Source organism: Drosophila sechellia, chromosome 2L (assembly GCF_004382195.2).
Source record: "Drosophila sechellia strain sech25 chromosome 2L, ASM438219v1, whole genome shotgun sequence".
Lineage (NCBI taxonomy): Eukaryota > Metazoa > Arthropoda > Insecta > Diptera > Drosophilidae > Drosophila > Drosophila sechellia.
Window position 1 is genome coordinate 17263458 of NC_045949.1, and position 121896 is coordinate 17385353.

General features: G+C 39.7%; 4 protein-coding genes across 10 annotated transcripts; 2 read left to right on the top strand and 2 right to left on the bottom strand.

Moving 5' to 3' along the window:
- Positions 1-1480: 1480 nt before the first annotated feature.
- On the bottom strand, positions 1481-2100 carry LOC6614507 (selenoprotein BthD). The gene has a single exon (XM_002038902.2). It carries the CDS (start codon positions 1955-1957, stop codon positions 1517-1519), a length of 441 nt encoding a protein of 146 aa, XP_002038938.1. The 5' UTR covers positions 1958-2100; the 3' UTR covers positions 1481-1516.
- A 1448-nt stretch (positions 2101-3548) lies between these two features.
- On the top strand, positions 3549-4007 carry LOC116803535. Its single transcript, XM_032727241.1, has one exon. It carries the CDS (start codon positions 3597-3599, stop codon positions 4005-4007), a length of 411 nt encoding a protein of 136 aa, XP_032583132.1. The 5' UTR covers positions 3549-3596.
- A 20388-nt stretch (positions 4008-24395) lies between these two features.
- Positions 24396-121625, bottom strand: LOC6614508 (neural-cadherin). 7 transcript variants are annotated; one of them, XM_032727612.1, is made up of 23 exons: positions 121037-121625; positions 107110-108858; positions 91598-92048; positions 90876-91092; positions 89857-90642; positions 89056-89289; positions 88806-88997; positions 87643-87654; positions 86677-86867; positions 82251-82440; positions 80456-80638; positions 79088-79274; positions 43845-43988; positions 43597-43712; positions 42540-42704; positions 40041-40178; positions 36893-38216; positions 33178-35479; positions 32917-33087; positions 28535-28773; positions 27119-27331; positions 26815-26985; positions 24396-26342 (listed from the first exon to the last, which is right to left on the bottom strand). In XM_032727612.1, the coding sequence occupies exons 2-23, from the start codon at positions 108662-108664 to the stop codon at positions 26221-26223; spliced, it is 9303 nt and encodes a 3100-aa protein (XP_032583503.1). In that variant the 5' UTR covers positions 108665-108858; positions 121037-121625; the 3' UTR covers positions 24396-26220. The 7 variants fall into 7 exon arrangements, with proteins under 7 accessions (XP_032583503.1, XP_032583509.1, XP_032583506.1 ...); XM_032727618.1 differs by lacking the exons at positions 42540-42704; positions 86677-86867; positions 87643-87654 and adding exons at positions 41308-41469; positions 85267-85457; XM_032727615.1 differs by lacking the exons at positions 86677-86867; positions 87643-87654 and adding an exon at positions 85267-85457.
- On the top strand, positions 75914-76192 carry LOC116800202. Its single transcript, XM_032713923.1, has 2 exons — positions 75914-75996; positions 76057-76192. The coding sequence occupies exons 1-2, from the start codon at positions 75914-75916 to the stop codon at positions 76190-76192; spliced, it is 219 nt and encodes a 72-aa protein (XP_032569814.1).
- Positions 121626-121896: the final 271 nt, after the last annotated feature.

Genomic DNA, 121896 nt, shown 5'->3' on the forward strand with positions numbered 1-121896 from the left:
AAAAATGCTAAAACAAAAGAATGTAAGAGAGAAAGCCAACCGCCAACAAAGAAAAGCAACTCCAGCGACGCTTTACTTATAATGAAGTTCATTTACTTTGGAGGAAAATGGAAAATAAAAAGGGCACACACAAACGATTTAGACTGCAATGTCTTCGCGGACTTTGCTGTTTGCTATTGTTTTAGCTGTTGTTGGTTGCAAGATTAATATGCTGCCGTTTTCCACTACTTATGCTGCCTTTCAGGACCAGGCCGGCACGTCCTGTCAGGACTCACACACGAAGCGGCGAACAGTGAAAGCTGGCGATGTTCGGATCAGCGATACTTCCAGAAATAGATATTCAATTCTGTGAAATGTGTTCAATAGCATATTTTCACCAGAAGTTAATAGCTAATTGCATCAATTCGATTACAACATTGTTTCGTAGAATGCTCGCTGAACTTTATCGCATCGCCCGTGCATCTATTTAAGATGAAAAAGCATAGTGACCTTCAAAAATCCTGAACTTTTGGATATATATAATATAATTTTTGTTTAAAAATTAACATGTTTTTTAAAGCTTTTTAAATATATAAGCAATTTACGCTTAGTACATTATCGAAGAAATATTTTTATGAACACACACATTTTTGAAGCCACTGTAGCTGCGTATCCTTCGCTTCCTTGTTAAATGGGTATGCGTGTGCTGCTAGTGTGTATGTGTGTTTGTGTGTGTGAGTGCATACAATGCGTGTGCTGAAAACTTAAGTCACGAAAGCAGACGCTCTGGCAAAGGCGATCCGTCAGGCTGGGAAATACTTTGGCAACGAAAATATTATACAACTACTTCAAGAGTAGGGATTTATTGTGCTTTTTGCCCTTGCAATGCACCGCCCCTGCTGCCTTTTAATGTCCTTTCCCCCGTCCCTTCCTTTTCCTTTCCCAGCTTCCCCTGAGCAGACCTCTATCGCCCACTGTGTGCTCACCGAGATGCAATGAAGCCGAAATGCAGCACTCAACTTGAGCTCCTGTCGCTCCTTCAAAGATCCCCGCAACGAGGCGAAAATCTTAACTGCCAACTCCCCCGGCGAAAATGAGCAGGAAATGAGGAAAAGGAGGCGAAGGTCCTTCGGTGCCTCCTGCAATTTTCATTTGCATCTTCTGGCGCTGCCATAACTGCCGCCAGTACGCAGTTACATATCACACTTTAGTTTCGCCAAGAGCATTTTCCTCCGGCGCAGAGTTTGTCTTTTCATTAGTTTCGGGGTTTGGTGTTATCTTTGGTGTCAGCCTGGAAACGAAATTCACTTGGCTGCTGATTTTGCAGATTAACCAAAAAATTAGCGCGATTATGAAGCCTGACCTTTCAGTGGTCTTTTGATTTTTAAGTAGACTTTGTAACGCCATGAGACATGAACTTTAATTTCACTTTAGATTTGGGCTTAAAGAGCTTTTTTAGGTGGTTCGTTTGCTGAATTCAAATAAATAATACAATTCAAGATCTTGCTGGTGTGTTTGTTTATTATTGTTCTATGTACTAGTTTTTATTTAACACATTTTTGATAGTCCTCGTCCTTGCTCGACTGCCCTCGTTGTGCCGCAAATTGGTCAGCATCCGCCGATGTGATTCCTTGTGCGGATCCCTCAGTTTGAGGGCGAAACAAACCGGGGTAAGAATGTCGTCCACATGGGGAACCTTCGATGCACTGGGCATCCGCCTTAGCCCAGTCCATACACTTTGACGGGCCTTGGAATCATCGGTTGGTTGCGGAGCAATAGCAACCTCAAAGGATCCATCTTCGGGCGGGCCTTTGTCGTTGATCCTTAGCTGGAGCTTAACCCTTGGCTGAATGGCGTTCAGTGCCTCCGCCAGCGAAGAATGGAGGAGCAGGGCTCGCTTGCGATAAGTTTGACGATAACGGCAGTGGTCAATGTAGAGCACCGGCTGGAGTGGATCCAGTGGCCTTTTGTCGGGCATCTCTAGGAGGCGGATGGACAAGTAAACAGGTGGAAATCTTGGGCGGACCACAGACCACGGACATCAGCGAGCAGCAGTCATTGCAGGATGGGGGGAAAATCCCAGGCGTGGAGCTGAATCTGGGGTTCAGAGGTTTGACACAATTCTCCTGGGAAGCTTCAAGCCTCCAGCTTATCGGCGACCAGATAACCTGGCCGATGGAGGATATGGGGGCGCTCTCATAAATCAAATAAAAGAGCGTATCTGACAAATAAATCTTCGAGGACGAAGCAGGCTCACAAAAAGAACATGCAAATGCGCATGAAATATGCAAAAGCCGCAAGCCCTTAAATAAATACAAAAATTAAATCAACCAACAGAGCTATACAGTGGTCTTTGAATAGAGGTAACAAAAAAAGGAAAACCATGAGATATAATAAGTACATTAGAGTTATTTCCAAATAAAAGTTAAAGCTATATTCTTATAGAATGACAAAAAGTGGGCATTCATTCATGTATAATAAAAATTTGGAGACTGTGCTTAAAAAGAAAGTGCATCCACTTTGATTCTATGGGAAATGCATAGTGATGAGTAGTTAATTTAAAAGTGCACAAAAAATCCCTAATTTGCGAGTAATTACTGTACGTCTAGTATATTGACCAGTTTTTGCTGACATTTTGACCTGCGGCGACGTGAAAAAAAAAGAAAATATAGAAGATTTTTTCTGCAAAATTTACCAGGCTAAAGAGTAAAGAGCAGAGCATGCCAAACGCACAGGCACGGCCAAATAGAATACAGCGCACAGAAGGGAAGCCAAATGAAAAAAGGAAAATGTATATTTTAATAAACCGAACACAAAGCAGCGTAGGAAAAGTCGAGCGCCTCATTTACCCGGCACCACCCACCCACTGGGCCACCGAGTGTCGAGCCAGCGGCAAGGTTAGCCAGTTCATTCATTCGGTCTTATTCACAGTTATTGAAAGTAGAGCAGCGCTCTGCCTCTCGAATAATATGGAAATAAATAAAAGTAAGTCCCGGCCACATGATAATAACCAAGGGTTAGAGGTCGGAACGTGAGCCACCGACCCACAGCCGATGGCAGTTGACAGACGACGACCACGACGCCTACGACTTGAATCAAAATTCGAATCCCGCCGCAAATCCCTGGGAAAATATATTCACCAAGTCTTGGGGTTTGGGGTCTTGGATACAACTGTTCTGCTCCCTCTGATTGGATCAACATACTTAGTTTGTGTTGGCAAAAAACCAAACAAATAGTCATGGGAATGCCCTCGACTTTCGCTTTAAGTTGCTCAGGTAGTTTATCGCAAACATTTGTGTTCGCCTTTCAATTTTCGGCTTAGTGAATGTCAAGAAATTTAAAACTCAAGATTTATGGGGAGCTTACTCGAATTTTATTTGTAAAGGGGTCAAATGGTATTATATAAAAAAAAGCTTACTATTAAAAGGATTAGAATTGGGTGTATACAAGTATTTATGCATGTTGTTATGGATTCAGCCTCAGTTAAGTCAAAGCTATTAGCTTTAGCTATAACCACTCACTTAAATTAAATAAAAATAACAAAGCAACAATTGTCATAAATACATCGACATTGGAAATAAAATTTATTTTTGTACTTCTAAAAATACTGAGACGAAATGAATTGGTTCAATAATATATGCGAGGAAAGCCGCTTAAAGTTCTTCGCCAATCTTCAAACAGTCAAAACTAAGCGTAAATACGAAATTGGCCTAATGAGCGCAGATGAGTGCTATAGTTTCATAAGGAAAAACCTGAAGTCCAGAAATGTTATAGAAGAGGAATTGTTGTGGAAAATCCCCATACTTCTTGTGTGTTTGGGCTGCATAATAGTCATACTATTTGCAGTTTGTTTCACAGTTCAGTGTTTGATAACAAAGGTTAAGACCGCCGAAGTGCCTAAGAGTTTTGATTTCGACATTTGTGAAGTTGAAAAACCAAAAGCTCAACCAATCCACAAGGCCAGCCAAATTGATCACCCAGAGAAAGCAACAAATTGCTGTACTTGTTTAAAATCAAATGTACTTTGAAGTTATGTTAAATGATTTTTCTATGTTTTATAATAATATAAATATTAATAAATAATAATAATAAATAATAATTAAAATAATATGTGAAGCTTATTAAAGGAGAATGTTTTGGATGCATCATTTATGTAAGAAATACGTTAATTTTTTTAAATCGGAATATGATTTTTCCTGACTAAAATTTATTAATAATATTTCCTTTATTGGGATTAATTTACCTGGCAAGTCGTCGATGAATTTCTGATATTTTCAGCTGTCACACTCATTATGATAATTGCTGCCCCTTTGGCCAGGACGCCAAAAGTGAACAACTTTCCGCTCGTCCGATCTGGCCAGTGGCCTCGCCCCATTTGTCAATGCTCGTGGTGGTGCAACTTCTGCAATTGCCACAGGGCTGTGGCATGGCCTTCAACCTTCAGCTTTACTTATTCATTTTCGGCTGGGATTTTCTTTGGCCCCTTGCTTTTTTCCAGCTTGCCACAAATTGGCCAATGCGTTTGTTCGGGCAGCTAGAAGTTGCCGGGGATTAAAAAACGCTTTGCATGCCAGCGGCAAAAAGAGTGGGCGTAGAAGGGGGCGGGAATCGAACTAGGGCGGTGTGGCAAGTGAAATGCGTATAAGAATTAAAATTATTTTCGCCGCACGGCTGGCCGAGGCTTGATTAAATTTCTGAACAAACGAGTCCGGCGGGCATAAAACGAATCCGCATTATTTATAAAATATTCTCCAAATAAATGAGTTTCCATTGATACACACACATAGATGGCCGCTCATCGGGGGATTTCCCCAGCGTACCCGATATATATATATATATGTACTCTCCAATTTAGTGTTGGTTGTATTTTATTTATTTCAATTATGAAAAGTTTCTGCCGCCGGCGTGTTGCCCGAAAGAATGCCCTCAGAATGAAAGGAAGGAAAAGCGAAAAGCAAAGTCGAAAATGGGATTTTTTCCTTTTAAATTCACTTTAGTCCACCCTCTAGTATCTGCTTTTATATTTTGCTCGCATTTTGTTCCTGCGGACGTGGGGTAAACAAACATTAACTGCTCAATTGTTTTCAACGCGCTGCTTTGTCCTGAATTGATGAGCTTTAAATTGTTCGGCCATCGCCACCCCCCACCTGCTTTATAATAATCCCCACTTCGCCCGGTTTTATTGCCCCACCCGACCCCCTCTCCATTGCCGCAATTTATTCATAATCAAGAGTATTAGCCTAATTGGTATGTCAGGCGCGTCACCTAAGGCGTTTATTTAGTTTTATAGGCGTTCTAGAACTTTTATTCCGTCGAAACGTTCCTAAAAATTTTACAAAATTAACATTCTATAAAGTAAAGAATTGGGAAGAAGTTGCCTGATTTTCATTACAAATACAGTACGCACGGATTACTTAGTAGATGTAATTAAATAAATTTCTCACACCGTTTCAGCTAGGAAAATCTATTGTGGGAACATCACTCGCAGTATTTTTTAATGCTTTCAGCCCAGTAACCAGAACAATGTATTCCATTAGCCTCTGTTATATTTGCTTGGGGCTTTTGCACTCGTTGTCTTCAACAGGTAAAGCGTTTTTACGCTTTATTTTCCGTCTGCTGCCTTGTATTCATAATTAAATATTTTTCTTTCAATTTTCATAAAACTTTAAGTGCCTGGCATTCCCCTTTTTTTCGCCGCCTCATTGTTATTATTAAAGAGTGTTGTTTATCTTTAATTAGCAGTTTGTTCATGGCTTTCGCGCCAGAGTGGGCTGACTTAATGGCCAATTGTAATGGCCGGGGAGTGGTTTTGAGTGGAGGAGATACATATCTGCTTGTGATATGATTAAATGCCTAATTATTGCATTGAATTATCGCACAGATGCAGCCATTAGAAGTTAACGTTTGGCCAGCGGCTACTATTGCTTGCGGTTAATCACCGACCCAGCCAAACCACAAGCTCTATAGAATTTTACTTTGGCTTCAGGTCAAGTCTTCCCCCAACAACTGAGGTCAGCATTTTGCGGACAGAAATTCGGAACACGTCCGCCGAAACTATGTATTCTTGTCGGTTGTGTGATCAATGGCTAAACCATTTGCACTTTAATGCGGAAAGTCATGGAAGAAACATTTTAAAATTGCATGCATCAACAAGTAGGGCGTTTGTATTGACTCTCGCCGAAGGCGTTAATGTGCAGCCACATTTCGAGCAAACACAATTAGAATAAATATTATTAAACGTGCACCAAAGTTTGCTCATGAATCCGGTTAACATACGATTTGGGCCACAGTTGATGCTGGCCTGCCATGATTTTTGTGTGGCGGTTCCAGCATTTTATTAGTTTGCCACTCGGTCTCATCTTGTTTTTCTGACGTATTTTTCCTTGCCGTTGGCAGATGCGTCCTTGTTTGCCAGCGCTCTAGTGATTTTAGTTTGAATTTTACGTGCCCATCAAAATGATTATGGGCACGCACACAGTGGGGAAAGGCCCGGTGCCGAACCCACACACTACCACACAGATTTCGGTTCCATCTTGTTAAGGTATTCATGCACTTCATTAGGAGCCCCGTGTCGTGTATCTGTGTATCTATTGGGTTGCACGTAGCATTCTGTTGGTTGAGTGTGCGCATATGTAGCTGTGTGCGGTTGTCGCCTGGGACACTGATGTTTACCGCTCGGGAAAGTCGTTTTAATTAAAGTTTGTGCAGGCATTGAAATTATGTACCATTACACTTTTATGCATATTCAGCTATGTGCGACAGTGATGGCACTCCTTGTACATATGAAGAAGTTAGGATACGAGTAAACAAATTACTAATAAGTTGGGGTTCAGGCCAAAAAGTTAGGATCGTACATCGAAATAATATATGTCGATATACTTATGCAATATACTTATGTAAAAATGAAAACTATTTAACAATTCATGTTTTTCAACATGACCTCGATTTCAAAAAATATATGGCTATACTAACCAAAGAAAATATATATTTTTTTAAGAGTCATGAATGCTAGACAATGTCTTATTTACGAATGAATAAAGAAATATGTATAAATTGTAGTAATATCTAAGTGTCCTATTAACTTGCTAGTTGCTGTGATTATGGAGCGTAGGTAAATGTTACTGGAAGAATCGAGTGTGAGTGACATCGAGTTCAAACCACAAAGTTTCGGTCGTTCGTGGATGTTGTGTTGCTGTTATCGGTTTTGCCTACCGAGAAATTAGTTGTATAGTTTCGCTGCGCATTAAGCCGATTAAAAGTTTTCCTATCAACAGTATTGTAATTGCAACAAGTTGCTTAAATTTCATTTTTGGTGCCAGGCGAGCATGCTAAATGAAGTGTAGGCAATGTGAATGCACTTATGAGGGCGAAAGGCGTCTCTATAAGTCCCTTAATTAAACAGAAGGGTCATTTAAAATTGACTTAACTCATAAAACAAATAAATGTCGAAAATAATTAAAATTCATATTCTAAGTATGATTGAAAGCTTTGTCTTGTTAATAAATACAATTTTATTATACCTCAATTCTTTAAATCAGAAATGCAGCGAATCTATTTAAACACATTCTTGGAATTAAATAAAATAGCATTTAAACTTGTGCACCATTTAGCTTAATTCATTGTAAACTCTTACATTTTTGCTAAGCTGCAACAATTGTTGCATTTGCCCAGGCACTTTTCAATTTTTATGGATTTCCCTAGGCGGCCGCTCTCGACATTGAACTGTCTGCTATTGGAAAAGATACAAAATAATTGTCGAATTTCCAGAAAACTTCTTGACTTTAAATTGAAGGTAAGTGCTGAAATGAAGATTTCCTTTACTCAAATCGATGGGGAATATACTCAGCATGAAATGCGGCAGACCGCAGCAACCGAACAAAAGTGTTGAAAATCCGGCCCCGAAAACAATTGGCGGAAAAATGTCAAAAACCACATCGATTGTGGAGATAGGGGGCGAAAGGTGGGGCTTTCTGGACGCTGTTGCGTTGCAGGACAATTCCAGTTTGCAGTTTGCATTTATGCCGGTTCGACGGCCCCCGGCATTGGTAATAACCCCAAGTAAATTCCAATGCAGGAAATGCACAGAAACGCATAAATTCACCCACGCACACAGACGCAGCACAGAACAAACGACGAGAATTTGCAATTGCATTATAATTTGTTGTTGGCCAGACAGCGCGCTATTGTTGCATGTTGCACTTGCCCAGAAAAGTATGCAACATGCCGATGACAAAAGCCTGTGTCCTGCGTGTGCGCCTCCCACATTGGCTTGCTGTTTTTGGGTTTTGGGCTGCTCTGCGATAGCATTATTAATGCATAACTCTGGCTGCTGTGGCACCGGGGAATTCCCGCATTCACTGCCACTGCTACCAGTGCCACACTCCCCTTTTACCGCCCTGCGTTAATTAGCCCGTTGCTGTTTGGACAGCCCTGCAGGCAAAGAGCTGATATATGACCCAAAAGTTGCACTCACAATAGCACTGAAGAAGTGTAATTAAGGCCATCGGCGATTGAGATACGAATCATTCGTTGTAAGTACGCACGGTATGGCCATTAGGGATTTCAGAACGCAGTCTATGACTGCACAGAGAGAACTCAAGGACAACTAGATAGTGATAAAAACTATATGTGTAGGTTTAAGATAAGCCCAACTTACCACTTAAAGAGGTAAATTTAATGTCTAAACGGCATTGGCATTGCTTTAAGTCTAGGGCTTCAGTTCTTCGGCTTTCTCTTTCACTAACATCCTTTCTAGTCCTTGCTTGAACACAAACACACATATACACACACACAGAGACACACACATGCCGCTTTCGTGGAACGTGCCGGAGTAATTGTGTTTGTGGGACAGGCGCGGAGCATAAAAGTGCAATTTATATGCTCAAATGACTTTATGATGCAACCCGGCAACGCAAAATCCTGGCGAAAAACCAGTAGCAAAGTGTTGAAAAACAACATCAGCCGCAACAACAAGGGCAAACTCTGAGCACGTGAATTGTTTACATGTGATAGAGATTAATCCATCAACACAAAAAGTGGTAGCTGACACAAGAAGATGGCAACGAAGCTTTAGTCAAGTCCTCTCAACGGGAGGTCCTGGGTATTTCGAGAACTGCACAGGGTACATAAGAAAAAGCACCGAAGAAAACTCAATTAAAGGCTTTCACGGTTACCCTTAATTATGGCTATCGTAAAGAAAAACTTAATCAACAGCCCCGTCGACTATTTTAATAAAGCATTTTTTTCAGCACCCACATTAGTTTCTCGTATTTTTCTGTTTGGCACATGCAAATGCTGGCATTCAGTTGTGGCTCATCATAAACACAAGGATTCATTGCTCTGCGGTCCGAAAAGTCAAAGTTCGCTTAAGGTCCTTAAGTGCTACTGTGTATCTCCACCGACAATTCTATTTTTTTGGTTAAGATACTTTAACTTTAAGTGCGGTTGAATTTGCAACCTTTTTGTTTGTATTTGTATTGTATTTTTCGTCAACTCTGATCAACTAACTAAATAACTAAAGAACTATTGAAATAATTATGAGAATTATCGTAAATATTTGGTAGTGTACTATGTATGACGATCAGTTCAGTTCAGTACAGTTAAAATTTGTGCTTCAAATATATGTTTCATCATTAGTATATTACTAATTTTTAATAGTGTATACAATTAGTTAGCAATAACAGTCGGAATCCTCGTTTTTCGTTTGAACGTTTATATTTCTTTTTTCAACTGCGGTAATTCAACTTTACATGGATTTTCCCATTTTCAGTTTTATTAGTTGAAACTGGGAGTTTAAAACCAGGAAAATAAAATCATTTTTTCTAAGCCGGTTTATGCATATGTGAAAGATATGTAAATTCTAGACGAATGTACAGAGGTTCAGTAGTAGTTGGTAGACAAGTTTTTTTCCTGCTAACCATGAATATTCAGTTTGCGTTAAAACAAAGTGGCAGAGTGCTTTAAAACAAAGCGCAATGTAATATTTTAAAGAGATGGTTTGAGGACAGATGTAGGCCCACGAACGATTTAACCGCATAATTTGCAATGACAGACGAGGTCGCTCCGAGTGCGCACAATTACACAGACATCGTTGAGTAGTTGGGCCGATGCACTGAAAAAAATTGAATGAAGAGGACACCTACAGTTTTGTGTTTAAGCTTGTTTATATTGTAACAATGAAAGGCATTGTTAACGATATAACATATTTATTAATTATTAATAAAGTAGGATTAATCGCTTTCCCATACAAAATTAAACTACCCTTTGTACAAAATTATATAGAATCGCAATTGCTTTTTTTTTTAGTGAGCCGAACAGTGGGAGTGTGTGGTTAAGGTCGACCTTTGGACAACCACCCGACAAGCGGCGACGGATGAACCTCTTGTCCTTGTGTCCGTGGAGGAAACACAAGCTCACAGATGCCGACGCAGACAAATGACAAGCAAGACACAGTGAGTCGCAAAAGTACGCCTCTTGTCCGGGGACTTGAGCTAGTTAACCCGCAGATACGGGGGCGAAGGGCGGTGGGCGTGTCCCATGGGTCACAACCTTTGTTATGTGACCTGTGAGCACAATCAACACGGCAGTGGGCATTATATTCACAATCAATATGCGCAATTGAACGCGCATGATTGTTGTGATTTGTGATGCTCTGTTGAACAGCAGGTATCCTGCCTATAGTATCCTTAGTCATCAGAATGGAAAAACTCCCATTCAATCCAATTATTTCAAGCCAGTTGCATATAAATGCTCATTCACAGCAGGTGTGTGCTAACCATGTTTGATCTGGTTGGTTTTTAACTAACTTAATATTAATAATGCTTTTTTGAGGCATAAAATATAGTGAAGAGACGCTATACAAAGTATAAATTTGTAATGATTAAATAAATTTGACAGGTGCTCGGTATATTTTCAAACGGGAAAAGAATCAACGCCTCTCTGTTAACACTTTCTTCAACATGTTTTGGTGTGGCAATTAAAGAGCTGGAACAGTGTAACAATATTTCACCCAATGGCTTAACCCTTGCCCTTTCATCGCCAACGCGGCATTCTCGAAATTCGTTATCCATGAACTGCAAGCCGTCAAGAGTGTCAACAAAATGTTTCGAGTACGCTGCTCATGATAAATGATCCCCAGCTCGAGTAGCGTTTCCACAGCTCCTGGCAGACTACTCGCCGTTTAATCTGCACGTCAGCAAACTTCTGACAAGTTACATATCACAGGACTCGGAACACAGGGCAACAGTTGGTTCAAGTTCACCAGGAACCAGCAACCGAGCAGCCTGGCTTCAGCTTAAAGTTGCGGAGCACAAACTAAATGTTTGCCCAGCTGGATGCTAATTCTGAAGCCTAAAAGGTAATTGAACGAAGAACAACACCATATGCACGATGTTGCAAATGGCCAGAAGAGGTCAAGAGGTCAGCCATCCACTTGAGCTCCGATCTTGATGGCCGAAAAGAGTTGGGCCATGCCCATACAAAGTGGACTAGGGCTTTAAAAGTTTTAACTTTTGGCCGCAGTGTAGCCTGCGGACAACACACACAGAGTGAAGCCTTGAATGGTATTTTTTATTAGATTTGCCGTCAGTCTGGAGGCTCTGGAGCCTTAACCGGAATTTATCAAATTTTACGCAAGTAACTTTTGGGTTTTTCGTTTTTCTCCTCGGCTTGGGTTTGGGTTGGTAACGTAAATATGCCTTTGTGTTAACTAAGCTGAAAATACAAAGGGGTGAAGGGGAAAGCCCAGTGACGTTGCGGGAATGCACTTGCGAATATCGAGTGCCAATCTAGACGACGTCGACAACGACGGCTGCACACATAATGCAACCCAAACACACAGAATATATATTCACCAGGCACCTCGATGACGTGAAAAGTAGCAAAGCAGTCGGAAAATTTTAACGAAAGTTTTCCAGCACACGCTCCACAAGAACATGAAACTTGGTACAGAAAATGAAGTTGTTGAATATACATTTTAAAGATACTTGCAAATTTCGTATATTTATTTTAGTAGAAATACTTTTGTATTTAATTTAAGGGAACCTCAACCCATTGTTTTAAATAACAAGATTTCAATTTTATATATTTCAGTACATTCCAATTAGTTTCACATCGTTTCATGTGTTATTGCACACATTAATTAACTTTCAAAGGAAATAAAAATGCCCAGGGGAGCACTTAATCTTTCCCCACTGTAGCATTGCGGCATGCACCCCTCAACAGCCAATAGAATGCACCAGTCAGCTGCAGGATCAAAGACCAACCTTTCCGGAAAGCCCCAACCCCTTGGCACCCTTGGCCGCACTTGGGTTGCAAAAATATTTTTCTATAATAGTTTTTGGAGTATCAAACTCGGCAGCTAATGCGAAAAGTTTGCTACAAAGATTGCAACAAAAGGCGTGGCCAGAATGCAGAAGGTTGAGAATGCAATTGGGTGAGTTACCCTTTTGAGCTGGGGCGTGGAAATTCGGAGGGGGTTAATGACGAGTTCTTTTTCCATTCCGCCCAGCTGCAAGTGCCAGCAACTTTGTGGCGAAGCAACTGATTTGCATACCTTTAGATGCTAAAAGCCCACACAAACACACTCAAAGACACCTGTTGGCATTGGAAGAACGCCTTCGGGGCCGTTGCGTGATTCAAATGCTTTGCCAAATGTCAAATGTGCAATTCATTTGAAGGGAGCGAGAGAAAAAGGACATGGCAAATAAAATGGCGGGCTAAAAGGAAAAGTTTTCGCTCTCCACTTTGGCACTATTAAAGTGCAACAAATAATTTGATATGCAGCCAGATGGGGCAAAGTTGCAACATTTATTTAGTTAGTTAAGCGTGTGCCTCGCGTCCTTCTTATTTGTTTCCCCCCTCCTTCCTTTCCACCCTTCCACCACCGCCACTAGCATCGCATTCTCGTAAATCAGTAAAATTTATTGCGAAAGCTACAGCAAAAGGCGCGCACATGTTGTCCAATTTAATGTTTGCGCAATTTTTCGCCGGAATTTTACAAAACATATTTCAGTTTAGTTTGCGCTCACGTTTCCCTCAATGTAATTTATTTGCAAATCTAACGCGCAGATATAATGCAGATAGGAAACAAATGAAATTGTAGTAAGTCTAAATTATAAATTGAGATGCAATGTCACACAGAAAGAAAGTAATCATTCAAACTGAGATCTATTCAGATGAAAAGAAAGTCCTGAGTCTTAAAGGTTGGAAAATTGTCAAAAGTATTTTCTATTGCTCTTATGCATTAACATGAAAGGAAGCTCTAGTCGAATAGCTCGACTATCCGATTACCGTTACATGCAACATTTTCAGGTATTTAAAACGCAATAATAATAATAAAAAGAAAATAAATTTCTTTGCTTTCCTTTCCTTTCCTTTTCTTTATTTTTTCAGTGTACATTTCAATTCGCAACATTTTCAATTGGAAATGCCAATGGGATGTGTGTAAACAATATGTAGGGTGTTCCTATCGATATTGATTGGAATTTGATTTTTAATAACGAATCAACAAAGCTAAATGAGAAAACAAATTATTCTACGTAGCTAAGTTTTTTAATAATTTAAAGAATAAAAATAAATAGCTGTGATTAGAATGCAGCCATTGAAATCCCAGCCATTTAAAACTTTGCCATGCACTCCCCCTTTTTGGGGAAAAATCAGAAAACTTTCTTCAACTTTTCTTGCCGAGCCCTTTCAATTTGTCCCCCTAACACACGTCTAAATTATAACACCATTTGGGTAATTACACTTTTTGAGGGTTTTAGCTTTGCCAAAAACGTGAAACGGATATTACCAACTTCGTTGCACTCCCCCTTTAGGAAATGTTTTCGGCGACAAAACAAATTAAAACTCCATAAAAGTGGATACATATTTTATGCTGTTGCTGCTGGTGCCGCGCCCGTTGTTATTGTTATTATGCTCGTTATTTGAACAAATGTTTTTGCAATATAAAGCCTGGCGGTGGAACATTTCGTGTGTGCCTTCCAACAACGCCTGGGAAAAGTTAATGTAGCAGCTAAAATGAAATCTAATAAAATAACGACAGCACCAGCCACTAATAATGCCAAAAGAGCTGGATAACGGGGAACCGGTGCAGAAATGGGCAAACAAGTGTTAAAATGTTTTCAAATTAGTTTTCGCCTATGGAACAGAAAGCAACAATAGCACCAGAAGCTAAAACGCAACTGTGGCTCATTTTGCGCCAAAATCCTTTCGGATGCAAAGCCCGTTCTCTGCGCCGCTATCTTTCCTCCTTGTGGGATAGGTGCCTGTGTCTATTCCAGTGGTACAGAACTAATTAAATTCGTTATTAATTTATTGCCGTATTTTCCACAGTTGTTGCCAGACTGTCGTTAACCCATTCCTCGTATGTGTTGACTTTAAAAAACAAGAGGACACAATGCGGCCATGGAAAAACAAGTGGAGTTTAGTATAAGGTTACACGAGGTGTTAGTGTTGGGGAGACTATATTTTTTATAAATTGCGGCTGGTTCTAAGGGGGCTATATTTTTAATACATTTTAGCCAGAGCTTTATACTTATGTATGCGTCATTTGTTTAAAAATATTTATATATTTTATATAATATTAAATGTTTAGCACTTCATTTCTACGTAATAATTTCAGCATCATCTTGAGGTTCTTATCTACTAGCTGCATTAAGGTTTTGTCGAAGCATTGAATTGTGTTGCCAATACTAATTAGGTGTTCTAGTTTGGTTTTAATTTTTTGTACCCATTACTCCTAGAGTAGAAGGTTATATTAGATTTGTGAGAAATTCATAAGAGGTTGGTGAGAGTGTTTCCGAGCCTATAAAATATATATATACTCTTGATCTGGAATACAAGCTTAGTCGTTTTGTCCAAAGACACTAGAATGTCTTTGTTTTGTCCATGTCAGTTTTTTCTCAGACTGTCCGTTCACCTGTTTGTCCATTTGTCAGTCCGTCTTTTTCTTTAATTTTTTGATTTCCCCGCTTTTCCACAAGACGGGGAAGCGGTATATTATATTCGCAATACTGTGATTCAGGCAGGAGGTATCTTATATTCGCAATACTGCGATTTTCCGTATCAATTGACTAAAATTCTGTTTCATCCTTTTCGCGAAGTTTTTGGTGGCAAAACCTTTGCGAAAATAAACTTGCGGATTCCCCTCGCCACCTGGAGTCCAAAGGGCGTAAAGGAGGTATTCCTAAAAACAATAAAATACAAGCAGAGCAGTTGAACAAACTGTAAGTAATCAGTTGGCCAGACGAAGAGATTCACCGAGTAGTTGAGTCGATAGGATGGAGGAGGAACCACAATTTAGCATTCACCTGCTGCGTTTATTTCCGTTTCCGTTCTGCGGTAACTGCTTCTTATTGATTTCTGCTCCTGCTGCGGCTGCTGCTGCTGCTGCGGCTTCCTTTTCCCACCGAAAATGCTCCTGCCACTTTCTGCAGCACATGTTGTGCGAATTGAAATAGTTATGACAGGCCACGTGGCGTATGCGCAACGAGCGACGCAAAAATTACCATATAAATGGATTACAGAATATGGAAACAGGGGGCGGGCAGGTTGGAAATAGAGTGCGGCGGATAGGATGCAGAAAAAAAAACGAAATATCACCGAGCAAAACGCCGCAAACGTTTTTCCAATTTGCCGAACGGAAATCATTTTCTTATTAAAGTTGCAGCCCGTTTGCAACGAACTGAAGCAGCCGACTCAACTACCAACAACCAGCGTCATCATCGTCGACAGTTTTGTGGCTGATTAGCTTCGAGACTCTTTGCCACATTAGCGCCACTTTTACTGTCAACTCAAAAGGAATTATGACCCTGGCAGGCGGAACCGGCAAGTTTTCCCAGCGAGCTGCGGAAATTGCACACTAAATGACAAGCCAAGTATTTATGATTATGCCTTTTGCTCAAAGGATTGGAGGGCGAAAAAAGTAGACTCTTCGCTGGCAAAAAGAGGATCATGAAATATTAGTTGGGGGGAAATGCTCTCTTTTGGTTGGCTATAAACCTAAATTGTCTGAGAACTGAATGTCAGTACATATAGGGAATATAATTCGATTTGCATGGGAAATGTATGGCAATGAGATATACTACTTTACTTTTCATCAACTCTAATTTACCTATAAACTGGTTAATAAGGTGTCGATACCTTAAGACTTAAAATGGCATTGAAAAATTTAAAAATTTGTATAAACTGCTTCGTAAATGCAAAGGCAAGTTATAGTGGAACCCAGCTTACGAGTTCCCCTCCGTTTCTATTAAAGCCACTTCGAATAAAATTTCTTTCAATTAAATGTAGTTAAAGAAGCAAACACATACACATTAAGGCCGGCACGTACTCTTAATGACTTGGCCAAGTGCAGTTGTAGCAGCAGCACATATTGAACTAAAACAGCAACAACAAAGCCAGTTTGACGGGAGAAAATAGGAAAATGGTGGGGAAATGGCGGTGGAAAGGCGGCCACTTGTTCGAAAGTGCAGTATAAATTCCGACTGCAAATGTTGCCGACTGCGGACGCCACTGACCTGACCCGTTTCACACGCCAAATTGCATCGCTGCACACACGAAAAGCGCGGCGAGGGGATCGGAAAAGCTAGGTGGAAGGGGTGTGATAAGCGGGTGGGAAAACGAGGAAAGCGGGTGCTGGCGCGCCCATGGGTGGTCAGCTGGCCGCTCACAAACTCATTTTTCAGCATTAAAAGCACATGGATTTCATGGTGCATATCCTTTTCCACCTTTGCAGCCATTGTGACATTGTGTGCGGCTGACTTCCGCGTCTTTTTGGCAGTCAACTTCTCCGTGCACAATTAAATCGCCTCGCAATTATTATTTCCCCGTTGTAACTTCTCTCCTTTTGTTAATGGAATTTACGTGATTTTTATGGAGTGCAAAGCGCGAGGTGGCTCGGTGTAAAAAGGCAAACACATAAAGGGATACCATACATGAGAAGCTCAAGCTTTCGTCTCCTTCGATGGGCGCAAATGTCACGTGTTTCCTGTCACGGAAGCGTGGGTGAATCGCATCCAACATCGGCAGGTGACATGCGCCCCAGTGGACAGGTAAATATTTGCTTCGAAATGAGATTACTACATTTGGTTGGAAAGCGGAAAAAGGGCTACAGGAAAAGTATAGTATTGGATAAAAAACGGTGCGTAAGTCATATTTCCTAGAACGAATTTCCTATTCAGTAATTTCTTTAACGAATTTAATAGACATTTTTTGGGCTCAGACCAAATAACTTTAAAAAAATGATAAATATTAAGATAAAATTTCCTACAAAATATAAAAAATTTTAAAGAAACTTTTACTTCTTCAATACTCACTTTATATATCTCCTACCAAGATCAATTAATGAAAATAATCACTTTAATCTTTCATTCTTCCCGTTCCATTGCGAAACTTAATCCCTTGGCATTTCTGCCATTTCTTGGGCATCATCACAACCGGGAATTCAGATGATTCGTAATATTTTTCGCTTCTTATGCTAATGAGAAAACTGCCTTTTTAAATTACGAAACATAAAGAAAACAGCAAACCGTACATATACGAGCATATAATTTAAAAAAGGGGAGAAATTTCAGACAGCAATAAACTTTTGTTGCTGCAATCCATTTACCGACCCGGCTTACCATATAGCCAAGATATATGAATACGACTGCCGGGCAGTTATGGGGCTACTCAGAGCGAGTCCCTTTGGCCATGGCTACTTTATGGAAATTAATCAGCGCAATTATGACTCGGCAGTAATGCAATTTGCGAAATGAGAAGCGATACAGTGGCGCACAAAAGCGAAAAAAGAAACTATTAAAGCAAAAGCCAATGAAATTGAAAGATACGCAGGTGTTGGTATAAGGTTTTAAATTTAAGTGCTGTATATAAAGGGCCTTCATCGCATACATGACAATAATCGATAACCAACGAAAAATATTAATTTTACTTTCCACAGTCCACCTTTGAAGGGACGCTTGGCATATCCTTTTGCCACCGCGTCCATTTAGCATAAATACGCAATGACAACTTGCGCACACAGAAATTTCAATAAAATTGGCTTCCCTGGCTTGCGAGTATGTTTGTATGGCCGAGAGAAGCAAATTTCACTTGTATATTTGCAGACGTTGGAAATGCTGAATTGGTTCTTTAAATATAAAATTTTATATAATTTAATAATTTATTCTTTAACTTTAAATAGTTTTATGAAATAGTTTTGAAATCAAAAGCCATTTTTCCCATAGTCTACTGCTGAATTTTTTATGACCAATGCTTAATACTTCGTATTATAATTTGGATTAACTTTTATTATAATTTTTTTTCGATGCCTGAACGCGCTCTTCTGGCCTCGAAAAGTGAGGCATTTATTATGATGTCCTTTCGGTCGCTCGGACCACGTCAAAAGGCCTGCCAAAGAGTTTATCAGCAAGGAGCGTAACGCAGTGGGTTTCCTTCCTTGCCGATTCCCCTCTTTTTTTTCGTCCTTTTTAGCCCCGATTCCGATTCGCAGGCTTTCCACCTCGTTTTCCCTTGTTCCACCTCTTCCGTTGCCCATTGATACTGTATACCGATTGCACTTGGTGCTGCAGTTGCAACTCCTGTTGTTGGCTCGGTCGTTCTCGCCTTTGGGGCTTTACTGTACGCGCTTAAGGCTAACGCAGACATATGCAACGGTCCCAGGATCCAGGAGCCAGAATGCAGGACCCACTGCGCTGGCAGTCTTTCATTAAAATTTGTTCGCTGTTGGCTTTTATTAAATGAATATCCATCCACCGCCCGACGGGGGGAAAATCTCTTCCGCAAATGGAAAGCAATCAGAAAATGTTACCGTTGTCTGAGCACATACATTTAAATTACTCGAAAGAGTTGAGCGTGGGGACATTGTGCTGAAAATTACTCAAAGTGAAAAGGAACGTGATCTCCAGTGTGGGTGGCTGTTATTCTTAAGGTTCTTATTGCTATTATTTGTTTCGCAGAACATCTTAATGGATTCCGATATTGACAGGAATTCAAGGCAATTTCCCGTCGCAACTGGGACTATGGAAATCCATTAAAATCTGATTTCGGCTTCGCTAAGTGGCTGCGTTATTAAATGGCATAATCTCTATTACGTGGGTAAGATGATAAGAGCTTAGTGCACTGACAATCTTCTTAGAAATGAAATTAGTTTCGGTGGAAAGCTGTGTAGTGAAATGGAGTGATGAGTTGCAACAGCAAATTTAATGGAAATACTTTTATTATGAGATCGAAGAAGGCACAACGGTGACTTTAATACATCTTTACAAAATGAAAATACAGGCATAACAAAAAAGTATGAGATTGATTTAAACAATTTTAATCAAAAGAACATCATTGTGAATAGAGTTATCTTACTCCAGTATAACAACACAAATTTCAATTTGCATAGTGCACCTCTAGAATGCCTCGATTTAGCCTATGCCTACTGCAATGCGGCAATAAAGGCTTAGTTGTTATTGAGCTATCACTTAATATATACTAATAAACTAATCCCTTGGCCAAAACACCAATTCCGTTAACCGTTGTAGACAACAGCAGCCAGAGGCACTAAATGTTGACCCGGACACCGGGGAGACCATCAATTTAAATAAGTGGATGTGTGGGATGTGTGACCCAAAGCTGTAGGAACCAAAGATACCAATTAATTTCTGAAATGGCGGTTAACCGCCTGACATGCTGATCTCTGTCTGTTTGAGTTGGAGAAATCTCAGCCCGAGCTTTGGTTTTTGTGCCCCCAATCCGTTTTATTCCCTAATGCAATTAAAACAAGCTTAAGCCAGCCTCTTTCGGCTCCATTAGATGGCTCACAGACGTGCTCGGCGACAGTTTATGCAAATTTCCAGAGCAGGAACGAACAATCAACATTTTTGGCGGTCCACTCAAGAGCTCAAGTCTGCCTGCGACCCAAGTATTTGCGTATGGCCAAACAGGATATCGGTCCACGATGGAATCCGAAGGCTTTCCCACATTCATTAAGTAATTTGTAGCCACAAAATTTAATATGTTTCTAAAGCGATCCGCCCTCTTTATTTAATGCTTGTCAACCAGCGACCGTTGTCCCTTTTTCTTTATAACTTTTTTTCCAGCCGTAGTTGGGCAACCCTTTTGACCTTTGATTGACTGACAAGTTGACCCTAACGGCCAACCAACCACAAGAGGTCATGGTGTGCAGAAATGCTGGGACAATCAAATTGTGCCCGATTAGGATTTAAATTGCTTAAGTTTCCCAGCATTTCATTTTCTGAGCCCACGCATTTTCAGGGCATTTCAAGTATTTCCGTGTTCTTAAACATATTCCTATTTACTTTGGGCAGTCGAAAAAATTGTGATATATTTAATTGTTAAATTAAATTATATTTTTCATAGAATACATCTATAATTTTGTTTATTAATTTAGTTTAATACATTGTGTTTAGGTAAAGGTAGTTTTTTACAACCTATTAAAAAAAAATTATTAATTTTTTGTTGTGTACACATATTGCTAAACATTTTTTGGAATCTATTCTCAGCCATCTGGCCTGGAGCTGTCAGCTCTTGCTTTTACTTTCACCATTTGCATGTGTTGATTTTCGCTTTTGGGCTAAAACAAGTTACGCTTTCCCCTTACCGTTTTCGTTTTTCTGGGTTTTTCGTTCAAGATTTTCCGGTGTGTCAGGGGATTTGTACGAGTTGCGCTGGCTGCTCTTTCCGCCGTTTGACTTTGTTGTCTTGGAGAGATTCATTTCATTTGCGAGCGGCAAATTGTGCGTGTTGACTGTAGGAAATGAATGTCATCCATGTGACATGTTGGCAAAATATTGAAATATGTGGGCGGCACGAAACAAAGCCGGAATCTGGGCCCGGTTCAAACATACATATGTAGATGACATGTGCTTATCTAGTGCGCATATTTACTGCATGCTTTCGGGCGCAAAATCGCATTTGAAAATGCCTTTATTTGGTATTCCTCAAATATGATAAGTATCATTCGGGATGAATGAGATTAAATCAGTGGCCAAACATCCGCAAATGCGATTCACATGTCTCGCTGCTGTACCAATTTAAAAGCTTACCCATCACTCGCTTGCTAAATTCCATTCAAGCTGCCCAGAGCGATTTCATAAACTGCAGCACTTATCTAAAAAATACCGGCATTTTGGCCGCCTTCGCTGTTTCACTTAGTAGGCAGCCAAAATCGGAAAATTCTCGACTTTAACAACCTGCCATAAAAAAGGTCCAACACAAAAACCGAGCGCCGAAAGCCCAAAGCGGAAACTGAAACGTTCAGCGGGCTCATCAAACTGTTTTTCCAGCTCAAAATCAATACAAAGTGCACAACAAAAATTTATAAAATATGCATTAAATATATGCATATTTTTGGTTGCTAGGTAAAATTATATTGAAAAAATAAAATGACTAAAGGAAGAATTATTTGCATAAATAATTATTTCGCTTGTACTGTGTATTTTGCGTAATAATTTGAAAATTCTAGTCCTTGAAATTAATTTAAAAGTTTTTAAATCGCTAAAACCCTGCTTATTGGATATTTTTTTCAAGTGTTTTCTAGAAAGGCCATAACCAGAAGTTTTTACTGCAAATGAGCCAGAGGAAAAATCCGAAACGAAATGGAAAGTTCGATAGTATGAGGGTCGTGGAGCAACAAGCGAAACTTATTAGATGAGATAAACGAGCGGCTCTTGTCAGCGCGAAATTCATAAATTTAACAGCCCAAAAACAAAACCCATAAATACCAGTGAGTGGGGGGTGAAAACAAACAAAACCGAAAGCTTGACAATGAAATTGGACGGGAGACATTGGGTTCGAACTGGGAAAAAGTTGGGGGAATTGCGATGGAAAGGGTTGGCCAATAAATCGACAGCTGCAAAGAGACGGCTAAACAAATTGTTTAGCTAAAAATAGTCCGCACAAATTGTGGCTTATAAATTGTGCTCGAAGTGAATGTTTGCATATACATTCCCTCCTTGCCCGCACCACTTGGCGTATGCGCAATTTGTTTTGGCGCCTTAAACAATTGTTAGAACGTGCCAAGAGCCGGCAAAAAAGGGCAAGACAAATGTTCAACAGGGAGCAATAATATTGGAAATTTGATGCCGCACTGGAAAGTGTAGGGAAAGAAAATCTGCTGCGCTCCCTCCGCATATATATTTGCCTTTGTGGTGATGAGAAGTTTTCATTCGCTTCTTTGGATAGCAAAAGAGGAAATTGTATTCGGGGCCAAAAGCAAAGGCCAAATCCATTTACAAAACCTACCGCCTTTCTTTGCAAAATCAGATAAGCGATGTTTGTCTGTATATTCTTTTCTCGGGAAAAGTGTTTCCTTCTATTGTGCGCTTTGTGTTTATAGTTACTGCTGGTTAAATTTGCTGATAGCGATAGTGTGTAAGCAGACGAAGGACACACATACAGGCCAAATAAGGATATACTGTGATCCTGAGAGTGTCTGCCCGCGGCTGCGAGCTTGTCTGACTCAACATTGACATTGACATAATATTGGTTTCATTTGTAACAATGCAATATGTAATATACAAATAAACAAATAGCACTGTTCCTCAGAGATACCTGGAAATCGGAATGGCCATTGTGGTACTAAGATAACAAGGGATTATTGTCTAAGAGGCACAAACATATTTACATTTACTTCACGGGAACTGAAAATGCTCAAGTCAAGAGTTCAAATTTATGCATCCCATGATGTCTATAAGTGTAAAGTACACATAAATCATTTTTATAGAATTATAAGTTGTAGTTTGCAAAAAGTGGAAAAAATTAACTCATTAATATTTAAGAAACCACTATCGAGCTATTTTATTTCATCCGAAATGAAATAAGTCATTCTGAATAAATACATTTCATTTAAAATTTGCGACAAATATAAGTTTTTTGTTGAAATCCAACTTCATTGCCCCCAGCCTTTTTCACCACACTTCAATAAATACACAGTTTTCCATTTTTCTTTCCATATAACGTTACAGATTCTTTATTTATTTTTTATTCCTTCTTTTTGTTTGCTTTCCACTTTTCTTTTTGTGTGTTTTTTGCTTTTATAATAATTCCTCGTTTAATATAATTGCATTTTGTTGATGTTGTCTATGAGTGAGTGTGTATATGTCAATGTGTCTGTGTGTGTATGTCGTGTATAGGTTTCTTAACTAAATATTTTCCCCATTTTCCTCAAGTGGAGCGTGATTAGCTTACAAGTTTTCACGCCTTTTCTCTGTCGCTTACTTAATTAGCATTTTTATCATTTTCGATACTGACACAATTGATTTGTTAGTTTTTCCAGCAGTTTGCTTTGCTCTTGTTTTATCATTATTACTCGTAATTTATTCATAATTTCATTTTTTAATACTAGTTTCCGTTTGCATTTTCTTTTTTGTGTATATTAAAGGGATTTTACATAGTAATGTACTTATATGCAAATTTATCTAAAACTGCATTCAAATCGGTTTTTTGTTTTCTGGCTTCGCATTTTCATTGGTTTTAGTATGTGTATCTGTTTTTGCATTTTATTAGACTGAACGGGATTTACGATTCATAGAGGAGATTCGGTTTTTGTTAGCCGCTTGTTTTCGGGTTGGTAAAAAATGCATACATTATAAATACATAGTTATCAAATAGTATGATTCTTGCATCGCATGTATGTATGGGTCTGTCTATCTGTCAGTCTGTCGGCGTGTTCATTTGTGTTTGTTGTAAATGTATTTCGCATTATATATGTATGTGTCTGTGCATTATTCAGTATATAGTATATGCTTCTAACTTACGTTACAAAATATATAACAAATATGTGTAAATGAGTATATAATTCACTTGCCATTCTACTAATTTGGTTTTTTGTTCTGTGTGTGTTTTCCATCTGGTATAAATATAAAATATCGCCCGGTTCTTTTGTTTGCTATTTATCTGAATGTCTACAATTTAAAATGTTTGCATCGTTTACTGTTTGTTTGAGATATTTTTCGTTTCCGTTGGCTGTTCGACCTATACATATATAAATGCAAAATTTATTCATAGTCAGATGCGTCAGCAAGAAGGCCAAATGAAAAGTTCAGTGCGCTAAAGAAAAGCGAAAGCGAAAAATGAACGGTTCGTTGAATTAACCTCACGAGTCCCTGCGAAACTAAAACCTAATTTTGGCAGTGTTCTGTGTGTTTCTCGATCTGCGGACTTTCTGTACCGTACCGCACTGTACTGCACTGAGCAGGCAAATCGTGCAAAATGGCTTCGTTTATTCGTAAATGGCTACTTCGAGTTAAGGTTCGATTTAACAATTAATGTGCTTTAAAATTTCTATGAATTTTCTCAAACAAGTACAGCAGAGAAGTGTATTATTATTTATTTCGCTGTATGGTTTAACAATTACGTTAAAATCTTTGCACTTTTCAATAGTCAACTTTTGTTGCAGTTTTGTTAGATTTTTCTCCATTTGTTATATGTATATGGTAGGTTTTTCTTAAGTAGTGTTCATAAACTTTCTTCTGTGGTAGTAGGAATAATTCGAATACCAAAAATTTTGTCGTGTTTTTGTCTGCTAAAGGGACAATCTGTCAAATTAGGGAACTGAAAATAATAGGATCCTAGAAAACTGTATGATCTACGCAGATCTTATATATATTTTTTGCTGTGTACTTACGGTTCTCTACAATCTGTTATCGGGAAACTGCGTTTCTGGTTTAGTTTTTCTGGCTGACTGTTGCAAATTGAATCAAACACACGAATTCAACTTAAAAAACAACATTTATTATGTGTGGGTCTATGCAACAACAAACGAAAAATAATAAAAATTTGCGACCATTGCCGATCGATTAAGTTTTCAGCAAACAAATGGAAAAAAAGGACGAATCTACAAACCGCTTGTTTTGTTGTGTGGAAAAGTTTGTGTTTAAATGCAGTTAGTTTGGGTTTATGTATATGGAGGATTTTATTTGTTTTTCTTTCAATGCATTCTTTCTCTGTAGTTGAAATGACTTAATATTATTTTAGGTTTTGCTACCAATTTGATTTGGTTTAATATTGTTGTATCTGTGTGTTTCTTTGTATACGTGCTAAAACTAATAATATATACAATGTAAAATACTTTTCCATTTTTTCATCATTAATATATATCATTTGTTTTCCTTTGAAGTATTCATTTTAATTATATCAATTGCGCTAAGTTCATCTAAAGGTAATTTTTCGTTTTCTTATTTTTTTTTACTTTTACTTTTTCTTTTACTCTTTTGCTTGATTCGCTTTTATGGAGTTTTAGCATAGGTTTTCTGCTTTAGAATATTTTTGTAGGAGTACTTTCTTCCTGGAATTTGGCCAGGTTTTGCCGATTGTGGTTTACTTTAAATTGAATCATACACAATGCGACAAATTGCGAAACGCACGTCGGTTGCAGTTAAAAATTTCGTAATGTTTATATGTTAATATATATATATATGTTTCGTGTTTTTAATGTATGTATATACTTGTTATGATGGAACGAAAACAGTCTTTGGGTATTCCTTTATATAAGTTTTAATTCTGTTTAATCGTAATCCTTAAAAAGTAATGCGAAATAAAAATGGTTTAACTTAAAGTTCCGATAAATTAAAGGCGTTGAGAATTGTTCTGGCTTAACGGCTAAATGACTCTCACATGCGTCACAAACTTATAAACATAAAATGCCTAAAATAATAATTACAACTTAAAATAATATGCACAATAAATCGGTTTGAGAATTAAAGTTATAAATTCATAAGCGCTCCTAAACTAAACTTTGGTATGCTCTCTCCTACATCATACAAATATCTTTCCTCAATTTTTAGTTTTATTTCGTTCATAACTTGCCCCGCAAAAAATGCTGGAAAAAGTGCCACCGTAACCGTTTTTCGGCCTACCGTTGCCCTAACAACTAAATCTCATTATCGTAATTGTTTAAATTTAAATGCTGATGAAATATTTTTACAAATGTCATTTTACGTGTCATAATATGTGTTTGATTTCACTTCCACTTCCCTTCCCCTATTTTAGTTTTCTAGTTCTTAGTTTCCATTTACGTAGAGAGTTCTGCCAACTTCAGCATTGAGATGCTTCTTTGGTTGCGCTTTCTTTGTGTGTGTGAGTTTCCCTCGGGAGTGGGGCTTCATTTCGTTTTAAATGCAACTTTGTATCTACTAACAGTTTTAGTTTGTTCATCTAGGTATCCGCATCGGACTTGGATTCGGTCTCTCCCTTCTCCCCACTCTATTCCACGCCACTCCTCGCTCCACCAGCTTACAATTCTAGTTCGGTATTGTGGGGATTGGGCGCCTCGGGTCCATACATGTTGGCCAGCTTGTCAAAGCGCGGCCCCCAGGCTCCGAGGTAGTCATACTCCTGCTGCTCGTCATCAGTTCCTGCAAAAATTACGAATAATCGCAAACAAAAATCCATGTTTAGTCTAAGCATTCAAGAAAATGCTGCAGATTATTTTTTTTTTGTCTTAACTTTTCTCTAACACCATGGCATAATATTGCTTTAAGACTTTGGATATTAAAAAATATGATACAACTCGATTAAGTATTCTTTTCCACTGTGTAGTCAAAATAGAAGAGTGAACAGCCATTTTTGGTTTTATATTTCTCCTAGATCTACACCCAATATTCAGCTGTATCTGAGAAACGCTGGCCTGGAAATGTCAAAAAGTTGATGAGTCAACAACGAATCGAGTGCTTTATTTTTCAGCTGCACGTTTGAGTGCTTTTCTAGTTATTAGTAGCCTACTTTTTGGGGCTTCGCAGGCTTTTCGGTTCTAGTTTCGTGACTAAACGGCTGCATAATGGGTGCAAAAACTAGTCTTAAAGTGGAATATTCTTTTTTCAGGCCTACCTGAAGCCAACGAGCTGAGCGATCCAGCTGTGCTGCCGCCGCCCTCGTACGCGTAGTTCCTCAAGTCGTCGAAAGGTGGCGCATTTGGATCACCATCGGCGCGCTTTTTATGCTCCTCGATGAACATGCCCACATTGGGCTCCTGACCTGGCATTAAGGTCATGACGGGATCTGGAGAAAGGAGACGTTAAAAATAAAACCATAGTGTTATACTTTATTTTACTTGATATTCGGAATTTTTAAATGCTCTCAAAACAGAATATATTTCTTAATTGTAATTTAAAGTGTAGAAGGGAAAACATACACATAATTGGCATTTTCATGGGCGCCAGCTCAGGTGGCATTGGCCCTCCAATTGGTATCTGCAGAGGTGTGATGTCAAAGGCCGTCATATCATCCTCGCCGCCTCCCTCGTCGTCATAGTTGATGATATTCTCGCGCACATCGTCATCGGGACCCGGATATTTGATATGCGCTTCACGGCGACGATTGTATACGACGAACACCAAGACGAGTACTGCGAATAGTTAAAATTCAACAATATTAAAATGCAATTTCCCCTCAAATATTGCCCTCCTTCTGTATGCAACAACAACTCCTTGGGTTCACAAAGTGCATCATACAACGCTTAATTTAACATGCAGAACAATTTCAGTTATACTTCTCTTCGACGGCGGAAAGGCGGGTCCAAACATTTTCGTGCGCTATCAGCTGGCAGAAAAATTCTTAATTAAATTGTATAACCAGAGCGGAATAGAGCCGAAACACGGAAAAAGAATAGGGAAAACGAAACGAAAAGAAACCTAAAACAATATTGCCAACATTGTCCCAGTTTTCTGGTCAACAGAAAATAGCAAATCAAGCTGCAGACGACTTGAATCCGCTGTCTTCTGTAGTATTTCTAATTTGGCCAGCGCGCTTTTCAGCATATTGCGAAACGCAGACAGCATCTGTTGCACGGGAAAACCCTGGGAAAACAAAATGTTTTTGGGCATTTCGAGTCGTGGAAACTGCCACCACAACTTGAAGTTGACGTTAAGTAATTTGCTGCGGCTTCTTCGCTCGCAGAAAGTTGGATTTTTTCTGTTTTTCTTGCCTTTCGCCAGCTGGCCATCATGTAATTGCAATTATTGTGTTAGTCAAATACGCATTCGCAATGCCGAAATATTATTCTTATCCAACAATGTTTAATTTATACTTGGATTCTTTTGCAGTCACGCCCCAATCGATATGCAAAAATATTTCGCTGACCATCGAATAAACTTTAATTAAAGGAAGGACTTTTGTTGTGTTATGTAATTTGCGGAAATTACTTTTGACATGTTTGCTTGCTGGGATCCGTCGTTTCCGGTCATTGCAGATTGCTGATTGTAAGACTTAATTAATTTTATGGCTTACGCGCAATGCCATCAATATTTGAAAAACGGATACACATCTTATCAAACTTTTAATTGGTACAAGAAAACCAAAGAAATCAAAAGAGTTAAAGTGCAATATTAATGTAAAAACTAACTTGGATACGTGTAATATAATAAATAAAAGATTAAGTAATTATTTAAAAGGGTTCTCTTCATGCAATTGATGTATTGAATTGTTGGAATCCTTATTCGCTAGTTTAAGTTTTACCACTCTCTTGAGCTATTCAAGCCTTAAAAGTTCGATTTAATTCAGCAATTCGTTGGTTCCACACCTCTTTTGTGGTTCCTCAGTATGTACTTACGTATCAGAGTGCCCAGGCAGAGCGCCAGGGCGACAATAAAATCACGGGATGGCGTCAATACGCCGGAGGCCAATAACTCCAGTTCGCAGTGCATGCCAGTGAAGCCCATGGGGCAATGGCACTCGTACTTCTTTGGAGGATGATGATCGCGACAGCGACCCCCGTTGCGACAGGGGAACAGTAGGCACTCGTTGTCGTTGACACAGGTGCTGCCCGAGCTTTTGTAGCCCGCCGGACAGCTGCAGGACGAGCCCCGAAAAAGTTACATACACGAGTGGTTGGTTGGTTGGTTGTTTGGGTGGATGTGGGGTGTACAGGATGTGTGGGTGTGTCGAGTGTGTTGAAAAAATAAAAGAAATTATTTAAAATTTGTTTCCATCATGCTGGGGTGTGTCTTGGATAAAGTTCCTGCATATGGTCACACTGAGAAAAATAAACGTCCTAGAATCAGGAATTAAAGATAAAATAATACAAAGCTCCCATTAATTACATTTTCTCTAATATTCCCAACTTTTTGATGCAAATAATTTAAAGAATTTTTACTGATTTTAGATGCTGATATTTTCTCAGTGCTTACTTGTTTTCTTGTTCGTTTCAATAGTTTTGAGAATGGAATATTTTCATTTGCCTCACTCGCTTGCTTCCTTTAAAAGTGTAAAAAACTGTCAAAAAGTCTTTTTAAACGTTCGTTGCAACTTTACCATTTTTGCTATTTTTTCATAGCAGCTATTATTTTACGCTTTGTGAGTTTTTAGTTCAGTTTTTGGTCGTGTTACAAACTTTTTGCATTTGCATTCCGCATCGCCCTTCATCGAGTTCCCCATCCTAACACGCATTTTAAGTGCTGTTTTTTAAAATTTTTGTTTCCCTTTATGATTATTATGTAACAGTTTTTGTTTCCATGGTTGGAATTGAATTTAAAGTTTTACTCTAGCTGCATTCTTGGCATAAGTTGAATTTCATTTTATTTTGTCTCAGTCCTTAAGTTTGTTTTGATTAGTTTTGGGAAACGCACTCACACTCAATCTTCCAGAAGCAGAGGGATAAAAACTTTGCAGTGTCACTTGTTTTTGCGAATTGAGGTGTGAAATTGCCAAGGGAGATTTCTCGGACTCAAGGCTGCAGTAATTGAGATGCATGGGAAATTGTCTATGTTTTGTTTCGTAAAAATTCTAAATGTCTGACCTTAAAAATGGGTCTCGTACAATTTCAGCTAAATTAAGGTTTATTACTATTACACGTTTTTGTTGCTCATTTCCTGTAAAAGTCTTAGTTTTGCCATTTGTTTAAAACTCCAATCTATCATTCTGTAATGGACTTTTTATTTCGATCAGAATAGAAAGGAATCGAAAATTTGTTTACACTTCGGTTTCTTTTCTTCACAGCAACTATAAAATTCATGGCCATTGGGCGACTTTTTTGCAAGCACCATTGAATACTTTTCAAATACAGACTCTAGTCACTTTTGATATATTGATTATTGGCAAAAGTCATTGCTTAACCATTGAATTCCGCACAGCGGGCCAGCAGAAAAAAAGGAGCAAACAAGTTAAAAGGCGAGGATAGAGTAAATACCTCAAAAGCAACAAGAAACTTTCACACTAAATCAACGCCAGTTGAAAAGTTAAGTCAGGGATAGTTTTTTCCTACTCTTGGCTGCTCCTCCTAGCCTTCGATTGCTCCCAAGTGCACAGTTTAAGTCCATCAGAAGTGAGTAAGGTACTTGATAATTTCTACGGAATTTTTGGTCTATAAAGTTTGCCATATTTTACGTCATTTAGTTTCAGCTGATGGTTGGCTCGGGCACGAAATAATTTCCGTATGCTTCGTGAACCGCGGTTCGCTTGCTTTTAAACGTTAAGCAAAGGTGGCATATAAATGGAGCTGAGCTCTAAGCCTGAAACTGGCATTTTTCTGGCTGTTTACACACGTAGCCGGCATTTAACGTAAGAAGTCGAGAAGTAAGGGGGAAAAAAAGCAAATGCAAACGTAGTAAATCCTCGCGAGGCATTGCCGAAATGGAACTGGCAGCTTCTTAGTGCCACTTTCCAACCTGCTCCTTTGAGCTGTCTGATCATCCTGTCCTCCCTCGCCTGTATTTATCTTTTTTTTTTTTGTATGTAGACTTCGTATAAGGTGGGCGGATTTGGAGCATCGTGATTTCTCGAAATGCCAAAGCTAACAACTGCAATTGCTCTTGCTCGGTTTTGGGTGGCTTGCCCTTGTCTCCTCATGGACAACTTGTATCTCTGACTGCACATTTGTTAACTTACCTGAAGGGCATTTCAGGTCTTTTTCATTCTCTTGGCTGAGTGCATTTTGAAAAGTGTGTGGGGCGAATAGTTGGCAGAGTGTAGCGCAAAAACTAAATGGACAGTGTACTTTACAGAGACGGCGTCCAAATGAAATACTCGTACTTGGCAAGAAGTAAGTCACAAATTCATTAAATATTCGGCACATACATACCTTCATTTAGTTACATAAAATATTTACACACACAAACAGAGGGAATAATACTAGACATATTGAGTGGAAGGCTGAACGGAAAACGTGCCAAAAACAAACATTCAAAATGGTATGGAAATGAAATCATAGTTTGATGAATATGGAAATGCCTTTTTGAATGGGTTAAATGTGAGCGGATATATTGAAAGCCGTGTGCCAAATATATAAATTTTCATTAAAGGTAAATTCGGTGATCCGTGATTTTGATGCCGAATGATTGGATTTATAAATGATAGAGCATGAGATGATCAAATAAAACCAAAGTGCATAGGGGCCTTTGAAATGCCGAATTGATGGTAAAATGAAATGGAATTTGCATGAAATTGATTGGATGACTGCGACTAGCTAATTAACTTTGAAAAACGTAACAACATAGACACTAAAACGCTAGGCATTCGCTAAAGCACTAATTGCTTGATTATAACTAAAAGTTGTTGTCGCATATTTCGATTTTTGGAGGGGATTCTGTGGTTCGATGCTCACTCAGTATGATCAAAAGGCAGACCAAAATCGCCGCCAGGGCGCCCATGCTGAGTTTTAAGGTCTGACCCTCCTGCACCAGTTCGCAATTCTCGCCCCAAAATCCATCTGGACATATGCAACGATATCGGAGTCGGGGCTCGAGATTGATGCATGTGGCACCGTTCATGCAGGGCATATCGAGGCATTCGTTGCGATCCATACAGCCCTTGGAATCGGGCGACATAATGCGTCCTTCGCCGCAACTAGTTCGATTCGGGTTTTAAGTACCATTATTTATAATTAATTATTCGAGATTGAGTTGTTCGCATAAATGGGAAAAGAAATTGGGCAACCGAAAATTCAAGTATCGAATGGATGTTCCAATTGAGTGATGGATAATTAACACATTTGAGACAGGTCCAAGTTATGTCAGATAATTATGCGCAATGTTTAATGGGAGTACAAGTATACCTAATAATACTTATTTCTGTTTTTTGTACCGCAAATGGTTATGAAGTATCAAAAACGACGGCTTTGAACTTGTATGTGTAATAGAGCTCTCCGGAAAGAGAACTTACTTTCTACTGTATACTGTTATGCACTTTAAGAAGTGATTTTACAATCCCAAGTGACTTGTGTGACTTCTCCCAACGGGCGTGTTTTTCCCTATTTAACACTGATTGATTTGCCCTGACCAAAAGCTTGAAGCCAACAAGTATGAAGTGTGGTTTGTGTGTGTTCAAGAAAGATAAGCAAAGTAGTAGTACCTGTGCTAAGCTTGTTGCTCTGTGTGTGGGAAAACAAAAGCGTGAATATGTACATACAAGGACCATTGCAAGCCGGACAAATGCTCTTTGCTCCCGGATCTGGATTCTCGAATCGACTTTAACTCGAAGTCAAAGCGAAATCGGAAACGTAAGCCTAAGCCGATTGATTTGTCACGCAACGTTTAGTGCCAATCACTAACTGACTTTTGTGCCATGTGTGTGGTGTTAAATGGGTGTGGTGGTGTTCAACTGAATCTCCGGCACGAGGTCCTTTGACGAGCAGTTTCAGCAAGCTTTTTTCCGGACTCTGCTCCTCCTACCGTGTATTCTCCTATTTTCTGTGCCCCCCCCTTAATTGATTAAGCCTATCAAATGTAAGCTCTGCGCTTGCTTATCAAAAGCTGGCGATTTGTTTTCCTTTTTGTAACTTTTTTGTGGTATTGGTTTTGGGGTTTTTCTTATCGCCATTTTGGCTTACGGGAAATTTGAGGTTCTACCCTTTTTTGTTGGTTTGTAAATGTTATGTGAAAGTACAGTCCGAACGGTCAATTTATTTAAATGGTATGAATTTTTCTTTTTGATTGATGTGAAACGAAAAGCAGTGGGTGGTTTTCATAAGATGAAATGGTGAGCTGATAAGAAACTTACGTGCACTCGTAGACATTCCACAGGTCCACGCACTCGAACGGATCGGGGCAGATCACGTTGGAGCAGGGCTTATTCGAGGGACAACCCTTCTCCAGATTCCTGGCCATGGTAGCCTGTCCCCACTGAGTACCATTCATCGCCGGTGGCAATGGCAGGTGTTTGCCCTCCAGACTGTAAATAGATAATAGCAAGTAATAAGCAATTAATTATAAATTAAAAGTTATGAAACAATTTACTTTTCTGATTAATAAGTACACTTACCGTATATCATCGAGACAGCTCTTCTGGTAATCGGCGTACACTTCAAAGGTTCTCACTCCAGTGTATTCAGCTTTGCCGCCCGCATAGACACCCTCTTGCTTGTCCACCAACAGCCACTGATGTCCCACGAACTCAAAGGTCTCGTTATAACGACGACCCTCTCCGCCATCCAATTCCAGGGTAGCAGCTGAGCCATATCGATTTACCTTCACCACATGCCATTGGCCATCGTTTACGACTATGGCATTCAGCCAGAGATCCTTTTCCTCAGTGCGCAGAGAGTTCAGATTGTAACGGAAGTGCAGATGTCCATCCTTGATCTCCAGAATTCCGTATTCCCGATTGTGCTGATCGCTAACCCGGAAAAGTTCGCCATACTCCTCTCTGGTCCGGAATCTCAACTGGACTTGCGTGCTGAAACGATCGGGCTCGAAACTCAGAGCATATTTAACATAACTCTGGGCCTTGAAGGTAGTGGGTATCGTAGGGATATTACAGGCAGGACCTGTCCATCCCGGTCGACAATGGCAACGAGCTTCGGACAAGGATCCAACACAATTTCCGTGCTCCCAGCAGCGAGCTGTGGTTTCCGTTTGAGCACAAACTTCCTCGGTTTGAGGACAGCCCGCGACACTATTTCTCGACAGACCAGGATGGGCCAGATCATAGAGTTTTGAGTTGTGCACCAAATTTCTGATGCAGCCATCAAATCCTTTGGCCGTTGGCATATAGTGCCAGAAGTACAGACTCTGATCAAACTGTTCCCGATATAGACCACCCACTTGCAAAGGAGCATTCACGTTGAGGTACTCATTAAATGGCGGAATTTGTCCTCTCGCCTGGCAGGACATGTCATCGAATTCCGGGGGAGTGCCATCTTCCATTTCGGCAATCTCTGCTGATTTGCAAAAGTCGACAACCATTCGAATGCTTTCGGTATCCCAAAACAGATCGATTCTATGCCATTCACCGTCGTCCAGCGTCTTCTTAGTCTTCACTCTCAGCTCCAAAGTTCCCGAGCCGAAATCGATAAGCAGTCTAGGATAACCTCGCTCCAATTCCAGGGCAATGAAATCCGAGATGAGCGTCTCATCCCGTTCTGGAGGAACAATTGGACCGTTGTAGATGATTAAGCCGTCGGGTTTTCGGGTAATAAACTCCAGACTTAAATGCGATTCATCGCACATTTCCAGGGGAGGATACCAGGCCCAACCGTTTCCACGGAAACTGCGAGTGGTTTGCTGACACCTGGGTCCCGCGTATCCCACAGGACATGAGCAGTGAGGACCAAATCTGGTGTCCACACAGCGACCACCATTATGACAGGGTGTGGTTCGGCAGGATTCTGGTTTGGTGAAGTTGCGAGCACCACAAGTACAGTCAGCAATGGTGTCCACACGAACACCGACCAAGGCAGTTTTGTTGGCGTTAACCATATAGGGCAGAGGACTGATTTCCAGCGAGTTCGTGCAGCTGCCCTCGCACATTTGATTCTCATACAGACACTCATCGATGCCCACCATGGTGATATTGATGCCAACATCCTTTTCGATCTCCTCGCGGTGCATCAGTACAATTCCATTTAGCCTAACTGGCTTATAGTAAGGAGATCCGTGTGCGGAAAACCTAACGTCTGTTAGAGGCGGATGTTTCCTTTTCAATTGCACACTGAAAATATCAACATTTTCCCTTTCAGTGTTTAGTAAGTCAGCCAGCTTATCCCTAAAACGATCCATCTTCGAGCGGCTCATGCTTTGGGTTCTGTAGTTCCAGACTCGAATAAAGTCCTCATCTGAAATGCCTGATAGACGTACGGATCCGGAGTTTACAACAGCTTCATGGGGAATTTCTCTCACTGTAACCGTAACATTGGCTGGTATATCGGTTTGAGTGTGCTTCCGATCGTAGACCTTGAACCTGAGATGATAACGCCCTTCGCGAGTTCCTGCACGCATTGTTACCATGCCGGAATCCTCATCCAACTTGAATCTTGGATGCTCCATGGCCTCCCAATAGAACTTCTTGTCGGGCAGATCCCAATCATCCAAATCGTAGACATAGACCCGTCCAATCGGAGTGTCTGGCGATTGTCCTTGGTAGTTGTAAACGAAGATGTCCTTAGATCCAGGCTGCATTTTGTTGTCATTCACGTCGCCAATTATGACGGTCAGGGTACTGGTTCCAGTCATTGCTGGTGAACCATGATCTTTGATTACAATTGGGATCATATACTCCTTTTGCTGTTCGCGATCGAAGGATCTTAGGGACGATATTACAGCCATGCCATCACCGTTGGCTCCCTCTGCAAATTGCAAGTAAATTTATTATAGATTAGAATAGATATCCTTAATTCCTCCTTCCTGTATTGAAAAGCTCCAAGGAAAGACCTTCCTAAAAAAGTGTGTCTACAGGTGAATAAACTACCAATTCTCAGTCATATAAGTGCCTAAGGCCCAGCCCAAATCCAGTTGCTAGTCAGGACTTCAAAGGCATTTGCCAGTTAGCATGATCTCTGACAACTAACCAACCCAAAAACTAAGCTCTTTTTAGCCAGCACGTTTTCCCTTCCACCTGATTGCAGATGCAACTTGTGCAATAGCCCATTTGTTGTAATTACGCCTTTGAGCCAACAAGTGTTAGGTCTGGACGTCCGGAGGAAAGGAAACTATTGCCCCGGAGGGGAAAAACCCCAGGAGAACCGGCGGAGAACGCACAGTTGAAATGTATTTTTAAAGACACTCCACGGTGTGTTTTTAGGCAAATTGTATGCAAATAGGAGTCTGGAAAAGCCTTCTGCTCCCCCGGCAACCAACGTTTGCATAAAGTCACAGAACCGTAGTTGTCCGGACTCCACGAAAGCCCCAAACTTGCCTGCCCTTTCCACTTCCCAGCTGAGGCTTCAGAATTGGATTGCCACCCTCACAAATTGTGAATGCTGGGCCACTTTTTTCTCTTCACTTCTTGGCTTTGCGAAGGGAGCTGCGATGCATACATATTGAGTTTGGATTTTACGGCAGACTCTGCATGGTGTAATTTCATTGAAAACTTGTGCATTTGCCATTTTATTTGGCGCCCAGGTGGGCGAATCTTCTGCGTTTGCCTTGCTTATATTATTTAAATTTTCATGAGCGATGCGGTTTACGGTTTCCGTTCTATGGCCAAAGATTCCTGGCTATTCATTTCGAACTTCCTCTGCGAGGTAATTGCATTTGTATGCTATTGTTAGCCTTCAGTGACACCGGCCACAACCCCTTTCCGTTCCGCTCAATACTTGGCAAGAAAAATTCAATACAGGCAGGAGCACACACAAAAAATACAAAAATAACTAAGAGCGTTACGCTGGGGCATTGTTTAAGCTTTGACCCAAATATTTGGCTAACTTTTTTATTGAGGCTGGGAAAGTTTTGGTCTGTAACCATTTTCAGATCCCTACCACCACCTTTTCATGTTGATTATGTGTCGCAATTTACATGTAATTGGTTGCAATTTGAAAGTCAGATAGAAGCAAAATAATACTTCGGCTAAAGAGCAAATAAATTTGAATGAATTTATTATTTGAGTTATACAAACTTCTATAAACACTTAATGTGTGTTTATGCATTTCTAAAAGAACTTATATTATTTCAGAGTTTTAAATAACTCAACTGACATAGTAAAAGCTAAACTGCCGAGTCAAGATTTGTTTTAAACAATTGGAAATATAAGAAATACTCACTTTGATCCTGTTCCACCTTGAAGGAAGCACGGATGATGTCATCAGCACTGGGGTCCAAACGGAACTGGAATGGCGGTCCATTGCTCTTGGAGCGATCGTCATCATCGGTGGCCAGGATTTCAACCACTTTACGTGGAGGAACATGCTCGGGCAGAACCGGTCTGTAATCTTTGAGGAACTTGGGAGCATTGTCGTTGATATCCTGCACGATGACTGTTAGAGTGGCAGTGGCGGTTTTCGGCGGAGAACCATCGTCGATGGCCAGGATCTTAACTTGGTGACGAGGAACTACTTCGCGGTCCAGGGAACGTTGAATGGTAACTGAACCATTCTGGTTAATGGCAAACTGGCGCTGACGGTCCGAAGATCGATCGATGGAATAGGACACCTTACTCTTGCCACCCTGATCCGGATCGGTTGCCTTGAACTTCTCGAGTTCGGTGCCAACTTTCGTGTCCTCGAATACAGACACCTCAACATTGGCTCGTTCGAAATGCGGTTTATTGTCGTTGATGTCCCTCAGCTTGACTACAACCCAGGAGTAGGCCACGTGGTATTTGTCATTGTCGTTGTCCTCGCCCTTATCGTTCACTTGGATGCGGAAACGGAAGCCATTGCTCTGCAGCTGATCCTCGTAGTCCAGGGGCTGTACGATTTTGAGCGAACCAGTACCGTCGTTATTCCGCACCATGGTGAACTTATCGGCGCCATAGCCACTGTTGTCGATAACTTTGTACTGGAACTTGTTCGTCTCGTCTTCATCGTGTACGGTCACGGTTAAAATGGGCATTTCCGGCAAGGCCGTACCATCCGTTTCGTCCACTTCCGTAAACCATTCGTCCTTCGTAAACTGCGGCGGCATATCGTTGATATCCTTAACTCGTATAGAGGCCGTCCCCGTCCCCTTTAACCCCCCGCCATCCATCGCCACGACTTGTATAGAATAATCCGGAGTTCTCTCGCGATCCAGACAGCAAACGGCGGTCTTTATCACACCCGTATCGGGTTCGATTTCGAAAATGGGGGAGCCCGTCTCCTCCTCAATCACGTTCTTTTCGATGGAGTACACCAGTCGCGCATTGGAACCCTCATTGGGATCGTCGTAGTCCACGGCTGTCATGGTCATCACAACCATGCCGGCGGTTCCGTTCTCAGTCACGTTGCCAAAGTATACGCCCTGTGGGAAAATGGGGGCATTATCGTTGATGTCCTTCAGATTGACCTGGACATCCGCATATCCCACGAGTCCTTCGCCGCCCTCGTCCTGGGCGAATACAGTGAAACGCCACTGGGGGCGTCCATTGGGTTGATCGCGATCCAGAGGCTATAAAGGCATCGAAATAAAAGTGTGAGTTAAAGTGTAAAGCGCTGTTATGGGTTAAAATACGCAGGGGGCTTTGCGTAATTTTAGCTGTCATAAACGCCAGACCGATTAACATCGGGCGGGGCGAGCATAACATTGTTGTGGGTTAAGAGTTACACCATCCTTAACCCATGAAATTATCCCTTTACACAATGTTGGGGAAGCCGCAAAAAAGGGATGGGAAGCCTGTACCTGTCCCTGATGTTGATTGTGACTTTGATATGCATTCAGAGCAGCCTGAGTGATGGGTTTTGGTCCCACCTGGATCCCACCCTAAGTCCCCACAATGCCCATCCTATCCCCACATACGTATGCAAATAATAAAATGCGCAAGCGATTTTAATCAGTACTTTGTATCTGTTGGCTGCAGGCAACCCTTGGATATTGCCCCAAACCCTTGTTAGCAAATCGCAGACCACAACCCCTTAAACCTCCACCATCGTTAACCCCCGACGACATGTGACAGGCACAGCGGACCGACAACAAGAGGAGTCTTTCATGGCGCTGACATTGGATTTGTCGTAAAAAAATTTGTGCACGAGGCGCCAACAACAAAAAACGGTGTGTATAAATAATTGTGTTGATGGATTACACCGAAGGATACTCTGGAGAAATATGCTAAAGCCTATGTGGAACCGGTTAAGAGATAAAAGTGCATTCACCAAAAGGTTACCGACTAGAATGCGATGAAGGAAACGTTTTCATATTTTCATTTATTTTGTTACAGACTTTAAGGTGTAACTCCGTTTGGTTATCGCAACGCTTTTAGGTTTGACTAAAATCCAGAGCAACCTAAAATTCTCCGAAAATACCCCTTAAGTGCGGAATAAAAGAAAAATATGTACACATAACCCCTGCGTAGTCATCGCTTTAATTTGCATGACAAATTTGCCAACATTGTTATGACATATTCAATTTAAGGGATTAGTTGTGAGTGTGTCACATCCTGTGGATTCCGACCCGCACCCCAGAAAAAAAGAAATGCGGTGCAGCTGTTTGGTATCCCTTATCAAGTTCTCCTCCCGCCACTTTTATAAAATTGTATTCACGTCGAGGGAGATAGTCCTTGGACTAAAATGGCCGAATTGTGCGGCACGAATGTTATTCGTTTAATTTTATTTTTTTGCTGGACGCATGGGAATTTCATTTAATTTGACTTTGCCGTTTTTGGGACTACACTAGAGTTAAGTGAAATTTTCCAACTCGCATTTGGCGAGGGATTTTCAATTGTGATTTCGTAATTAGTTTCCATTTTCTTTCAATTGCCGCGGCTTTTAGTGGGCCATTTAAAGAGCAGCAGCACCTGGACGCTGAGTAAATTGTTCAGTGAATTTTCATTTCAAATGAATTATTTATTTCGTTTTAAAATCCGCGATTCCTTCAGGGTCATCAGTCACTTCCTTCGCCTCGAGGAATCCATTTAAGCATTTTATTTAATAGTGCAATGAGACTCGCTGCCTTCGTCCCCCCAACTGCAACTTAAATGTGAAATAATGAGCACGTAGACAGGTTCGCACGTTTGCATTTTGTGGGGATTGCGATTGATTCGAAGCGGGCTTAAGTGCACATTGATGGGGCTTAATCAGCGAGAGCATATTTCGAAATTTTACCATTATTTTCCGTTTCTGACCAGCTGCGGCCTTGGCGAACATGGATTTTTAAATACCGCATTTTATTTATATATTTATTATGCATGCGAGCATTTTTTCACATCGGCCATTGGCAATTTGTTAATGCTTAAATTAAGAGCCAAGCACTGCGGCATTGTTTTCGCTGATGACTTACCTTTAGTACGAATATTTCGCCGGTGGTGCGGTTGATGTCGAATTTGCTATTGGCTGGATTATCCGGATCAATGCCCTGGCCCGTGAGGAAGTACACGATGTTCTGGGGACGATCCTTGTCGCCATCTGTGGCCGTAACCTGTTCATCCAGCGCGGCAAATAAATACACATATTTATTATTAATTTTCGGTAGAGTGGTTAAAAAAATCGAAAAACGTTAAGTAATAAAGCAAAAAGACCGAATTAAGTACTACAGAAATAAGATAAACATGCCATGCAAAAACTACTTGAAAACAAAACTATTTGTGCTTTGGTTAGTTTAGATGAGTGTGATTTGTAAGTGCGTTTATTTTTTTCAATGGTATTTATTTACTTTAATTACCATTCTGACTTTTTTTTAGCCGCTTTTCAATGGATTAGGATTTGTTTGCATAGTGCTTTCAGGTATTAAGTTTGGTCAGTGAAAAATATTGTTGTTAGAAGTGAGTGAGCGAGCACGAAATCAATGGTAAATATTAAAATATTGTTTGCGTATGGTTAGTAAAATGTAAATACAAACAATGAAAGAAAAGTGCTGACTGATTGATTTTAATTCCCTATGTTGGCTCTAAGCGCCAACTATGTCCATTTTAATTAAATTAGTTGGGCGCCAGCTAGCCGCAAGTGAAACGTGGTAAAACCACAACAGAAAATCTGAGCGGGTCAAGCTTAATCGTGCAAATGTGTGGCATTAATACTTAAAGAGCATATTGAATTTAATTAGCAGCTTTTGGTAGCAAACAGAAATGGCTAATGGAAAACACATATGTGCCATAAATAAAATGAGAAAAGTTTGCGCCATATTTACGCATGCTATTAAAGACCGCAGGGAATATTTTAGTAACAGCATCAATTTTTCGTTAAAGTCACCACACTAATTGTTCTGCTTGCATTTCAAATACCAGGCGGCTATGCACCTTTAATGGTGCACCTCAATGTGCCCAGTGGAATTCTCGTTTCAATTTACACAATTACCGCTGAATGGCTTTTAATAAATTCGAATACTACACCTTGCTCGCGGAGATTATTCATAATGTTTACGTATTATTATGGCTGGTTTACACAAAGTTTACATGGCAAATGAGACTGAATGAGATTTCGGGTTGTTGGGTTAAATTAATTGTTACGTGGTGGAGGAGCGGCTTTGTTTGTTTGCCTTATGCGATATATATTTTGTGTTCGCTATGATTTTATGTACAGGACTCGGAAATGGTAAATAATATAGCGACCTGCATAATGGTAAAGGGCGTGTTGGTCATTCCCTCGTCGAGAGTTCGCTCATAGGATGTCTGCGGGAATTGCGGTGGTAGATCGTTGACGTCGCGCACATTTATGACGATTGTTGTTTGATTTTCATTCAAACTGTCCGAGGCAACCAATTTCAGTTCGTACTTTATGCAAACATTAAATAAAATATATGGCCAACGGAAAATTGGTGCAGGGAAGAGAACAAAAAAATGGTAAAAACAACGAAATTAAACAATAAATATAAAATGCACATAAATTACGAAGAGAACATAAAAGTATTGATTAAAATAAAATGAAAGCTCGCTGTTCAATTTACAAATGGGCAAGATGAATGCAGCGAATATCTTGTAAACGGTTTTCCACTCTTGACTTGACGGCTTATTTGCATTTTTCACATTCAATGGCGCTCGCTTGCCTACTCATTAAATGGCGATAAATTAATTGACTTTTTCAATTATGCATTAAAAAGTGCATAACAGTTTGAAGGTGTGCAAGTTAATCGACACGTTTCCAAGTCATCTTGAATTTTAAACATAATTTATCGTAGCCCGCCTAATGATAAATCCATAGTATTACCATACTTTTTTTTTGTAAACCGCAATTTAAATGTTTTATGTGTGCGCACTCGGTAAATAAATTTTATACGTTTTTATATGCCACATTTTACAGGCCATGTCCACTTTAAAATGGACAGCATTTTTTAATTGTTCAATTACTTTTCGTCATATTTTTTCACCGGCCCTAAATCAATCGAAAAAGCGGGGAATGGAACAACATGCAAATGGCTTCAAATATGTGGCATTCATTTGAACTTAAAAAATATATTGGTTTGCCATTGTAAATACTTTTAAAATGAACCAACACAAATTTGAGTTCATTAATATTGCAAAGCAGTATATGCCTTTAACATGTCAACAATTTATTGTGTAAAAAAAAGGTGAAAATGGTTTTTAGGCTTTTCACATAATTAACATAAATATTGGCAGTGATAAATACTAGGAACTAGGAAATAGTTTTGCCTAAAAGCACTTCACTCTAACATTCTATGTATATCTATTGTGCAATAAAGTGTGGATCAGGCAGTTTTCGGGGCGGGGAAAAACTTGAAAACGAAAACTCAACACATGCAATAAATTCTAGCTGAATAAAAACTCTACTGAACAAAACAAAAGTTGTGAGCTAGTTTCGTATTCATTTTGTTTCATTCATTGACCTGCAAGACGCGTTTGGGCAAATTACGATCGTCCTCTTCGGTAATTTGGGTGCGATAAGTGGGTCGCTCAAAAACGGGGGGATTATCATTAACATCCTTGACGTGGATAATCACGGTGGTGTAGTTCTCCTTCAAATTATCGGAGGCGGCCAAACGAAGTTCATACTGAACGCACAGAGAAAAACGTATTATTTATACTCATCGATTGGAATTTCAATACCTAAGACGTGACCTTAGATCTTTTTAACAAGTGTTTCAGATTTAAATGGCTGTGCACCTAACTCTTATGAATTATATATTTATATATTTACTTTATCAATTTTCTACTTAATATTAAGCTTCTTTCTTCAAACAAATGGAAATATTTGCATGCTTCGTTGGAGAAAGTTTCCCTAGCCGCGTTTCAATTAAAGACACGAAAAATGAATGACTGACTGAGTTTGCACTTGGCCAATTGTTCGAATTGCAATTCAATTAATGGTTGGCCATCCACTTTCTTGCCTTTGGTATTTGTCTTTTCGACCGCAGCTCGTGTAACAAAACTTGTTTGAACTTTTAAATATTTAAGTAGCCTCGCGGTGTGCGAAGCGTGTAAATTGAAATTCAAAGGGAGAGCGAGTTTCTTAATGAATTTTATAGTTGGTCAAGATTAGAATGGCCTTAATGCTCGGTTGGCCAGTGAAATGGAGTTTTCTTGTGGGTTTTCTAGGGAACTTTTTCTCACTTTCTTCGAGGAGACTTTAATTGACTCTTTAATCTTTTCTGTTTTAAGTAAAATATATCCTTGAAGTTTAAAGAAAAAGTAATTGTACTTCGGGAATGTTATATTGTAATCCCTGTTTGGCCCTATGTATTTTCAGCTTTCCAATGACATAAACAAATCTCACAGTTGACTAAGCCCGCAACGCTTATGTTATAAATATATCTGAGCTGCGAAAGAACGTTTGTCGATTACAGAGGAGTCCTCTACGGGCTCCCACTTTGCATTTTTCATTTTTTGTAAACGCGCGGTTTTTGTGTTTCCATTTTTTTCTGTTTTTTTTTATTTTTTACTTACCCGGCGTCGAGTTTCGTAATCTAAAGCGCCAGCTACATAAATGGCACCCGTCATATTTTTAACCGCAAAAGCGCCGCCAATGTTGCCGCTTGTAATTTCATAGCGGATACGTGAGGCTGTGGGCGAAGGACGAAGGACGAATTCGGGAAAAGAAGGAGAATAGGGACAGAGAAAAATGTGTGTGTAAGATAATAATTGCGGAATTTCTGGGAGCATTTTTTGGGCATCTAGAGGGGCCCTCTACTTACACTCGTCGTGATCCTTGGCCGTTACAGTGAGCACTGTGTGTTGAATGTCCTCGTTCTCGTCCACTTCGGCCTCGTACAGCGATTTGTCGAAATAGGGCGGGTTATCATTTTTATCGGCGATGCCAATGCGTATGAATTTGGTGACTATTGTGGGGCAAAGGGACGGAAAAAACACCATTTCGCTCGGTTAAATTTCTCGTTTTCAATTTGACACTCAAGAACGGTTGGTACTTCGCAATTATCACGTACTAGACACAATAAGGAAAACTTTTCCTCTGCCAGACAGAACAACAATTTAACGCCTCTTATTGGGGCGACCAACAATTTGTTTGTCTTTTATTTAAGGCTATATTCCCTATTTTCCTTGCTTCTTATGCGTGGGAGATTCAAACGCGTTTGGCATACTAAGCAGCCTGGGATCTTTTGAACTTCCGATTTTTATTTGCATGTGCGATGATGTAATTTATTTGATATTCATGGATTTTACATTTGATCACAGAATTGAGTAAGCAGTAATGCGGTCGCAAATGAATTCGAGCGAAATTTTATATTCAGCTCATTTAAGCCTCTTGTCTTGAGTACTCAATCGCATAATTAACTATTATTACCTCTGGTAATGTTAGACAACACTTATTGTAGCTGCTGAAATTGCTACGAATTCACCCAAATTAAATTCAAATTGCCCCAAAAAGAGCTCTCATTCTGCTCGATTTGAGTCCAAGTATTCAGGTGATTTAATATGCCAGGGCGGGTAAATAGAACAAGGAAAACTCCGAGTGAAGTACGAAATTTGGAGGCGGAGGGATGGACAAACAAAGCCAGTGACAATGAGACATATCAGTGAGCAGAGATGTCAGGCAGGCAGTAAATTACATATATCATTTATAATTGCAGCAATAACAATGTTGGACAGAGCCAGTGCGTTTTAATTAAATAAATGCAAAGACCATTGGACCAAACGAAAACCTGAAGAGTACACACAAATCTATGGCAACAGATGCGACCAAACTTTGCCGCTTAACAGCCCATTTAGAACTTGAGAACTGCACAGTGGAAATTTCGGATAGCATTTAAATTCAATTTTAATTCCACAAGGAATATTAAATTTCAGTATTTAAATACTTGTTTTTATATGCCGATTTTATCTTTCAAGTGCTTCTAAGACTGTTTCGATGAAATTAATTATCAAAATATGTGATATTTTCTCTCAGTTCAATGGGAGCTCGACACAAATGTTTCTGTTTATCAATTTACTTAGCAATCCTGAGAAGGACAACACAGGAAAACTTTCTCTTGTGCCTGCGTTGTTTGTGTTTCGGTTTATAATTTAGCTGCCTTGACTGGGCACTATCTGTGTGCAAGAATTATGCACATTTGCTGGCGCTGCAGGTTGACAACTCCCATTGCAGCCGGGCTCACATGGCGTATGTGTGATAAGTTCCTTGCCCTGCGTGCAATTCCACCGTGGCGCTTAAATTAGCAAATGTTTGTGACCAATTTTGAATTAAATTTATTGCAAAACATTGCTAATTGCCAACTCGACTGTGGCTTGCTTTCTATGTGACGACATTTTAATTAAAACTTGGCAAAATCCTGTTGCTAGGCTGGAATTAAATGCAAATAATATCCAGCTTATTTATCAACATTTATGCTTTAGCCAAAGACCTTGCATTTGCCAGATGAAAATTTTTGTAGTCCCATTTTTGTGTTCTGAAAACTCAAAGGGTTTTTGTTATACCCATGCTTGGTTTTGCTAATTAACCAAGATGCGTCATTAAAAATAATGACAGTCAAAGGATATTGTTGCTTCGAAACCCGAAATTGAGTTTTATTGTCCTCAATTGTGACACTTTAATATAATTAATAAGTGCGGTCTTATTCGCAGAACATCTGCAACCCTTTAGTTTGTTAAAAATACTGCAAATTTTAAAAAGATTTTCATAAAATCATCGCAGTAATTTCTGCCTGACTTTATGACGCCAAAAATCAATTTACCTGTATGCAGATGAGGTGAGTTTCCGCGGAACAATACCAAACACACAATATATATATTTATTGCTGATGCTTAACATATAAAAATTTCATGTTGCCTCATATATATTTTTGACGCAGATTTTTTCCGCATGCCATCCAGTTCTTTGAGTTCTTCGTGCTCGGATAAATGAAATTTTATGAGTTTTTATTAAGCACATTGCCGGGATGTGTGGAATTTAAAGCGCAATATAAGCGAAATATAATGTACGGGGTGAAACGTTTTATAATAAAGAAAACACCCGGGGCCAAGTCAAAAGTTAACCCAATTTGGAAAGCTTTTATCCTTTCGCCTTTATCGGTTTACGAAGCAAAGCCCAGCCCTTGAAATACTTTATCTATTTATCTAACACCAATTTTATTGCATTCTTCAACCCGACCGCACTCCCGTATACCAATTCGAAATCAAATAGAAGATATCCCATTGAGCTTTCCAGCTTTCTGACACACACTCGCCCACTGACACACAACGAATTTGATGGTGAATTGTGTGTGCAATGTTTGGACAGCTGCTGGGGATTCCTCTTTGGGCTGTGGAGTGGTTGCGGGTTCCTGTTTCTCCAGGATCTCGAGTCCTTTGTGCAGCCCTGCGAGCTGACATTGAAGCAATTTGCGTTAACTGCAGCCGAGTGGCGAAATCAAAGTCATCTTTATCACATATTTAACTCGAGAAAAATCTGTCACATTCGCTTTCTCTTTACCGAATACATAGTGTTCAATAAATACGGATATTTCTTCTATTTTTTTTTTTTGCTCCCGAAAAGCTGCCACGCTTAGCTGCACAAATGCCACATGCCACGCCCCCTTCCAATTCGAGTGTCATAAATTTATGCGCTATTTTCGCTTGTTCAGGCATTCCGCCATCCAAACATATTTATATATGTATATGCACTACGTGATGTGGCACAATGTCAAAATCAAAGACGCCATATTTTTCCCCAGCTTTTCTTAACAGTTTTTCTTTGCATCCCATTCCATTTTTTCGCTCTGTGCTTCTTTGGCGAGGCAAAGTTTATCGACGAGTTTCGCACTTGAATGAATTTTAACGATATTAAACAGCAAAAAGAAAAAAAGAAAATAAACAATTACAGGAGTCGGGAAAAATACTCCTCAGCATCGGGACTTTAAGTTGTCCTGCTGGTTAAAGATATAGTTCAATTTTAATCAAACTCATATTTGAAATATAATGCTATTTTAGGTTCAATTTCACTTTCGCTGTACCACTTTCCTTGCTTACTTAAGGTAAAAACTAATTGGCCGATGCAGTTTTCCCTTGCCCATTTCATTTTATGATCGCCGCCGTTGCAAGCGCAACACAATGTACGATATAAAAGGAAATCACTGACCATCCGCATCCGCTTGTGTGGTATGGACCATTAATGGCGCTTAATGTGGCCAGGCTATAAAGAGAAGCTAACTTCATGTCCGAAGCTAATGCCACCGAAGGGTAAACTGTGGCATCTAAATTGTTGCAAAAATATTTTATTGCAATTCTTAAGCCCCAGCTCGTAAAAACTTGTTCAACTGCATTTTGTCGCTTGGCTGCTGGCGCTTCTGTTGATTTTTATATGATTGTGGTCTGTCTGTCAGTTTTCCTGTCTGCCCCACTGACTGGCAGCTGTTCCCTGCTGTTCGCCCTTCGTCCTTGGATTCAAAAAAGAAGTATAAATATAAATGCACCACATGCGAGGTCTTCAACAATGTTTCTGCGGTTCAGTTGAATATTTGTGGGCCTGCCTGTGTCATGTGTATATGATTGTCCTGTTTGTGGTTATTGAGGTTTTTCTTTCGCACATCACCGAATTTTGTGTGTTCACACTTTTTCCAATTATCGACTAATTTGCGCCACCGAAAAGATTCCAGTGGGCACTTTTTAATTAGTTTAAATGCCAGTCAGGCACAGCCGCAAAAAAGCCATTAAAATCAATTGACAGGGAAGGCCAGGGAACACCTACTCCGGTACCCGGAAAGTCAACAAGAAAATGCTGTCACGTACTAACAGCAAATTTATGAACCCAAAATTTGGCAGGACATTAATTGATAAAGAATAATAAGAGGTGTATATATTGGGCCCAGGTGGATGATAAATTGTCCCGTGAAAAATCCCCTTCACATTTTCTTTAAGAAATTGAAACACAAAACTGAATACAAAATAGCAATGGGCGACCAAAATAAAATTTTGGGCAGCCCAACGATGCTGGCGACAAGAGGCAAACGAGTTTTCCTGGGGGCTTGTTGCGGTTTTTGTGGCCAGCAGAAGGAAAGTGAGAATAAGAAACATTTCTCCCTTTGCTGATGACAGTTGGCCCAAAGATGGGGCCAGAATGGGGTACCCGCCTCCGGACAGTTATCATTGCAGTTGTATCTGCTGCATACGATTGTACAATTACCAAATGGCCATAATACTGTTCTGACCAAAAACTAGTGACCCTGTTCTTGCACTTGACTTGTTTATGCTGGTCTCGGTCTCCAGCGAATTTATGCGGACAACAGTAGCAGCTTTTGCATAATGAATGGCCAAAATGGGTTAGCCATTTGGGCGACCAGTATGGGGCACTCACAATCGCCAGTTGTCGCCACTCGAGCGGGATTCGTTCTCAGTTTCGACATCGCAAATTGACTGCCAGAAAACTTCGCCAGCTGTCAATGGAGTTTAAGAAAAATCAGCTAGAACTTTTTTACACTCTGGCAAAATGTTAATGGTATAGGAAGAGCTCGTATTAAAGATGAAAATCTTTTCCTTGGTCAGAAATGTGGAACTTAGGCTCGTTATTTTCATAAAGGCAAAGTTAAAAAAAATTATTTACTTTTAGAAAACTCATATTAATGTTAACGTGTAACATATTCCTTTGGTATTTTTCTTATTTTAAGCTGAAAATTGTTCTTCTTTAAAACTAATATTCCCAGTGTTTTGGCACAGCAGCACTCAAGTGTCGCTAAACTACGTCAAGTGGACAAAGTGCTATATCACCGGAAACTTGCCAGTGCACCTGCTGCCTTTTTGGGCCAAGGGACGACTAATCATCCTGAAAGGACAGCGGCGGAAAGTTGCGGCCCTCGTGTCATAGTTTAAATTATGTGCGCAACTTTGGCAAAACTTTTAATAGCATCCACAGCTTGCCAATCGAACGGTGTAAACATGTCGAGCATTTTAGCCCGTTCCCTCTATCACGGCATATGCTCAATGATTGGCTACACTATCCCTCAAAAACGGGAGCGGAAAAGCGAGTAGTTGGCCGAAATGCGTGCCTCGCATTCGGAAGTCTCTTTCCGAGGTAAATGAGTTTTCCACCGCATCGCAGTGAAGCATTAAATTGTATCTCTCGAGCGAAACTTTCAGGGCAACTGTCCAAGAATATTCCAGAGTTTTCATCAAGTATGCCAAGCAAAAGCGACAGGTGGACGCGGCCAGACGAAATAAACCAATTTAAGTTGCAGGCCACGATGAATACTTTAAAGGCTGTCGAGGCCCAGACAATGAACCCAGCTCTAGAGCGGGCGAAATGGGGAAAAGTGGCCAACAAATTAGAAGCCCATTAATAAAAATTACTGGCCTGGCTCATTGTCAAGCCAATGTTGCAGCTCCTCAGCATTCTCTCGAGACTCAATGGCGAATGTCTGTCGGTAATGACAGACACCAATAACATCAGTAGCATCTCAGACGGCATGGTATTGTATACACAAATGGAGATAATTATCCTGCTCGAACGGCCATTAGGCATCGAGTGGCTGGCCGTGCTAAGGACGACCATTCAGCGTTTGATAAACTCAAATTAATTACATTGATTTATGCCATTCCAGGCATGCGAGACCAGAGTCACGCGTGACTTATCGACACTTGTCGCTGGAGTGACACGGCCGACGCTTTCGTAGCTTGGAATTTTTCCACAAATAAGGCAGGACGAAGGACGCAGGACCCCGGCATCAATCAATTTTTTGCAGCAATTTATCAAACTATTTCGCTGCGATACGATTTAAATTGTTGCCTAGTTTTGCGGCGGCACGTCCGCAAATTGCTTATTTTACTCTAGACGTTTTCTCTGTATTTCTGTGACCCGAATGCGCTGCCATTGTCCTGAATGCATACACTCGTCAAAAATAATTGAGTTTAGTGTTATTGAAGCTAGATCTGTAGTTGGATTTTTTAAGAAATTCATTTCTATTGTGATTGTACTATAATATTTGCTGTATACAAAAAATAAATTTAGCAATAACTACTGTTTTCAGCATACAATTTGATAATCTTCAACCTTCTTCAAGTGCACGCTTATATTTACTTCACTTTTTGCGAAAAATCACATCAACAATGTCGTGCGCATGTTTTGTCAATAATATTTTCCATTTGATTGATGTTCTTGCCATAAAAACCATTGAAATGTGCTTCAAATGGAGATCGAATATGGCAGGGGTGAAGCCATCGATGGGGAAACAGAATATGAAGGATATTCTATGCGGGATGTGGGCTGTTGGATGCAGGATGTGTGCGGAGTGTTCATAAAACGTCTCCAGACTTTGGTCCTGTCTGTGCGGCACTGTTACTTTCCACTAGCAGCTGGTGCTGCGAATGAACAATGTTTTGGCTTTTATGGTCGCAAATTCATTGTTGTTGCGACGAAGGCTTCGTCTGTATCTACATCGGCCAACTATAAATATTGTTTATGTCCCTTGCGGTCGGAGCCGTATTACACAATGTTTGTTGCGTCTACAATTTCTGGTTTACGTTAGGTCGCCACCTAAGCATAAAATTGTATTAAAGGTTGCAGTTATCCCAAAAGCTGGGTCCAATAACTTAAACAAAAAAATGCAAACAAATCGAACTTCAAAAGAGCTTAAAAGCTATTCATGGCACCTGTTTAACCTTTATTTGAGCTATCGAAATTGTATTCAATATAAGGGTTCTTCGTGTGAGTCAACTGTTTTCCCACTCAAATCCAGAATCAAATATGCAATCCCCATATAGAAGAATATTCATTTCGTATGAATATGGCAAACAATTCCAATGACAAGCCAAATTCCTTTGCAACGGAAGCATGGCTTATCTGGGGCACACGGATTTATAGATATTATATTTCTCTATTCATCTACCTATTCCCATTGCTATTTTGTTTCAAATATGTGCAATGAAATTATTTGTGTAACAGAAACAATGGAGTACATAGAGCTCAAATGCTAGTTAGTCGGCTCCAAAATATTTGTTTTTCATATTTGAGCTCACTTGCTCTTGTTGGGTTTATATATTTCATTGGCAGTTTTGGTCGCGGAAATGGAAATGTAAGATATGTATGTAGAACTGTGTTTAGATTTCCATTTCCATCCGTTGACCGTTCAGTATTGCGTAAAAATTAAAGTGTCAGCATCGGGTATTGTACCACCTGGCGTATGCGCAATGTTTTCCGAATTTGGTCCTTACTGTGTGTGTTATATTTTCCTTTTGGGCAGAACACAAATATACTTGCTATCTTTGTGAGCGAGTGTGGCCCACAACAGTCATGCATATTTTTAGGAATTCTGTATTCCTTGCAACTATCGGTAGTTCGTTTCCATTGTGTTTTATTGACCCTAGCACATGAAAGTTTCCGGCTTTCCTTCACTTCCCTTTACATTCCATGTTTTCTTTATAAGCAGCTTAAAGTTGAAGGGGATTGCACATAAAGTTAACTTCCCTGAACTTTAGCGTCAAAGTAATTAAAGTTTCTGCTCGATGCGGTCAAACGAAGTACCAACCTTACCTGAGTGCGGTTTTTATAGAGGAGTTGCGATGGGAAGTTTAGTTTACCTGCAATCAAATGTAAGAACGGGAAATTGGATTCAGTAACAGATCAAATAGCGAGAATAGAATTAATAGCTTACGATAATAATAGCTCTTCTCTTTAAATAAATAAATTCTAAGCCTGGCAACCCTTTAGGGATATTAAAATCTGTGTCCATTTATTTGCATATTGGAATATATTTCCACAGACGATTTCAATTACTTGCAACATCTTATATAAGTTGGAGCTTAGCTAGTATTTTACTACCTTGGGATTCCTTGCCAAAAACTAAGTACAGACGAGGCTGTGCTTATTCAGGACCTTAACATTGGGTGTAATTACAGCTCAACTTGTATAAAATGCACTTTAGTGAAATGAATTTCCATTATGTGCCTATGAATAACATAAAACATTTTTGTTCAACATCAGGAAGTCTGCACTTGACATTAGACACTCTTTGTGGTGTTAGATTGTAGGCTTTTGTATCGCAAATTAAATTTTCCGCAACATAAAAGCTGTCCCAAATCAGGTTTTTTATTCACACATTTGTTTCAATTATCAGGTACTGTTTTTCTTTCCTATTTCGTTTTCCGACTCGTCATGTTAAGTAAATCAGAGGAAAAGCAGGGATTATTCCAGAGTTGCATAATCTGAGCTTGACGTGAGCGACAATGACAACAATGGTAACAAAAGTGACAATGAAAAGCAGGAAAGCGGGAAATTCCACTGCCAGGATAAGGCAGGATGGAAAAAAGTGTTGCGTAATCAGATTAAAAGTGCGAAAAAGGAAAAGAGCTTTGGCTTTGTAAGAACGATTTCTGATTCACCTTTTCCACCGCTTAAGTCGGGATTTGTTTGTTATGTGACCCAATTAGTTCGGACTGAGGAATTGGGATTTCACTAACGTCTATGTTTGCTGCAAGTTGCGCGACTACACTTATGGTGTGCCTGGGGACCATTTGCCATTTTCAACTGTATTTCATTAACTTTTATTTGTTTTAATTATCGCCTCAGAAATAAATAGAAAACAACGCTCATTTTCATTTAACCGGAATGGCCGACACGAGATAGCGAGAGCAGCGTGAAAGAGACGGACGACTGTGTCGCTAAGCCAGAGCTTCATCCTAAGCAACAACAAAAAGTGCAAAAAATATAAAGCTAGCGAAATAGCATAAAATATTGTAAAACAGCGCTCTCTGTTGCATTTTAATTACATTTGCATAAGATGCAGCTTATCTGCCCCTTGCCATGCTTCGTTGCAGTTTTCAGTTTGCGCAAGGCGGCAGCACTAAAACCTTTCGATATATATAAAGTCTGTTTCTTCTGACTATTTAATGTCCTTTAAACTAAAGCGGGGAATATTAGGATAACAGATTTGGTGTACAAATTTAAGAGAACATAAGAAATGTTTTTGTACACCATTTAATAAAGTGTCGAAGAATGACATTAAAATATTTTGTTGCATGTTTTTACGAATTTTTAAAATAATATCACTTTGTTTACGCATTTTTACATTAAAAATTGCAATCTACTTAGCACTGCAGGTTTTTCTTCAAATGAGCAAAAATATGTTCTGCCACTCACTTAATTACTTCCAAAAAATGACAAAAGTGCCGAATGTGTTTCCTGCCCCTTCAAAAGTGACCAATCCCAACACTCAAAACAACGAGTGCCATCCTCTCATGCCATCATCATCAGCAGCCGCATTGTCATTTGGTGACAGTTTGTTCAAACAATTTGCGCAAAAAACTCTGAGCATTTAACAAATACCCAGAGAGCGAACAGAAACAACAAAAAAAATATCAAAATAGTTGCTGCATTGTGGAAATGTGGCTGAGAAAAATTCTCGGAAAAACAACTGGCAACAAAAAATTATATAAATAAAAGCGAGTCAACAATCTCGGAACACGCTGCAAGTGGCAGTGCACATTTTTATCAACATTTCGTGTGCAGCACGCACATAAATGTGGGCGGGGCACGTCTCATTGATTAATTGCACTTTAGTTTAAGAATTTCAGCTGCGAGTTGAAAGTATTGGTTAGCTCTAACTATGGAATTAATATTCCTTGTAAATTTGCACAAAGGTTTTAATAAAAATCCGCATATGTCCTTAGCTGAAATTAAGTCTCAAAAAAATCTTTTCTATATGGCCTTTGCTTTGTGCTTTCTGCATTGTTCAGGTTAGTGGATTAAAGTCTGAATTAAGAGCAAGGCCCATCCTTCCCTCATTTCTTTCATCCTTGCCACTCGCTATTTACCTTACGTGTTCACATTTAGTTCATTTGTTTGTGCAGCTTCCACTCAATATGTTCGAGGAGCCGTTACTGTTGTGGCTTATTTCATTATCCCAGCCCCCACAGGACCCAGTCCAAACAGGCCATGGGTTTTTCCTGCTGATAGTGCACAAGGACGATAGGAGAGAAAAGAAAGCCATCGAAGGAAGGTGGATTGTGGACCGTGGCTCGGGCCAAGTCAGCTCGACTTGATTTGGCTTTTGGGTGCGTGTTTACTGAAGCTGACCTCAATGTCCTGACTTCGGCCAACTGTGTTCGTGTAGCAATCAGTGAACGGCTGGAGAATTTACTGTCCAATGTGCTGGTAAAATCACAGGCGGTTCAATAAAATATACACTTGAATGTGCCTGCCAGGCTTTTCATACCCAATCCTTTGCTTGTCCTTGGCAAAAGCTTTTTGCTAATTTGTTGCCAGTTGGCCAGGTTTTTAAAGCAGCTGGCCAACTGCTGATAATAATTTTCTCACCCCAGCCCAGCGCTAAATTGACTAAAAGAAAGGAAGCTCAATTTTCGTACACAGCAAACTCAATTAGGTCTTCAGCTATTTTGACTACAAACTTTTATGAGTTATGGGACTCAATTGTGGGTCACAAAAACAAGTAGAAATAGAAGTAACACTTGGAAGACAGGACCAAGGCAGCATGGAGGTCAAAAGTTAAACGAGAGTCGAGGACGTGTCCGTGGGTGTGCGATAAAACGAAGATGATGCTGCTCCCAACAATTGCACTCTTGGCATTGTGACTGCCAGGAAGTCGGGAAGCCAAGGACAATAAGCACTCCTACCATTATAGTGGTAATAATAGAGAAAAGTAAGCAATGCTGCTTGGCAAATGGAGCTTGTGTTTGCTTTCAGACAAAAGGAAAGGGAATTAGAGCCCGGGAAGTCTTATACGAGTTAATCAATAAAAGGAAAGAATACATTTGACCGAATAATTGTGTACTGTATTAAATTTAGGAGTTTTGTAAATTTAGGAAATTATTGATTGAAGCGTTTAAGCACTAGTTCTAGACCAATGAACTGCAAAACAAGAAATGCTTCGGGCCTCGCCACGTATGCGTTATGTGAATTTCAGAGACACGTGCTTGGGCTTATCTAAGAAAACTTTTGGCACTGCTTTTTTTATAGTCTGCCTCGCAACAAGAGCTCCCTGGCTTCCCACGTTTTCTCCCTTGCCGTGGTCGCAGGACATTCTGCAGGACATTTATACTTGTTATGAGGTCGGTGCTAAGGGGACTCCAATCCAAGTGGCAACACTTGAGCTCAATTGTCTGAACGCTGACAATGCGAACTAGCTGGAGTCCAGGGATGGGGCACACACAAAAGGATAACGGCAGGGAACATTTTTGTTTAGCTTTTGCCAAACACTTTAAGGACTTCTTCCATCACCTGCACTCTCAATTAAATCATCATCTGGAAGTCAAAGTTTTTTCGAGGAAAATCAAACTCGACAGGAATCAAAGGCCTCGGGACAGAGTTCAACTTTGGTTGAGGCCATAAAATTTTGCAGCCACACAAGTTTTGCAGTATCTGGCATTTTATGGCATTTGTGGCAAAAGTTTTTGTTTTTCCTTTGCTTTGCAATTGGTATTTGGTTGCTTGTATCAGCATTTATGGTATTTCAATTTGTTTTGATAGTGATTTTATTAGTTTGTTTTTTTCGTATTCATTTTATGATTATTTTTCTATTTTTGAATAAGCGGTAGAAATTTTAATTTTTTTTGAGCGAAAACAATTTGGCATTTTTTTAATTAAAGTTGTCTAATGTTTGTAGATAAAAGATATATTTTTAGTCGGATTTTTAACACGCTTATTTAGTTTTTTAAAAAAAGCATATGTGCTCGTGAAATAAATTACTTTTCACCGAGCGAGACTGTTGAAAAAGTCAACTTTTGTTCGTTTTAATTAGTTTGCATATACGCTACGATTCTTAGTCAACATTCGTCCTCGACACACGCGGCGTATGCGCAATGCGGAATCCACAATTGCATAATGACTTAATTAAAGTTTTCCCACTAACTAACACCGACGCCGCCACGCTCAGATAATTAATGCAAAATCTTTAACACGCATTAACAATTCCAAGTTTGTCGGCGCATAATAATCAACTCAAGTTGTGGAAAAACTTTGCCGTTTATTATCATCATCGCCAGGTAAAAGCATATTGCACACACAGATTGCAATGCATCTTAATGAGCGCTGAGCAGGTAAGTTGGCCAAAAAAAACAAGAAGATGGGGAAATGCCTTAAAGGTAGCCAAGATGAGGAAGTACACGCCCTCAAGTCCACTCAACCAGAAAGATTCCCTCTGAACTTCTCAGTTCGTTTCTCGATTCTTGATTCTCAGTTCACTTCTAAGCGGCTTTAAGTTGGCGTGAAAATTGTTGAGGCAAGTTTCGAGAAGTTTTCTTTTCTCCGTTTTTGGAGCAGTTGCTTTGATCAATTAGGGGAAGCGAGAGGGCGAGAAAGGGTCTGTCTATCTATGAAATTTGTGGGTGAAAGGTGGGCTAGATATTTTGGTCTCTGGCAAGTGATTCTCTCACCGCTGGGATAACGAGATTTTTTTCGCCTATTTTTCTTGTATTTTCCTGCGCCTGTTTTAATGTGATAAAGGTCGCCGTGTGACAGCTGGTCGAGCTAATAAAGTTTCGCACAGATTGCGCTTACAAAAAATGTGAAGAATTATTAGAGTAGTAAGTGGGTGAAATGCGAGATACCCTTGGCATATGGTCATGATAATTAATGCGGAATTTTCACAGAACCGATAAATTGTTAAGCAATTTACTGTTTTCTCAAGGTTCAAAAAGAATATTGTCCTAATATATCAATCTTAAGTTATTAAATTTGTATTAATAACTAGAGCAGCTTTATCCAATTCAACACAGGGTAAGCCAGATAAAATTATATGCGACACAAAAGTTCAATACACGCCAAAGCTTATCTCTCCACCTTTCTATTTAGACCCTCGTTGGTCCACCCTGCAGATGACAATACCTTTTTTGCCTGTCACAAACAAAAAACTTTGTAGAGGGTGATAATTGTCAAATTATCGCACAAAACTCCCAACAAGGAGCAGAATCATGCGTTGAATCAGGGGAGAAAGCCATTTCTGTCTGGACAATCTAGTAGCGTCGACTAATTGTAATGCATTTTTCAATTTTCCCAACCTCCGAAGCATGCACATGGCGAAAAGCTCGAGTTTTCACCAGGCTCTGATGGATGATGCACACTCGCTGTTGTCATTCATCACAGAAGTCGGAAATGGAAACGCGTTTTCTGCGGTCAAAGTTGGACTTTTCCACATGTCTCTCAAACAAGATTTTCGAACCCCCTATCCGGATGAGTTGTGTGTGTGAATTGACATCAACGCGATGAAAAATTTAAGAAGGGCAAATGCTATAATTACGGTTTTGAAATCCTTGTGTTTCTCAATCAGCCGAAAATGTTCAAATTAGGTCGCTGGAGTGAAATGAGTGACCTTTAATGTCGGACAACCTGATTCATCTGATAGCATAGCCTTGCCCATTTAAATTAATCCCATTGTGCTTTTCGATGTTGGGCCACAGCTATTTACATATTGTTTTTCACATCCTAGTCGAAAATTACATCTAATTACAGCTGCCGCATTTGAGAAAGGTACCCCATTCTGTGGGTAATTGCTATTCCGTCCAAAGCGGTGGTAATTGATGCTTAGTGTGTGGGTCAAGGGTTAAGGGTTGTTTGCTGATTGCATATGTTTTAAATAGAAAATAGCTTCAATAAAAGCTGTGCACAAACTTTACATTAGTTGATTTCAACTTACACATTTTGATGGGTATTTAATTTCAGTAATTTTGATTATTCCGAAATAAAAAATGAAAGTCTACTTTTATTTTCAGTTAGCAAATCGATCTCTTGAATATCCATATTATATACTGCCTTTGTATTTCTCTTTACTGTTCAGTGGCATTTGCGTACCACTTTTACTGCCCCATTTTATTCTGCCACATTCAGCATTCTGCTGCTACTTCTCGCTGTCTGCATATAGTTTTCCAATTAGGCGAAACAGTACAAAAAACGGCAACTGGGAGGCTAAATTGTCATTTTTTTTTCCAGCTTGTCATCTTTTCGGGCAAAAACAAAACAATAATTGAGATGACAGTAGGGAGGAAATGGGAGAAAGGGAACTTGGAGTATCCATGGACTGCTTAAGATATTCAAGGCGCACTCATTTGCACATTTCCGTTCCGCTTTTTTCGCTTAGCGGAAGTGCCGCATACGCCATGTTGCCAAACACAGACTGCGACGGCCATAAGTGCACTGCAAGAAATTAATGGCTCGTGAAAATATTTAAAACCCGGTACATATTTATTTTTCATTGCTTTTGACGATGGCTTTCTACCATTTATTACCGATTAAATAAGTATTTCTTGTTGTGCATTTGTCCTTCCCGTTTGATAAAGTGCAACACTGACAATTTTGCGCTTTAAGTGAACGAGGTATTGCAGCCCAAAACTCATTGCACATTGCGCCAACTTGTCGCCGGATGCGAATTTATGCGTATTCAGCTAAGGAAAGGCACCAAAAAAGTACAGAGGAACACAGCAAAGAGATCGTCTTGCAATTGCATTTTGTCCGCTTTACTTTTTTCATGCTTTCAGCTGATTTCTGTCCGCCTTTTTGCAGCAAATTAATTGCGTAGACAGCAGACAGGAAACTGAGAAACTACTCGGAGAAATCTGCAAGACACTTTTTCATTTGGCATCTAAATTATTGTTTGCGTTTCTTAATTGAAAATTAAGAAAAGTTTCCCAAAGGTGTGGAGCATCTGTTTGTTTCCCCAGCGAAAATAAACTTTATTTTCCCCATATAAGGTATAGTTTTTGTGCTAACTATTAAACTGCTTTAAAAGTTATGCACCTCCCCGGAGAGAATGTCTCACGCTCGAATTCTTTCCGCCGAAAGCAATTTATCCTGTTTGAAATGGAATGTCATAATATATCCACATACTCAAATGTCCTGTGGGAAGGCTTGACAGCTGCCCAGACAGCAAATACAGCAGCACAAGAAAACCCTTGATTTATTGTCAAAGGAAAGAGTTCAACAATAAGTTATTCAATAGGACCTTACCCCACAAAAACATAAATCAAACAATTTCATAATGCGCATAATAATAAATCGCCCGAAATGTATAAAATGTAATTAATAACTGGCCACTTCCGCTCCTTAAAGCCGATTGGGGTTCAAATGGCACCCCCTGCGATGAAAGTAGGGGTTTTAACTCGGCCTTTGGGGTTTTAATTCTGATTGACGGCGATTGATTGAACTAAACACCAAAACTGCATTATGCCCAGTTTGGAAAAGTCGTAAAATTATTTTTTAATATTTAATTACATTCTATTAGTACTCTCTCCAATATGGTAAGTACGCATGGATGCTTTGCATTTTATTGCGCCTCAAACTGATGATAAATTATGGGGCTTATTAAAATGTTAGGCAAATAGGCAAGCAATTTGGTCACAATATCGAGTATTATTTCACAAATATTTTACTGGCAGTGTGGAGAAATTTTCAAAATTCGATTGGCGAGCTGATAAATCGTCAGCAGTCGTCGTAAACAGATTTGTTACATTTTCACTGAAATGAAAACTCAATTGACTGCATTACCGAGGGGGCTTTTCCCCGCACACCTGTGAAGATCCAGCGATTTCTCATTGTGCAGGTGCATATGTTTTTTCTTTCAAATCGCACACAGTCATTCAATTGTGATTCCGCATTCAGATTTCAGTTAGGATACTGATTCCCATTCTGATTGCCCAGCAAAGGCAAATAAATTTACGTGCCGGCTCAAAGGCTCAAATGCCAATTGAAAATTGACTGACAAATGTGTGCTTGTGTATTTGTTGTTCGGCTGCCATCAGGGTCTTAAGCGATTTGTTTGGCAAATAGTAACGGGTAAGGGCTCTCCAGCTGGCAGCCACCCAGCATCAGCAATTCCTTTGGAACACGACCTTGCTCCTTCCTCCATAAAATGGAACTTCAAATGCGTCTGTCACCTAATTCACTTTGTTACTTGTTCAAGCCAATATGTAAGACTGTGCTAATGATTGTTTAAATCGTTCATAATTCACCCTAATGTGCTACCGCTGAGGGGGTCAGAGTGAAAAAGCCAACATAGAACTCGATCCATCTTAAGCTCAGACTTTTAATTGTGATATAGCGAATTGTTGGAGTCAAAGTGGTTAAGTAATTAAAAGTGCTTGACTAACCAAAGACGACTGTATTGGGGACAAAGATGAAGAAGATTTTCTCTTAATCAAAGGTCTTCTCTTTTGCAGCGGCAGGAAAAATACACAAAACTGTTATACAAATTTTATAGGGAAGCTTAGTGCCTTAAAGTCGAAAGGAGTCGAAAGTCTGAAAGAAAATTGGGATATTTTCCTACAACAATTTGTGCTTTCAAAGCATAGGGTCTAAAATTAATCCTTAGAACATAACCTGTGAAGAAAAGTCGAAAAGGGATTTTTTCTATAATAAATATTATACATTTCCGAAAGTCCTTATAGTATAAGACAAGCTTGTGGGGTACAAGAACGAAGTTAAAAACGAAAGCTAAAAGCTTTCTTGGGTACACAATTGACTATTCTATAAAAATGCTTCTTTGATATATAAGATAAAACTTAAAGCATTATTATAGTATCAAAAAGTTATGGATAAAGTATTCATTTCAAAAGAAGGTATAAAGATTGTAAAGCCAAATCCATAATTTTCTATAAATATGAATAGAAAGGTGAATACAAGCATTATACAAATATAAGTCCTGAACGCTTTCAGAAAAGCTTTTATCCTAACTTATACGTATAAGTCTGCTTAACGAACGAGTGGTTTTATAGCAAAAGCTGATTTTCAACATGGCTGTGTAGAGATTTTGTCAAGTTGTGTTTTAAAATCTCTAGACCAACAGTGAAGTCAAAATTTGATTAGTTCACAATTGTATTTATTTTGTAAATATTGTAATTGTATGTCCCATACAAATTTGAGATCCTCTCATAATTAATTGCTGATAAACGACACTTTAATACTTAGCTTTGACCAGCTGCTAATTTGAATTGCCTCCACTCTTCTCCCTTTTATCATGCCTATCCCTTTTCGGTGGAATACTTTAAGCCCCCGTGGAAACTTTGTCACGCTTTTGGCCAAACTTTATTGGTACCAAGAAAGTAGGAAATATTCGAGTTCGTTCAGCTCATTTCGCTGGCCAGCATATTTCGGAAATTGAGCTTCAGCTGTTGCCAAAAACGCGTATTTCCGTACATTGTTAGATGCAAAGAATCTGCTTTGCTTTTATGCGCACATATTTTAAAGTTTTATAACCAAAGCGGAGCACTTAAATGCAGCCATCAAAGGCACAGGACCTCGTGGCTGCCCCGCATCCTGATAGAGATATTTTGGCTGCTTTGGCCTCTGCTGATGATGATATTGATGGCAAAATTGGCAAGTTAGATGAGCACGAGAAGTTCCCCATAAACACTCGAGCTGTCAAATGTTTATATGCATGATAAAATCATAAAAAGATGTGACGCTGCTTATTAAATGCACACCGCAAAAACTGCTGATCATCTGCCAAGCAAAGGCGGAATTTTTGATGACAAAAGTTTTGTGTATTTGGAAAAATCCCTAATGAAACTGAGCGCGAAACTATTTGGACGGGCAAAGTTCATTTATGATGAATGAAGAAATCTAGTTAAGTTGGAAGGAGAAGGGCGTCAGCTAAGCTTTCTTGAAGGACTTTAAAAAGTTAATAAACTCCCTAAGGACTAAATTGATATAAAGCGAAACTGTGTAATTACAACATGATTTCTTTTTATTTCTTGTGAATATTAATTAACCATTGCTGCTTTTTCGATTATGTCCCATTCTTGTAAGACCCTAACCAATTATTTGAAAACTCCTTAATCATGTCACATTTTCGCTCCGAAATTGGCCCAATTTCAAGTACCCGATTTAATTCAATTTGTTTTTGGGGTGGCCGGGATCGGGCGGGCGTTTTGAATCGCCAAAAACTTTTTGACATTCGCATAATTTATGTAGCACAATTTGTTCCGAAGCTGGTCCACTACATGCGATCGCATTGTTTGCCAGGGCAACATATTGCAGCAAAAAGTGCTCGGCCATAAACAATGGCCAACAACCCACACACACGCATGGCCATGGCCATAAGCTGACCCCTAAAAGCAGACAACGGAATACACTTGAAATCATAAATAACCGTCAGCGCTGTGCTGTTGTTACGGTCGCCCGCATAAGTTAAAACCACTCATACGCCCCGTTGGCCCCGGACACCTGCCAAAAACAAAATTTAAATAAATTCACTTGTCAAATATATCGTACATAATTTCAAGTGCATTTTAAATCAATCGCATGTGCTACTCAGCGCCACGCCCACCAAACGCCCACTCGCCTGTCTGCCAGATACTGTGCGCGTATAAATGTGTGTGTGGTCGCATAAAAATAAAGTCGGGGCAAAAAAGGGGAGCTGAGTGGCAACCACTTGCTTGTTCGATATTTATGACAAATGTGGCCATTAAAGCAGAGCGAAAAAATGTGGCTTAAAAGGTGTTACAACAATGACTAATAACTGTAGAGGTGCTTAAAAATGCGCAACATAGCTTACTTTTTGACATATTTTCCAGCAGTTTTAAAGCCCTACTTATATCAGCCGAACATATTTATTTAAATTTTTTGCCTCAGTGTAAAGGTCTCGTGGGCGTTTTGAGGGAAGGCGTAGTCTTGTGCGAGAGTCGCCACGACTGTTTGAGATTAATGGCGCGTTTAAATGCTTCACGTGTGAAAAAAATCTATAAAACTTGCATACCAAGGGACAACCTTCGGTGGCTTCTGCCCAGGTGTGTGTTCACCCCCCTTCCCTCCCCTTATTCAGGCTGGTGCCGACCCCTATTTTCCACCCACCACCCCCTCCATCGGTGTGTTTGTGTGCGCGTGTTTTTGACACTTTAACTGCGCTTCCACTTGGAGCATAACTTGCGTCACGCTTGTTATTGCTGTTGGTCTTGTTGTTGTCGCGACGGCTGGCATAGTATTGTTGTTGCTGGTTTTGTTGTTGCTGCTACTGCAGCTTGTTGGCTGTCATTTTGCGTTTATTTCAGCCAGGTTGTAAATGGCAGGACTGTCATTGTTCAGGCGTATGCCACCTGCCCCCCTTTTTAGACAACATTTCATCGGTTGTTTGTATGCATTTAGTTTTAGAAAAGGCGTTAAGTCAAGTTGAGTAGCATAATGCATGAAACAAGCTTAATAAACCTGATACCCAAATTCTATTGAATATTTTACTATTTTGCTTTAACATAAATATGTTTTAAGTACTTACAACATAATTGAATGCACTTTGCCAAGGCTAAGCGTTACATACCTGCAAGAAAAGAAAAACAATATTCTTAGTCAAATTTGCCGTCGAACCTAATTTGTATGCTTCGACAAGGACTGTATTCAGTTAACGAACTTAGCATAAGATGTCATCGCTCTGTCATCCTCTGCAATCAGCCAACTGGATTGGTGGACGGCATTGAAGGGGCTTGGTGAAAAGTTGGTGATAAAGCGGCTTACAGGGGAGTATGGACGCATGGCCATGGCATTTATTGAGTCTGATGTTGCTGCTGCATTTCGGACTAAGCCAATAAGCATTTGAGCAAAGTGAAATAAAAGTAGGAAAAGGCTAATGCCATGTCTTAGCCTTCAGCGACCCCGCCGCCCCTTGTTGCACTCGAATTTACTTGGGTATTTGCCTTGGGCCCACACACTTTCCTCGGCATTCCCGGCTTTCCCCAGCTTTCACGGCATCTGTCGTCACGTTTTAGCGCTTTAGTAGCTGCAATTTGTTGGAGCGTGCGGCCGGGCCAAGTGCACACATGCATGTGCAAATAACTTTTTACGGTAATGCAAATGAATGCCAATTTACGAGCCGAGACATTCCCAACATTCAACCAACCAACCTCCCTGCCTGCCAATCGCATTTGTCAGGCCAATTTGCAACTGCCGAGGTGACAACTCAATGAATCTCCGCCGATCCCAGTGCAATGGTGAAGTTACCGGCTTAGAAACTCGCAAGGCGGAGGGTTTCGAGTTATTTAGAAACAAAGTGTCCCATCTCCTTGACTTCAATGGAAGCAAATGCAATTCCTAAATTATTAGCTAGACCCTTTAAATGCGTTTAATATAGAGTAGTGCACTACTAAATTCCTTTTCATTCTCTTAAACGTCAAAAAGTTCAACGTGAGCAAGCAAAATTTAATTTTATAAAATTTCAGAAGCTTTGCACGCTGAGCAAAATAAAAGTTAAGCGGAATTGCTTCCGCATCCATAGAAAAAATAAAGCCAATAACAAATTCCTTTTTCGGTACGAAAATTGTTTCATAGGTGCGCCAGCACGGAAAAGTTTTCGGCAAAATGAAAAAAGCACAAGTACAAAACGGAAAACAAAAGACGGCCACGTATGGCGCAATCATTTATGCAGCGCTTTGTGAAAGGCATTTCCACGGAAATTTCACAGCTTCAATAGAAATGAGGCGATCCCTTTGTCGTGACATTTGACTGGCAAATTATAAAAGCTTAGACAATGTGAACAATAAGCCCGAGCACTTTCCGTTTTGGCCCACAAATACCATTGCCCATACGCTGACCACGCCCAAATGGCTTCTGTGTGTGTCCATTTCCATTTTGGAGTCGTCTTTGAGTGTGTGAGTGTGTGATTGTGTGTCCTTTGTCTGTCCCAAGCATTATAAAACAATTTGTTGTTTTGACACCAACATGCCGAGATAACCCTTACCCCCATGCCCTTCTTCCCACGACCACTCCAATTATTTAACCACAGCTGACCCCACCTGAACCCTTTTGCCCGCACACACAGACACACACACTCGTCTATTGTTTGCTCATTGCGAGACAGGATTTCGCTTTGCTTCCGTTTTGTTTGCGGCTGCCATTGGTATTTGTTTATTTGCGCCAGTGTGTGTGCCTTGTTTGCCTTGGGTTAACTTTTTATATGGAGTGGCGCCGTGTGGAACAGCACTTAAGTCCTGTTTATTTATTGTGCCGACAGGCTTTAAAACGTTTTAAAATAGGCTCTAACTAAATCACTAATTGATGGATTAAATATCTCACTGCCGGGCCATTGTTGGTTATTTAATGCAATCACGTTCTATATAAAATTTGAAGAAATCCTGTATATTTGATTTAATTAAAACAGATATTTACGACATCATTGAATTTTAATCGTGATTAGATTAAACTGAAGGCTTAGCAAAAACCAGAGGCTTTTGTATTAATACTTTTCCTTTTCAGGCTCTAATTTAATAGCACCTTCTAAAAAATTCAAAAATATGCTAAACTTGCTCATGGAATTTGAAAAATTTAAATTAACAAATTCCTTGTAGCGAAAAGTTTGTGCTGTAATTTATCCGTATTAAAATTTCACGTTTAATACGGCCACACATACACGCACAGGCATCCTTTGGCGCCCCGCAAAATTTATGAAGCATACTTGCAGGCGTCGCACACACACACACAAGCCTTTCGAGTAAGCGCATTGGATTACGATCAACAATTGAAGTTTCCCGTAAGCCCAACCATACCTAAGCTTATTGCACGCGGAAAAAGGAGGAAGACAAATTTTGTTGATGAACACAATTAGAGGCGGCGACAAGACCACCCTTTATTAGCCCTTTTTTAATTAATTTTCAACATTCTCTTTTTTTGTACACTTGCTTGTTTTATTTATGTCAAAATTATTCGGGCGCCAAAATGTTGTTGTGCCGCGACTCGGTAAAATCAAATTATGAAAATTATTCGCCCTTCTATGCAAACACATTTTCAATTAGTCAAATTGAAAGTTTTCGCCGAAGACAAAAGTTCGCGAAACTTTAACGAATTAAAGGGAAAGTAATGGCAGGACGCATTGGACGTGAGGGCACGGCCCTTTATTGCCTTTTCAACTCGCAGGGAAAGGAAGAGCGTCCAAGAAATTGCAACTAAAACGCAGTCATGCTGCGCAGGATAATCCAAAGGATAATCCATGCGGCGCACTAAAGGGAGCACTGAAAAAATCATACAAAAGGGGTCCGACAACGCACGAAGCCCGGCTACCTCTCCTCCAATTTTTTTAGCAGTCCACACATGTTCAATTTTATGCTAACAAAGCTTTTTTTATTGGGAGCTCCTCGAAAAGTGGGCGTAGCCCCTAGATCGACGGCAATTTCGCGGCCTTTGTGATGCCAGTGTGTGTAAACTGTTTTTTTTTCAGAAGCTTTACAGCCGAAAAATTTAAATGAATTTGCAGCATCGCAGCATTCACTTGTGAGTGAATGCATTTTTAAGCCAGACTTTTTTATTAAGTTTTTGCCAGCCCTTGAATGTAAACATATTGATGATGATGCCGCAAAAGCCGAGGCTTATGTTTGCTTTCATCAGTTTGATCAGTATTGGGAAGCTTAGGAAAAAACTTTCTGAATTAATACCCAGTCAAGCCATATTATTTTTCGCTCAGCTTAACTTGATATTTAACTGCTATTTTTTTGCTGTAAAACTGGATAAATCTTGTTGAAAATGAATAAAAAGAGCGGCGCACATTTTAAATAGAATTAATGAATATCATGAAAGCGAAATTGTAAACATTCTTCAATAAAACAATTTCAATATGTTATGAGCAATATATGAGCAATAATCAGTGAAGTAAATCAAAAAGGATAACTGAATATCAATGCAATTAAAAATCTTTAAAAAAAGCGACCTAAAACATACTCCATACTATGTATGTGAGTAAAGGGAGCTCAACATTGTAAAAGAAATAATTACCATCGAAAGTTTTCCTATTTCCTGAATAACAGTCGATTTGGACGAGGATAAAACTTCCGGCGGATCCAAAAACCTGTTTACCTATTTGCCAGGATAATCGAGCTACTGCAGCCTTCCCACATTTTCCCCACTGAGTGGCACGTGATTAGGCCAACTTATATGCGCATAGAAGGCCGCGAGCCAAGTGGAGCACAATTTGCATATATATCTTTATGAGCGGGATCCAAAAGAGTAACCAAGCTGGAAAAATAACAACACAACGCCTGACCCTTCCAAAACAGAAAAAATACAAAATATATATACGAACGCAACAATTTTTCGGCGTGGCTGCTGATGTTTTATTTTTTATGCAAATTTTGTTGCATATGAGAAATGGGCAGAAAATGGGCGAGGGTTACAAAATCATCATACAGTATGTGAAGGACGAAATGTGCAAAAACTTTAATAAAAGACTATGTCGGTTGGGGGTTTGCTGAGGGCTCCAACCATAAATTTGTGGAGCAGGGTGCGACGTGGCTCTTCAAACAAAGCAACACTCAACGTCGCTGCTTCCCAACAAAATAATTTCAGTAGCAGCAAAAACTGGTTGGATAACATGGGGTGAGGATTTTCGGGTTGCTTGCATATTAAAAGTCAGAAGTGTTGAGCTGTTGAAAGGGTTGCAGCGGGGAGGGAGTGGCACCTTCTTCTGCCTTGTTGCATGCCACATGTAAAATTTGCGTTGACAACAATGCGACAACATGTCGTGGCTGGTCTCCCAGCCAAAAAAGGTAGCTACTAGCTACTGCCTTTTAGACCAGCTTAAATTAGTTAATATTAATAATTTTGCATGTTTGTGGGGGGCAGCTTTGTGCATGCGAAACGCTTATGCGTCCTGGAAAATGGAAAGACAACCAAAGTGACTTTAAAGCAAGCTCTCTGTGCATTGCATTTGAAAGCTACTAGAAAGAACTATGAGTATTTAAGCAACTTCTGTGAAAAACCGGCTCAAAATAAGAATGTTACGCATAATTGCTTTGATTTATTTGACTTGTTTCTTTTGTTCTTTGTACACGGTTTCTTTTTCTGCAACTTTGTGCCAAATAAATCAAAAATTGCAATAAAATCATTTCCACTGCAGTTGCAAAAGAAGGAAAAAAACCACGTAAGAACTTTCAATTTCTAATTGCCATTTTGCTCCAGAGCTTTTCTTAAGTTTCGTCGAGTAATTTTTCTATTAAAATCTTTTAAATTATTTTGGGTAGTTATTTATATCTACTTTTGACTGTACAAAGTCATGATTTGAAAACCCATTCTAGAATAAATCGAATCGAAACCACCTCGAGCCAGCAAAAACATTCCCATATGCAGTTTTGTAATTAAAATCGTGTATCTAAAGTTGTGATGAAAACCACATGTGATGACAGCTGCTGACAAATAAACACAGGCGATAAACAGCAATCAAGCAGAATGTACGCCATATTTCGCAGTTTCCTTTGATTAAATTATATTTGCATTATGGTGGGCGGTGGAACAATTAAATTCATTAGAGTTAATTACAGCCGCAATTAAGAGGACATTTTCATAACTAATTGGGGGTAATAAAAAACAAACAACAGTAAACTGAATGCGAAGTATTTTTATAATGTACCCTCTCTGGTTTTCTTTGTTTGTTTCACTTTTTAAATGAAAAAGAAAACATTTGCATAAAAGGCGTATAAAAGAAACAATTTGATTGCCCTGCCTGTCATTTTTCATAATCATATGAAATCATTTCTGTGCACTAATTGCAGGCTTATTCATTTTTTAATAAGCCAAAAAGAGGAGGCTGAACCATCACATTCATTTGTCTTTTCACATGTCATAAGTGAAAGATGAGCTAAAAAACTAATTTTAATCTTATCTATATTTATTACGATAAATTTGGCTTCGATCTTAATTTAAGTGACACGCCAAATACTAAGGCGATTCGAGTCTGAAACTGCTTACTGTGCACAAGCTGAGTGCCAAGAAAAAACGCCGACACAGCCAGAAAAAAGTGGAGCAATTATAAAAGTGGCAAACAACAGGAAAAAGTACGAAAAAAATAGAAAAAAGGAAAAGCGTCTAGCCTTGTTGCGACTTTTGTTTTGCTTCGTTAGCCGGATTTCTTGGCGGTTTTCCGCGGCGCAAGTTTAAGTGGATTTTCATAATTTACGCGCTCTGCGCTCGGTGAAGAATCATAAATTATTGCCCACAGCCGGGAAATGGCAGCCACGCCCCTTTTCCCTTGCTGTAACAATTGTATTTAATTGTAAGTAAAATATGTGAAAACTTTGTGTTGTCTTTTCATTTTTTGTGCCGCTGCTATGCAGTCGTATCGAGTGTTTGGAAACTTTTCAAGCCTCTTGAGTGGGTGACTTTATCCATTCAAAAACCGCCCACCGTCTTTTCCAGCCCCACCTCTAAAAGTCAGCGACATGTTGTTTTCATGTGATTTCCCACTGTCAGCAGCAGCTGCGACTGTATGTGTGTCCTCTGGCTTTTTGTTTTGCTTTCATGATGATGATTTTCCAGCTTGTGATTCCTATGTTTGCCTTTCGTCAACGTTTATGACAATATATCAGGGGAAGATCCATCTCCATCTCCATTTCCATTTCTATTCACATTGCCATTTCCACTTACATTGCTGGAGAACTTGGTCTACTTTATGCTTTTATTGGTTACATGAAAATATTTCCAACACCCCCTTATTTTCTTTTCGCTTTTGCCTTGGCGCCGCAATTGTCAGCCACAGAAGTTATGAAGTATTTTTCCTCTTTTATTTTTAGTGCTAGCCGAAGAAGAAGTGAGGAAATCGAGCGACATGTTGCCATAAAGTTCTTAATTAAATTGTTAGATTTTACATCGACACTTTTTTCAGTTGTTGCTGCTGAATGACAAGCAAATTGGGCTCCTTGTGCGCAAAAATAAACATGGTCTAGTCGAAAGTACTAATTTAGTTGGATATTTGCTGAAATTTTCTTACTATTCTATCAGAAGCCATGATTTTGACAATTTCTTTCACATTCCTTGGCACGTAAATTGGCCTAATGCTACTGCTTATTGAGTGACATATTTTAGAGCATTTTCAAATCTTTTCCAGTCTCTTATTTTATACTTCTTCCTCACAACCTTTGTTTTTCACCATTTTTATGGCACGCACATTGGCAGCTTGGTTGTCAAAGACTTTGTTAGCAAAAGGCCAGAGAACCTTTGGTCAGTTCTGACCTCTGCCGATAAATGTGCGAAATGTGCACGCTCCGGTAATATTTTCACCGCCCACAAAAGGTGGCCAAAGTGGGCGGGGATATGTGGAGCCAAAAGGGAGAGCAAGTTGGCTGCAGTCTCATGATAAAGTTGACACTTTATGCGTTTGGCCAGAGACGACAGCCTTAGGGCAGAAAATGCAAAAAGCCATGCAGGAAAATGCGGAAAATTCACATGCGAGCATTCAAAGTTTTGATTTTGTTTGAAAAGTTGAAGTGATTCTGAAATAAAGAACACGGAATACTTTAACCACAATCAGAAATATTTAATGTGACCACATATTATATTTCCCTTGAATGTTTTCACTCAACATTCATTAAATAAATCCGGGCTTTATATACATTCCTATCTTAATCCTATTCAAAACAGGACCCAACCCACTTGTACATTTGATGTGATTTTTTTGGACAAAAAATCAATTACATTTTTTTGGTACATGCGGCGTATACGCAATATTTGTTGCTGACCTAGATTTGTTGGCTGCAAATGTACTACATGTGAAGTGCAATTTTTGTGGCCCAAAATCAGACTATGCAACCAAGTTGGGTTATTTAAATCGCAAACAAGTGTACGGGTAACCGCTCGACAACTTTCCGCATTTGGTATGTTATTTTTCTGTTCGTTTTTTTGCATATTTGTTGTCGTACTTGCAGTTCTAATTACCCTTATATAAATATATTCATATGTGTATGCATGTACATATAGAGTCTGACCAACCAAAATTCGTGTTTATGTTATAATTTGGTTTTTAGCACTTTGCGAAATTATTGAATATTTGAACGTCGATTTGAAAATCTATTGGCGTTCAGTGTTTCGTTTCGGGTGCTGTTGAGCGGAAAATGTAAAACTAAAACTGATTTTAATTGATCTCAATTTGTTTTCAAATTGTTAATATAAATAAATCTGATTGATTTGACGCACTCGAGTGCTTAAACAAATTTCCTATTTATATTTTTTCAACCATCAATGCACTTTCATCGTGGAAATAAGCAATTTTTCCGGCTTTGTGTGCACTTTATTTTGGTGCCTCTCATCACACTGTTTCAACAGAACCCGCTTGCTCAATAATTTCGAGTGCACGCGTGTTCAAATGAATTGCATTGGATAATTGAATGCATGAGTGACTGACTGGTTGATTGACTGGCTGGCTTGATTGAGAGCTGCTCTGTGCAGAATGCCACGAATTTTTTGCAACCAATATATATACGTACGTAAAGGGCGGTCCCATGCCTCTGGGGTTAGGCATTGCAACGTGGCGGAGCCACAATCGCAACGCCTTTCAATCAAACGATGCACACAAATTCCCAAACAAACCGACACCCAGCCACGCCCACATCCGCCGCCCCCACGACCTGTCACTGCACGAGACAAATGCCGACAAACGACATTTGTACTCCTTCTCCGCCATTCCGTGTATCTCTTTCGGTGCTTTCAATATTACAGCCGGAAGGGTTAAAAGCCAGCTACCTGAAGTTGTTTGTGCCCCACTAATTTGCCAGATGTTTCCTTTTATGCACCTGTATCTGACATTTTTCAAACAGCTTATACGCGGCCAAAAATGATGTCCTTACCAAAATAAAGAAGTCCTTGCTCGCTGAACTGCATGGGTTGACTAACTTAAAAAAACTGTTATATAAATTTATGGGGAACAATTTTATAAAAATATATTTTAAATGTTTATGAAGGTATGCAGTGTATGCATTTTCCACTGACAATAAATATTTGCATGCTCTTCGATGCCTTTATAAATGATTCTGAGTTTTATGGAACAAGAAGAGCTACCTGTCTAGCTTGGCTTTCGATGATTAATTCATGAAAAATTTCCTTAATTCTCATAAGCTAGGTAATCATTAATGCTATGGAATCGGGAAATAAATCAGTTGGGCAAGCTTTTCCTCTCGACAAATTTGATTGGCTGAAAAACTGGCGCCAACAAGTAGATTTCCATCAAAGGGAGAGCTGCCCACGGCCGAACAGGAAGAGGAAAAATGCTTTCCCCACCCAAATTTCACCCCAAAATTGCTGTCATTAATCATTCGGCTTGAAAAAGGTGCCAAGCTGCGTGGATGTGACGTTAATCTTCAGAGGAAATATTGGCCAAAACGAGAACGAGCAGTATTAACCTTATTTTCTGCTACCATTTCGAAGCTCAATGGTCTCGGACTTTCGTAAACAATTAAAGTTGTCTGCGTGGGCGTGGCACTTTTGTTGTATGGTCGCTCCTACTGACTTTTGACACGTGTCATTTACGTTTGAAAGCGTCGACACAACGACAACAACAATGTCAACGTGAAAGGAGGTGAATGACAAGGTCAGTTAATGGCCATTTGGCCACAAGCAAATACCGAGCATGGCTTCTTGGCCAGATGCAAACACCTGAACAATGTGGTAATTAAAATAATTCCTCACTAGAATGTTAATTAAACAATGTTCGTGTCGTTTCGAAATATTTAAATTTAAAAGAGCTGCAAAGTTCAAGCCGAACTTCAATCTCCTCTGAAAAGGTATATCGTACGCCTTTTTTATTCCAGTTTTTACTTTCACTCCATATAAATAGGACTCCATTGACCTTAAATTTTTACAGATTTTTTCTTTTGAGCACAGGTGAGCTGTCTCATCAGAAAACGCTTAGGCAGCAGACTAAATCCCTCCCCATATCCTTCGCTTCTGGCTAGCGTTATGCCAAGTGGGCAGTTCTTCCTCCACTGCCGGTAATTTATTTGCACTTTGATAGCAACAAGATGCATCCAGTGGCGGTGGCAAAAAGGGGTGGTGGCAATTTGTGGAGTCGAGGGTGTGAAACGCTGCACTTATAAATCACCGAATGGAGCTGAAGATTCTGCGGAGCTTTCGCTGCTGTTGTGGCCTGCGACTGCGACTAAGCAGTTTATTGAAAAGTGGACCCAAAGTGCGGCGCCATAAATATCAGCTCAAGTGGGCGTGGGCTCGCCCACAATTGCATGTGCCCGTTTGTGTTCTTAATACAGCTTTAAGGTTACAATTTCCAGAAGAATGTCATAATAACGTATTTCTACCTAAGTCTTTATTTTATTATTTCTCTTAAGCTTAATCAATTGCAATCACAGCAAAATGGAATGCAACTATCTAGCCTATGGGTGTCAAGGTCATTGCGAATTGCATTAAAATTGCTCATCAAATAACACTCGGCACTCCCATTCAACAGATTCGCATTTTTGATGGCAGCATCCTTACTCTATATATGAGTTGCATTTCATGCATTCGCTTCGATGGCTGCTCAACATGTTCACAAGCGTCCTCGAAAAACGCCATGAACAGCAGTGGCAGGATGTTAAGAGTCTTTCCCCATTCACACGGACACGAGCACGCACACAGAGGCAGCTGGGTGGTTGATCAGGTTCAAAGACCTGCCAAAAGCCGGCACTGTTAAAGGATTTCGAAGACTGCCCACGAATGGTGTTTACATGGGTTCCACATCGAAATAGAGAGAAAGTTTCGCGAGAGAGAGAAAACTTCGAAAAAGATACTGTAAGCAGTATGTAAATTAACAGAGGAATGCGAATTTGAACCTAACATCTCCTCCCTACTTTTTAATATCAGTAAGTGCATTGTAAAAGTTTATGGAAGGTTAAAAAAAAAGATTTTTTCCTATCGAAAGAAATGTTATGGAAACTTCTAAAAAAAATATTTTATATTTTATTAATTTCTGCCAAATGCTAATTTAAGTAAGCAAACATTCTGTTAATAGACATTTTCAGGAGAATGTGGATCATATTCCTTGTGCAAAATCCTGCCATTTAAAGAGTACATCTTTTCTTTGTTATGTAAATATTCCCCTTCATGTTCGAAATTCGGTCTGCCAATGCTTTCGAATGTTATGTGAAACCATACATACTGTATGGTTGTATGGATCCACTCAAACTGTGGATCCTTAAGCGGAGCTCGAGTACTGTTATTTTCCTACGCTAAATGTTATTTTCTCATCTCTGCGTGTGGATTTCAACCTCATTTTTCCTATAGCGAGAGTTTCGTGCTTTTCACTGCGTAACCTCCTTTAATTTTTTTGCGTAGGTTCGGCAACTTTTTGCTATCTTTTGTTGCCGCCGCTGCTCTCCTCGAGTCCCAAAAGTTGTTGACAGGCATCTCGACGCAGCTCAGCTTGAAATAGTTTGCATGAAATTAAAATAATCTCTAAGATTTATTGCTCTAGAAAGCGCAATTGACTCGAGTCGGCGCAAACTTGCTGCTCGGTGTCTATTTTTGGGCCATTGTTGGCAATGCTGGCAGCAACTTTAAGGCGATTTATGCAAATTAAAGAGTGAGAAGGCAGGGAAAATTCAACTAGTTCCCCTTGTTTATCGGCGGCTAACCAGAAAAACGTAGCAAATTGGCCCAAGTGCCGGTAGCTTTTTTTATGGTCGAAAAGTACATATTTGCGTTTACTTTGCACCGCTCCCCCTACTCCCTTCTATTTTCTACTTTATTTTAGCGTTTCCCTTCGGGCATTTCTCAAGACGTTGTCAGCTCTTCAATGGTAAATGCAGCTGCCACTTTGGCCAACTTGTTGTTGACTTGTTGCCACTCTGACCGATCGGAAGGAAAAGCGGAAATGAAGTTGGCAATGCGGAAATGCCATTTTTCATGATTTCTCCTACACACACACACACACGCTCTTGTCAGAGGATATATATTGGGATGGGGCTTGCCGTCTTTTTTGTCTTCCACTTCATCTCTCGCTTCCTTCGGCTTGCTCCTGACAAATTGTTTGGCATTGCTGAGCTAATATTAACAGTGCATAACTACTCCACGAAGGCCAACTGCATCTGGGTACATACATACATAGTACTAAACTGTCTGGTTATCGTCCTTGCCTTTTATCTAATTGGGAGGACTTAATGGCTGGGGGGAATGCCAAGAGAAATGACAAGTCGGACTTAAATGGTCGATTTCTGACATACAAGACTTCAATACATTTCCATTACATACCACAAAAATCACAATATATCAGTCATTTTCACTAACGACTATGCAGAGTTCCATTTACGTACCTGAAAAGAGAAGAAAAAAATGAAAATCCATTATTAACAAACAGATTCAATTTACAGCAAATATCGGTCATCGCCGACTATTTTTAATGTCTTTAACCGAGAGGACGTAGTTCAAGCATCGATCATAAATGATGGAGTGCGGCAATCAAGATAAATGGTTCCGTCGAGTGCCGGAGGAGCCATGGGCAAAAGAAATTCACGACTCGACGGCCATTTATTGTTCCATTCTCGATGACATCACTGCGTATGCGCAATGTGCGACGAGACGAGTTTAAAGTAGCAAAAAAATAAAAACAAAAATCAAACAAACTATTTACAAATTGTTGGACCTTTCATAGGAAGTCATAAATTGAATGCATGGCATAAAAGCATTATCGAATATTTAGAGCAAAGTTCCCAACTACTTCTTTGCTAAAATGGCTGTTCGCCGGCAGTGGGGCGGTAATATTCGGTGGGAGTGGCCCTATTTTATGGTCTCGAACATTTTTTACGAGCACTTATTTCCGCCCCAGAAATTAGACAACTGCTTGGGAGGCGTTTATGCCCGAAAGGGTGTTGTATCCCAATAAGCTGAGTCTTTGCTCTCTTCTATTTTCTCTGAATTTATGATGTGTGTAACAATTGGGCCATTGCTAAGGTTGCCCTCGGCCATCCACTCGAGTATGTCATGCAAATTCTGCTTATTTTATCTAATACGATTTTTACGAGAACCAAACGAGGAAAGGATTAAACTGCTCCCGGCAGTGGCTCAATTTTTGGGCCCCTGGATAAATAATAATTTCCGTCGGGGTTGTTTTTCCTGAATAACTTTCACGCTGCCCAGTGTTGCTTAAAATTTAACTTTCCGACATTTGTCATGTTTTGTTTGTCTGGTGTTTTGGTTTCCCTGTTGGCGCATTTATTCCCCAGAAAGCCAAAGGATGTGGTACGTGCGGAGAGGTTGCTAAGCCTAATAGTATGCATAACTAAAAAGAGCACGTTTCACAGATAACCAAACAGCAATGGGCAGGAAGAGCAAGAAAGCAACGGGCAAAACAAGACATCGGTAACTGGGTACACAAGGAAAAAGTTTAAAAACAATTTAATTAAAATGTTGAATGCACTACGCTGTTATAAAAAAGCTGTATCATTCTAAATGAGTTCATTCATCCTTCGGATTAAATGTATATTGTCGAACACTTCTGAACACCATTCGAAATGATTTTCAAATCCTGGTCGGATTTTCTACATATTATTATGACACGGTAATCCATTATTTTTTTCAGTGCCTTTGTATCTGTGTGATTTTGGGTTTGCCCAATTGTGTGCGTGTGGGATAACAGATATGTTTGTTGTTTAGGCAAATGATTTTTCGCTTCGGGTCTGTTTGCCAATGGAGCGGAAAATGCAAGCCGAAACGCAGCTGTGGCAAAATTGTTGGCATTTAAATGGGTCACAAGGTCGCAGGCAGGATAAAAGGAGCACTGCTCAAAGCCAAGCAATAACAAAGGCCAAATAAAATGAGTTGCCCGGCACTAATGCAAAACGGAATCCTGGGAAATAGCACAATAGGCGGGGTGGAAAACTCCGCCATCGTGGAAAACGAAATTGCACACAAATGCAGTCAAAGCACCCCAGAAACTTCAATGCACAATAAATGCGAAAGGAAGAACCAAATGCAAATATCAACAAACCATAATACAAAAAGGGAATATTCTCAGCAAAACCAATGTGAAGCGCCAAGAGTGACAGGCAAATTGAACAAAAGCCACAGCTATGCAAAGGATATCCTCAGACACCAATGGAGGTACGAAGGAATACATCAATCCTCAATCATCCAGAAATATATAGTTTTCTTGTTTAGTTTTAAGCTCTTAAAAGTTTTCATTTAATCAATGGTCACATTTATTGACATTTTAGCTTAAAAATTTATTTTTTGAAAGTGATAGTGGAACAAATACATTTATTCGACTGTAAAACCAACTCCTCTACCTTTGATTTTTTTCTAGCTTTCCGGGTCAATTCAATGCTATGAATGAAACGCAACCAGTGATGCCTGAAACTTACTCAATTTCATATGTAAATACGAGCAAAGAAGATACTCTGGCAAAAACATGCCACAGATTTACAGTTTCAGCATTCGCTGCTAGCCAAAATAAAATTTTATATACCACCCACAATAAAAAATAATATATATTTGTTGGCGATGCCACGTAACAACAAATATGGCAACATCAATTAAAAACAATAAATAAAGGCCGAAAATTTTTGCATTGCATCAGCAGAAAATGAAAACGAAACCGATGTGGAAAACAAAAAAAAAAATAGAAACGGAAAACAAATCATCGCAGGGTACAGGCTTTTAACAATAGTTTATTGCCTTTTCTCTAAACAAGATCCCAGCCAGCGAAGCCTGTTTGTTTTGGCTAGGGAAATTGCAAAACCACAAGCTGTTGCCAGAGCCTGGCCCCAAAAATGAGCCACCACCGGGAAAGCGCCCAGCCTCCTGAAAACCCCAAAAACCTTGCCGCAACTTTTTCGCTCAACATGAATATCAATATTTGTAAGCAACTGTGGTAATTTACGTATATATCTGTGCCGCTTTCACTTCTCGGAACAGGCAAGGAAACTTTTTAATTTTCGTTTTCATGACCAAAAGCCCCTGTTTTCCTTCGCGCTCATGTTGATTGCACATCACTTTCAATGTGGCCCGCAAGCGAGTCTATTTTTTCGCCGTTTCCATTTACCACGAGCTTATGCACGGCTTAGGGACGTATTAAACAATTGAAAAGCATTTTCACAGACCGCCGCAGCACAACAAAAAATACGGCAAAATATAAAAACCGTGATGGCCATGAGGATGTGGGTGCGGAGAAATTGATTGCCATTTCAGGGGCAATTTTTAATGAACAGCAAATAACAATGCTGCCAAGGCTTAGCCATTGAAATGTGTAACAAATGAGAAAAAGAAACCACTGGTACAATCCACAAGTTGCAAATCAAATTTGGAAAATTACATGTTTGACAAGCGCTTAATTGTTCATTTCATGAAGAGACAAAATGCGTTTATTTTTGATGTGGAATTTTGACAACTTTGTATTGGTATTTCTGTGGGCATTTTTGCATCTGACAAGGCCAGATTTAAAGGTATTTGTCAAACGTAGTCAATGAATAAATACTTGGTACTTCAATAACATCATCCAGGTCGATTTATTTGCAATTAAGCTATTCACATACCGTTTCCCACGCTGTTATCTGTTTTCCAGCAAAGTAATTCTTTAAATCGCATCTAATGCTTTCACGATTCGATTCCCCTGACATCCTGGTCTCTGTTCTCGTCCCGTCAACAATCCGCACCTACGTCAAATATTTTTCCAACCAGCTTAACCATTCAAACTCAGGACGCCCGGCTGACGAAAACGTTTTTGATGTCCGCCACGCCAAATGTGGCAAATGCCTGGCCAACATTCCGCATACATAAAATGCCCCAAATGCACTCGACTAAACACACTCGCCCACGCACACAGTCACAATGACACAGGACCACCCATACTGGCGTATTTACTCACTCACACAAACAGGCTAGTAAATATTTGCAAAGCGAATTCGCTTCTGGTTTTTGGGGAATTTTGAGTCAAATTTATTTGCTGCCATTTGTAGCGAATTTGGATGACACTCAAGAACTCAACAATTTGTTTCTAAACTACATTATGCGTTTTGCAATCTTGGGGCGATAAAAGTTAGCCACTTTGCATAAATATTAAGTTTCAAAAAAGATACTGAATTGGACTTCGTTTCGAATGTTCAAGGCTTGTTTGTATCTAAGTAGCGATTCTGTCTCTTGTGACATAAAATTCGATGTTAGCTGAGTTTGTTTAAAGTTTTTGTAATTTAATATATCATTAGCTTCGAAAGAGTTATACAAAAAGCAAATTTTGATAAATAATTTGTAGTAGCTTACAGTGACTGTTAAAAGTAACCGCATCTTGAATATTCTTCGGTTTTCCGATATTAAAAATAGCTGAGAAAATGTTTAGTTTGTATTGCTCACCTGAATTGGGTCCATTGCTGTTGGGTCGAGCAGAGGGGGCTCCATCCCGAGCCTCCACTTCCAGGGCATAGGCGCCTTTCTTCTCCCTGTCGAATACGGTTTTCGTGAAGATTTCCCCACTTTGCAGGTTGATTTCGAAGAATTCCTTGCCCTCGTTTCGTGGCGAATCCACAATGTAGTAGTAGACCTGAAAGGGCGAAAAGCACATGGGGAATCTGGTTTGTTTCTGCTCGATACTCAGGCTAATTAAAACAAGGATTTGATAGCAACACGCATAACATCAAAAGAAGGCAAATTAGGAATTTAATTCGGGTGGCCAAAGTGGGGAAGTGAGAGAATATAATTACTGCTTCGGACTTTAAAGAGAAACGATAATGATAATCAAATCCCGAGACCGTTTTGGGGGAAAAGCGTGCTATAAATGAAAACGCTAATTAGTGCGGACATTTCGCGCGTACATGCAAATTACTTGGCTTGAGGACACAAATTGTGGCTGGCTGAAGACTAAAATAAAAAACAAAGAATGGCCAGCGCCAAAGTGCCATATTATTATAATCGCAAAAGGGGCTTGAGGGCTCTGTCTGAAAGAGCCCACCCATCTCCACCACCCTTTCATCACAAAAAGAAATCACCCTGCGGTTGTCCGCGTTCTGCATTTTGCATTAGTTTTTTCACAACGCCCTCCTTAGTCCTGGATTTTCACCAAGGGCTTAGCACACACTTGGAATGCGTGCAAAAATGTTAACTCTTTGACATTTATTAGCCAGCTGCCAGCTGATGGCCAAATGGACGAAGGACGTGGTCAGCGGGAAGCAAAAAACAATTACAAAGGCGTAAAAGGGTCCGTAACAGCAGGGTGGGACAAATAAAGGGGGGTACTAAAGAACTCTAGGTGGGTGAGTGAAACATGAAGACGACGCTGGAAATGGCAATTTAAAGGGATTTATGAAGGCTTCTTTGAGGGAATTTCTAGATAAAGGCGCTTGAAAGGGTGCTGATTTTGTGGAATTAACAAATTTAAAATTATAAATCAAGCTTCTTGAAATTCAAGGTTAAAGCTGAATGCAGTTGATTGCATTTCTGTGCTATACATTGCATTTAACTTATTGTAAAATTTTAATATTATATGCTCTTAAGGGTTACACTCTACTGGTGAGTTTCCGTATAGCCAGTCTGATTAAAACAATCTTCTGTTAAAGACTCCGTAATCGTATCTCATACACTTTTTATCTGGATTTTTCCGCCAGCCATTTCGTTCCTTTTTATCGTTCCCTTTAATTTGCTATCGCAATCGTCGGGCATTTCCGCCGATTTGACCCGATTTCCCTTCATTTCGACCACCCCCTGTGAAATGGTTCTGCTGCTCACCTGATTATTTGGGAATGTGCCATCCTTGTCGATGGCGTTCACTTGTGTCACTTTGGTGCCAATCGGTTCGCCCTCGAGTACCGTTTCCTGTTCGCGTTCGGTGAATAAAGGTATTTCATCATTAACATCCTCGAGCATTATGTACACGGTCGCTTCCGAAGCCAATTGTTGGGCCCCGTTGTTCTGTAAAGAGAAGTGGGGGTGAGAAGTGGGAAAACCAATTTAAAAAGGGTATATATTTGATTTTTCATAACTTTTTTGCCGATCGGTTGAGTGTTTGTTTTTTAATTAAGCAATAAAGTCTGCTTAATGAGTTTTGCTGCTCGCTTTTGCTTTTGACAAAATATTTTTGTTTTAATTTGCACTTTAACTCGGCTGATTAAAAATGGTTAAAATTCTTCAGGGTTGTGGAAAAAAATAATTTACAAGTTGAAACTGTTATTTGTGTTGAAGGCTATCTATGCGATTTGTCGGCTTTACCCTTTGTCAGATGATTGATTACACACTTGCCATCAATCAATTGAAGAAATCGAACTGGCAACTTGTCATTTATTAGTTGTTTTATGGCCAGATTGCCGATTGGCCAGCTAACATTCCTGCTTATGACGTCTATTTGCGCAATATTTGCCATTCAGATTCCGGCATTACGTTATTAATCAATGCATATGAAATCGATATATATACGTACATATGTGCAAACACATGTTTACACTAATGTGGACAGCAGTGGGGATCCTGATGGAGCGGAGTGCCGATATGAATTATTTATTTTGCGTTTATTCCATTTTCTTGGGTAAACACGAGCAGTAATTAGACTTGTTATTGACCAAGTTTGGGTCTTGGTGGCAGAGCTTTTGCAAGTTGCAAGAAAATCTTTAAGACCGGAATCTATATATTTGTTATATTTAATTATTTCCCGCTAAATATAGTTTAGCAGTTTAATATAAGCATAATTGCGATTTTACATTATTAAAGAGTTTTAGCACCAACCGCAGGATAAACAAAAAATATATTTGATATTACCCAACCGCAATCACGATAGAACGTGAATTAAAAATTAATACGAATATATTGTCAAACTAATATGCGGAAATATGTACATTCATGGCTTCCTCGAAACCGCAAACTATTTTTGAAATTCATTTAGAAACTCGTATTCCTGCCCATCGGGACCATTAGCTTTTAGTGGGACATTTGCAGGCAATGAAGCTGAAGCCCTGTGATATTTAATTACCTGCACATCGAGTGCAAAACGGTGCAAATGCCCTTTGCAATTGCATTTTTATAACATTTCATTAGGCTGCGGTTACCAGCGGAATTCCCATTAATATTTCAGCAGGCGGTTTGTTTAGTCTGGCACACAGTTGGTCCTTCGATGAATGGCCAAACTAATGAGGAAATGCTGAAACTTGACATTGATTGGGAATGCACTTGATTACCGTTGAGCCGCGAACTGCCATTTAGTCAGTCAGTCAGTTCGTCGGACCGCCACCCCGTCACTCAATCAGTTAGTTTCTAATGAATTCGAAACGAACCGGAGCTCGCATTTGCATTTTCCGGCAAGGAAATTCGCGCAAGTAATTAAAACTTTTCAAATCAAATAATTACAAACGTATTTGGAAGTCATTCTCAAATACAAAAGTCAAATACATGTCTAATTGGGCCTAAGACCGACTCGAAAACTTTCGACTGCCTGCCTTTCGACTGAAAATTGTACAAACATTTGCTAAGTTTAAATTGAATTTCCTTGGGGTTTCTGTTTCTTTTTGCAAATTTTGCATGTGGACAAACTTACCTCAACACGTATGGTTAAATTGTATTCCTTGATACTCTCGTAGTCCAGCGGATGATTTACTTTTATATCGGCCCAAGTGTCGCCATTGTCCGGTCTTTGTTGCAAGTAAAACGTGTGAAACTTGTTCGTTTGAGCCGTTGACCCGGGCATCAGTCGATAAAAAACTGTGGGGTTGCCTTCGATACCCGAACTGCAGACGTTTAGGCCAAGGATCAAGTGTAAAGGGATTGTTGCATTAGTAAAAAGGGCATTGACAATATCGTAAGTACGTTGTTAGATACTTGCTACATGAAATTATGTTTATACTACAAATTAAATTGTTAATATATAGTAAGTTTATCAAAAATCAATTGGTTAAATGTTGAAAGAGAAAGAGAAGGGCATGGTATCAAGAAAATACCCTCCTTTTTCTTGCTCTCAAAAATACATTCATACATTCACACACTCAAAAATTTGCCGCTGTTTGAGGCACATGCGACATTGCAAAATACAAAAAGATGACGCATGAATGGAACTTTTGCTCTTAACTATGTGCAGTAAAAATTTGCGTTGTGTGCTTTAAAAAATCGTACACAACAAAATTTCTTGAAGCGTCTTTTGTGCGGTTGATAATGTGAAAACCGAAAAAACGAACCGAATCTTAAGCAAATGGCCTCAAAAAGTCTAATTGCCATTTGACTGTTTTGGGAATGGGTTCGGCATTTGATAATGAAAATCAAATTAGGCGCAAAAAAGAGCAAAGTATATACGCAATGGGTATATGAAAAATATATATATTTCATTTGAACATGGACAACATTTGCAGATGACAGGAAAAAGCCTTAAGAGCGGGTCTTAAGAATAAATGAAAACTGTCAGGACTGCGCAAAATGTTGCCAAGGACAAAAAAACGACACAAAAATTATTGTTGCGAACAAAAAAATTCATGGCGAAATGGTGGGTGGGAAAATGGTTGGGAAGTTTGTGGATTGCATGAAATTTTCTTCGAGGTTTCGTTATGTTTTGTAGTTGTTCTGTGATTGGATGGTGTGAATCGATTTTAATTTCATTGATTGTGTTGGTAAACCCAAAATAAAGTGTTTGATGTACTTATTTGCTTCTGTACACTGAGCACATAACGTAAATGTTGTAGTTTGTTTGCAGTTTGCTTAAAGCCTAAACTAGTTGCTATTGGCTTAAAAGAAGTACGTTAAATAATGGGATTATAATCAACATTTCTATCTAAGAGATCTCTATAGATATATATGTGTCTTATGCCCTCGACCTTGTTGCGTTTGTTCCTCGAGCCCTTAAGGACTCGCGGCGCCCAAGAGCAAACACAATTATGATGATATACCCGCACACTGGGGAGTCCTTCAACCCGCCCTCCCCCAAACACTTAAACCCTATCCTAATGGGGCCCAATGTATATATACATATTGTTAACAAATTTCTGTGCTGGGACATGACCAGATAATTGCGAAGAAGAAAACTCAGGATGAGAATGCTTTTTATTCGAAATTTAAACACATAAAGAACAGAGGCGAGAACAGAAAACAGAAAGCAGAACCCAAGCACGTTTAATAGATTGTAATTTCCTTAATATTGCGCTGCGAACAGAAAGGAGGTGTACTTAAGGGCACTAAACTAACGCTAAACAGCAGATACGGATACAGATTCAGAATCAGGCTCAGGTGTGTGCAGGTGCGTATGTGCAGTGTTTTCACTTTACTGTACTATACTTTATTTACGTTTGTTTTTATTTGTTTATATTTTTAACGTGTCCTTTCGGCTTAAGTGCATTTGCTTTCAGTGCGGCAAGATAGACGGAAAAGTGCATGGTAAAAAATGGGATTGGATAATAAAAAAACTGACTCGGACTGACGCATAATTAAAATGCCAGTGCCATGTGGCTGGTTTGCCACGAAGATAAAACGGTGCCCGCGGAGATGCAAAGCAGAAAAGTAGTGTCGCGGGGGTCAAAAGTCATTAAAGTCCGCTGCTTGAAGTTTTTTAATTGCAATTATAAAAAACAAAACTTTGTTTAAAATAAACTTTCCATTTTTTCACAACCTCATTTTACTCTTCAGCAGGCGACTTGTGTATTTTATTTTTTGCCCCCGGCTTCCACTAAGTGGCAGGTAATTGAAACTGACCCAGCTCATCATGCGGCAAAGGTTGGCGACAAAGCCGACTTGTGTGCCATTCGAAGTTTATGCAGCACTTTCATCTGGTCAAGAAGAAAAAAGTCTCATTTTTTCACAGAGCAAAGGATTAAAAGTTTCAAACCCAGAACCAGATTTTTTTAGGTAAAGGTTTCATACAAATTATGTATATAAAAACATTAGAAAATGTTTCTATGTTTTTTACAAAACGTTGATGCTTTTTCTCTTAAGTCCTAAACCAAGATTACCCTTTGAAAAATATGAAATTGGGTATTTTCGGTGAAAGCTGTCTATGACTTAGAAAACTTTTCCAAAATTATAAGTGCAGTGCCATATTTTAGACAGTATTTTTATTTTTTGGGGGATTAATATACCTGCTTCTTACTACATTTTTAGCGTAATAGAAATTATTTCTTTTTAAAAAATTGTTTATATATAATTTAAAAAAATAAATGTGCTTTTTAATATACATGTGTGACTTGTGCAGTTTTGGCATATATTGGGTGTATATTTCACTGGTGCAGTTTGAGTGCTTTATATAAATGATGGGGCTCTATGGGAAGAGATGATATTTGGGAGGGGAAACTAGTTGGACGACCACATAAAATAACTATAGACTAGGAGAAGGCGTTAATGAGTTTAGTTATTCAAAAACACTTTCTTAAGGTCAATTCAATAGCTAATTAACATCTATAGCAAACATTCAGAACACACAGAAATTATTGCAAGACATGACACCAATAACCAATAATATATGACAATCATGGTAAGAAAAATATGCAGTTCTTAAAATTCAACTAAGCAAAATAGAATGTATTTTGATTTAATTTTTTTTTTTAAGATAAACTTTTTTGCACGAAAAATGAACAGACCTGGCTTTGATCGAGACGACTTTGCCGCCAACGGGCATATTTTCCTTGACATAAATTGGCCCATAGACAGTATGATCCCAGACGGGCGGATTATTTGCACGATCGACCACATCGATTTGTACTTCGACAGTACGCGATAATGGCGGATAGCCCTTGTCTTGGGCCATGGCCTCTAACTTGTATGTCTCGCGCTGTATTTTATATACATTTCACGATCAATATTATCAAAAATCGTTTGGGTTTGTTATCAAAATCAAGCAAGGCGATGCAAAAATGACAGTCGCGTCGATATTGGTTGGTAAATACGACATTTGTTCAGGAAAAAGGCAAAAAACAAAATGATATAATATAGTTGGAACATTTTATGTAAAGAAGTTCTAAAAAAGATGTAGTTATAATAGTAGACTTTTGGTTAAAACTCAAAAATAAATTGTAAACCAACACCGCAATTAAATAAGTTATAAATTAATCGAAAAACGGGAAAGGAAAACATTTTAAGTTCACGGCCTTAATAAAAATTATTTCAAATGCAGTGCAAAATATTTTGTAAGTCTCGACCCTAGCCTTCAAAAAAATGTTTAGTTATTTAAATGAATATTTATAGCTTTAAAATGAAATTGTCAACTAAATATTTAATATAAGAAACTAATATTGGGTTTTGTGCATTTAATAAGTACAATTTTCATAGCATACTTTACACAGTTTGCTGCGGTTATTATTCTTTTCGATTTCGACTATTGCTTTTTAACATTTTTGAACACTTTGTGTAGTTACCTTTCTCCACTAGCTTACGACTAAACTGCAACCTTGTTTTGCTTATGTTATAGGGCGCATGTCTAAGCAGCGTATTTTTCAAATGAAAACCAACACCAAAAATTTCATTACGATTCTCACAATTCCAGGCATTAATTCATGTAGGGGTTTTGAGTCTTTTTAGGAAAATCACAGATCCAATGGGTGATGTGTTTTGTTTAGTATAGAGAAAGAAATAAGACCCGGCAAAATCCAAAAAGATTCTGAGGAGAAACCACATTTAAAAAACAGATTGCTCTATTCAAAATCAAATACACACCAGCAACAAAAGATTGAAGGATTTTGAATTTTTCCACTTCCATTTTCGATTCGGTTTCACAGATTGGTCAGGACTTTTGGTTGCTGTATTCGGTGAGAGCTTTACGATATGCCAAAAACAAGGATTTGCATTCCAAAGCTCACGTAACAGTGAATAGACCGTATGTTCAAAATACTTGAAAGCTTAATGCTAGATTTAGGTTAGCCGATTGTTATTCCGCTGGTACAAAAAAATTTTATCTATACTATGTTAAAGGAGACCGACAGCTTTTAGACTCGCAAGTTAGGTTTAGTTTTAGTTTTAATGTTAGGTTGTGAGTTCTCATTGGCTATACAAACCTTGCCTTAACCGATGTTACAACCGTACCCACAGTGACATTCTCGCGTATGTGAATCGGCCCGTAAATGCTCTTATCCCAAATGGGTGGCTTATTATTCCGATCGACGACATCTAACTCAACATCGACATCGGCTGCCGAGGCGGGAGTGCCCTTATCGGAGGCACTAACCCTCAATCGATAACGGTCACGCTGTTGAATGATTTGATTGAGTGGGTGAATTTTGATTGAAGCAGTACAGAACAGTTAGGGCGAAAATGTTAGCGTCAACAGCACAACGGGAGTTAACATTGCAAGGAGTAGTCGAGAACCGAACCCAGAGTGTTAGCATTGGTTACGTTTTGGTTTGTGTACTGAGTTTACGTTACGATTACTTATTTGATGGCATCGTTGTTTAAATCGAAGGTGTTACAGAAACTCTTAGGTTTGAAGGTTCCGGTTTAGCCAATAAAACCCTTTTATATTAATATATTGGAGCTTGTACTTATAAGGTTCAAAATATTTACTGCTTATTGTGGAATAATAAATCCAAATACTTTTACTTTATAATTTTAGAGAGCAATGAATGACTTCAAAACTGAAGGATTTCTTTGACACCTTCAAATGTTTAAATAAAATCCAATAATTTTATAAGTATAAGACAAACATAACAAAAGATATAAACAAATATATTTTCGAGTTTTGTAACATTTGGGATGGGAAAGGATACGATTATAGGTAATAATATCGTTTCAACGGGTTCGGTGGATCGGTTCAGATAAATGGGTGGATTCTTTTGACGAGACTATTTTTTGATTTATTCTGAGTTACCCTACGATGAAATGAGTCCTAAAATTCAGAATTATTTACATTTAATACAATGCAACCTGTTCCTGAAGTTAGTTTGGATTTTTTATGTTAGCTTACAGTTTTGGTTTTTTAACTGCTTTAAGGGGTTAGCACAGTAACAGTAATTTCATTTACTTACTGGATAACAACCCTAAATTGTTGATATATTTTTTCAGTACCATTATATTGGATATGTAAAGATAAATTAAAATATAAACTATTAAAATGCCTAAATCGTATTCCCTCTCAAATGGTTAGTTAACAAATAAAAATTCAAATTAAAAATGTAAAGTGCATTTAAAATAAGAATATAAAAGTAAATGTTTCCTATCATAATCCTTTACAAATTCGGCCACATTTCGCATGGGCATGCAAAACTAAATGTTTTTCAAAAATCCATTTAAACATTGGTTTCAAAAAATAAGAGCTATAGCATAAATACTTAAGCTGTCAGCAAGAGACGTTCAAAAAATTGCATAGTCTCGACAAAAAGTTTTTTTATTTTGCTTTGGGATTTGTTGGGAAGATATTTGGGTATAAAATAAAAAGAGGCAATACAAAATTATGCTGTTTTGAAAGTTCAACTAAATTCAAAATATTTAATGGATAGAACCATTAAAATAGGTTCCAACGATGCTCAAAAATATTCGTGATCGTTTTGGGGTATGCGCTTTTATTATATACATTTCTCTTAAACCTATAACCCTGTCACCAAAAATAGCTGAACTGTTATAAGCATTTTCATACCAACTTCTCTTTTTTAGGTTTTTTTCTTGTTTTGTGTTAGTTTTGATTTGTTTCAAAAAATGTTAAAAATCAATTCGCTCTTTGGCATTATCTGCACTCGGTAATCTTATATTTTTCGCCAATTTTACGCACTATAAACTAAACAAAACAATTTGAATAAACTAAAAATATTTTTGTATTTTATTTTTATAAACGCAGATCTCAATCGATGTGGCAAAAAACTTGCATCGTTGCATATCAGGCTCTATTGCACCTACGACTTTTTGCGGTCTTGTAAGTTATTGAAATACAAATTAAAAGAAAGGTGCAGTTTGAAAATAAATCAAAAGCAAAAAGATAAGATATACAGATATAGGTACAAGCCGCTGCAGCTGACTGAACTTGGTTGATGCTAAGCATCTGTCATTGAATTAGTTAGTAAAACAAAAAGTTTCATTTTTGACAATAAGAACTTTAAATTTAAATAATAAGACTTGGTTAGTAGGGATATGGCAAACTCATAATTGGGGTAATCGATTTATAAATTTAAAGGCTAAATGAAAAGCAAACACTTACGTCAAGCGGCTTCTTGAGTACAATCCAACCGGACTCAGCCTGAATCTCAAAGTATTCCAGATCGTTGGGATTGAAGGGGGCAGTCAGGCTGTACACTATAGCTCCATTGTTATCGGCATCTTCATCGGAGGCAGAGACACGGAGGATGTTCGTGCCAATGCTGGCATCCTGCTTTACATTTTCCACGTATTTCTAAAAAATCAGTGCATTTGTAATACATTTTTAGACTAATAGTTTTTTAATGACTCACCTGTCGATCGAACAGTGGAGGATTATCGTTTACATCTGTGATTTCCACGGTAAAGGAGCAGACACCCTCCAGACTGGGATCACCCTGATCGGTGGCCTTAACTGTGACGGATACGAACTTGCCATCATCTCCCTCGCGATCGAATACCTTGTTGGTGGACACCTCGCCGGTCTCCTCGTCCACCGTGAACTTTGTGCCTTTCTGATTTGGCTGCTGAACAATTGAGTATTTCACCTGTCGAAAAACATGCAAAATGGTTTAGTGATTGACACAAATTACTATTAGAGCTGCCGAGGCACTCGACCTCCACACACGACATGCACTAAGCAGTGCATTGAACTTGGCAGGCACGAAAAGAAAATTATGGCCAAATCTCGTCATGAAATCACCCTATCGCTTCCACACACATGCAGGTAATTCAATTAGGTGTGGGTAATCATGTTTGCGTTGGCCTCAAAACACAAATAACGTATAATTAATCAGGTTTGGTGACCGAAAGGGGAATGTAATTAGGGAAAGGAAAATCAAAAGAGGTATTAAAGTGGGGATTGCTATTACAAGTATATAGTATATGCATCTAAAATAGTTAATCCGAAAATGAATGGAAGTTTTCCAGTGCTTAATCGATATTAAAAGCTGTTAATATCACCTGAGGGTTTTGTTGTATGAAATATTTTGAAAATGGTGTACATACACATAGTGAAATACTTCAATGCATTCTTGTGTTGTCTTATTCTTGATGTCGTCATACAACAAAATATTTTATTTTATAGAAAACAATGCGGGCATTATATTATTTACCTGTCCATTCACACCCTTATCCTCGTCGGTGGCCACAACCTTAATGACAGGACTTCCATTAGGAGCTCCTTCCTCGACTTTCGGATAATAGGTACTGCAGTCCTTGAACACTGGCTTATTATCGTTGACGTCGGTGATGAATACCACGACCACGGCAGTTGAGGTGTGGATAGTTTGGTCTCCATTCACGCAACAAGATCCATCGTCCATGGCGGTGACGTTCAGCTCGTACTTGTCCTTGTCCAGGGATATGGCCTTATTGTGCAGTCGGATCACACCGGTTATGTCCTCGATGACAAACTGACCCGATGAAGTGCCGCCGCCCACGAATCCAAAACGCACGTTATCACCATCCTTGTCGGAGGCTACCACAGTGGTAACCAAAGTGTTGGGCCCTGCATTCTCATCCACATTGGGGGTATACACTTGCTGGGAGAACTTGGGCTCCTCATCGTTCTTGTTTTTGGTGTAAACTCGAACTGTAGCCACTCCCGATTTGGGCGGTTCCCCCTTGTCCTTGGCAGTCACTATGAACTCATAATAGGCATTGTTGTTGTCCGCATCCAGTTGCTTGTTGTTCACGATGATTCCGTTGGAGTCCACGGCGAAATGATCATCGGATACTAGATATTCGATTTCCGCATTCGATCCAGAATCGGAGTCCATGGCTTTAACGCGAAGTATGCTTGTTCCCAATGGAATGTCCTCATCCACATTGTGGGCTTGGTAGTCCGGCAGCTCGAACTTCGGCGCATTATCGTTCACATCCGTAACGCGAATGGTGAGCTGAAAAATAATGTAAGTTAGATTTTGATTTTTATAATTAAAGCTTTTGCTACTTAAAAGATTTTTTTTGCTTTTTATATCTCCGGCTCAAGACATTAAATTTTATAACTATGTTTATAATTTTTATTAAGGCAAACATCAAGCTCCTTCAAAAGGAGATATGTATGATAAAGCTTTTCTTTTCAACCTTTTCTGCGACTAAACCCCTCGAAAAGGATATGCCATTTACTCACATCGACGGAGGTGGAAAATCCTCCCGAATCCTCGGTGGCTGTCACAATCAGCGAGTACACGTGCGGCTGTCGCAGATCCTCAAAGTCCAACTCCTTGGCCAACTTGACAATGCCCGAAGTGGGTCCGATGTTAAAGGTGCCGGCTCCTTGGCCCTGGGCCTTCAAAGTATAGCGAATTTCGCGGTCTGCGAACGACTTGGCCTTAATCGAAATGATGCTGAAAGGATACGGATACGAAAAAGTTAGCAAAGGGAAATTTTAAATTTGCTTGCATATTTTATGTCCATCCACAGACCACTTCAAGCTCCGTATGTGTGTATGTGTGTGTGTGCTTGTCACTCGCACCACTGCCTTTTGACAGTTGTTTTCCCAGCGGAATTTCAATGAGCACAAGCCCACATACACAGATCAGGTGCTACACACACACTCACACATGGCCGCCGTCTAGTTCACATTGTTATGCATAACTTTTATTGGCATCACCAGGAAATTTGCATGCACTTGCCAAAAATTCCAACGAAACAGCTTGCTCTCTTTTGGTTCCTTAATTTACATGTATTTTCTAATATATGTGGTATCATTTAAATCATTCCAGTCCAAATGGTTAAAATTTAAATGATTTTCGAGCACAATTTAGCATTGTTTTATCGTTATTTTTCATAGTGTTCCTATTAGCATTTTATGGGTACAACAGTATTCTTTCCCACTTTGTTTAGACTTACTCTGAGTCCTTTTTCTGATTTTCCGGGATCTCGGCTTCATAGCTGGGCATATAGAACTGGGGTGCTCGTTTGCCGCCCACGATTGAAAGTCGCTCCTCGGGAGTACTCTGGAACCTGCGATCATCGACCTTTCCGTTCTGATCCTCGGCCTTCACGTACAGCACATACTCCATATCCAGTTGGAAGAGATCCGTGCCCCGTGTCCGCACAACTCCAGAACGCTCGTCCACTTCGAAACGTCCGCCGGTCCGATCGCGAACGATGAAGTAGTGGATATTGTGATCCGTATCGGGATCTCGGGCCTGGAGGGTGAACACTGGAGTGTTGGGTGGTGCATTCAGCTGAACCACCGCCTGCATGGGCAGTGGACGGTTGATGAAGTAGGGGGGCTCGTCGTTCACATCCTTCACCAGGATTATCACACGCTGGTTGTCCGTGTACTTGATGCCAGCTGAAACAAACACACACATAGAAAATTTGTGAAAGGGAAGCATGAGAAATTTTTGTGTTCTCTGTTGGTTTGTTTGGGTTTTGGCTTTTTCGGGCGGTTGCCGAAACTTTTGCCTTTTGTTATTACAACTAATGGATAGTAAGTAAGGGGGAAGCCCCCTTTTGCAATTTAAGACTCTCGGGTTTCGGTTGATCCATTGAAATGCAATCAGCCGGAAAAGCAGTCTCAAGGCAAGGCCAAAGCCTGGCACACACGGGTTTCGCTTTAAGACTAAAGTGTTGAAATGATTATTATATTTAAATTTAGGAAATATGTCAGACACTAGAACTACTACTTAACTGACAAACGTAGTCCATTGGTTGAGTAATTTATTATCCAACATTTACATATAACAAGTTATATTTCTCTTGCAAGCTTTCCCATCTAACAAGTTACCTATTTGAATTCCTTCGACTAACGAAATGCCTCAACTTTTAATTTCCACTAAACATGCACACAACGAAATGGTTAAAGCTGAAAGAAATCAATAAAAAGGCCAAGAAGGACGGTAGCAAAGAAGTAATGCAGGGACGCAATTTTTTTCATTGTATTACCTTTGCAAAAAATGTCTGCACCGGAAAATTCCAATCATGTTGTTGGGCTCCTCCCTGTTTTTTTCCATTTTCTTTTTTTTTTTGGTTAGGACAAAGAAGAAGCGGTAAACGAGGGAACCCCAAGCAGACGGACGCTTATTAGAGGCGTGTGTATTTTTTTCGCAATTGGGGGGAAAGTGTGGGTGGTGGAAGGTCGGCTGAAGTAGCGGGCAAATAAAGCAGACGATTTACCTGCCCCCTCAAACAGCACAAGCAAATTCAAGCGATACATAAAAAGTGGCAGCGAGAAGAAATACAAAGGAATAGAAGCGAAAAAGAAGTGAACCAAAATAAGGGTGAAGCATGTGTAATTTCTCAAGAGCAGCAAAGTGAATTGTAAACAGGTAGCAGAGGCTAACCCTTAACCCGTGTAAGCAAATATTGCAATTGAAACAAAGACGCAAAGCGCAAGGCGGCGAAGAGTTGGCCAAAAAAGAAAACGCTGGAAATAAACAGCATTTTCGCTCAACAGATGCACAGAAATTGCATGAAAAACTTTTTACCCATCGCATAGGGAAAATTCAACGGATCCGGGTGGAAAAGTGAGAGGGCACAACTTGGCAAAGTTATTTTCTGATTCTTGCCAACTTTTGTTATTTTCCTGCCAGCTTGGCATTGTAACGCTTTTCTATGGCTTATTGTGCTAGTGCCAAAGCAGGTAAAAAATCACAAAAAAATAATGCCATTTTCCACACACATACATAACTTGAAATTTAAATAATACGAAGCGAGTTTTACTGTTATGACTGTGTGTGAGCGGTACTAATGTGCATTGGGTTCCTTCATGAGGCACGAGCAGCAGCCAACATGGCGGATTTCCGTGGCGACAATGCACACGATGGCTTGGAAAATGGTCGGTGGAAAGCGGGGAAAATGCCTTTTGTACTTTGGCAATAGAATGTGAATGTGCGGCTGGATTAAAATGCGAAGCAAGAGCAAGATGGATTTTCATTATGTTCGGCGCTGCAATGAGCACGAACAAATGTGATTTGTGATTAAGTTTTCACGGGGGAAGTAAAGAAAATCGTCACTTTTTGAAGCACTTTCAAGAACTGTTGTCGTTGCGTACATTCATTAATAGTGAAGATTTTTTAAATAATCATTCATTATTCCACCCTTACTAAGGATATAACTTATATTGCATACATATTCAAGTTTAAAGGTTTCATCTCATTTTTAATCAAATCATATCATAATCTGCCCTTTAGTATAGCGTACTAGCATGCTTTATGCTCAGGGCATTTTTAGTGAAGTATCCTACAATTTACACCCGGAACATGTAGTAATAACGAGCCATCATCTTTGCCACTTAGCCTGCGCACATTCGTTTCAATTTAATGAAACTCCTTGGCACTTCCCTAAAACACTTTCATCGCTTCCTCAATGCGAGTACCTATATGTGTGTAGCCTTCTCTTATCAAAAATGCCATAAGTATACCCGCACACATGCACATTAAGTGACTGTCACACGCGCTGCGAACTGGGGATAGATCCTTGAGGAGTCAAAACCATGCAGCTACTATAATACTCGTAATCACTGCCAAGGGATGGCGTTCTCCCCACCCCAACGTACTCCCTTCGCAGTCATAGCCATAGCCATTGTCATCATAAGCGCTAGCCAGGGGGATGCAGTGCCAGGATCCCAAGGAGATGCGATTAAAGGGGGTTGGGATGCATACAGACAGGGGCGTAGGTAAGGGGGGCAGTCAGGGGTTAGCACTAAATGAAACACCCAAAAGCAGACGACGGCAAAGATTTTGTACCGCCTTTGTCTCCATTCCCGTTTGCATTGCACTTAAACGGGCAAAAATGGTGGAGAACATATTCTGAATAACAGGATAACTAGCTTTTGAAAGACGAATTTCCATTACCCTTACATACAATTAAGTAGCTTGTACTGATACAAATTTGCTAGCTTATAGTCTTATTTTCTGTCTTTATTTTGTGTTAGCTAATGGATTCAATTATGTAACAGAGCGATTTATTTAGATTAAAGAATGAAATTTTTCAATGTATTGCTTATACTCTGTGAAGGGTAATAAAAAGATGGGAAAAGTGCCACGAGGTTAAAGTTTCTAACAACTGAAAACTGCTGCGGTGGCAACTATACTCCTCTCTTTCTGCCTTAGTCACTCCATCTCTTTCCCTTTTCGAGGAGTGCAGCAACAAAAACAGAAGTCCAGAAGAAAAGTGCGAGACTGTCGTCGTGGATAGAACAAACAAAGCTGCTTATTGTTTCAATGGATTAAGTGGAAGGCGGCCAAAGTGAGAGAAGCTGCACTGAGCGAAAAACGAGGAGCTCGAGGAGCCCAAGCCAAGGGGAAAGGGGCACAAAGGCAGCTGCTCATCACAGCTCAGACGATTTTCAGGGGATGTGGCTCAGCCTCGGTGGTGCCATCTTCAAGTGGGTGCCAGCTTGAATCTTCCAAGTTCCATCCACTCCTAACCACCTAGCCACCCTAAGACACCACCACATTTTCCACTGCGGAAGCAAACGAATCTGTGAGATGAGCGAATAAAAATTGAATTTGTTAGGAAAATTGACATGTGAAACTTGTGCTACGTGCTGCATTAACGTCATTTTACTCTATGCAAATATAATTTGAGAGTTTACGTTTCGTGGAAGTACTTTTGATACGTCCCTTGGCAAACAATGTGTTGTTATTGCATTCTACACGCTAATGATTCATGATTTGAATTATTATTAAATAAATGCATAATAATTAATTATTATTGATTAATTTTTCGCAACCAATAATGAAAACATCGAGAGAGAACAACGTATCAACCACTTGCAACATGCTCTCAATTTTTCACCGCAATTTAACGGCAACTTAGCCTTTATGGCATTGGTAAGGGAACCCAGACCCACCTTTATGACACCCCCGCAAAACCCGAAAGCAGAACGATTTACACCCCACCGTGTTCGACATAATCAAGAGGGTCAAAATGCGGTTCAGTTTGGCTCGGTTCGTGGCTCTCGGTTTGATTAAAATGCAGTGAAGTCGAAACTTTATTCTTTGGCCCAAGACTCAGGTACGCGAGTTCCAAATGAATTTCTTCATTTTCCGCTGCGGTTTGAATGGCAAAACTTGGCACGATGGAGTCAACGGTCGTGGATAAGAACGTGCTGGAAATACAAGCACAATGTTGAGCAGCAGTTTTCCCCCGAAATATTTTTATGGCTGCTGTAATATTTCCCCTTTACCAAGGGCCAAAGCTTCATGTTTTTTATGACCATCCTTTTGCCATGGGCTTAATGAAGCTGTTAACAATGGATTCCGGGGGTCTTCAGCAAGAATGTAGAAAAAGCCATGGCCAAATATTGAACATACGTATTGATTGAAGCTAATTCGGATTGAAGTTTCTCTTTTCTGCTCGGCCATGATTGCACTAGAGAAAAGTAGCAGAGACGGTGGAGGAAATAATCGAATCTGAGAGTTAGGGCAAGCTCAAGGGATTCTGGGACCCACTGCAACTGATGGAAAAGAAGTTGAAGTTGAGGAAATGAATCAAAAGAAAAACTTTTGCCAAATAATGAACTACAACGAAATGTTCTTGTTTTGTTTCTTTTTGAAAAATCGTTTGTGATAAATAACCTCTTATCTGGCAGGGGAAAATAAAGGGGAGAGAAGATATTAAGTACATTTCATTGTAGTTACAAAGTCAGAGATGGATTGAATAGTTAAGTTTGAAATTGTATTCCTTTAGAAGAAAACAAAGTAAATAACTAACAAAATGTTCTTTAAAAACCTGATTTTTCCCCATGAATGACAATTGCAGTCATTACAAATTTGTCTTTGCGAATTGCAAGCTAAGAAGCCCAACTTCTGGCATGTGCATCCATGAGATGCAGCCTCCGCGGGGAGTCCTCAATTAGAGATGACGCTATTGAGTTACTTAACAGCCACGCAAATGAGTTAACACCTGGACAGGTGGAACGAAGAGTGTGCCACTGCAACGGAAACTTGCGAGGAATCTGAGGTGTGACAACGAGTTTGCCTGTCGTTGGCGTTGGTTGGAGGATGAAAACTCGGGGGGAAAACTGCCTGCTTTCGAATGCAAAGATATGCAAGACTGCAGAAAATAAGAAAAATAAAAGAGGACGGAAAAGAGGTCCCGCTTGTGGCTCTTTATCTGCCGTGCCTCGTTGCAGGCAACAAATTGGCAGTTGCAGATAAAGATAATGTTATGACTTCTGTTGCCACCGAACATAAAAACCAGCACTTTATCAGGTGTCATATTTCCCGCGCTGCTTCTGATAAATAAACTTGGCAATTTAAATGCACAGTCCAATGTTGACACATTAAACGGGGCGAAACACCATTTGACAAGCATAGGCGAAGACACATGGCCCCTCTTCGCTTTTCGCCACCCATCGCAGACACTTTAATTGCCAATTTCAGCGAAAAAGAAGGATGGGCAAGAAAATATTACCAACATTAATAAATTAATTTGCACGCACTGGCAAAGACGGCGAGCGATGAGCTCCACGACTCAATTAAAATGCTCGTAATCAACTTGGACCTATGGCGCATATATGTATCACCATATACGACTTAAGGGACACGAATGTCTAAGCATATGACGCTTTTATAGGGAAAGACATTCTTTGGATATACAACATAGCTTATATAAGTCACCAAATGAGTTATATTCGTTGGCAGAATTCACTTAAAATTTCAATTATCTTTTCTCGCTGGCAAATCCTCTCGGAAATCTTCATCGATTAGGCTGGCTTAAAGCTAATCAAACTAGATAGCGATTCAGCCGCACTTCTCCTTTGTTCCACCTGACTATTCACCATTCTTTTCACCCAGAAACTCTTTTGCATACACAAACACACTCTGAAGCCCGAGCAAATGAAGCGAAATTGCGCACATGGCGGACATTAAGCGAAAATTAATGAAATTTTCCGATGGCGCCTCGCCTCCAGTGTAGACGCAGTTTAGCCGAGCTTTATCACCGGGTTCTAGGTGTTCCGGGTGTTCCTGTTCCCCTGTTCTCCTGAACGAGCTTCATCCAATCCGTTGTTATCCGGGGGCTGTCGTGAGCTTGATTGAGTTTGATGGCGATTGTGCTGCGCCAACTGCGCTGCCTTGATTGCAATTTCAGCCATGATGTTACCCACCCCGATAGCCAAAGGCGTCAAGTCACGCCCCCCTGCATACCAATCAGGTGGAGATTGGGGTGGTGGGGAGCGGGAAGCGTGGAGCGGGTCTGGTAGCGGTTGGGATCGGAGGTTGCAGGTTTTTCCCCATCTCAGGTGGCAGTCAGTCATTTAAGGCCTCTGGCAGTGGCACGAGACATTAGTTTTTCCCACCTCCGTTGCTCCTTTTGCATGCTCTTAGCTAAGCACAGGACTTTGGCTTTTGATTGATGAGCAAGCCGAGCAGCAGTTGACTTTAAGTTACCAACATAAATTTCACTTTGGTTTGAGGCAGTCGGCTGCCAACTGAGTGACATAGAAATGCACTGAACTGTGGGCATCTCCGATAAAATAATGTGGGGTGCACAGATAGAAATTATATAGGACATCGAAACCACTGATATCGTTACTAAATTCATTAAAATACGTTCTATAGGCTAAATTCCACTGAAGTTTTAAATACACTTATAGGGGTGTCTAAGTGCATTCAGTATAAATATGGTTAAACTTTTGAATAAACGCTTTGGACGTTGTTACTAATAGTATTTTATAGGATACTTTTATATTTCTTTGTACTCTAGTGATCCCCAATACAAATACTCGACTATTCTCCGAGTGTAGGAAATATGCAAAATATTCTTCCTCAATTTCATTGATTTGATTCATGCCAGTCCCCAGAGGTGCATAAATCAAAAACTCCACGCCACTTCATTAGGATTTTCCCCACGTTTCCATAACCCCTGCAGGGAAAGTTCAACCCGGGAAAAATTATAGTTTGGGTCATAACCATTACCGCATTTAATATGCATTTTTACGAGCCTTACTTTCCAATAATAATAAGCAGCGGCTAAAGCGGGATGCCATAAGAAATAATGTGGCCCCCACACACACAATCACAAAAAGAGAAAGCACTCTCAGATAAGGAGCGCGCACAAAAGTATGCTATGAAAACCGTAATCATAATCGTAAAGCTTAGCATGTATATATTCGGGATCCTACTGATTTGTGTTTCGCATGTGCGGCATACCAAAAAACGAGAATAGAAAGGAAATCTATGCCGGTTACGCCCACATTGAAATTGCTCAAATTAAATGCAAATATCGAAAAATATTTAAATGTTTCAGCGCATTAAGCTATGTAAATTGTTGTCGTTGCCGCTGTCCGGGGACTGACACGCAGTTTCCATTCAATAAAACTGCAACCACACAATGGCACATCAATTTACACAGACTCTCGCACTGAGAGGGCCCCCATATAAAGGGATGTGGGGCTGGCAAGTGTCCAGCTCACACAACAACATCTGGCATGTTGTCATTAAAGGCCAGGCCAAATTACCCCCCCAAAAAAACAGGGGATCTTTCAAGTGGATGGCCTAGAGCACCCTGTGTAACATCAGTAAATGGATTAGTAAAATATAATTTTTGACAGTAAATATTTTCACTATATATATTTTTATAATATATTATATAATATATTTTTTTGTAATATTTTAAATAAGAATATAATTATTATAAGAATAAAAAAATGGGGACTCTAATCAACACTTAGTGCATCCCTTTTCCATTCCGTTCTGTAATGGTCTATTGCCAGCTTACAATGATAGCCAAATTGAATCTCAACAACTCTATTAGTTCGCAAGTGTTTGCCGCACAGGAAACATGTTCTTTTCATTGGATTTTCATCCAAGCCAAACCACACACAGAGTATCAACAATGTCGAGCGTTAAATGAATGGCAGTTGGACCACCTCTACGAGCGCGAGCATTTTGCATTTTAATGAGTAAACACAGTGCCGGGCAAAATGGGGGTTAACTAAGGGGCATGGGTGCACCATGGTAATGGGGGCAGGATCGCTGGTGTGAATACCGCAACGCTGCCTATGCAAAGTGTGATTGGTCCGAAAAAAAGGAAAAATAAGGAGAACACACAAAAATTGGTATGGCGAGCAAGGACTTTCCTACTGTTACCCCACTTTCAATACGAATTTCTGGTGTTTTTCCAAGAATTTTTTTTAACAGCTGCCCAGTTGGGGAGTTTAGAGGACTACGATTTTCCGCGAACAATTTGTATTTGCAATGTGAAAACAAAATGGCCACTGAACACGGCCAATCCGCAGGACTTTCCCCCAATCTGTCCCGTTTTTGGCACACCTGCTGTTTGATTTGTGTTTTTCTCACTCGAAAAATGGTCTCTGGTTTTTCTTTTTTCGTTGTCATCAAATAGCCAATGCGGTGAACAGTGAAAAACTCTGTTGTTTTCCCGCTGCTCTTATTTAAGTCACACAATTTCCGCTACCAAAAAGTGAACGGGGAGGAAAATTATTTATTTCGCTTGGGCAAGCAAGTGTTTATTGATTTAGCTCGGTGAAAGTTTGCGATTTTTAACTGTATAAACTTTCAGAAGCCTACGTCTGCATAAATACCGTAATAAAAGGTACTGGATTGTGTTCAATTCATTTAATATGTCCCTTAATTTTATTTTATTTAAAATGTTCATCGCGAATTGTGCAACATGCGATAAAAAGGAGCTTTACCCAACCATATGAGAAATTAATAATTTTTATTAATGTGATTCTTTGTTGCTTTATGCATCATTATAATGTGACAAATGCGTGTGGCTTTGATGATGACCAAAACATGTGTTTAAAAGCGCGTTAAATATTTATACATATTTTAGTCTGGCATCTGACGTCGATGTCGATGCGTTTGGCTAATTTAGTTAAAGCTTTCACTGGCCATAATCAAATTCAATGACATGTGAAATTTTCACGGATCAGTTCACGCCAAAACCGATACCGACGATATCGCCTACTCAAGTGTGAAGATTTTGTGCGTTAACTTTTCATCAACCAGCGAGCTAGCGATTATTATTGCGGATAACAACTTCATCGCTCTTGGTCCTGCTAATTGGACCGTGACGTGTGTGCTCACAACGCCCACAAAAACACAAATCACAGACTGGCAACTGTGATAAATAACTGCCGCAAGAAACCGTCAAGCCACAGGCCAATTGTACTCGTGTATTTCCAACGACCCCCAACCCATATACCACCCCCATCCATATACGTTACCACGTTTTTCCCATTTTTGCAATGCAAATCGAGTTGCCTGCCACGCACAGAATGAAGTCTCCGAACTGTGGACTCCGGACTACGGCCTCGTGTGCTTACGGGTTCCCGTGTTCCCATTGCGCCGTGCTTGGTATATTGTAATAAACGCAATTTGTATCATGAATTATTACTGCGGCGAACTGGCCGCACGGATGTGCGGACTCAACTCAGCAAAACCCAGAGCAGAACCGATGTTGGGCGAGATTTGGGACACAGAAACACTCTACAGATAGCCAGAAATAACATTATATTGGCATTTAAGAATAAATACATGCATGTAGTAAAACATAACTTAAGGCATGGAAACTGTAGCTGGAAATATCATTTATAATTTAAATGAATTCAGGTTTATAAGGCTATAAGGCTTCAAATGCATCCAGAAACTCATATACCTCTCCGAAAAAATTTAACATTTTCTGCAAACGTAACGAGGGCTAAGTACAGCAGTCCGGCAAATGATGTTAGTTCGAGCAAACTCGGTAAAAAAGTATGAAATTGCCGTGCTAACAAATTGGGAACAAAATTCACAGAAAAATACATGAATTAAATAAGACCCAGGGCTAAGATACAATATTGAAATACATTTCCAGCGCGTACTTTACTTCAGTACTTTCGCCACAAATAGTTTTTTATTAACTTGCGGCACTGGTAGTCAATAATTTTTAATGCATAGGAGAAAATTCGCTGCCGCTATTTTATAGAAATAGTTGAGAAGTGATGAAACTAAGCCAATCTGGGAAGATTGAAAGCCAAACTTTAGCCGGCTATCGGCAGAGCTTAAAGTAGATTTTATGAATCCGAGTCAATAATCCCCCACGCTTGTACAACAATAACGTCAGAGCTCAGCAAATTTTTTGGCGTTGTCAAACATTTGTGCTCAAGTTTTCCTATAAAGTATCTATATGCCTTCGTACATATATAAATCTTGCTTTATCGGAGGCTGGATTCTTGGCTTCCAGGCTTCGGCTTACTCGGCTTGTTTACTTTTGTGCTTTTCGCAGCCGTCGTCTCTGTTTACTTCGTACTTATTATTCCATTTGTCGTTTAGTTTTCTAAGGACTTTTCTTCCTGTTTTGACTGCCCAAATGGGGCGCCATTACTTATCCCCTGGACGCCATTATATTTCTGTGTGTGCGTTTCTTATTGCAGTCGCAGTCGCCAAAAGCTAAAAACACAAAACAAACAAAATAAGCCGCGTTCGGAATGCTTCCTCCTTTTTTTGGACGCAGTGCGCATCCATCTTTGCCGAAATTTCCCATTTTCCCATCCGTCTGCCGCCATGGCAACATGGTCGCAATAGACGCCATTTTGTTGCCACATCTCTTGGTGGAAATCTGTATCTGTATTCGTGCCTCCATGTATGCGAGGACTCCACGGTTATGCTCCTTATGCACTGTAGCCTGCCTCTAGGCGTTTTGGCCCCCCGTTTCTGCCTTTCGCTCCCCGTCTGCTTCAGTTTGGGATTCTGTTTCTGATTCGGATCCGAGTTCAGTTCCGGTTGCTGTCTCTGGCCATGGCCATTTATTTCGATGTTCCTGTCACTTGTCTACTCCGATTATATATTAATTCGAAACTTTTTTTGCCTTTCGCGAAAGTTCAGCGTTTATTGAACTCTGGCAAGTGAAAAAAATCAAGGCACAGTATTTTAAGCCATTTTAAAATGCCCAAACGAACTCACAGTTAATTGACAGATTAAATTAAGAGAAAAAGCTCTCAAAATATAAATGATTCCCATTAGTGGACAGCAATTTTACAAAACGAGCAAAAAGAGCAATGGTCAAGATGAGTTATGCGTTCATTTTCCTTGTATAATTTTTTTTGTATTGTTTTGTCCAGTACACGATTTTTCCATATTTATTGTAACATTTCCTATGTCAGCCAAAATGCAAATAAAGTTGGTAAATATATTCCTAAATTGATTTTTCTTGTTCAGATGCTTGTCAATTTAAAAATGTGGCCTAATAAATATAAGCAATCTTTCAAGTTTAGTAGGAACAAAGTAAATCAAAAAGGTCAAGCGGTCGTGTAACATTTTAAAATTTGATCAACCAAAGTGACCCTTTTATCATTTCCGAAAAATGTCCAAGGACATCAAAGCCGCAAAAGCGGAAAGAGCAATGCGAATGCATTTCCAATTAGATACAAACGAATCAACTCGTATGGGAAAGTATGAGATTTGAATTTGCATTGTTTTAGCGCAATGTCAAGTGAGTTAAAAGGGAAAGGCTTGAACACGTGGTGTTTAAAATGACATTATCGCAAAACCTGTTATATATTCACCCTGCTCAGCTGTCATATTGAAAAGTCTTTCAATATTGCAGGCATCCTGCATCCACCATAGAAAATTTATATAGCGTCACTTTTCCAGCATTTTCTCCTAAACTTTCTTTTTCATATCCCCTCGCCGGCACTTGGAATTTAGGCCATAACACTTTTGAAGCTTGCAACATGGCGCAGATGTGGGTTGCAAGTTTACAAATTTCCAAGAGCTGAAGAATCGTGGGAAGTTACACGAAATGTGTAATGGGTAAGGATGATAACATTCAGCAAGTTATGTATTTTCTCATTATTACCATACAATAAAAATGATAAGAATTTAAAATAATTGATAAAAATCACCTGATTGACCGAAAGTTGACATATAAAATCGGTGTACTCCCTGCATAATTTATATTAAAATTAAATCGGAGCACAGCGAATGCATTAATGATTCACTGTACAGATGACAGCACTCACCGTAAACCCAATTTAAATAATTTCCATTACGGGAATAGTTGCCGTTCCTCACTCACTGAAAGCCTAGACTTGCATATAAAACATGAAATTAATGCTTAATTAAGCAAGTTTCCACCTACAATGTGCACTGGGTGAGTGTGTGTGCTTGTACATCTAAACTCGATTATTTCTCCAAAGAAGAAGTACTAAGAAGTTTTCCTCGCCGTAAACTTAAATTCTGATTTTCATAATTTATACACAAGCCAGCCCGAGGATATGCTACAATTTGCGCAGCATTTATCCAGGGCTGCTCCTTCTTAGGGTTGCCCTGCTCTCTTTTGTTTTATGACAGCCAGATGGAGTTTACGACCCAGAGCTGTGTAAAGTTTTCATATGGGGCACGAGTCCAGGTATGACATCGCAACGGAAGTTTATATCGCAATAAAAGTTGTCAATTGCGAATAGTTGGGAATGGAGTCAAAGGCCGCATCTTAAAGATTGGCTCTTGGAAACTGCACCTGAGATCTCGCAGAGTTCAGCATTGATTGTGTAGTTTACACGGTAACAACCCTATTTAATACACTTCATAAGTCTATGGAAAAATATATGTTAAAAGGAAAACCCCATGTGTTTTAAATCTATTAAAGCTATCTATGTATTTTGTATAGTTTCATTATTTCTTGTGTAATAATTTTTACTCTAAATCTTCTTTCCTTGCAGTGCATAAATTTGATGCCTTTTCCCTTTTACGTCATTTCCTTGTGCTTGTGTCGGAATGTCAAAGCCTTTGTTCCACCCTTTGGCCCGTAAAGTATAGCCCCCTCATCCTTTGGGGAGCTATTCCAATGCAAAAAGGACTGCATGCATTTTTGGACAGAACAATGCGCTGGGAAATTTCTAAAACAAACACACTCGCTAGCCCCGTCCCTTTCTATGCCGAAATACCTCCCTTTCTCTCTCATATTCTATGTCAAATCGTGCGTATTTATTCACGAAGGGTAGAGTCAAAACTCATATTGGTTTCTTTGGGTTTTTGGGGTGAGACAAGGAGAATTCTAATTGTTACGAGCGTTTTCCTGTTGGACCTGTCGCCACTTCTGAGCAGAAAATAATACCAACAACCCAACCCTTAGTTAGAGCAGTTCTCATTTCTGCAAGTCCTTGTTCTCCATTTCTCTCAGTTTCGGAGGCGCATGCTCGACAACTTGTTCAATTTTCATTTGTTTCAGGTTTTGGCATTTCACGTTCCACAGATGTTGCTCTCGCTATATGTTTTTACATCTCTTTCGCCCCTTCCCCCGTCTCTTTCACACGTTCTGCCCCTCTCTTTCCCCCTTTCTCACCCTCTCTTTTACGCCTTTGAATAACCTCATGTGTATTGGCGTAGCTTTTTAAATGAATGAAAAATATTGTCGTAAATTTCGTGTTTACTTATGCTGCTCCTCCTCTCTTCTGCTCCTTGGCCTTTTGGCTGGTGCAATGCTTTGTTAAGTGTTTTACATAGTAGAGTTTTCCGCTTTGCCTTCGCTAACCATTAGCCAAGCCCATGTGTGCATCCTAGAATTTTCCGTGTACCTCCTCCTTGCCGCCGTACGCTCATAAATTAACTCAAGGATTCTCGGATCTAATGGAGAGGCTAGATATACTCGTAGAGTTCCATGAAATCTCGAATGTCTTGGCTAAACGCTTGAGATACTAAGCATTAGTTCAAGTGGCTTAGGGAGCCTTCAAGTGATAATTTCGTTTAGATTTCATCAATTGGATTGTTTACCTGATATTTTTGGGAAAGCAGACATAATTCGTGTTTTTATTGTGCCTTACGTTATAATTTTGTATAAATAAAATTTTTTTGTACCAAATTTAATGCATTTTAATAGTTAAAAATACACTTTTGATAGATTAATCAGTATTGTAAAGTAACCTGCACTTTTGTCCGGGCAATCGAAGGACATTTTCCATTTTCAGAGAAATGGAAAAGCCTGTGATAATGTGTGAAGGCAAACAGCGTAAATGAAAATCACTCCAACAAAGAGCAGATGCGATAGCGAATGAGAGACAGTTGCAGTTGCAAAATTTATGGAAACTGTTAATTGACTGACAGTTGAACAGTCAAAGGGGGTTGAGGGGTCACCAATCGCTGTTCGAAGTCCGAACCTCCCACACAATGCGGAAAAACTGCAGGGCAAAAGTTTTCCTTTTTTTTGTAACCATTTCCCAATGTAAATGAAACAAGTGTGTGGGTGTGGGGTTCACTGAATATATTTCAACGTTTCTAAACTCGTACACTGGTTGGAAAACCAACTTGGACATTCGGAGGGAAAGCTGTCAGTTGTCTGAACTTTTCATTCGACTCCTGTCAAAAGTTGGGCGCAGAAATGGGGAGGCAAAGTGCGGTTTTCGGGTTTTCTTGGATTGAGGACCACCAGTAATCCTAACTTGCTTTACAGCTGCTCAGTTGATGCCTGAATGGATTCTGGCTAGCTGTGGGTTCAATATTTGCTTATGGAGCCTCGCTTCAAATGACATTCAATACGACAAAACAAAGAATAAATTTCACAGTTTAAGATTCAACGTATTCATTCAGTCAGAAATATATTTCAAAATTAAATTTAATGTTTTCAGATGTCAGCGATACCTTGAATATTAAAATGTTAATACGTTTGTAGCAAGCCTTTTCTTGCTGTGTAAAAACTACTCTGTGTTGTATCGACCGTAATTGCTTTCCATGTCAACCAAATATTTAAAAAGCAATTTTATAGCAACAAAAGATGAAGCAAAGGAAAACAAGGACAGAAATTGAAAGGCAGTCAGCACTTTTCCTGTGATTTACGTTTAATTGTGGAAATTGTGTTTTCATGCTCAGCTCAAAAGGTCGAATAAAATCGCTTCCAGATGGCTTATGTCGTCTTGGCTAATCGAAGTGAACCAGGATTGACATGGATTGTATTTAAAATTTAAGACGAAGCCGAAGTCTATATATATGAGATTTACATGCGTTTCAAGATATTAACACTGTTAATTAATAATTCGTACCGAGAAAGTGCATTTACCTACTAGAAATAATCTTTGTTTTATCTATTGAGCCTCGAGCAAATTCAATTAGTACAGCCTGTTCGTCATTATATACTTCGCCTGGATTTTCTTAATTGTCAAACCCAAATATTCATAATCCGATTAATTTATCGGCAAAACTCTGCGAACGCAATTTATTTTTCAAAAACGCAAACGAATATAATTATGCCTAAACAGCTGAACAATTTTGTGTGATAATTTGAAAGATTAAATGGGCTGTGGGTCGTTTAATAAATCACTGTGCAAATACAGTGAATGCTCGCTAATTGCTTTCGGAATAAAGATTTCTAATTCGAATGCATGGAAATTCGCATCATACATAAAATATCATAGATCCTGACCTTAAATAAAGTATGTGAACCTACAAGAAATGACAGTCGCTTACCATTGTGTCCCATATTGGTGATGATGACCCAGAAATCGATAGTCTTCTCTGGTCCCAACTCCTCGTAGTCCCACTTCTTCTTCACTCGAACAGCTCCATTTGTTTCCACCGTCACCCAGGGATTATCATCCCGGATCTTGAATGTTTCCTTATCGGTTTCCTTCTCCAACTGGAACACCGATTTTCCCTCAGTATCTCCATCAGCTTCCGTGAACTCAATCCTCTTGGTGGGTCGAACAGCTCGTGTGACACGTCTTTTCTCTCGGTGATGTGAGTGATTGTTGATCTCATCGTGTTCCAGGTGTTGCATTATAAACGAAACTGGTTCGGCGGCCAAAAATTCCAATAGAACCTTCGCTGGTTTTGCGCTCAGCAAACTCGGGTACCTTAAATCGTGGGCTATCACCTCGATAAGAAGTTCATTTGAAGTGGGCTCTCCAGCCAGCATTATTTCGCCAGTTTGGGGTACAATAATGACAACGTTACTGGGCGACTTCAGCCGATAGGCAATCTTGTCACCATCAGCATCGGTGGCCTCAACTTTTCCCATGATCGCAAATCGCTGATACGTCACACTACTGTTGCTCTCCATATTTGCAGATTTCTGGCCAGCGATGGCGAACTTGTAGTCCAGGGACTTGAAAATCGGCCTATTGTCGTTTTCATCCAACACGGTGATTTGTATTTTGGAAACTGTTTTGTCCAAACCATCGACATCTGATGCTTCTACGGAGAGATCATAGTGAGCCCGCTCCTCTCGATCCAGAGGACGATTGGTGACCAGCCAAACACCGGATTCGTCATCGCCGTTAATCACCAAGGACTTGGCACTTATTTGAATGTTCTTGTTGGCCTTTCGTTCCTGCAGGGCGAATGCATCATCCACGTTGCCGTCAATAATGGTGTACCGAACCTTCTTGGGTGTGGCCAGTTCCTCGTCCAGGATGGAACCGCTGAATGCCTGCATCAGGGGCACTCCCCTCACCCTGGTACCCGCCGGTTGATTCTCCCTAACTTCACCACTGGCATCGAGTAGGGAACCCGAAAATCGCAGCATATCATTGCGGTGCATCACAAACAGCTGCAGATTGTGCGTATTTGTGGCATTGGGCGTTTGCTCAACAACCACCAACTGAACCGGACGATTGACAAGCGGGGAAATATCCGCCGTGGTCATCACCACGCCATCTTCCAGTACGGTGAAGTACTTGGAGTAGTCCGTGTCCAACATGTGATAGGCAGCTGCACCAGAGTGCGAGCTACCGTTTATTTTCACAGGATGGGTTTTGAACTTTTTGATGCTGAATCCAGGATAGGTATCGTGTGGCAGGACCAAGGACATTTCGCTGTGATGCAATGACGAGGACTTTTCGACATCCCCGGGACTGCCGGCCAGCATGCGAGCCGCATTTTCCGCCGAGAGACCAGCAAATGTGGTCTCCTCTATGGCCAAAATAAATGGGAGGGATATCAAGAATATCGCGCAGGTGCATATATTAAATCGGTTGGTTATATAACGTTGCCTGAGCTGATTCAGGCAACGTCGTGCCGCCATTTTGCCGCGGCACTTTCTGATCCTTTTTGGTATTAACACCTTTTTTGCGACTTTCCCTTTTCAATGTGCTCACTCTTCAATTGTTTACTTTACTATTAACACTTGACTTATTCATGGGTAAATTCCTTTGTCCAGTCCACCTTTTCCACTGCTGATCAATACATTTTTATTTGTTTTCCTGTGGGAGGCGCAAACTGCAAATAAAGCGGGTAGAAACGAAAATTGATTTGTGGTTAGTGGCGGTTCTCGGTACAGGTAAATATTTATGGGCATTGTGTAAAGTTTATGGGTCATTGGAAGTGAATAATTCATAGGCCAGGTGAATACATTATTTTGGTGCTGCCCTGTGAGGGTTGATCAAGTATGCAGGAAAGTTTGTTTTATTGAGGTGCATATTCGCGGGCTATAAAGTATAAATATTTGATTGAGGTATAATTAAAGAACCTGGAAAATACTTTTATTTTATAACAGAAGGCATTGTTTTATTCACTTGCTGTGTGAGTTATTAAATATTTAGATTATGAAATTAAATTAAAATAAATAATCAATAAAATTGAAATTAATTTCTGCAGCACAGAAAGTAATTCAAATTCTTTTCAACGCTTCGATAGTAATTAACCGTTAAGACGTTAGAGCAAAAAGGATCCCAATTTTCGAGGCTATATCATCATCCTTACATCGCTGACATCAGCTGAGCCCGAGAAAATTGTCAACTTCTCACTTTTGCTGTGTGGCAGGCAAGCACCAGACTCCCAAAAGAACCCAGAAAATGTTGCACAAAGGGAAAACTTTTACATGGTAATAGTAAAAGTATTTAATATTCAAGCTATTTTGGCAGGCCGAGCGGGAAACAGGGCGAAGAATGGCAACATTGTCACAGTCTGTTCCAGTCAAGGACTTTTCCCAGGATGTGGGATTTTCGGTTGGTTTTTGATGTTCCCCCGACATGCTCTACATAACGCCCCGGCAATTGCATTGTCCTAGGCTCTAGGTAATTCCGCAGGACTCTTGCATTTCCACCCCCCGAAATATGTGCCACACATGGCCGGCCTTGAAAACTTCAATTTCATTGAGAAAATTATTTTAATTACCCCGTGTGCAACACGCCATGCCGCCGACCCTGTTCCCTTAATCCGACAATGGCACGCACCCTGTAATTTCGCTACCTAAAGTTGGGTAAGTCGGAAAAAGGTTCTTTCCCATTTAACAATTTTTCAAACAGCTGCGCAGGCGCCACTGACTTTATTGGACCGATTGCTGTACATCCCGAATGTGTTGACAATAGTTTTATTTGCTTTTTACGCGTTCCTTTCAACGAGGAGGATTTCTGGTCTAACAATTGTCGGGTTGACAAGATGGGGGGGCTATACATAGATTGCTAATGATCTTATAACTAGCCTGACTTATTATTGGGTGTGACCGGAATTCGATGACAAATGATTGCATGGGTGACTCCTAATGACTGTTGAAAAATGAAGCTACACGTGTGTAACACTGCTCGAATTATATTATTACTGTTGAAATAAAAAATAATGGTAAGAAATTCATGTATCGATTTCCGCCAGACTTATTCGAATTGGAACAGAGGCTCTGACTAATTTTAATCGGTCCCAAAACCCGAGTCACATATGTATAATTCTCACCTCGTTCGCTTATCTTTCTTTCGGCATCTTAATTGCAATTAGCTATGAAAATGTCTCCGGCAGCCGATTCAGATAATAAAACGAAAACTTTAGGCTGACTATCTGTGAGATCTGCTAATCAGTTGACGAAGCTGACTACCAAACAAATTATAGGAGCTGCGTGCATTTGCATAACTTGCTTCTGCCGCTAATAAACCCATAGTTTCGGGGGTAACAAGCTCGGAGATATAAGCCAAATAAATCATTTACAATTTGTATGGCAAAAAAATAAACGATTTTTTACTAGGCTTCCAACTGAATCATTTCTTGGTCTTTCCTAATTCCATTGGCGGCAGCTTTTCTGCGTGTTAAAATTCATTTAAAATGCCACAGTCTGTGATTAATCAAAACACAGTTCTGTTTTTGTCTCTTCAAAAAAGGTTGGCTTCGTCTTTTTATTTTTCATAGTGCCACTTAATTAAAAGCGAAGATAAAATGCGATACAATATGGTGAATAAAAGCGTCCCTATGCATAGCTCTACATTTCGGCATAAATGAATATTTGATGCTGGAATTCCGTGTGTTTTATATTTATATATTCAGCAATTGGATTGATTGATGCGTCATGGCAGCCAAAGGGCACGCAGGAGAAAAAGTAAATGAAATGCATACAATGATATTTAGGTTGATGGAAATGTATCTTTCAGTTTGACATAAAGTTTAGTTAAAGTGAAATCAATCTGGCTTACTTTCCAGAAAGCAGTTATAGCATTTCACAGAATGTTGGGACACGCCCCCACAGAGCATCACATTGGGCTTTCCCCACATTAAAGTCATTTAAAATCGATTAAATATCAATGCTGGGAGACCACCTGCCGTGTGTTAACCCGCAAAGAACTTGAGTGTGAATATGTATCTTCGAAGACTGAGCCCAGAAATGTATTCAAGCTCAAGGCGTTGCCGGTTTATTGTTTATTAGATTTTTAACTGCTGGCAGCAGTTTTTAACAAGTTTCAGTAGCGAAGCTCGTAAAAGATCAGCGCAGCTGAATAAATTACCCACTATTGAGGCCGTCCTAAAATTTCCTGGATTGAATGCCAACCGAATGTTGGCTAACGAAGCTTTAATTGTCTACCATATATTTATTTGTCCTGGCCTTTTTCTGGCTCTTTGTCACTGGAATGGTTTATTGATTTCCCCTTTGTATATCACCCAATGGCATGCAATTAAAATTCACATTTTCATATTTTATTTGCCCACTCCTCACCCGCACAAACAAAAGTGACCGTCGTATTGGATCTGACGATTTCTTTGACGCTTTCCACTCTGTTTTATTACCAAAAAGTCATTTTGGTGGGCTGTTTGTTTTGAGCATTAAGTGACGCACATTGGGAGTTGAGTTGTTCGAAATGCTTTGGTCAAATAATGGGTATTAAATGATTTTTAATGGCCAATATATGTAATGAATTAAAGGAGAAAGTATTGTATTTTGAATATGGAAAATTGTAGTGAGTCTCGCCCGTTATTTAAACTGCCCTCATAATTCCCAGAATATGATTAACATAAACAACTCATTTCCCTAATCAAGGTCAAAAAACGGTGATCCTAAACTCAAAAAAAAATATGAAATTATACATATTTTACCAGGAACTGCGGGCAACCCCCAAAACATTAGGCAAATGAAAAACTAAACGGGGTTCTAAACAAAAGCCAGTTCTAAATGGAACATGATGAAGGGCTCGTTCCAAACTCCTCATGTGCAAGTCCACTTTATCAAAGGCGACGAGACATTTTCGGTTTGAGTTGAATTTTTTCTGTATTATTGTGGCACCAAAGCGCGTGGCACTCGACACACAACAATGGCCAACAAATCTGCCCTGCCAGGTAGAATTTTGAATGCGAATAGAATCAAAGACAGAGGGGTGAACGAACACACTTCCAATTTTCAGGACTTTCGAGGAGGGTCGAAAATCAGGTTTGTCCCTCCTCTTAATGTATCCGGCTACGGCAACAGAACGGATGACAGGACAGCAGCGAGCAAAGTGCTTCATCAAATATGAAATAGGCCATTCCGGCAGAGGAAAACGAATGGGAACGCCAACCAAAAATTGTCATCCGCATAAGAGACCCTTCTCCCCTTTTCGGGTGACAATGAAAAATTGAGCAGACAATGATTAATTGGCCCGGCGCTCGGTTGTTTTGCTATTTAAATTAAGGCCGAGCCGAAAAATAACCCATACGAGCGCAATCAAAAGATGAAAATTCCCGTGAAATCGACCGAAACTCATTAAATCGCACAGAGTCCTGCGAGTATTTATGGCCTGTCAACACTTTCGCAAGAGGACGCGAGCGGAAAATGACTTCGGCATGCAAATATCACATTCGCTGCGGTATCTGGTCCGCAGGCTATTGTCTCAAACAGAGTCATAAATAAAGTCATTACGCACTCGTCTCTGGCGTATGTTGGTTTTCTTAAGGCCCTTTTTTTTTGTTTTGCCATGCGCCAAAAGACGTTTGCATGCGATCCGAATATTTGCATATCACAAGAAGCGCAAACACACGGTAGCCAGGTAAGAAGAAAAACTGGAAAAATGCAGGAGTGAAGGAGTGCTGCTCACACTCCAGTTAAGAGCAACCTGATACTCCTCCTCCGATGTCTGGCAACAAATTATGTGTTAACACATGGGCATGCCTTGGTGACACGCCTCCTCGAGAACTCAAGACCACAGAGCTCAAGACTGGTTGGTCAGCTGCGCTGCTAACTGGAATTAGCGATAATGATAACTCAGGTAGCTGATCACAAAACTCCCGCGAGAGTGCGGGGAATGGGCTGGGCTCAAATGATGATAGCTGCGATGCGTGGCAAGCTTAAGATGTTGGGTAATCATAGCTAAAGTGCTTGCACTGGCAAAAAACTTGAAAACTTACAAGTTACTGCCTAAAATTTATTTTATTAAATGCGTATAATAAATGCGTATAATAATGCGTATAATAATATTATTATTAATATAATAATATTATTTTCTAAAAAATAATTCCAAAACTCAGTACTGACTAATCGAAGGTAAATACTAACATCAGATAATTAGCAGGCCCAACAGCTGGCAGAAACTAATTCCCAAAGAAAACAAATTGAATTTTCCCGTATTTACAATAGTTTGCTTTGCCGACCAGAACAATTGGCCATTATAATGTCATTAGCTGGCACCCCAAAGGCATAAGAAAATTTCGCTTGTCCGCCTTTCTGTCGTGTAATAACAATTTTAGTCGATCAAAAGTGCCTTTGCCTTCGCATCGTTTCGAATATTGCCGAAGCTTTTAAGCAATTAAATGTAGGACCTGCAGTTTCTGCCTGCAAGGAAGAGGTAGCAAGAAGCCTTGGCCTTTGTTCCAGGAATCCACTGGGGAGAAATTAACTTTTTGTGTGCCCTCCTCTGCAAACGAACGCCTGGAAGGTGTTGAATAGAGGTAACGCCTTAATTAAATTTCCAGACTTTTGTCTGGCTTTCTGTGGCTGCGAGGAATATTTTGCGTGCACAAAGCGAATTCTTCGATGTGCCATTAAATGGTAAAAAACGGGGGAAGTGGATTTGCAGGTCTTCCGACCGGCAATTGTTGATTACTTTTATTTCGAAAAGGCGATTAAGCAATTTGGTGTGCATGCAATGGATACGGCATCAATAGTTAGCCAAGGTAATACTCTACCAGAATTTTCCGAATTTAAAGGTCTGAAGTACGTTTTTAGAGTTGCATAAACCGGCAAAGCAAATAACATTTTTGCAGCCTGATGCATGTTTCAATCCGATTTGTGTACCGAACTTTTAATACACCTATCCGCAAATTTTCCTGTTCAAGTTGGCAAACAGGCTTTCGGAAATATTTCAGCCACCGAGTAATGTTCAACAATGGAAATGAATTAAGCATGAAATGTGCCAAAAACTTATGAGTAAGGAAGCAACTGAAACACGCTCGAGCAACAAGAAGAACTGTTGGCTGGCACAATGCCAACTGCAAAATCTACAAAACCATGACAGTCTGACTAAAAAGGGGAAGTCCCCACCCCGCCGGCCATCCCATTCATCACCTTCCGCTGCACTTCCGGCGTCATCGCCAGCGCAAAAAGTGCAATGCACTAAAATTGAATTAAACCAAAAACAAATAGAAGCTAGAGTTGCAAAAAAGGAAAGCAAAACCCAACGAAATACAAAACAAACAATGTGAAACGTAAAATGCAATCGATGAGGGGGGAAAATGAAACAAAATCAATGCAAAGGTGAGGGGAGCCTCGGTACAGTGACCGTCATAAGTGAGAGGACGTTCAACTTGACCGATCACTGAGCGAATTACCAATCGCAGAATGTATACTTTTACAAAATTATTAATACTTTATTTTATGTTTTTCCAAATATTAATAGGAAACTCGAAATAAAAGGTTAATTAATGCTTTTTTACTTAAGATACCTAAATTTCTTCGTGGCAATATTAAACTCAGTGCTAGATTTTCTTTGTGCAACATGGGGTGGTTGCAGATGTGTGTATTTAAAAGTATGCAGAATATAGCATCAAGGTTAAATATTTGCATTGCTTTCCTATCGCACGAATTCGCACCCGTGTATAATTGTCGTTTATTTTATGGAATCGTCTGCTCGATGTGTGTGTGTGTGCCACATTCCAAAGCCCAACAGCCTCGAACACTAATTAAATTGAGACACAATCCGGGGCATAAATGGGCAAATGGGGACGGGAATTAATTGGAAAGCGTTTCCAATCCGCTAAAACAATAAGAGCGTGGTGTAAATGTTTTAAAGCGTCCCAAGTGGGGATAAATACGGCAATTGGAACACCTAAATAAATATCTGATGCGAGAAAAACGCCCCAGGGAATATGCGAGGCCAGGATTATGTGGTTATCGATTGAAAAGGTGTGTCCAAGGGGAAAATTTAAAATAAACAGCCTACGTTGAAGCAATGTTGTTTCAGTCAGCGCGTAAACTATCATGAAATGTGAAAAAATAATAAAAAGTTGGTATGTCAAATGAATAAATTACAATGCAGAATTCATTGTGTGCGCTTTAGTACTTTAAAATGTGATGTTTGCGTTTACTTGGGGATCTTTATATATTTAATCTAAATTACTACAAATTACTCATGAATATTGAATATTTTAATACATTTTTGAAATATTCTGAGCTATTGTTTGCATTACTAAAAGAATGTAGAGATTGACCCAAACGTGTCTATCGATTTAACTGAAAGCAGTGATATTTTCGTATACTCGGGAAAAAAAATCTGTTCCCTTCGATTAACTATACTCACGAATATGAAATTTTTCAGTACATACTTTTATATTTTTTTTTGTACTTAAGTAACATTAATTAAAGAATTTTTTTTCAAGAGCTTATAGTTTTTGATTGTAGAGATAGATATCTTAAGAGATTAAGAGAAACGTTTTTCACCTATCCCGAGCTGTTCATCGATTTCCGTTGTCTGGTGCTTTCCACAACTCCAATCTATATCTTTTCCCTTTCTCCATCCTTTCCCTTTGTTCCTTCACGTATTTGTGCGCAGTCACGTTGTTGCTGTCGCATATCGTCTTATTCTCTCCTTTTGTCGCTGCTGCTGCGGCTGCCCTGAATGAATTTTACATTTTTATAGCGCCCAGTCTCGCATGTGAGTTCCCCTGGTTTCTGCATGTGAATTGTGGATCACCCCTTGTGCGCACACATCTGCATTTTTTGTATTCCTGCAGATTTGTCACAAGTATTGCCGCACACGCCACTCCGTTTCCACTTTTTTTTGCCATTTGTCGTCACCACCCTCAGCTGCCCAACCCCGGAAAGTCTGTTCTATTCCGTTCATGCACATAGAGAAAATTATGTTTTCATACTTCTATATAAACTATATAAACTACGTTTAAAGAGAATTTGTATCTGTAAGATAGAACTACTTTATCTAGATAGAACTTATCTTGAGAAGACTCTTATGAAATGGTTTAATTCTCTTATTATTAGTTGTATTTACTACACTTTCCAAAGGAACTAAATTTAATGATAAATTTATGAACACTATTAGTAAAGAATCTTTTTTGAGTGTGCTCCGGCTTTGTGCAATAAAAAGGATACGATGCGCGAGCGCACACACATAAATATCCCAGGCACACACACTCGCACACACGCACACACTCGCAAACGATGCCGGAATTGTTGTCAAAGGAGGAAGTGGATGGCCGCAGGGGAGGAAAACAAGAGGGGGGTTGGGGACTCATTCAGCGGACGGAGAAGAACCGCAGCAACCGGCAAAGAGGGCAATCACCCGACCCGAGACATCGGATCACAGACTGTATATGATTCCTGCTCGTGGTTGCAATTCCTATTGATTTTCCATTGTTTTTGCTGCCGCTGCTGCAGTGCGGCAAAAAGTTGTCAGAGAAGATTTAGGAGCTCTTCCCAGTTTTCGGTTAAATGCAACCCCTTCCATGGATTTCTGTTTAACTGACACCCGCAGCTGTGGCTTCATCTCCAATTTGTTGCAAGTGCCACTTGGCAAAAAATAAACTAACCCAATGCATCCCGACATCGCATTTGACACAGTATGCAGATTAGCATCTAATGCCCCCTCAATATTTTCCGTACTTTCCAGAGATCTCTCTGCAGCTCTCCACTTAAGATTGATTGATTGTCAAGTGGGGTGGAGTGGGTGGTTGTTTTGACCCCGCTGGTTGCTTCGCCCGCTTCACAGTTCCGGAGCAAATGCAATTATTCAGAATACGAGTTGGTGTAAGCTTATTAGAGTTATAAGCTTAGGCCTCAGAGAGTTGAAGGATGGCAGAGTAGGCCAGATACTTGATATCTGACAGATAGGTTATTTGTTCGAGTTATGGAGGGTAAAGATCCAGGGAAATGTATTTCTTTTCTTGTTATTGGCTGATTTTCCATGCATTTGTTGCTCTCGTCGGTGGATAAAATCCAAAACTTGAACAAAAAGAAGTTAGTAACCTAACTAGAATTGAGCAAACACACTTGATCTCATAATTTTTCAGGAATATGAAACCAAACTTTACGCATATTTCTCCTTGTTCGTTGTGTAATATTACAGTTTTTTAATTTATTTCATACAACATTTTAAAATTACTCGCTGGCTCTCTGGGTGTCTGCATTTAATTGCTGTTGCCAGCTAATAAATTTTAATTGTCCTCAATTAGCAACGGAATGCAGCGGAAAATATGAGCAGCAAGAGGCAGAAGGGAAACCGGGGTTGCTACTCTTTTATGCGAAGCCTTCGCTTGCATTTAAACAAATTTTCCCTCGGTCGGAAGTTGTTTGCATTTTTTTTAATGTGGCCTGAAAATTCCATTAGAAATGACATATTCCTCCCATATTCCACTCAAACGAAGACAGTAAGACACAATTTAAGAAGAGGCCAAGGCACACAGAATACTGCACATTTGGCGAGGTCACAGGGAATATTTCTAAGTGGCAACCGGACTGCCCAAGTTGACCCTTCCTTCGCCTCTCAGTCGTCGTCATCATCATAAGTCTCACACATGCTGCTCACATGTTCTGGACGAGACGAATGCATTAAGCAGAAATTTCATTCATAAAGATTTCATTTCATTTCGTTTTCACCCGGACTCAAAGAGACCACAAGGCGTTGGCCTGGACCAGCAAAAATATGTGCAAGAAGAGCCCGAACCGTAGGAGATTTATTGCACAGGGGCGTAGGTAGCGCCTTTCGAGAGGGACATAAAAACCAGATGGAATTGGCCAGGGTTAACACAAGAATTAACTTATATTTAATTTATTAACTAATACGTATGGTTTCTTAAGTTTATTTTGTACTTATATTGGGTAATACATATGATGCATAGAAAAGAATGCATATATACTTGAAACGGATAACAGAAGAATTCAAACTCAGTTACCTTATAAAGGCAAAAGCTACTCCCAAGTCTGACCATCCCTTGACTGAGCCCCTGTGCGGAGCATCTCAAAGGAGGCAGCCTCAAATTAAAATTCGAGCAGCGTCAACAAAAATATAATAAATGGGAAATTGTTTAAATATTTGCCACACACGAATGCGAGGCATGCAAATTCATTGAGCGCTTGAAATTCTCAATTTAGCAATTCGCTTTGCTGCAACTCAAAGAATGCAAACATGGGGCATCAAGGAAATTATTATTGTTGTGTACCTTGAATTTTGCAGAGGACGTGCTCTACGGACGCCTTTTCTTCTGGGACTTGTCGCTTGGCTGGAAAATTGCACCAAACGGAAATTGAGGCTGAAATTAATAATTCGAGACCTTTTGCTATGGCAGCTGTCGGAAAAAGTGCCGAAAAAAATTAATTGAAAATGCTCCACGCAAAGGAAGTTGCCAATCTTGGATCTTGCTGTGTTTTTACTCCTTCTTGTTACTTTGCATAAGCTGAAGTCGTTGTTTTGATTTCAATTTGACCGCAAAGCAATCTCAATCAATCTCAATAGTTATTGACCAGGCAGGCGGCCCCCGCCGAATTTCCACTGTATCCACCTACCTAAGACTCCAATATTTCACGTGCTCTTTTCGCTTCTCGCGCCGCCGTCGCCATCGATCAATGAATCTTCGACGGCGGCGCGTTCCGACCGCAATAAGTCAAATACGAGGCCAGCGAGCTTCATTATGTTCAAAAGCCCAACCGCAGAAGGGAGCCAACCTCTTCGGGCCAATATAGCCACAGCCACTACAAAAGACATAGCATCGCAGCAACAACGACGACTCGTCTCGGCCCCAAAAAGGCAAGAACAATGCAGCGCAGATAAGTCAATTATATTGACTTGGCCAAGAACTCAACTCGGAGGGGCTGCCTGTCTGGGGCTTTTAAGGTGGCAAGCAGCTTTTTGCTGCTCCTCTCACAATTCCCACAGTCGAAAGTCAACGTCGCCGTCTCAGCGTCTTCAGATACTTTTTGCCTTTGGCCTGAAGCAAGGCGATAACATCAACGCCGTCAATGGCAAAGTGGCAAGCAGTGGGCTAAAATCGTTCGAATGCGCTTTTTTGATTTTCAATAAAGCAAGTTTTGTTTAAAATATTATATGAGTTTCTTGTGAGCAGTAACTTTAAAAAGCACTAATAACTGTTTTATAAATAAATATATACATTTAAAAGCACCTCAATGACCGAATTCACTTTTAACTTTTAGCCCACGGTTCGATAATTCCATTGAACCGCCTTTGCCACACTTTGCTCACAAAATATCTTTTGACCAGACGGTGTTTTATTATTTTCCCGACTGGCACGTAGATTTATACTCATATTTATTTTTTTCCTGTTATTTAATTTTTTCTGAATTGTGTAGCATCTTCGACCGCTTTCAGTTTTTGGTCTTCGGTCTTTCCGTTGGAACGTCAAGAGTGTAGACGCCATTTACTGATTACATTATTGCTCGCAAATTGCTAGATTATAGTTTGCTTGTTGCTGCAAATTATTGTGCTATTATTGACTGACAAATTATAGTGATTAGTTTTTCATCTTTTTCAATAAAATGGAAATACTCAAGTGTGGGCAATTTCGCGCTTAATATGTGAGAAAGGTTCGTTGAAGGGAGATTGAAATTGGATTTGGCAGTAAAAATGTTTGCAATACAAAAAAAAATATAAAAATATAAAAATATATATATATATAATATAAAAATATATATTATATGCAAAAATAAATACAATCAGAAAAATATTGAAATTTCTATGGAATACCATTCCAATTTAAAAACTAGTTTATTACAAGAGAATCTCACTATTATAAGCATATTTCAGTTTTTCAACAACTAATACCATTTTTCCATATAATATCTGACAGATAGAGCATCTCATGGCTGTTCCCCGAGTATCTAATGATTTTGATTTGCACTTTGTTACTTTTTTCCTACCCATCGCGACAAAGCAAACATGAAAGCAGAGACCAGGAAACCGGCAAGAAGTTCGCAGTGAAAGCAAAGTGCCGAGGAACAAGTGCAGTCCACATGGCGGCAATCGCTCTTGGATGCTCTCAAAGTTTCCGGAGAGCTGGCTGAAAATCTGCAAAGCCCAGAGAGAGTTTTCACACTCTCTCCACTTCTCTCTGCGAAAAACCAACCCCCCGACGAAATACAACACTCACTGTGCAGAGTCCTGCCAATTTTCCTACTGGGAAACTATGCTGGAGTACTACGAGTTCGTATTTTTGCTGATAAGCGGCCGCCGCTGTTTTCCTTTTTCCGTTTTGCGGCGGCAGAAGGGGCTGAACATAATTGTAGCTCCGGCGGAGAGAGGGGAACAAGGATTCGATCGATTTTTCATGCTCCCCAAAAAACAGAGCGGGAGCTCGGGCCAAAAAGAAACTGCTGCATACGCACAGGGGCAAAAGAGCTTCTCGGGCTGGGGCTCCTCTCTCTCTGTATTGGTGTGCTGCTGCTGTGAGTGTGTGTGTGGTGGCGTGTATGTATATGTCTAAGGTGTGTTAACCTCAACTGCTCCAGCACACACACAGCCCAGCAATGAATCCAAATTCCAAAGGGATTCTTTAAAAAAACGCTAAAAAAAATGTGTATTTTCATTTGCAAAAGACTTTCTCTTTATTATTAAAAGTGGTTATCTTGTTTTTTCCGACGCCTCCAGCAATTTCACTGATTTGCGTACAAATTGACAGACAACACACTTTCCACTCATTTCTTGTTTGACACGAGATTTTCTTATATAAAAACGGTATATTTATATAAAACTTTTCTTAGACCTTTGCTTACTTTAAGTTCTTTGCGATTTTTTCCAATTTCCTTTTCCGTTAAGCTTCGCTATAAACTTCAGCTTCTAATCCCAGTTATTGATTTTATCGAGTGCTTGTGTTTTTACAACTATAATCTCTTTCGGGACTGAATACCCGGTTAGTTTCACGTATTATTTGGTTTTAGTTTCCATCAACACTTTTGCACTGACACACACACTTGGATATATCTTATATATATATATTTTATTCCTTTTCGCATTTGTTGTATATCCTTTGTTAAATTTCCTTTTATTCAGATTTATGGGGGGAAGCAAAGAATTTTGTATTAGCTCTCTTAATGGGATTTTTTCTAAATTTATTTAAATTATTTTCGCTGTGCCCATTTCGCACACACGCACACACATGCACTGTAACACGCGACGCGAGACACGCACACAGACACAGCAAACGTATAGAATTTTTCACTGCGCCTATGTATTCGAGGGGTGGTGGGCGGTAGCTATGCTTTGTGCTATATTGGTGTGTGTCCCTGTATATCCTTTGGCGCGGACCGAACCGAAATTCAAAAGACTGGAGACACCGCCGTCGTTGTCGTCCTTCCACTAGCAACTCAATCGACACAATGAGCCCAGAGCATATTGGAAAAGTCCTCAGAGCGCGATGTCTAGGCCAACCGAGTTTTCCACCACCGAAAAGCATGTGAAAGCAGCTCTGCAGAGAGCACAAATTCTCCTGTTTAGTGAGTGGGCGCAGAGAGAGAGAGGGAGAGAAAGTTGTTTCACAGCGGAGAGGGAAAATGGTTGAAAACCCAACAGAGAGCAGGGAAAACAGCGGAACAGTCTCCACAAGGAGAACTCTCAGTGTGACTCTAACGAATCA

Coding starts and splice junctions, on each gene's coding strand:
- LOC6614507 (XM_002038902.2), bottom strand. CDS start 1,957: ATGCCCGACAAAAGGCCACTGGATCCACTCCAGCCGGTGCTCTACATT.
- LOC6614508 (XM_032727612.1), bottom strand. CDS start 108,664: ATGGCGGCACGACGTTGCCTGAATCAGCTCAGGCAACGTTATATAACC. Junction 82,441..86,676: donor GTAACATCGGTTAAGGCAAG/GTTTGTATAGCC, acceptor AAACGTCTGCAG/TTCGGGTATCGAAGGCAACC. Junction 40,179..42,539: donor TGCCCAAACGCGTCTTGCAG/GTCAATGAATGA, acceptor CTGGATGAACAG/GTTACGGCCACAGATGGCGA.
- LOC116803535 (XM_032727241.1), top strand. CDS start 3,597: ATGAATTGGTTCAATAATATATGCGAGGAAAGCCGCTTAAAGTTCTTC.
- LOC116800202 (XM_032713923.1), top strand. CDS start 75,914: ATGTTTTGTTTGTCTGGTGTTTTGGTTTCCCTGTTGGCGCATTTATTC. Junction 75,997..76,056: donor GATGTGGTACGTGCGGAGAG/GTTGCTAAGCCT, acceptor ATAACCAAACAG/CAATGGGCAGGAAGAGCAAG.